The sequence below is a fragment of the Prinia subflava genome, chromosome 22 (genome assembly GCF_021018805.1).
Source record: "Prinia subflava isolate CZ2003 ecotype Zambia chromosome 22, Cam_Psub_1.2, whole genome shotgun sequence".
Lineage (NCBI taxonomy): Eukaryota > Metazoa > Chordata > Aves > Passeriformes > Cisticolidae > Prinia > Prinia subflava.
Window position 1 is genome coordinate 5,363,746 of NC_086268.1, and position 133,674 is coordinate 5,497,419.

Here is a 133,674-nt window from a genome sequence, read left to right on the forward strand (position 1 = left end):
CACAGCAGGACTGAGGGGGCCGCAGCTGGCCCCGGTGACTAATTGGGACAAGCAGGGGGTCAGGGCAGGCCCCTTCCTGTGCCCGGCTGGCGATGCAGGGGCAGGGGGTCCCAGGAGGTTTGGGAACACCCCCTCCCCCTCACCAGCCACCCAGGGCCAGCTGGAGGGGACAGACTAAAAAAGAGGGGAGAAGCTTAAAACACGAGTCAAAATTCAGGCAGACACCCTCTCCCTCAGCCCTCCTTCACCCCCACTCTGTCCCAGCTAGGGGTCATGGGGCTGGTTTGGGGACACAGGGAGGATTGAGGCACACGGAGCTGGTTGGAGGACACTGGGATGGTTTAGCAATGTAGAGAGGGTTTGGGAACACAAAGTGTTCAAAGAGCCAGTTTCAGTCAATAGTCTGGGGACTGGCTTGGGGACACAGGACTGGTTTGGAGACGTGGAGCCTCTCCTATTTGTGTCTGGAAGTTGGTTTGGGCACACAGGGACAGTTTTAGGACACAGGGCTGGTCCTGGTTTGGAGACTGGGCACAGATTTGGGGACATGAAGGCTGTTTGAGGACGCTGGGTTGCCCCTGGTTTGGGATCTGGGGACTGGTCTGAAGACATGGGGACAATTTGGGGATGCTGTGTCTGTCCCAGCTCGTGGTCTGGTAGTTGATGTAGGAACACGGGACAGTCTGGGAACAGGGAGCTGCTTGTGGTTCAGGATTTGGGAACACAGGACTGGTTTGGGAACACCAGGACAGTTCTGACTTGAGGAGAGTGGGCTGGACTCCGTTTGGGGTTGTGGAGAGGATCTAAGGACACCGCATCATCCCCGGGACTTGGTCTGGGGACAGGGAGCTGGTCCCAGAATGGGGACACGGAGCTGGTGTGGGGACAGTGGGTCAGTTCCGGAGCTGGGACATGGGGCAGGCAGGTCCCGGTTTGGGGACAAGGGGACAGGTTGGGAATCCGGTGTCGGTGCTGGTGGCGTCCCAGCTGAGGCTGGGGTCTGCGGGCTACTTCCAGCATTCCGGCTGGACCGGGAGCAGGAACTCCGGGGCAGGGGGACAGGAAGAGCGGGGAGCACGTACCGTTACCGGGGACGAGATCGGGCAGGTGGAGCGCGGCGATGGAGCGGTTGATGCCGAGCAAGAGCGAGGAGGAGTTGGAGCCTTCGGCTCCCAGCGAGTCGGCGAACAGGTTCATCTGCAGCAGCGTCTTCAGCAGGTACCGCAGCATCCTGCCCGCCCCTGCTCGGCTTGGCTGAGATCGGCGTGGCTCGGGTCGGCTCTGCACGACACTGCCCCGCACGGCAAGGACTGGCTCAGTTCAGTCCGATCCGGTTCAGCCCGGTCCAGCTCAGCTCAGTTCGGCTCTGATCGGCTGAGCTCGGCTCAGTTCAGCCCAGTCAAGCTCAGCCTGGCCAGACTCAGCCCGATCCGGCTCAGCCCGGTCCGGCTCAGCTGAGTTCGCTCTGTTCGGCTGGACTCGGCTCAGTTCAGCCCAGTCTGGCTCAGTTCAGCCCAGTCCGGCCCGGTTCAGCCCAGTCCGACCCGGTTCAGCCCAGTCCGGCTCAGCCCGGCTCGACTCGGCTCAGTGCAGCGCGGCTCAGCACAGCCCGACTCAGCCCGACTCAGCCCGGCTCAGCTCACCTCGGCGGGGCTCAGCACAGCCCGACTCAGCCCGGCTCGGCTCACCTCGGCGGGGCTCAGCACAGCCCGACTCAGCCCGGCTCGGCTCACCTCGGCGGGGCTCAGCACAGCCCGACTCACCTCGGCGGGGCTCAGCAGAGCCCGACTCAGCCCGGCTCGGCTCACCTCGGCGGGCTCAGCCTGCGGCACCGCCCCCGGTGGGGGCCGGGCGGGGCCGTGCTGGGCGGGGTGACCGGGGTGTCCCTGTGCGCCCTCCCCGTCCCTGAGAAGCGGGACGGGGACGAAGGCGAGGGCTGTCCCGTATGGGATGGGGGCTTGGTAGTGAAGTGGGACTGGGATGACTTTTTGAGGGGGCAGAGGAAAAGGGGAGTCCTAGAGCTGGAGGAAGGAGGAGACGCAGCAGCTCCCTGGCTTCACCCCAAATGACGTGACTGGGGCTGCTGTCACCCCCCACTCGGGACGTCCACCTCAATAAACCCTGAAAAGCAGCATCAGCCCGCACCCTCCGGGGAAATGAGGCTGTTCCAGTGAGTAACACACCCCAACACCGGGGTGTGCTGGTAGGGACAGGGACTTTGGGGGTGCTGGGACCACCAGTGGCCTTGAAATTGCGGGGGGGGGGGGGGGTTCTGGGGGCGGGAAACAAGAAGTAATCAGCACATGGTGCCAGTGAATCCGTAAGTAGCAACTGGCCACTTAATTGTTGTGTTGGGGCTGATGTGGAAAGCAATGAGCGTCCTTCAGCGAGCACCCGGGCAGGGGGGGCTGGGGTGAATTAATTAGGGGGGGCCTGCTGGGGGGGGCTCATTACGGGACTTTGTTACGGTGGCACTTGGAATAGGATAAAAGTGGGGAAAAAATAGAAATCGGGAGTGTGAGGAACCTGGAAGGGACCCAGGGAAAAATAAGGTGGGGAGAAGAGACAATGGGGAAGGACCAGGGGGACATGCATCCTGATATGCACATCTGGGATGTTGGGAGGGAGAAGGGTCCTCACATCTGCATGCACAGCAGCCCACACGTGTTTGCACATCTGGGCCCCAAGGGCATTCACATCTGGAGGAGTCTTGGGGCACAGCTGGGGAGGGGGAGGCTTTTCCACATACATCTGGGGCAGCAAGGATCTCCAGGGTGATCACATCTGGGAGGGTTGTGTGGTCTGGGGGATGCAGCTGCATTCAGACCAACAGCTGGAGAAGTCCCTGATGTCACAGGGATACTCAGGCACATCTGGAGAACCAGGTGGTTTCCATGTGTGCACATCTGGAGGCACAAGGTGAGTACACATCTGGAGAGTTTGCACATCTGGAGAGCTTGCCTAGACATGCTTTTCCATGCCCAGAGCTGTGCTGAGGCTGCAGACAGGTGCACATCTGGACTCAGCCTCACCGGCATCCTCTGGGCTCTCCATATCCCACCGAAGCTGCCAGGTGTCCGGTGGGCAATGCATTATTTATTCATCTGTCCCTTGGAGCCGGGCACAGAGAAAGTAAATAAATATTAATTTAGTCGAGCACAAAGCTTTTCCGCTTCTCCTGCTGGCAATGAGCAGCACAGGGATTTCTCAGTAGGATCAGGGGGGAAAAAAATCCACAGAATAAAAGGGTTATCCAACTATTACCTTAATAATTCTCTGGGATGGGAATTGATGGCAATGCTGGAATATCTAAACCTGCTGTTTCCCCTCCTTCTCCTTTTGGGTCCCTCTGAAAAGCTGACCTGAGGAATGGGACATCTCCAGCACAGAACTACAGGATGGAAAAGGGTGTTAATCCCTGGAAAGCCTTTGGGCTTCTTTTCATTGAGTTCTTGGAAAATGGGAGAATTTTTAATGGGAATCTTGGAGGTTTTGGGAGCCTCAGGGATTAAAGCACCTCTGTATTAATCCCACTATGAGCCCTGAGGCTCCCAGGGGTGACACACGCGCATCCAATACATCCTCTGAGAGAGCTTGTGATGGGGAATGGAGACAAAGGAGCCGCCTCATCCCGATGGATAATCCCCCTCAGATTCATCCCCGTTAATCAGCTGGGCAAACAGCGAGTGCGAGGGCATCGCCTCCTTGTTAGCAGATTTATTCTCATTGCCACGGCATTTAATTGCTGCTTGATTTGGCGATTAGTGGCTGTTTGCCTAGGCTTTGCCCAAATCACCCTCCTCAAAGTTTTGAGATGGGGGAAGGTTTCCTCCATACTTTGTTGTCCTCATTATTCTACATTGGTTTTGCCGCTTTCTTATTCCTCCTGTTTTTTCCCAACCCTCGCTGGACGGCATGGAGGGACTGGGGCCGGGGGGAAACTGAGGCACGAAGTTTGGCCATAATGAGGAGCGACAAGATATTTGTCTGGGCAAATGAGCGGCTGGGTCTCCCCTCCCCGCTGCCAGGGGGGAATCCCTGGCAGCCCCGTTATTAACATTCCCCCCGGGAGCCCCCCACCCCAAGCCAGGCGTTTGGCAGGGAAATGCGGGCTTTTGAATATTTATTGAGGTTGTGGCAGCACTTGGGGTGGGGAGGAGGGAAAGGGGAGCACGGGGGCTGCTGGGGGGGGGGGGGGAGTTGAGGACTGGGGGGAGTGGGGATAAAGGGGATAGAGCTGGAATCCTTTAGGAATGATACTGGGATGGTGTAGGGAATGGCACTGGGGTGGTGTGGGGAATGACACTGGGGTGGTGTAGGGAATGACACTGGGGTGGTGTGGGGAATGACACTGGGGTGGTGTAGGGAATGACGCTGAGGTGGTGTAGGGAATGATGCTGGGGTGGTGTAGGGAATGATGCTGGGGTGGTGTAGGGAATGATGCTGGGGTGGTGTGGGGAATGACACTGGGGTGGTGTAGGGAATGACGCTGAGGTGGTGTAGGGAATGATGCTGGGGTGGTGTGGGGAATGACACTGGGGTGGTGTAGGGAATGATGCTGGGGTGGTGTAGGGAATGATGCTGGGGTGGTGTGGGGAATGACACTGGGATGGTGTGGGGAATGATGCTGGGGTGGTGTGGGGAATGGCACTGGGATGGAGTGGGGAATGACACTGGGGTGGTGTAGGGAATGATGCTGGTGTGGTGGAGGGAATGACGCTGGTGTGGTGTAGGGAATGACACTGGGGTGGTGTAGGGAATGATGCTGGGGTGGTGTAGGGAATGACACTGGGATGGAGTGGGGAATGATGCTGGTGTGATGTGGGGAATGACACTGGGATGCATTAAGGGATGGCATTGGGATGCTGTCAGGAATGACTCTGGGATAGTGTAGGGAATGGTGGTGGCATGCTTGAGAGGACAGTGCTGGGATGCCTTAAGGAATGATGCTGGGATGTTTTAGGAGAATGTAGTGAATGTTCTAGAGGATAAAAGTAGGATCCTTTGGGAGATGATGGTGGATACTTCAGGGAGTGACAAGACTGGAATTGTTTGAGGAATAAGTGTGATGCTTTAAGGAAAGATGCTGAGATGTTTTAGGGGAGCATATGGGAATGATTCCAGGATGCTTTAGAGGATGATACTGTGATGATTTACAGGATGACGTTCAGATGCTTTAACAAATAATGCTAGGATGTTTTAGAGCATGGAGCTGGAGCATTTTGGGGAGCATGCTGCAATGGTGTGGGGAATGACACTGTGATGGTGTGGGGAATGACACTGGGATAGTGTGGGGGATGATACTGGGATGTTGTAGGGAATGACCCTGGGACAGAGTGGAGAATGATGCTGGGATGCTGTAGGGAATAGCACTGGGATGGTGTGGGGAATGACGCTGGGATGCAGTGGGGAATGACGCTGGGATATTGTAGGGAATGACCCTGGGATGCAGTAGGGAATGGCACTGGGTTGGTGTAGGGAATGACCCTGGGAGAGAGTGGGGAATGACGCTGGGATGCTGTAGGGAATGGCACTGGGATGGTGTGGGGAATGGCACTGGGATGCTGTAGGGAATGGCACTGGGATGGTGTGGGGAATGGCACTGGGATGGTGTGGGGAATGGCACTGGGATATTGTAGGGAATGACGCTGGGATGCAGTGGGGAATGATGTTGGGATGGTGTGGGGAATGGCACTGGGATGCAGTGGGGAATGGCACTGGGATGGTGTGGGGAATGACGATGGAATGCTGTAGGGAATAGCACTGGGATGGTGTGGGGAATGACACTGGGATGGTGTGGGGAATGGCACTGGGATGGTGTGGGGAATGGCACTGGGGTGCTGTAGGGAATGGCACTGGGATGTTGTAGGGAATGACGCTAGGATATTGTAGGGAATGACCCTGGGATGGTGTGGGGAATGGCGCTGGGATGGTGTGGGGAATGGCACTGGGGTGCTGTAGGGAATGGCACTGGGATGTTGTAGGGAGTGACGCTAGGATATTGTAGGGAATGACCCTGGGATGGTGTGGGGAATGGCGCTGGGATGGTGTGGGGAATGGCACTGGGATGGTGTGGGGAATGACCCTGGGATGTTGTATGGAATGACGCTGGGATATTGTAGGGAATGACCCTGGGATGGTGTGGGGAATGGCACTGGGGTGCTGTAGGGAACGGTGTCAGGATGCTCTCATGGATGATGCTGTTTAAGGGGAGCACACTGGGATGTTTTAGGGGACTATGCTGACATGCTCTAAGTAATGATACTGGGATTTTTTCAGAGAACAGACTGGAATGCTCTAGGAGATTATGATGGGATGAATTAAGGAGAGATGCTGGCATATTTTAGGGGACCTTATGGGACTTTAGGGTGTGATGCTGAGATGCTGTAGGAGAGCAAACTATCATGCTTTAGAAAATGTCACTGGGATGCTCTAGGGAATGAGTCTGGGATGCACAAAGGGATGCCAGGATGTATCAGGGGATGAGAGTAATACACCGTGCTGTAGTACACTAGAATCCTGCAAGGAATAATGCTGGAATGCTGTAGGGGATGGTGCTGGGATGCTTTAGGAGAATGATCCTGGGAAACTTTAGGGAAGTAAACTGAAATGATTTAGAGAACGACAGTGAGAGGCTTTAGGGGACAATGCCAGGGTGTGTGAACGAGTAAGATTGGGATGTTTCAGATTAACATGCTGGCATGATCTAGGGATGACACTGGGATGATGTAGGGATTGATGCCAGGATATTTTAGGTGACAGAATTTTTTAGGGAATGACGCTGGGATGCTTTGGGAGAGCTTAGTGAGATGCTTTAGGGGATGACTCCAAGAGGATTTAGGGGAGTGCACTGAAGTGCTTTAGGGGATGGTGCCAGAGTGTGGTGAAGGATAAAACGGGGATATCCAGGAAAGTGCACTGGCATGCTTTAGGGGATGCTGCTGGGATGCTTTCAGTGAGCAGATTGAGATGCTTTAGTGGATGACCCATGGAGCCTCTGTGGAACCGTGTGGGGATGCCTCAGAGGACGGGTGTCAGTCTGTCTGTCCTCCGCACCTGGCAGGCGCAGGAGGCCGGTGAGTCGAGATCTCCTCGCGGGCATCCCAGCCTGCCTCATTACCAGCATCTTCGGAAAGCCGGAGCCCATGTGTTCTCGAGACGAGCGGCTTGGGGTATATTAACATCCCATTTCCACCTCTTTAATATAGAGTTTGTCGAGATCATTTATCAGCCGAGCCTCCCTTCAGGGCCAGGGGAAGCCGGGCAGAGCTCGGCAGCTGGGTCACGGCGAGAGGCGAGCGATGCTCGTCCCCGAAGGAAGCCGACGCGGGGTTTAACAGGTAGTGGCTCATGTGCGAATCGCTAGTTTGGGACCGCCACATCATTGGGAAAGGCTTTATCAAAGCTGGGCTTAATTGGGTGGAAGGCTTGTTTGCATGGCCGCTAATGGGGGATCAGAGGGCCGGGGACCCAGCGCTGACGGCCTCACAAAGGCAAGCAATTACTTGCTTGTCTGCATTATGTATTAACCCATCTGGGGTCGGGATATTGGCTGTGAAAGGGAGACAAAGAGGGGGGCGTGCCGGTTGCCCCTGCGCCGAATTAGCCCGCCTGGGTCCCCTTTGTGCAGCGGGAAGGGCAGCTGGAGCGGGATGCAGGCGCTCAGGATGCTGATGGGCAGCGGCGGGCGGCAGCAGGGCGCTGCCTCGCTCGGCATCCCCGCGTCCCTCCAAATATTGCATCGAGCGTCTTTTCTCTCCTTTCATCAGTTTCCTGCCTGCGGCCACATCTCGGGATAATGACAGCTTTCGCTTTAATTAGCCACCGTCGCCACTAATAAGTTTATACTTCTTTTCAGCAGCGTGTTTTGGCGGCAGGAGGTTAATTACAAGCAGGTCAGTAAATTGCAGAACACACTGCTCTGGGTCTAATGACTTGTCCGCTCGGCTTTTTGGCGGACTTTTAATCATGCCTATTGAATTGGAAGGTTGACTGGAAGCGGGGGAGTGTTGGGGACCCGGGGGATGTTTCCCCTCTGCCTCCCCAAGCTGCCTGTCCCACCGTCCGCACATCCCCAGAAGCTGAGAACGGCCACAACTCATTGCATGGGTGAGCCCTCACTGAGAACGGCCACAGTTCATTTCGTGGGTGACCCCCAGCAGAGAACACCCAAAAATCCTTGCACAGGTGAGCCTGGGCTGAAAACAGACACAATTCGCTGCACGGATAAGCCTTGTCCGAGAACAGTCACAAGTCGTTGCACGGAGGAGTCTCGTTTGAGAATGGCCACAACTCATTGCGTGGATGACCCTGGCTGAGTGCACCCACAGCCCGTTTCACAGGTGAGCCCAGCTGGGAAAATCCACAACTCATGGGGCGATCTGAGAACTGCCACAGCTCATTGCAGGGCTGAGCTGGGGCTGAGCCCGATACACGCTCACGGCAGGGCTGAGCCGGGGCTGAGCCCGATCCCCGCTCGCGTCAGGGCTGAGCCGGGGCTGAGCTGGGGCTGAGCGCGGCCCCCGCTCACGGCAGGGCTGAGCCCGGTCCCCGCTCACGGCAGGGCTGAGCCGGGGCTGAGCCGGGGCTGAGCCGGGGCTGAGCCCGATCCCCGCTCGCGTCAGGGCTGAGCCGGGGCTGAGCTGGGGCTGAGCGCGGTCCCCGCTCGCGTCAGGGCTGAGCTGGGGCTGAGCCCGATCCCCGCTCGCGTCAGGGCTGAGCTGGGGCTGAGCGCGGTCCCCGCTCACGGCAGGGCTGAGCCCGGTCCTCGCTCGCATCAGAGCTGAGCGCGGCCCCTGCTCCTCCCAGGAATGCCTGCCGAGGGGCTGTGGGTGAGCCGGGCTGGGGGGCCCCGTGTCCCCCCGTGTCCCCCCGCTCAACCCTCGCCCCCCACCCCCGTGTCATTAGCGCGCGGTCAAATGGCGCTGCCGGGACTCGGAGCTGCATCGCAATCAGCTGCTCTCGGCCGTAATGAGTGTTCAGGCCCTAATTAACCGCCACCCTCATTTGCATCCTGCCCGCCCCCCTCCTCCCTCCCCAGGCCTCTGATTGTGGTCTGGCCAGCTCCGGGGGGCTTGGGGATGGGGTCTACAGCCGCGGGGACGCTGGCAGCTGGTATGGCAATCTGAAGACATGCCAGCAGTGGGGCAGGGGTGACACCCCTCTGGAGACTCTGCTTTGGGGACACGGGTGATGGCTGGCGATGGGTGCAGCCCTCCGGGCAGACTGCCTTCGGCAGAGCTGGCTGTGGAGACATCCCCTCGGGGACATGCCTCAGGAGTGGCACATCAGTGGGGGTACACCTTTGGGGACACTCCAGGGAAGGAGGTGCATATTTTTGGGGACATGGTGGCATCAGAGACATCCCCTTGCGGTCACACCAGCAGTGGGGACTTCCGTTTTGGGACGTGGTGGCAGACACATCATTTTGGGGACATGATGTGGGGCTGGCATTGGGGACATGCCTTTGGGGACATGCTGCCAGTGGGAACACACCAGCTGTGTGTCCGTATGGGTACATGTCACAGTAGTGACAGGGGGTGGACATGCTGGCAGCAGGGACAAGCTCTTGGGGATGTGGTGGCACCAGGGACATTCCTTTGAGGACATGCCAGAGGCAGATGTATCCCTTTGGATGCCACAGGACTGCCATTGAGACATCTCTTTGGGGGCATGCTGCTCATTGCACCCTCGGGGATGTGGTGGCAGCAGGGACATCCCTTTGGGGACACACACCAGTGGTGGGAACATCCCTCTGAGGACAGGTTGGCATTGGGGACGTCCTTTGTAGACACTCCCTGGGGACAGCAGTGACAAAGAGCCGGTCGGGGTGGGCGATGCTGTGTGAGGTTAAAGCTACCCCCTCCTGCATCCGCAGCCTCGAGCCGCCGCTAGCCCCTAATCCCGCTAATTAGAGGGGCATAATTACACTCCTGATCGCTTCGTGCCGTGCTGCGGGCAGGGACGGCAGGGACAGAGAGGCAGGGGGATGTCCCCTTCCATCCTTCTCCCACCCCGTTTGTTTAACCAACACGGCCCTAATTAAAGCGTTTAATTAGCCAATCCGGGCAGGGGTCCCACAGGACCTCTCTAACCACCCCCTTTGGATGGGGGGGCTTCTGAGGGGGTCTGGAGAGGTGGAATCTCCCCGATGCTCGTTAGTCTTGGCTTAACGAAGATTTGGGGCGCAGCTGGGGTGTCCCCCCCACCCCCCGTGAGCTGCGTCCTGGCTCATCAATCACGGTCACCGCTAATTGCGGTCCCGGGGTTTCGGAGGCATCAGGGCCGGCGGCAGCATGTGGTGGGAAAAGAGAGCTCCCCGTCCCCCCGGACTCAGCCTCAGTCCTTGGGGGATGCTCAGTAACGATGTTTGGGAGTTCTGGAAGCGCGGACTTCAGGGGTGCTCCGCACCAGGGATAGGGGGTGCCCAGACCGGGGGGAAGTGCTTGGCCCGGAGAGGCGAGCTCAGCTCCAGTACGATGGGAATGCTCTGCCCCAAGGCTGGCGGTGCTGAACCTCACGTTTGCGATGTTCGGCCGCACGTTTGGGGTCCTCGGGCCAAGGCAAATCCCGGGCGATGAGAGCGCGGGGTTGAAGGGTCCCTGCCCTGAGAGGTCTGAGGGGACCCTGCCCGGTGGGGCCCCGCCCACACAGGACCACGCCCACATATGGCCACGCCCACACAGGGTGGTACTGAGGGCTGGAGCCACGCCCACCAGCAGACCGCGCCCACTCACCTCACAGGCACCGCCCATTTTATGGCCGCCCCGCTACGCCCCGCCCCATGCCCCGCCTCTAACCCCGCCCCTTTCTCTGAACCACGCCCCCACCCTGACAGCCACACTCCTCCTGGAATGGCCACGCCCCCTCTGTGGCCACGCCACATTTTACGTCACTGCCCTGCCCCCTCTGGCCCCGCCCTGCCCCGCTATGCGCCCCGCCCCAGCGCTGCCGGAAGTTCCGCCTCCGGGCCGTCGCGCCACTTCCGCCCGCTCGGTGCGCACCCCCATCATGGCGGCGCCCTGCGGCTCCTCGCAGCTCCCGCCGGCCGAGCCACCGCTCCGCGTCCCCAAGATGGAGGTGCTGTCGCCGGGCTCACCGGGCGCGCTCAGCGACGGCAACCCCAGCCTGTCCGACCCCTCCACGCCCAGCGGCGCCTCCCCCTTGGGCGCGGGGCCGGCGGCCGGCGGGGCCGCGCTGGGCGCCCGCGGCGGGGCCTCGCCCTCCGTCTCCTTCTCGCCTGGCGGCGCCGCCGCCGCCGCCGCTGCCGCCGCCTGCCGCGGGATGTCCTGGACGCCGGCGGAGACCAACGCGCTGATCGCCGTGTGGGGCAATGAGCGGCTGGTGGAGGCGCGGTACCAGCAGCTGGAGGGAGCGGGCACCGTGTTCGGCAGCAAAGCGCCCGGGCCCGCCATGTACGAGCGCGTGTCCCGCGCTCTGGCCGAGCTGGGCTACGAGCGCACCCCGTCCCAGTGCCGGGAGCGCATCAAGGTACCCCGCGAGGGCGCTGCGCGGCCCGGGACGGGAGGGGGGCCGGGGGTCCCCGTGCTCGGCCGCCCGCCCGCGGGTGGGTGAGCTCCTGGGGCGGGCCGGGGTCACTCCTCCGGAGAGGTTCTCCCGAGCATTCTTTGCTCCTTGGTCCCGGGCACCGTGTCCCGGGAGTTCAGCCCCTTCGGGATCTGCCCTGAGCATCCTTTGGGGCTGGCTGTGGGCATCCTCCTGGCTCAGCCTCTCCCTTGGCCCTGGCTTTGGGGCACCGTGTCCCCAGGGCTTGCTCTTTTGGGGTCTCCATGCTGCAGTTCTCTGGAGCGTTCTCTGGCCTCTGCACGGTTGTCCCCAGGACTGAGGCCAGCCCTTGCCCTCCCTGGGTGCAGGGTGTCCCATTCCCTGGCTCCCCGCGGTTCCATTGGTGTCTCCTGGGTGTCACATCCTCTGGGTTCATCCCTTGCTCCTGTAGCCTCCAGCAGCACCCTTGGGACACTGGCACTGTGTCCCATGGGTTCAGTTCCTCTTGTCTGGGTGAGCTGTGGCAGCATCCCATGGTCCTGAGTGGGGAGGGACACAGCATCCCAACTGTTTGTGTCTCCTCATGGGGACAGCCCCAGCAGGATGTTTCCCCTGGGTTTTTGGACCACCACATCCCCTGGATTTCCTCCTTTGGCCCCAAATGTTGTGGGCACTGTGGCTGACTCTGTCCCCTCCTGTGTCCTCCAGCATCCTCTGTCCATGAGGGGCTGGCACTGGCTGCCCCCTGTACCCTCCATGGGAAAGCAGGGCTCCCAGTTCCCCCAGTAACAAGGGGTTGCTCTGGTTGCTCCTGGCTCTGTCCTTTGCTGTGGAGTTGTTTTATAGTCTGATGTCTTCCCTAGCTCAATGGGAACGTGCTGTGGCTTCACAGACCCTTTGAGTAATTGATAAACAGCCTCATGGGCTGTATTTTCCAAAGGGGTCTTTCCAGTTCCATCATTCCCTGGGAGAAGAGGGCTGGGTTTGGCTCCTGGTTTGGGAGCAGTCTCTTTGTGCATTCTGCTTTTACAGAAGGGAGATATTTGGATGATGTGGAAATCACTGTGGGGTTTGAGTTTGTAAATGTGGATGATGTTTGGGAGGGTGAATTACACACTCTGATCTCCCTCTGGCTCTGATTTCTCCTTTCCTGACCCATTAGGCTCCTGTAGCCACTTCAAATAGTGATGGAGTGAAAAATGCACGTGTTGTTATTGCAGCTCAGTGGACTGGTTGTTTCTCCCTTCCTCTTCCCATCCCTTAAAAATATCTGCTGGCCAAGCTGGGCTGGAGCTGTCCAGGTGTGCACACCTGGGCTGCCTTTCACTTGCAAAATACCTGGAATAAGGGATGCTGCAGCATCAGGAATGCCTGAGAGTGAGAGATTTCCACTTTGATCCCTGTTGATTAGAGCAGCCTGTCCTGGAAATAGATACCCAAAACAAACCCACTTTCTACAGAAGTTTTGGGTTCTCAATGTATTTTCCTCATGTCTGTGTAAATGCTGCTCAGGGATCTTTTTCCCTTGAGCACACCCAGATATATTTGGAGGGGAGCGATGCTGCACTGCAAACCCGCTTGGAGCCCCTCATTTTCCTGGTGGCTTTCAAGGTGCTCGTTGCTTGAATCTTATGCAAACCCGTGAGCTTTGCCAGAGACAGTTGCATGATGGAAAAGTCCCTTGAGGTGGCTTGGCTCTGTCCAGCAGTTTTGGGCTGTGATGAGAGTCAGTGCAGGGACTGTTGAGGCCCCCAGCCCCAGTTTTGGGGTGTGCTGGCAGGCTGTGAGGTGCCATCTCGCTGTTAGAACAGCCCAGAAGTGGCTGTTTGGGTTTCAGTGGTGCTGCTGGATTGGATGGAGCTGATTGCAGGAGCATCTTGGTGACTCCCAGCACTTTGAGCTCCCTGCAGCTGAGGATTCTCCCACTTTCCCTTCAGAAGAGAGACTTGAACACATCTTTGTCCCTGAAATGTTCAAGCTTGGAAGAAACCACCCATCAAACAGCAGTAAAAGAGCTCAAAGCTGATATTTATCACCAAGAGCAGCTCCTGACAGACCTGTTAGATGTTTCTAGATTGCAGAACATTGGGATGGGCTCTCCTTCAACACTGTAATGCCCAGCTGGGAGGGAGTTATTCCTTCCATGAATGTTCCTGTGCATGGCTTGGCCTCTGTGAGGAGGAGAAGGAACAGCTGATTGAATGCTGCTGTCTCTGGCACCAAACACCTCAACTTTGCATGTCCTGGATCCCCACAGTGAGGGCCTTCCTTAGCACAGTCATCTGGAGCAGCAAAAGTCTGACTTTTCTGAAGCCTTTGGGCTCTCTGTGGGTTTTGGCCTGGAATTGCTGGGAAATGAGTGCTTGTTGAAAGCTGTGAGCTCTCCTGGGTGTCAAGAATTTACCTGGTTACAGAGGTTATCAAGACAGTTGGGGCAGCAGTTGCCAACCCTAAAGTCCCAGTTTTTGTAAGATTCCAGATAGGATTGGCTGCTTGACATTTCCCAGGTCCACCACAAACAAAAGACACTCCTGGATGTGGAGGGGTCATGCATGGGTTCTTCTCTGGGACGGAGCAGGAGGACTGTCACGTGCTGTGGGAACAAGAGGAGGGCACAGGCACTTTGGAATCCTCCACACTGAAAACAGGACTGGGGAGATGGTGATGAAGGAGCTCATGGCTGCGTTGTTCCATTTATTACCCCAAATGTTCTGTGTTTCCATGAATTTTGTAGGCTACTTAATGCCCATCAGGAGACAGAGGCTTGTGGCTTTGCTGCTGGATAATAAATGGTGCTTCAAACATTCCAGGTTCAGCTGGTTTTTGAATGAATTTTAGATAAGAATGCCGTACTGCTTTTCTTGGGAACACCTTCATTCCCTGGACACAGCCAAATCTTGAGTCTCAACAGCCAGTTGAGCTGGAAAGGAGCAATTCAGCTTGTAAACAGAGGGTTTTGCAGTTGTATGGCATGGGTGTATTCTCTCTTAATTCAAACAGGGTGTGCAGAAAGGTCCCAATGCAGATTTTTGCCTCTCTTACCATTTGCATGTGCTTTTCTGCACATCAGCAGCTGGAGCACGGCTGCTGTCAGATTGGAGCTGCTCTGGAAAGGTCTGTTTCAAATTTAGGGATTCACATGTGACTGTTCCAGCAGCTTTTCCTTTGGAAAGAGACCTTGAGTCCGACTTGGTGGCTCTGAGGTGGGGGGCTTGGGGAGTTCTGCAGTTGGGAGCTGCAGGAAGAATGGAACATCTTGGTTTCTGCCTGTTGCATTCCCAGAAAAGCTGTCTTGTGTGCCATATCACCCTCATACCGACAAGTCATGTTCTAGCCTTAGTTCTTGCTTGTTCAGTGACACTCTCTGTTCTTTTCATCCAGCCCTTTCCTATTCCCTGTGTTCCTGAACAAGGATTTAGCCTGGTTTTCTCTCCTGAAACTCATCACCTTCCCACAGCAGCACATGGAGAGCTTTTTGTTTTCGGCTTTGACCTTAGAGCTGGGATTTTAAGGCAGATGATGGAGTATTTGGCCAAACCCTTTCCAGTCTTGCCAGGATCCTGTGCCCTGCACTGGATGATGCTGTTTCAACCAAGCAGCAGGAGGTTTGCTGGGAGTTTAAGCATGGAGAAATGAGCCCTTGCTTTGTGCTGTGAGGCTGTGTGAGGGCCACACAGCTTGGAGATCACAGTGCATGGGATGATGGAACATGTTCTGTAGGTGTGCTGGAACTCCAGCATTTCATCCTCTTCCAGCCGTGCCAGGTGCTGCAGTGATGGGATGCTCTGACAAAGCACAGGTGAGCTCGGGTGCTGCAGTTGGAGCTGTGTGAGTCAAGAGGTGTTTTCAGGCAGCAAAGGCTCATTTTGTTTGAAAAGAAAGTTCTTGGAATAATGGGCTCCAGCTGTTTCTTCAAAACCAGATTTTAGGCCTTTTCTTAAACCCTTGGGAGATTTTCTGCTTCTCTTGCTTGCGTCTGTATGGAAGGTGAAATCAAAGACTCGCCCTCCTGATGGCACATTGCTCAGCTGGGCTGAGAGAGCATCTCAGGGCTGGAAATCCTCTGCCTGTGAGTGCAGCTGGCAAGCCTTGCCCCAGCAGAGACAAATCCTTTCTTAGAAGTTGCTGTTAAAACTTATTTACGGGCATTTTAAAAATGTCATTTCTTCAGCTACTGCAGAAATGTGAGTTCTGCTTTTATTTTGCCTTTCCCAGAGTCAGTGCCAACCCATTGATTCGAAGAGAAGCAGTTCCAACCTCTTAACTTCTGACTGCAGGAATTCCCGAGTATCACTGCCAGTGTAGTTCCTGTGTTGGTTTTTCTGTGTGTAGCAACCTCCTCCTCTCCCCAGATGGGTGACTGGAGGTTTTGGCTGGGTTGTGGTTGACCACAAAAGTAATTTGCTTTTCAAAAGGAAAGTAAATACCTTGAATATGCTGGTTCAGTGCTCAGAACAAAGAACAAAGCGTAGACAGGAGTACCACAAACCCACATGAAATAGGAAGGGTTACAAAACCACACCTGACTATCAGCTGTTGGTATTTCTTTCTTTAGGCAACTCTAATGTGATTGTTTGTAAGGGGGCTGTGGTTTTAGCTGCTCTGTGATGTAAACAATCTGTTTGTAAATCTTGCATGGAGTTGTTTTTAAGGCAGGAAAAGCTGCTCCAGCAAAGCTCTCTCAGAAGCAATGCTTGCTGTGATCCAGTGTGAGCTGCTGGACGTTAGAGGATCTCAGCCAGAATTCCCTCCTTGGGTCCCGTGGAGTGGCTGATTTTGTGATTTGGAGATGTCAAATGATGGAGCATTGGTGCATTTCTTAGCAACCAGCCAACCATCCACCTTCAGAGCAACTTTGCCTTTGATTTGAGCTGACAAGAGGGATGGAGAGGGACTTTCTACAAGGGCCTGGAGTGGCAGGACAAGTGGGAATGTCTTCCCAGTGACAGGGCAGGGCTACATTGGATATGAGGAAAAAAATCTTCCCTGTGAGGGTGGGCAGGCCCTGGCACAGGGTGCCCAGAGAAGCTGTGGCTGCAACATCCCTGGGAGTGTCCAAGGTCAGGCTGGACAGGGCTTGGAGCAACCTGGGATAGTGGAAGGTGTCCCTGCCCAGGGCAGGAGGGTTGGAGCAAGATGAGCTTTAAGGTCACTTCCAACTCAATTCCATGATTCTGGGTTTCTGTTTCTTTTGAATGTGGTGTATCCTTATCTTGAGTTTATCTCAGTCTCAGCTCCCCATCCCATTAATTCCCTGGGCTGTGATGTGTAGAGGTGTTCAAGTTACCTCCTCTTCTCCCTTGGCTTAAATAGATTCAGATGTGCTGCATTTTCCAGGCTGGGCTGTTCCTTGCCATTCCTTGAATCCTTCCCAGCAGCCCAGCTTCTCACTGGAGGATCTCATCTGCTCCAGGAGGTGGGAGCAACTTTTTTGTTGACATTTACAGCTGGGAAAAATAAACCCTTCAGTGACAAAGAGCAGATTTAATTGTTTCAGTCCTTTCTGAGGCTGTGGCAGAGGAGCATTTCTGGGATATGAGTGTTGTGAAAGGAACCCTCTTGGATTTGCTCTCAGCTGGGGTATTTGCAGAGTGCTGTAAGAATCTGGCTTGAATTGCACATGCAGGACAAGTGTCTTTAGGATCCAGTGGCTTCTGGAGCTGTTGTGTGTCTGTAATACTCTGGTCCAATCATTCTGGTGTACCTGGGCCATGCACTGCTCATTCCATGGGTCCACAATGATTCCCAGAGGGAGCTGGGAGGTTTTCTTGTTGAGACAGAAACAGCTGATGGTCAGGAACTCATTGCAAGAGCACAGATTGGTGAAACTCGAACATTAAATCTCATTTAGGGAGATTTATGAACATTAAATCCTAGATTGGGCACACACCTTTTTTTTCCTATAGTGCTCTCTGACTGTGGAGGACTTGGGCAGATGTTAAAAGTCCTCCTGATTCTTGCACTGTGCTTCAAGCGCTGTCACAGGGGCAGATTCCTGCTTACCTCCCTCTTGCTGAGTGTGTAAATTTGGGGGCTGAGCAGGCAATGCTTTCTGGACTGCTGTGGTCTCACCTATTACCAAACCTTTCACCACTAGTGGTGAAAATTTGAGTTCAGGCCACTTTTTTATTTTAATTCCAGCTTTTCCCAGATTTAGAGATTGGTCTCCCCAGCAGTGTTTTCTTAGCACAGTTGAAGTGGTGTGGACCTTCCTCTGGAGACCTCAGGATCCCACATGGCTGGGACACTGTTGGATATCAAGTGTTTCAGGGTTCTGAACTACACAAGCCGTTTCCCATGTGGTGCTGCCCATGTTGATGCTTTCTGCCACTTCAATGAGGCTCATTTTGGAGAGGAGCGTTTTCCCTCCCACCCGTGGAATGATTTGTGCTGCTTTTCCTCTGCTGGATGGGCTTGTGGTGTCACTCCATTCACTTGAGAGTGAGGACCAGCAGGGATTTGAGTCTGTGTTTTCTCCAGGCTTGCATAGATGTGACTTCTTGAGTACATCTCAGACCTCTTTTCATCCAGGCTGCTGCAGTTTGGGTTTTCCTTAAACGCCTGGTTTTGTGAGTGGTGTAATGATATTTGTCCTGATCACAGTAGATGCATGCGACTTCAGGTTTGATTTTTGGAATGAGCTGGTTTATGAAGGCAGGGTAACCTGCTCACTGCTCTAAAGTAAGTAATGTTTGAACAGGTCATGCCAGGAGCAGGTGGAACCTTACTCAGGCATCTCATCCAGTTAGGCTGGATATCAGGAAAAGGTTCTTTCCCTAGAAGCATGCTGGATACCTACACAGGTTTCCCAGGGAGTGGTCATGGCCCTGACCCTGCAAGAGCTCCAGGAGCTTTTGGACAACACCCTCAGATACATGGTGGGATTGTTGGGGTGTCTGGGCGGGGGTTGGACTGGATGATCCTTGTGGGTCCCTTCCAGCTCAGGATATTCTGTGATTATTCAGTGATCTCTGCAAGCTGAGCTCTGTCTGGAGGACCATCCACTACCTCTAAACTCTTTCCAAAGTTGTTGGCTTGATGGGTGTGGGGGAGGGTTGTGCTTCTCTGCCTTCTCAAGCTCTAACAAGTTCATTCTTATTCTTCTCACCCGGTGCTGGTTTAAGAAAACCAGGAGCTCAGAGCATCAAGAGACAGAGGTACCCAGGTGCCAGCTTTTCTGCAGGCAGTGCTGGAGTCTCCTCTCTAGGGGTCTGCCTCAATTAGCAACAAATCCCTGAGAAGGCTCTGAGTATCCTCAGCATTCTGATAGCAGCAAGCAATGGAGCATCTTCCCAGGTTGTGGATTAGAGGCTGCAGCACTGTGGGGTCTGTTGGCACAGCACCACATGTCACTGGTGTCCTCACCCTGATGGGACACAGCCTGTTAAACCCCAGCTTTGTTCACTCTTGGCTGCTGGCAGAGTCTTGTCTCATGGGGGCTGACCTCTGCAACTGGCTGTGGAGCTTCTGTTAATAATTCCTGTCCAGGCAAGAGCTTTTTTTTGTTTGTATTATCTTTAATTGTGATTTAGAAATTGGCAGTGGTGGCTGTGAGTTTTTGTTCGGTTCCAGCTCTCCCTAACAAAAACCTGTATCTGCCCTGGCTCAACTGATATCCCCCTACCTGTGCTGCCAGGGTGACTTTGCTTTTCATTGTCCAAAGAGAGCTCTGGTTCTTACCCCAGTCAAGACAATCAACTTGTCTATATTTACCCCCCAAGCCTGCTCCCCTCAGGGCATTCCCATCACTTTTCTACTGTATGGGAGCTAAATCCTTCAGGAAGTCCTTGTGTGTTTGGGTAAATCAGGATACAACCAAGGCCTTGCTCTTTGATGTAGAGAGTAATTCACTGCCACAGCCATGGTGTCCCCCCAGGGCTGTGTCCCCCCAGGGCTGTGTCCCCCCAGGGCTGTGTCCCCCCAGGGCTGTGTCCCCCCAGGGCTGTGTCCCCACAGGGCTGTGTCCCCCCAGGGCTGTGCTCAGGCAGATGTGGGGCTGCAGCCTTTGCAGCCTGGGCTGCAGCAGCTCCGGGGACTGTCCCTGGGCTCTTTGGGGACCTGTTTGAGTGCTGAGCTCTCACGTTCTGCAGAGGGGCGTTGCTATTTGGGTTCTCATGCTGGAGATGCATTGGTGTCATCAGCTGCCTTCCTGCAGTGGTGTGTGGCTCTCCCAAGAGTCTGAGGTGCTGCTCTTCTCGTTTTATTTTATATAAACCACAGAAATGGGGCTTGTTGAGGCAATACCCCACGTAAGTCTTGTGTTCTCCTGCCTTGCACATAGCTTTTAACCTAAAAGTTCATGAGCTGAAGCTGTTGCACAGATTTGTTACTTTCTGCTCCCAGGAACTTAAAAATGGAGACTTCAAGACCTTTCACTGTCCCCTACAACCACGCCAGGCTTCAAAAGCTGTTTCTTTTGTCCCAGTGTAGTTTCATCTTTGTTTCCTGTGAGTATCCTGGTGTGATGAGGGAGGGAGCTGTTGGGCACTGCTGTTCTTAATTCAGGATATAAAGCTGAGAGCTCCTCTCCGTTAAGTAAAAGAGCATCTTTGAAGCTGAGTGTTGTGCTAAGTGGTGCTCTGGGACATCAGGACCCCTTTAGGCTACTATCAGTGAATCAGCTTAAACAGATGAATGTGGACACAGCCACAGGCCACCAAACTGCTCTGCAGAGCCCACAGCTTCTCCCTGAGTAAGAGCATGTCTCAGATCAGGGATCTGGAATTCCGTGTTGGACAATCTCAGGTTATATATAAAAAGCTTGCTGTGGTTTGGTTCTCCCTCATCTTATTTTTTGCTGGAAGGAGGACCATGTCTGCAGCCTTCCTAAAGGTTTTTCTCATCCTCATCCTGCAGTTCCTGCAGAGCTCCAGGTTCTTCGGTGGCTTCACTTGTAGAGATGAGGACTCGTGAGTTAGAAATGGTGAGAAAATCCACATTGAGCTTTGTGACTGTCTCCTCCTTTGGTTTTCCTAATTATAAATTAAGCGAGGATAATGTGTGTTCGTGTTGCAGGCAGTGTTGCAGAACAATAAGCAAAAGCCTCGGTCTCTTCCAGTCTGAGCAGTCACTGGGCAGTGATCAGGTCTGTTTTCAGTTACTTGTCCTAAATTTCCTGCTTTCTGTATCTGTATCAATATCTGTATGTGCACTTCAGGAACCACGGAGCAGGAGTTGAGCTGGACACCAGGAGGAGTAGAGGAGGTGCGTAAGAAAAAAACAGATCTTAGATCCTGGAGATCAGGATAACCTGGTGAGAGGAAGGTTAAGGATTATAAAATGTCCAGGTTTCCTGAGGTCTGAGCAGTTATTTAGGTCTTACCAGGCTCTGAAGAAGGGAAGCCTGTGGGCTTACATGGAACAAGGCTGACTCGTGGTATTTGGAGGGAGCATCAGGAGAAGTTGTAGGGAGTGCCTGTTGGAGACACTGGGGAGAGCCTCCAGGAAGAAGGAGCTAACAGGAATCTTGATTCTCCAGCACACAAGACCAAGGAGCCATCAGCTGCTTAGCCACAGGCCTTCTGGTGCTTTGGAAAGCCCTGTATTTGAGATTACCTCCCTCAAATTTTAGGTTATCTGCTTCCAGAAGTGGAGGTAACACAGCCAGGTGAGCATGTGGGCCGTACCCCCTAAAGTTATCTTGACCTTTAAGAGTAATGAGCAGTCACACTATTGCTCATTTATTTCCATCCCCTTTCCTGTGTTGCTCCCTTTAGTTTTTCTACTAGTCTGCGTTGACTTGCTACTAAAATATTTTGATAGTAAAATAAGCCAGATTGCAGCCTGACTGAAATAGTTAATTACTACTAGGCTGCAACCTAGTGTGGGATCCTCCATAACCCTGTTGGTGAGGAGAGGTGTTTGAAGCACTTGCTGAAAATAGGGTGTGAAAATAGAGTGGCTGAGGGTGTTGGGCATTCCCAGAGGGCTTGGCCAAGCGTAGGGATGCTTTGGAAACAGTTTGTTTCACTTGAAGGCTGCTAATAAATTCAGCTGGAGGCTCTAAATCCACGTTTAACTCCTATGGATAAGCTGGGGCAGGTACAAGAACTTGGGTTTGGGAAATACGTTTTTAAAAGTCTAACTTGGGTGGATTTCAGAAAGAGTCTGGGAGTGAAATGACTTTGCCCTCATTGGTCAGTGAGATTTGAGCTGAAAGGAGAGAAATTGGAGTGAGAAAGCTGAATTCTAACAGCCTAATGTATCTGTGCCCCAGCCTGAGGGAACCCTCTTTGCACCAGCAGATACCAACAGGTTTCTAGGCTGGGTTTTGGTTCTAGGTTGCCACAGCAGGTTGTTTTCCACCCTGCTCACAGACAGAAAGTTAAAATGTGCTGGTGTCCATCCAAAGAGGATCTGCCTGTTTATCCTGAGGTAGTTACAGCAAAAGTGGGAAGGGTTCCACCTTAAACCGTGGAATAACTCATGCCTGTTGCTGCCTGTGTGTTTATATGGGTTATTTTTTATTTTGTGTTGTTTTCGTGTGTTTTTGTTTAAAACAGCAGGGTAATACTGACTTGCTGCTTAGCGGTTTTGCTTCTGCCCCCAGGGCTCTGAATCTCAGGAGGAAACTGGTTAGAAATGTATCCCTTTGCTGCTGATGCTGTTAAACCAGTGTATGAGGAGCATTAGGTAGGTTCCAGCTTCCTGGAGTTTTAAAAGTTCCTTTCTTTGGGGGGAAAAAAACCAAATAGTTCTTGTAATGATATGTCCATTAGAGTCCTCCTGCAGAAAGCAAGGTAACAAGACTAGTCCTTCCTAAATTAATGCCTCCCTTGAATTCCAGAGACAGCTTTTCCATTCAAGTCAGAACCTCAGCAATCTGATAAACTGAATTTCTAAAAAAGTTAATGTTTTCTAGCAGTTTACCAATGTGAAAAAATACCCAAGAGCCAACAAACCTGGGGCATATCAAAATCAGAGCAGTGGTAGAATGAAAACCACATTGAGGGTTGCATAGAAAGCTTTAGTTTTTTTACCCTCAAGGAGTTGTCTTTGCTCCAGATTAGGGGGAAAACATGGATGGAACCATGGCTTATCCAGCAGCAATGAAGTGGCGTAGCCCTCGATGTGGGATGTCAAAGGGAACACCAGAACTCGAGGCTTTGGCACCTGTGTGGGAGGTTCTGCCCCAGCTCTGTTTGAGAGGCTGCTCACACCAAGCCACCTCAGAGCTGTTACTTACTTGATGCTTGATTTCAAAGTCTGGGAACTTGGGAGCATTATTGATTTGACCTCTTTTAAATTTCAGCAGCTTCACAAGAGACAGAGTGAGTTAGTAAGGAATGCAAAAATATGTAAGTAATAAATATTTTCCTAGCTGAATAGCTTAGGCATATCCATTTTGTACCTTGTGTCTTCTTACCAGAGTAAGGAAGGTTGGACTGTCTCTGCTTTTGGGGGAAATCTTTCTATTTTCCTTTCTCTGTCCTCCCTGCTTCCCCCTCTCCAAGCTGTGGGCACAACACCAGCTCTGCTTTCTCCTCTTCATAGTAGGTGTGCATTTTCCTGGCTGATTGGTGTCTCTGACTGGGGGGCTATTGGTATTTTTATTTTAATTTTTTTCCCTGCATCCATAGGCGATCCAGGGATTTTATTTATTTCTTTTTAATGAGAAAGAGAATAGATGACCCAAGTTAAATCTGAGGAATCTGTAGCTGCTACACAACTTGTCCTGTGTCACACATGTTAACGCTAAGCGGGAGTGTTGGATACATATGATGCTTCCTGGTGGGTGTAGATTAATTTGGGAGCATCACTTATGAGCGTAGGGCAAATATGACCAACAGCAATGACCCCCAAAGCCCTAAACCCTGCCTGTGTGACTGTGTGTGGGTGCCTGTGTGCTTGTCCAGCCCCACACCCCCTGACTGAGCCGCTTCTCTCTCCCAGACCCTCCGCAGGTGCTACAGCCGCGTGAAGGAGCACGGCGTGGGCAAGAGGAAAAGCAGCTACACGTTTGAGCAGCTGGAGCAGGTGTTTGGGCAGGGAGGATGGGACTCCCAGCCCTGCCAGCCCGTCCTCATCAACAGCAGTGGCCTGTACCAGGAGCTGGAGTCGGATGGCAGCACGATGGAGGAGTACTCTCAGGAGGACTGGGGAAACCACAGTCAGGATCTTCACTGCTACCAGACAGGCGAGCAGGAACTGGGTAAGAAATCCCACCTTGGCACATCTCCATCCCTGGGTTTTATCTGTGCTCACAGGAACTGGGTAGGAAATTCCATCTTGGCACATCTCCATCCTTGGGTTTTACCTGTGCTCGCAGGAATTGGGTAAGAAATCCCACCTTGGCACATCTCCATCCCTGGGTGCTACCTGTGCTTGCAGGAATTGGGTAAGAAATCCCACCTTGGCACATCTCCATCCCTGGGTTTTACCTGTGCTCGCAGGAACTGGGTAAGAAATCCCATCCTGGCACATCTCCATGCCTGGGTTTTACCTGTGCTCGTAGCTGTCTGGCACACACATCTCTCTGTACCAGCTTTCACCTCTCAGACAGAATGTGCTCACGATGCTAAACACATCTTTAGGGAGAAAAGGGACAGAAATTCCTCAGTTAATCAAAAGCAAGCCATGGTTCTTGAAGTACTTTAGGATCAGGACTGGAGAGAAGAAGGGCTGAAACAGTGGAGCTGACACCTTCCTTGCCTCTCACTCCCAGTTTTACTTTCCCTCATGGGATTCAGGAGATGTTTTCCCTTTCAGTGGTACCTACGTGTTACCATTCAAACACCATTTGCTTAAATTGTAGGAACAGGGCTTCAGCCTGCTGCTGACAACACCAACAACTGTTAAAAATGTTGCTCTTTTTTATTTACCTTGATATATTAATATTAAACATGTCAATATATTTATATCCAGAGATGTGGCCTTTTTAAATGAAAAAATAGCAAGAGAGCTCACACTTGATGTTTGAGACAGAAGCCAAACTCCTCCACATACTTTGCTTGCCCAGATGATTACTGTCTCTGCCTAAAATTTAACATTTTAATTAATTTGGAGGTTTAATTGTTGCCCATGGCTTTTTGAACTTTTTTAAACAGATCAGGGTACCACATCCCTGACAGAAAACACACTCCAATCTGAGCAGCTGGGGGAAGAAGTGGTTTTCTTGAGGCACATTTCTCTCAAGCTGCTGCTCTTATGGGTGTGTGTTCCTCCCTTGCCTGAGCAGGGCTTTTTTCACAGCAGAAGCTTTAAGTTGATGAGGTCCAATGGAGACGTGAGGAAGGTGAATTGTATAAAGGCTTTTTCCCATTTGTGGGATGAAAGAGGGAGAGGAGATGCAGTTGGGTGTCTGTACACATCTGTGTTTGGGGGACTGGTGAGTCAGGATGCTTTGAAAGAGCCTTAGATCGCAGTTTAATGTTAAAATTTGCAAGTTGGCTGTTAACCGCATTCCTAATCCTCAGACTCCTTCCCTAGGGGATTTAAAAGTCAGAAATATGTGGGAGAGAAACAGTGGGGAGAAGAAAACGTTACAAAACATATGTAAATGATGGCTAATTCTGTCTGGTATGGCTGGTTCTGGTGAGTCAAGCTGGGATCTCCTGGTTTGTCACCGGTTTCGGGGACGTTTGCGTGCGCCTGGGCTGGCGATGCCCTTCACGCTCAGTTCTGAGCAAAGCACTTGGCACACAGTGCTGAATTGAACACAGATGCAGTTCTGCTGTTGCTTCCTCTTGAAGTGTGCCATTAGAAGCAGAATTGCTTTTTTCTTATTTTTTTTTCCTTGAAACGATGTAGTTTGCAATTCTATTAAATGTGTGATTTAATCGGAGGGATTGGAGCCTTGTCCATGAAAGGTTTTGCACTTGCAGAGAGAGGTTCAGATCTTAACTGACCATGTCTCTTCCAAGTTAAATAAAAACCCAATCAATTACAGAGGGTGTAGGAGCTGGAGCTGTCTCTTGCAGAACTCCAGCAGACTGCCAGGCTTAGGAAGCAACTCAGATTTATTTTTTATTTAATTTCAACCTCTTAAAAAAAAAAGCCCAAAGAACGTTATTTAAAATCTAATTATGTGTTGAAATTTTACCTTTCAGATGAAATGCCTACCACGAAAAGAACATTAAAGATAAAACAGGAATCTTCAGAAGACACACAGTAAGTAATTTATGAATGTTTTACCCTGGAATGTATTTCCCTGGGGATGTTGTGCAGGAGGGGAGGATATTTGAAACTTCTGTTTATAATTATAAATACATTGTGCAAGACTATTCATACAGTTGAATCTGCTTTATGCATTATTCCCATTACCTCAGAAGAGCTGAAAAGCTTCACAACTCTGTTTCTCCTTGGCTTTGCCATTCAGCAAAGAAAACGAGACTTGGATGTGAGGATTTAAACCACGGGTAGGGTCCACAAGAGCAGCTCCTTTCTTTGGTGGGAAGTCATGCCAAAGCTTGGGAGTCTCTGATTTTCATTTTTATAACTTTCCAGATCTTACTTGTAACCTTTTGGCTGGGTTTAACCTAACAAACACTGGAGCCTTTTGAATGCTTTGAGCATGCAACTCTCCCTTCCCTCTCCAACAATAACACAGAGCATTCCCAAAAATGAAGGGAATTGTGCTGTATTTACTCAGTCCAGGGCTGCTTTGTGCCAGCCTTTAGGGTGGTTGTGGATCTGTCTGCAGTGGGAGTGAGCCCAGGCTCACAAATCCTTCGGGATTCCACACAGGAGCTCCCACACCAGAGTTTTTTTTGTGTCACTGAGGTTTTCCATAGTAGAAAATCAGCTGCTGTAGGGTAGGAGGTCAGCAGCACTGGGAACAGCAACAGAACATCCCTGATGAGTCACATACAACAAAGCTTTTTGTACTGTAACTCCATAAAAAAAAAATCCTTGACAAAATGTAACATAAATATAAATAAATAGAAGTAGAAATAAATTTTAAGAAAATAACATAAGAAAATAAAAATAGTTTTGAAAGAAAAATAATTAATGAGAAGTTTCCATGGCAGTGGTGTAGCTTCAGCAGACCCCTCACTACAGATGGATTTTCACATAGTCAGAGGTGATTTTTTTCTTCCCATAAAGCAAATTCAGTTTAACAACTCAGGGACAACCTGGAGAAAAATAGCTTTTTTCAGTATAATCTTTCTTACTGCCTCCTTGAACAGTTTCTTGGTGCACTTCGGGAGTAATTTTACCTTTAAGGAGCTCCTGGGCAGATAATCCTGAATTTTCTGAGGCAAAGGCTTGGACCACATGAATCTTTTCTTCCAAATTTTAATGTGTACATGAACAGCTGAATTAGATTTTGGTAAATGAGACCTTTCAGAGTTTTATGTTCATTTTCCTCCCCAAATTCCCTCTGAAATGCAGTGGAGTCTGAACTCTGGGGTATTTTGTGAAGCGTGCCAGTGATAAACTCGTCCTACGTGCAGAGTGGAAGCACAGAGCATTTTCCAATGCACAGATTTGCTGAAAGCTGCTTTTCCTCCTTGTCTGTGAGGAGAAGGAACTTGTAAACTCTGACTCAGTAGGTTCAAAGCAGTCAGAAGATGCAGGGCTGATACAAAGATAAGCTGTGTATTTATTTATTATCTTAAAAAAATAAAATTTCATCTAAAATCCACAGTAGATAAATAGATGTCAAATTCTTTCATCTCTTTGTACAGCATTTTAAAATGCAGATAGCCTAGTTCAAAGATGGGTTCATCTTCCTTCTTGGTCAAGGGCAGATTTTCAGCAGAAATGGTCTCCAGAAATCATTCAAATCCTGGTGAAACTTGTGTTGGGCTTTTGGACACAGAGAAACAGAATTCTAGAATGGTTTGAGCTGGAAGGAACCTTAAAGCTCATTTCATTCCAATCCCCTGCCAAGGGCAGGGACACCTTCCACTAGAACAGAGTGATCCAAGCCCCATCCAGCCTGGCCTTGGGCACTGCCAGGGATCCAGGGGCAGCCACAGCTGCTCTGGGCACCCTGTGCCAGGGCATCACCACCATCACAGGGAAGATTTTTTTCCCAATCTCCCATCCAGCCCTGCCCTCTGACAGTGGAAGCCATTCCCTGTGTCCTGTCCTTTCATCCCTTGTCCCAAGTCACTCTCCAGCTCTCCCCAGAGCCTTCTCCTCTCCAGGTGAGCACTCCCATCTCTCCCAGCCTGGCTCCAGAGCAGAGGGGCTCCAGCCCTTGGAGCATCTCCGTGGCCTCCTCTGCACTGGCTCCAGCAGCTCCAGCTCCTTCCTGTGCTGGGACCCCCGAGCTGGAGGCAGCTCTGCAGGGGGGTCTCACCTGAGCGGGGCAGAGGGGCAGAATCCCCCCTCCCCTGCTGCCCACGCTGGGGGATCAGCCCAGCACAGGGGGGTTCTGGGCCAGGGCCTGTCCAGCTCTCACCCACCAGCACCACAAGTGCTCCAGAGCTGCTCTCCATCCCCTCATCCCTGCCTGGATTGATCCTGGGGCTTGCCCTGGCCCAGGTGCAGCACCTGCCCTTGGCCTTGTTGAACCTCTTGAGGTTCCCCAAGGCCCCTGACTGAGCTTGTCCCGATCCCTCTGGATTCCCTCAGTCCTGGAGCAGGAGCACATGGAAGGCGAGCACGTTGCTGCAGGTCACAGAGCAGGTTTGTGTGAAAGGCAAGAGCTGTTTAAACGCCACCACTGGTGTTTGGTTCTCTCCTCAGGTCCCCAAGGACCCGACGCAGCGATGGCTCCAGGACCTCGCTGCACTGAGCGGTGCTGGGTTGATATTTGTGCTGTTTGGTTGTGCTCATAACTGGCAGGCTTTTGCCATCAGCTCATATAGCCAAGTGCTACGGGCACAGGAAGGGATGTGAGCAGAGGAGAAAGTAAGGGATAGGGAATGTCTGGACCAGGTTCCCCAAGTGCCAATTAATAAATATGGTTGGGTGAGGGAGGGCTAAAAGGTGAAACAGAGCCCCAAAACACTGGAAGGGCTCGGGAAAAGTGGGTTATAAATCTGGGAGGAAAAGAGTCGAATTGCAGCTTTAGGGGTGTAGTGGGCATCGTTTAGAGAGCTTTTAGTTACAGCACATGCACAACCTGCCTGGGTGTCAGAGGGCAGATATCCCATCTCCTCTGGACTTCCCAACAATGTGTGTCTCCAAGTGACACAGAGAGAGCCATGGGCTGCTCTAGGGGAACATGGTAAAGGTGCTGCAAAGGCCAGAGCCCCTCTGCTCTGGAGCCAGGCTGGGAAAGCCTGGGAGTGTTTACCTGGAGGAGAGAAGGCTCCAGGGAGACCCCAGAGCCCATTCCAGGGCCTAAAGGGGCTCCAAGAGAGCTGGAGAGGGGCTTGGGACAAGGGGTGGAGGGACAGGACCCAGGGAATGGCTTCCACTGCCAGAGGACATGGTTAGATACAATACTGGGAAGGAATTCCTCCCTGTGAGGGTGGGCAGGCCCTGGCACAGGATGCCCAGAGCAGCTGTGGCTGCCCCTGGATCCCTGGCAGTGTCCAAGACCAGGCTGGACAGGGCTTGGAGCAGCTTGAGCCAGTGGAAGGTGTCCTTGTCCATGGCAGGGATGGGAATGAGATGAGCTTTTTAGGTCCCTTGCAGCCGAAGTGTTCTGAGTCTCTAACACACAGGGACTTCCCACCTTCCGCTTTATTTTTGACATTATGGGAAGCAAAGGGCAAAGGTAACCTATGTCCACGTCCCATCCTCCAGCAGGATGCTCCACCTGCCCTTGCCTGTTGTCTCCAAATAAACTGTTTTGAGAAGTGAAATACTACTTAGAGATTTTGACAAATGGTTTGATTCACTGCCGGTTTTGTGAAGATGAACTAGAGAGAGCTTGTGGATCTTCACTGAAAGCAGCTGTTCTGGGCCCTTTGAAGTCTGCCTGGTTTGGAAACAGCTCCTTAGAACAAATTTGCGCCTACTCTTGTCTCAAGTCTTTCCTCATTTGAATTGCAAAAGCTTCCAGGGAGGAAGAAATGCAGGTCCCAGACTCCAGCAGGGAGGTGATGGTTTGATGATGAGGGAAAATTCAGCTCTAGGGCACCTTCTGCAGCTCAAAAGTGAGATTGTCCTGAGACACACAACAGGTTAAACCCTCTGCTCTGCTCCCATTTTCCTCTTGAAAAATGAATCATATTGACAATATAAATAAAGCAAATGCATAAATACATGTTTAATAAATAATTTTAAATAGTTGAATGAATGAAAATTACATTTGAAATTAATAATTAAATGATAGTAATTTTTACTGCTTATGCTACCTTTGCTTGGCTAAGTCGTCAAGACCCTGGATACAGCCTGGGAATGCAAAGCTCAGCCGAGTCAGGTCCCAGCAAAAGTGAGAAGATGCTAAACCTGAAAAGCAAAACTCCTTAAAATTCATCTTTCCCTGTTTTCCTGCGTGCTGGAAGCGGTGGGTTCCCTGTGGAAAGCCCTTCTCTGTCTGCTGCTGGAGCTGTGCTCTCATGCAATGGTTCCCGTTCCCTGCAGGAGCAGCCGCAGTGACTAATGCAGCCAAGCTCGGGCGCTGGGTTGTGCCGAGCTAAAGCAAGCAGAGTATTTATAGTGCACTTAATAAAGGTGGGGGCTTTGCTTTCAGTTCCTCGCTCTGCTCCTCAGCTGTTGAATGAAAACCTGCCCACGCCGTGCTCTCCTGTCTTTGCCTTGGGAAGGGAATAGCTGGAGCTCAGCTGTCGTCAGGAGTCGAGCGCGTGTGCCAGTGCTGAGACACCGAGCTGTGCTCCAGCCCTGCCCTGTCCCCTTGTCTGTCCTACCCCTTTGTGCCTGGATGGAGAACTTGCACTTCCAGAGCCTCAAAAAGCTATTTTCCAAACATGGCAAAGCATCAGGGAAGCTTTAAATCAGTTTTGCTGCAGTGTTTGAGTGAACGGAAATGGATTTGGGGTAAACATGCATTCTTCTTGTCTGGGGTTTCTCTCTGTTGCTGCCGGGTAATGGAAGTGACTCCTCAGGAATAACTTCAGTGCTGATGGGATCAGTGTTTTTAAGGACCTCTGGCACAGAGAGGGTTCTGTTAGTCCAGCCTGTCCCTCTTCAGTGCTCTAGAAACTTGATTACACTCTGATTGTGGTGGAAATGCACTTCCCAAAGTGCCTTGAAGGTCTTTCAGGGCACTTCTGACATGGTTGGTACTACAAGACAGGTGAGATAGATGAGGTGGTGCTGGATGTGATGCCGTCAGGAGGGAGGTGTCCCAACCTGGATGCTCAGAAATGCTCGAGGGGGCTTGGACAGCACAGGTGAGGTTTGCAGGTGGTGTGTACCAACCATCAAACATCAAACCAGAGCTCTGTGTCCTGAGCTGTGCCCTCAGCCTGCTCCAGAGGCCTCCAACACCTGCAGGACACCCAGCAGTTGGAGAACCTTGCCAAATTCACATGCCTTGTAGTTAGACCTGTAAAAGCAGCTTTTTTGGGATGAAAGGCTCTAAGGTGGGGCCTCTCCAGCACCACAGGAAGGCTCTGCAGCTCCCAGTGCAGTTTTCTTTGAGCCCTTATATACATTATGATGGAAAAAGACCTACTCCCCATAGGGATTTATTGGGCAGGAGTGCTTCTGCCAGAGTCAGCCTTGCTTGTGGGTGTCGTATCTGCTCTTAGAGGCCTTCATGTCCCTCACCAGTCTGATGCTGGACTCCAGTGGGAAGCTCTTGGGAAGGGCTGGTTTTAGGGAGTTCAGGTGATCTGAGGAACCTGCAGGAGGAGGGAAGTTTGCCCTGCAGAAGACAACCTGTGTCGCCTGATCCAGTATGTACTACTGGTGGGGTGTGGAAGGAGAAAAAATCCTCCTGGAAGTGCAGTGGCCTCCACAGTTCAGCTTTCCAGATGTGGCACAATGGATAAAGGAAGGAGAGTTGCATGGAAAGATCCTTTACATCCCTTTTGTTGGACCAAGAGAGATTTCTCCGTTAGCAAACGAGTTGCAATATCTTCCTACAGCTTTGATTATAGGACAATGACTCCTCGAATTAGGAGTTCTCCCTACCAGCTAATTACACCCTAATGTTCTCATTTATCCCAGAGGAAGCTGTTCCAGCTCGCTGCAGGTGCACACAGAGGCTCTCTCCTGATGTAAACCCCTCTCTGAAACATTGCTGCTGGCAGTGAAAACAGAGTTTTGGGAGCGTGGGGATTTCTTTATTGGCTGTCTGGAGGGATTGCTGCTGTCTTTCCCTCAGCATCCAGGATGTGTCTGGGAGCATCCTCTGCTCCAGGGGTTCCCTTGAGCTGTATTTCCACCCCAGCGCCAGGACAGAGCCCTTGGGAGTGGCTTTTTACAATTACAGTCCCATTTGCTGGCATTAATTTGGGGATAACAATGAGGCAGAAGTGTTTTGAGTGACATTTGTGAGTTCGGGATGCAGCTCATGGACCATGTGCCGACAGAAATCCAGGACTGTAAAGAATGACCCAGCAGTTGAGTGTGTATTTATTCAGCAGTGCCAGATGCATGCTTCCTTGGAGATGCTTTGATATCAGGAAGAGTTGGGGTTGGGTTTGTGTTGGTTTTTCAAGATTAATTTCAAATTTCCCCACCAGGGCATTGTTATAACCCATAATCTGCCCCAGAAATGTATATAGTAGTAAGAAAAGCCAGGCAAGGAAGCAGATGGGGATTAATGTTTTCTGAAGGTTGGTGCATTCGCTGGGAAAGTTTTTCAGCTCTGATGCCTTTATCCTTCTCCCCGTTTCTAAATTTCCAGGAAGCGCGACGTCATGCAGAACATTATGCAAATCTTGGAGTCGGTCCAGTTGAAGTGGGAGCTGTTTCAGAGCTGGACGGACTTCTCCAGGCTGCACCTTTCTAACAAACTGGCCATTTTCGGCATCGGGTACAACACGCGCTGGAAGGAGGACATCCGCTACCACTACGCAGAGATCAGCTCCCAGGTGCCCCTGGGCAAGCGGCTCCGGGAGTATTTCAACTCGGAGAAACCGGAGGGCAGGGTGATCATGACCCGAGTACAGAAAATGAACTGGAAAAATGTTTATTACAAATTCCTGGAGATCACCATCAGCGAAGCCAGATGCTTGGAGCTGCACATGGAGATCGACTGGATTCCCATCGCTCACTCCAAACCCACTGGAGGGAACGTGGTGCAGTATTTATTACCAGGAGGGATCCCAAAAAGCCCCGGCCTGTATGCCATTGGATATGAGGAGTGCCACGAGAAACTCCCCTCCCCTCTGGCCGAGCACCGGGCACCCGACCCTGGCAATGAGACTCCAGGGGAGCTCGAGGTCCCCTCCCCACAGGCCTCCCTCCGGGTGGATATGGAGTCTGCCCGGATTATCTACTGTTACCTCGGCATCGCCGAGGTCCGGACTCTCCAGCAGTGCCTGTTTTTACACTTCCAGGCAAACACCAAAACCTTCAGCAAAGATTGGGTCGGGATCAACGCCTTTTTATCTCAGAACTGCGTCGTAGAGCCCGGTGTCTCACCCAAATCCATCTACATCAAATTTGTGGAAGTGGAGAGGGATTTTCTGTCTGCCGGCTCTTTGGTAGAGTGCCTGGAAAAAGCCATCGGGTACCCCTTAAAGTTTAACAACTGAGTCTCGTCCTTCATAAGGATCAGGGCTCTCCGCCCCATTTTCCATCTCACTCGGATCCTGTCCGTTCACGCGGGACTTTTCCGCCTGGAGCGCGTTTGGGGTGCGCAGAGGCCGGCGGGCGCCCCCGGGCCCGGCTCTGGGAGCGGCGCGGGCGGGAGGAGCGCCCGGCCCGCGGGACGACTGTCGGTACATTCCACGTGGGACAGGCTCGTACACACGGCGTTTTCATACACAGACTGAGGGGCTGGCCTTTCCTTTATTCCACGGTGTCTCATTTGGATGCATCCGTCTCTGAGTGTTGCTCTGGATCTGACTCAATAAGCAATAGATAACGGCGAGGGAAACCCCAACTCCCGGCCCGGGACTGTTTTTCAAAGCCACCCTTAGATATCTTGTATATAATTTAGAACTTCACTTTTTTCACCATCGAGTGTTCTCCTCTCTCCAAACAGTGTTGCCTGCAAAGACTTTGGGTTCCGTGAAGTATTCCACACCCTTAGTAGCGTTGCCATATCTGCTTTTATTTTATTTTATTTTTTTAACATTAAAATAATTCCTGGCCTTTTTTATTTTTTCTTTATTTTTTTCTATTTTTTCCTATTTTTCTCTTTTTTTGTCTTTTTTATCATTATTTTTCTCTTATTTCTGTCTTTTTTTCTTCTTTTTCTTTTTCCTCTATTCCTCTTTTTTCTTTTCTTTTGTATCTTTTTATCTTGTCTTTGTTTTTTTTAAAATTTCTTTATAATTTTCCTTTTTTTTCATTTTTCTTCTTTTAATTTTGTTTGTTTTTTTATCATTTCTATTTTTGTTTTTTAGCCTTTTTTTGTCTTTTCTTTTTCTCCTTTCGGTTTCCTTTTTTTCTTTTTTTTCTTTTTTTCTTTTTTTTTCTTTTTTTCTTTTTTTTTCTTTTTTTCCTTTTTTTTTTTTTTTTTTTCCTAAATGGACTTCCAAAAACTCTCTGTGAGAATAACCTGGCAGCTGAGAAAAAAAAACCCCGATGATTATTTTTATTTGTTTTGTTGTCGACCCATTGCTTATGGATACAATCAAAGCTGTGAGAAGGGGAAGGTGGGGAGGGGGAGGGCGGGGAGGGGGGTGGGGGAGGACGCATTTATGCCTTTTCCGCGTGTTCCTGGCCCAGCCCCGCGCGCGGCCGCCGGGGCCGGGCGGTTTTATTTCCTGGAGCTCATCCATCGGTGACGTTGTGACATACGATGAATGTGTCGGTCCTAATAAAATCAAACAAACACGTACGGAGGCTTCCACGCATCCTTCTCTTCTCCCGGGGGAGTTCGGGCAGGTGCTGAGCTCTTCCCTGCGGGTGTTCCCTTCCCTTTGTTGTTGAAGGAGTTACTTATTTTTTTTAAGGTGGGGTCAGCACCGCCAGAGCCGGTTGCTTTCCCTGCAGGGGTTCCCCAAATCCGTGAAAGAAGTGAGGATCCCTGCCCGCCTGGACCTTGGCATCGCCCTTGGGTGCAGCTGAGCCCTGGGACGGTGGGGTGAGGAAGGGGAGCAGGTCACCAGGGGGTCACCAGCGCACCCTCCTCGCTCCCAGCCTTCAAAGCAGAGGGAGGACAAGGTGAGTTGCCCCAGGGAGCTGCTGCCGAGCCGGAAGCGTTGGATGGTGAGAATGGAGTCAGGGAGAGGTGGGGTCCCGGTGGGATCACGCCAGGTCGATCCCCCAAAGCCTCCTTGTTCCTGGGATCCTGCAGTCCTGGAGGCCAGGCTGGATTTACGGGGGGTGGCGAGGGTGAGAAGGGATTAATTCTGCCCCCACCGCCTCCTCCTCCTCCGCCAGTGTCTAATCTCCGCTGCTGCTTCGAGGTCTGACCCTGCTCTGGTCGAGGACTGGGATAACCCTGGCTGAGCCGGGGAGGATCCACCCGGGGCTCCCGAAAACCAGGTAGTCAAAATTGCCCTTTTTTTGGATATCGTGTTTATTCCTCAGGATCGATGCGTTCATCTGAAGGGGTGGGGGGAGAGTTGGACGAGGGTGAGGGAGGCAGGACGGGATGTTCTGCCCTGCTGGCATGAGAGGGATGAGAATGAGGAGGGTTTGAGGTCCCTGTGCTCCCCTTGGGCGGGTGACATTTGACACTGAGGTGCCCCACTGAACCTACCCTTTAATATAAGTAATAATAACTCCTATAACTAATTAATAATTGCGCACTGTGTGAGGGAGGCTGGAGAGGGCTGGGAGCCCGGGGGGGCGGGCTGGGCCGGACCCCTGGGGGAGGGTCAGTGCCGGGGACGGGACACCCACTCGGGGTGTGGTGGGCTCGGGCCCGCCCCCACCTGCGCGGCCCCGCCCCGCTGCCCCCGGCCCCCCCGGCACCTGCTGCGGCCGCGGCTCCGGCCATGGGCGCGCTGCGGCGGGCGGCGCTGGCGCTGGCGGCGCTGCTGGGTGAGCCCCGCGGGACCCGGGGGGCTCCGGGGGGTCGGTACCGGGAGAGCACCCCGCGAGATGCGGGAGGACCGGGGGGTACCGGGCAGGGCGCGGGAGAGCTTTGGGGATGCACCAGGCAGGGTCCGGTGGTGCTGGCGGCTGCAGCCGGCGGGGCGCGGGGGAACCGGGGGGAAGCGCTCGGGACGCGGGGCAGCGCCGCGGGTACGGGGCAGGACGCGGGTCCGGGGCAGGACGCGGGTCCGGGGCAGGACGCGGGGGGACCGGGGAGCACCGTAGGCACGGGGCAGGACGCGGGTCCGGGGCAGGACGCGGGGAGACCGGGGGAGCTCCGCGGGTACGGGGCAGGACGCGGGGGGACCGGGGCAGCGCCCGGTGGGACTCGGGAAAAGCGGGGTGAACCGGGCAGGGCCAGGGAGAGCTTTTGGGAGGGCATCGGGCAGGACCCGGAGATACCAAGGGGATCACCGGGCAGGCTGTGGGAGCAGCCGGAGGCACCCAGGAAGAAACCCGGGAGCCCAACACCGCCGGGCAGGACCCTGAGAAGCTTTAGGGTGGCACCGAGGGCTGGGGTCACAGCACCCACCTGCCTGTGTGCCCCCAGTCCCCTACCTCAGCAGGCAGCTTGGCAGGGGGGGAGAGGGGGGAAAGATCCACCCCGCTCCCCTTTTAGGAGTGCCCAGAAATCTGAGTCATCCCAGGAAAAGCCATTTGTACCTTGGAGCTGCCAAACAGCCACTTCCAGCACCCCCAAACCCGAAGCACCCCCGTATGGGGACCCGCCAGGGACTCCAATGTGAGTGAGCACAGTTCACCTCCCTGCGTGGCATTGGGCAGGAAAAATCCATTTCTTTTCCCTTGTTTACTGGTGCTCCACAGCCATCCCAGCTGGTTTTGAGGTGAAGGGTCTCAACCCTTCTCTGTCCATGGCGTTTTCCCTTCTTCTGCCCTTAATTTCCCACCCTATTTGAGTTTTCTTGGAACTGCCATGGTTGCTCCTAAAGGAAACATCCTTTGGCGTTCCCAGCAAAGGAGAGGCCTTTGGAGAAAGGAAACGGCCCCAGAAACAATGGCAGCAGCATTTCCTTCCAGCAGAACACTGGGTGGGGGTCCTGGAGCCGCCACTTGTTCCTCCTTGAAGGTTTTCTTCCTTGATAAAAGTTAATGAAAGTGTGTTGGTATGACGTGTAGGGGTAACTCAGCCCTTAAATCCCACCAGGGCGTTCCTTTGCCGCATCCCAGTGGTATTTTTTGCATGGAATCATGATGGATTCCCACAAGAAAAATCACACTTGAGCCCTGGGATGTGACATCACAGGCACTCAGCTCAAAAATGCAGGGAAAAGACCCTTCGGAAGCCCAAGTGTGTGTTTTTCCTTTAGTTTTGCTTTCAAGCAATCCTTCCTCATCCCGTGGGATCCTCATGAGATTGTGATGGGGAAAAGCAAAATGAGGGATGTTTGCCATCCCTGTTCTCTTCCCAGTCCTTATCCCATCCCATCCCTGATCCCAACCCCAATCCCTTCCTCAATCCCATTCCAATCTCACCCCCTGCCCATCCCATCTCCATCCCAACCATCTCCGCCTCTCTCCCACACCAGGGGTGAGGCACGTTTCCATCTATAGCCAAGTCACATAGGATTATTTAATTTTTTTTCCCCAAATTTGGTCTCTCTGGAGGATATGGCACTTTCTGCCCCCCCCCGCCCCCGGGGTCGTGAGAAATGCCTCTGTGGATTTTCCCAACGGACTCTGCTCCACAGCCCGGCATGTCCTATCTGCCCGTTTATAAATAGTCAAAGTTAAGGGAAGAAAAGGGAAAAAAATCCCCAAAAATAATTAAAAAAAAAAAAAGAAAGCGACTGGCTGCGTTGCAGTGCCGAGATGCTCCTTGACCTTTTTCCAAGCTTTTTCAAGGGTCCCTTTTCCGGCCAGATTCCCGCTGTGTATTTTAAATCCCAAGCTTGATCTTTTGGGATTTAATTTGGGTCTGGGTTTCACATGACTCCAGCGCCTTAATCCTATCAAGTAGGGTCATCAAACCCCAACCGCCTCCGGGATTTAATTCCCCATACAGTTAATGGTTTAGAGATTTGGGGAGAGGGCTGGAGGGGGAGTTTGCTTTTTTGGGGGTTCAGGCTGTGCCAGAGCCAGGAAACAGCTTTTTTTTTAAGGGGGGTGAAATGATGCAATTTTAGATGAGGATTGGGTGATTGATATCAGCACAGGGATTAATGTTAAGATTGCAGGGATTTAAAAGTGATTTTTTTCCATAGGGAAAAAATTCAAAGGGAAATTTGAAGCAGTTTTTTATTTTTTGTCGTGGGAAAATTTAAAGTATTTTGGAATGCTAAATTCGAAGGTATTTATTCCATAGGAGAAAAAGATTATAGCTATTTTAAAAGGTAAATTTAAGTCTATTCTGCCTTTCCATATGCAAAAAATCCCAGCAGATGGGCTGGGGCGGGGGGAAAACACCCGGGCAGGTGTTTAGCTCAGGGCAGCTGGATAAAAATCCAGGTTTTGAGCCCAAAGAGCAGGCGGGAGGGGCTGAGGGCCCCCGGCCCCCCCGGATACGTATGAGCACCGCGAGCGGCTTAATTTTTTCGATCTGGTTAAAGCATTAGAGGATTTGGAGCGTCGAGGTGGCCAAAGCCAGAGCTGTGCCAGGGGGCTCAGTCCCGTGCCTGCAGCTCCAGACCCAGCTCCACCAGCCTTTTTTAGGGTCACTTCTGTCTGAGGTGAGGAATTTGGGTGAATTCTGCAAGAAAAAAGGGGATTTGGGGGAGCTGGCAGCTTTCAGATCTGGATCCATCTCCCTCTCCCCATGCCGGAGGGGAGATGATGGAGCCGGGATCTCCTGGTGCCACGGGCGATTTAAGGATGACAGAGCAAAACTGCAGCCCCAGAGCACAATTAGCATCATTAACGTGGTCATCATTAGGTTTCAGAGTTAACACTCCCTGGTTTGCAGCTTTGAGGCGCACGGGGCTCTTTTAATGCCTTGGGGTGTGACGGGAAACCTCTGGCTGGTGCCAGAACAACTTTTCCCTCTCTGGAGCCTGGATTTCCCCAGGAATCCCCAGCACCCTTTGGCCCAGCACCTTTTTTGTGCCCAAAAAATCATGCTGATGGATAAGGTAGGATGAAAAACCTGGATTTTCCCAGCTGTTCGGGATGCACAGGGGTGTAGAAGCTGTGGAGTAATTTATCAATGCCATCTGCATCATTAATGAACTATATTATTACTAATATTTATTAGTATTATCATCATTATACTTATTAATCACTCTTTTATAACTAATATCACTATAATCACAATTGGTATTATAACTATTACAACTGTTACAATTATTTTTATTAAATTACAATTCTAATTATTCTACAAGGTCTGTTACCTGTTATCTCTAATATTTCTAACAGAAATTACAATACAATTATTGAATATAATCTATTTTCTTCTCGATTATCCCAGTTTAACACACTTTTATAATAATGGAGGATCTGGGCTGAAAACACCTGGATTTTCCCAGCTATTGGGAATGCAGGGAGGTTTAGGGGCTCTGCCATCTGCATAATTAATGAACTGTATGATTTTGATGACCAGTATTATTAGTAATAGTATTATTAGTATTATACTTATTATCTGTATTATAATTATTATGACTGTTATCGTTATTGTATTGGAATCATTGTTATAATTATTATAATCACTATTACCATTATTATTATTATCATTATTAATATCACTTTTATCATTATCATTCCCACTTTTATAATTATTATTCTCACTTTGATCATTACTCACATTATTCTGAGCACTATTATCACTCTCACATCCCCACTATTATCCCTATTCTTACAAAAATATACCTATATTTATAACTATTATAAATTATATGTTCTCGATGATCTATTTTGTTCTGGAAATTCCAATTTAATGAGTCGCCATTCCATATTTCTTTCCACTTTCTCTAAATTTAATACAATTATCTGTATAATTACATATAAGTACGTTATAATTACCATTATTTTTCCATACTGTCTATTGGATCTGATACCATGGCTCTGTATAATTAATAAATAATAGTATCAATGATTTGGGACCTGCTGGCGCCTCCAGGATCTCCCTCCCCCAAACCCTCCAGGATTTAAAGGTTTATGTTCTTAGCCTGGGTGAGCTATTTTTACGCATCCTCACCAGACTGGGCCTTATTTCTCCCGGTTTTTCACCAGAGAAAGGAAATTTAATTATTTTTTTTTAATTCCTGAGAAGACTTATCAGCCTGAGCAGAGTTTCCTGCCTGGAGCTGGAAGGCTCCGTCCGGAAATGGCACCAATGCCTTGCCAGGAGGGGGGATGAACGGATGCAGGAGGAGGCTAAAAATACCCCCCAGCGCCTTGTTTTCCTCTTCCCACCCTGGAAAAATCCAATTAAAACCTCTGAGCTCTTAGGGAAAAGTGCGAGGTTATCGAAAGCTCCTGAAATCCTTCAAACCCAGGGGTTTTTCCCCTCAAACTGAGGATTTGGGATGAGGGCTGAGCATCATCCTTTCCCCCCTGCATCCCAATGTGAAGCATCCCTGGGGCAGTGGCAGGAGCAGCCGGGGTCATGGATCAATGGGCGGATGCAGGGATGGAGCCGCTGGGATGCAGGGCCTCGGTGATGTTCCCCCAGGAAAAACAAACCAACCCCAGCACAAACTCAGCCTTGCCCGAACCGATTCATTTTCTGGCTGAGCCTTCGGGGCAAGGCTGGGGAATGATCTTCCCCCAGGAGCTGAGCATCCCTCTCCTGTCCGTGGTACCCACTCTGACCCCAGCGCCTCCTCCCAGAGGGGCTTGGGGGGATGCTGGGATGCAGGGGACATGGTGGCAGGGGATTGGGATGGGATATTTGGGGTCAAATGAGGTGTGGCACCAGAGGGAGCCACGCATGGATTATCCCAATTTAATGCTGGCAGCAAGAAGTGGGGATACTGGGATGCTGGGGAGGGCTTGTGGGGTGCATATGGGGGAGCCCTACAAATCAATCCAGTGGGATCTGGTGCAGCATCATGGGGGGCTGGGAGTACCCCAGCACTGAGCTAAGGGGGTGTCTGCCTGCTGGAGGTGGCTGTCTCCAGGGAGGGGGGAGTTGGGCCTCAGGAATTCCCAAGCTGAGTGTGGAGCGGAAGCTGGACTGGGAGGGAGCAGCAATGTCCTGCATCCTCCAGAGCAGGCGGAAAGCCCTTCCTGTGGCAGGGAAGGAGGCAGAACGTTCTCCCGGCCCAGCTTCCTGGCGATAACCCGGGATTGTCGGTTTTGTCTTGGGAACAGGGTTTTTTCTCACAGTCTGTGAGGTTTTGTGTAGAAGTAGCACCTGGGGTTGAGTCATTTCCCGGTTTCTTCCCTCTCCCATGGGCAGGTGTCTCCTTGGCTGTGCTGGAGGTGCACGTGGGGACGAGCTTGGTGCTCTCCGTGGAGGGGCAGCAGGCGGTGCTGCCTGCCTGGTACACCAGCCACTCCCAGAACAAGCCCTACGTCATCTGGATGCTGAACAAGAATACTGGGCCCTTCCAGGTGAGAAGAGGGCAGGGGCTGCAGGAGGGAGGGAGCCCAGCTGGGAGGTGACCGTGGAGGGGGTGCTGGTGGTGCCCATGATGGGGGAAGATTATGGTGCCAACCATGGGGTAGTGGCCACAGCGCCCATGGTGGAAGGATGCCCATGATGGGGAGGTAGCTGTGATGGAGGGAAGCTCATGGTGCCCACCATGTGATGCTCATGATGGGATGAAGCTCTTGGTGCCAGTGTGGGGAAGGTGCCCATGAGTGGGGGAACCTGATGGTGGCTGACAATGGGTAAGTGTCCAGGGCAAGGACATGCTGCCCATGTGGGGAGATGCCCACAGTGGGGAGAAGCTCATGGCGGGGATGTGCCATGGGGAGATGCCTGTGGTTCCCACAGTGGGGACATGCTTGTGGTGCCCATGGTGGAGAGTTGGCTCACGATGGGGTGAAGTTCATGGTGCCCACCATGGGGAGGTGACCACCATGGGTGCTCATGATGAGGACATATTCATGGTGCCATCCCCATATCCATGGGGAGCTCCTTGTAGTGCCGGTGATGGGATGGTGTCCGTGATGGGTGAAGCTCATGGTGCCCACCATGGGGGTTGCCCTTCATGGAGGAAGCTCATGGTGATGTGTAGATGCCCACAATGAGGTCATGCCTACAGTGCCTGCAGCAGGGAGGTGCTTGTGGTTCCCAGAGTGGGGAGAGACACAAGGTGGAGAGAGATCCAAGATGGGGAGATGCCAGTACAGGGAGGTGTTTGTGGTGTCCACAGTGGGGAGATGGTGGTGGTCCTCATGATCAGGAGGTGCCCACGGTGGGGAGGTGCTCATAGTGCCCATGAGGGGAGATGCCCACACTGGGGACATGCCCAGGGTGCCTGCAATAGGGAGGTGCTCACGATGGGGAGTTACCCATGATGGGGAAATACCCTTGGAGGATGCTCATGGTGCCTACAATGGGAAAATGCCACCAATGGGGGCAGCACTTGTGGTGCCCCTGATGGGGAGATGCTCGTGATGGGACAGTTGCTCATGGTGCCCGTGCCAGGGATATTTGTGCCTGTGGTGGGGAGCTGCCTGCAGTTCCCATGTCCATGATGCTCAGGGGAGGTAAGGCTGGAGGGGGCTTAAGCTGAACCACTGGTCTATGAAATTTGGGATTTGGGGGGTTTTTCTCTCCAGCAACACCTTCCAGAAGTGAAAGCATGTGAGGTTTTTTCCTGTGCAGATCCTGTCATACCTGGACGGGGTGGTAAAGGTGGAGGAGACGGATCTGAAGCCTCGCATGGGGTTCCTGTACCCCATCCACAGCCACAACATCTCGGTGTTCATCAATGCCACCCGGGAGCAAGACTCGGGTCAGTACATGTGCTCCGTCAACGTGGTGGATGACACATTGGACAAGAACATCGGCATCATCAACCTCACCGTCCTGGGTAAGGCTCCCCCAGTCACCCTGGCTCCCCTGGACCTCCCCATGGTGCCCGTGTGGGACTAACGTCAGTGCCCACAGTGCCGCCGGCCGCCCCCACCTGCCAACTGCACGGCAGCGCCGTCGTGGGGGCCAACGTCACCTTGAGCTGCTCCTCCAAGAAGGGGAAGCCCTCGCCCCTGTACCAGTGGCAGCGCGAGCCGCCCACCCTGCAGGTCTTCTTTCCTCCTGCCCAGGGTAAGTTGGCACCAGTGTGGGGTGGGTGGGTGGGCTGGAATATCCTGAGGAGATTCAGCCAAGGGATTCTTTGGCTTCATCCCCTTAACCACTTCTTGCACGAGGAGGTGGAGGGTTTAGGAGTGGCTCTGAGGCAGCACCCAAATTTCTCCCCTGCAGACCGGGCCAAGGGCACCCTCAAGCTGACCAACCTCTCCCTGGAAATGTCAGGGGTCTACGTCTGCAGGGCTGAAAACCAAGCGGGTTCTAAGAACTGCAGCATTGTCCTGGAGGTACACTCATGTGAGTACGTGTCCATAGGGTCGGGGAGGGGACACAGTCCCCATGAGGTCCCTGTGGGAATAAGGGAGTGAGGGAATCTCTGTCTCTCTCTGGCAGCAAGCACCAAAGCACTCATTGCCGGCGCCGTGCTGGGCTCCCTGGGGGCCCTTGCCACCATCATCTTCTTTGCCCAGAAGGTCGTCGGCTACAGGAGGAAAAAACGTGACAACCAGGAGGAGGGAGCCAATGAGATCAAGTGAGGAGCTCTTCCTGTGGAGGGGGTTCAAATCATCATCAGGTTTCAGGGTTAATGGATGAGGAGAGCGTTTCTACCTCTGGCCCGTCATTTCTCAGGTTCAGAGTTAATAGTGGGGAAGAGTTCTTGATCTCTGGCCAGTCACCAATATGCTCCAGAGGTAGCAATCAGGAAGGAAGTTTCCACCTCTGGCCAGTTGTGGCTTCAGAGTTAACGAGGGCATTTTCCACCTCGGTTTTCCCCTTTCCCTTTTGTCCCTCTCTTTGTGGATCCAGGATGCCTGCACAACCCCATTGCTGAGGTAGAGTACACTGGGGTGGGGAATGGAAGGGTTCCCAGAGCTGATCCCTCTGATGCTCTCCCCTCTTGGCAGGGAAGATGCTGTGGCACCCAAAACCCCGTCGTGGGCAAGGAGGCCGGCTTCAGACACCATGTCCAAAACCAGCACGCTGTCCTCCATCGCCGGCACCCGGCAAGCCTACGGGGCCAGAGCCCCCTCCGACACCGCCTCCATCCTCACCAGCACCGGCAGCTACCGGGGCCCCCCGCCCCGGGCAGGGGGGCGGCCCCCCAGCCTCTCACCCCCTGCCGTTAACGGGACCTCCCGGCGCCGCCAGGACCCGGCCGCCGCTCCCGTGGGGTCGTTGCCCCCCTCCAGCCTGGCACGAGCAGGTGCCGTTCCTGTCATGGTGCCAGCGCAGAGCCGAGCTGGCTCCTTGGTGTGAGCACCCTCCCAAAAAACAGGGGTGCCCGTAGCCAGCCCACCCCACTCCCCGGTTCCTGGGGTGGTTTTGTCCCTTTTTGGGGTTTCCTTTTCTTTTTAACAGATGCCTCGAGCAGCTGGACTCATCATGGGCGTGTTTAATGGGTGCAGAGGCTCTCTGGGTTTGGAGGGACCGAGCCTCCCCATAAATATCACCCCCCAAACCAGCCCCAGCCCTGCCTCAGCGGGATCCCCTTATTATTATTTTTTTTCTATATCTATATATCAGGTGAAATGAGGGATTTTTCATAAAAGAGCATTAAAAGGTGGGGGGGGGGTGGGTGACAGGGACACACACACACACACACTTTTTTTTAGGGGTTTTCTGATTAAAAGCTGCTGCGCTGCGCAGCACCGGCGCTTTGGGTGAGTTTGTGCAGATTTCGAGGTGGGGAGGGATGTCCCACGACCTTCTGGGTGATGTCATAGGGCAGGGTGATGTCACAGGGCACCAGCCAGGGTCCTCAGGGCGAGGTGACATCATGATGCACATGTTGTCACACCCCGTGACCGTGATGTCACACCCTGTGTCAGGAGGTATGACGCCACAGCGAGTGTGTGACATCACAGCACCTGACTGATGCCTGTGTGATGCCATGCAGGCATGTCACATGTCCATCAGGGGTGTCACATGTGCCTGCATGATGTCACACCCACAGCCACGCCTAGTAGTGACATCACACACAGCAGAATGACGTCACTCCAGCCATCACACACATCTGTATGGTGACACACAGTGATGTCACACACACCTGCATGGTGTCACACATCCAGCAGTGACATTATACACACCTGTATGGTGTCACAGCACTACTGGACAGTAGTGACATCACCACCCATCTCAAGCCAGCACCTCACAAGTCATCTCCCCCCCACGAGCGATGTCACACCACACCCTGTGCCCCAGTGTGATGTCACGCCAGCTGTCACACGCTTGGCAGTGATGTCACACGTGCCTGTAGGATGTCACACATACACATGGGAGATCACTGCTGGGCACCACCTGCCCCTCACCCCTCCCACCCCTGCCCGCTGTGACCTCACCGCTCTGCCGGTGACACCAAAAGGCACCGAGGACAGGCCGGGGCTCTGGCAGGGGTGTTTATTGGGGTGGGGGGTGTCTGGGGTGGGTGGGGGCAGCCAGGGACAGGGGCAGGGCCTGGCTGTGGGGGGACCCCGGGGGATGCATGCTGGGGGCAGGGGGTGAAGCGGGGGCTCCTGGGCCTTGGCGGGCGGCGGCGGGAGGGGGTCGGTGGCGAGGGGTTTCCGGTGAGCAGCTGGTGGCCCCTGCAAGCAAGGAGAGAGCAAGTGGTCAGCCTGGGCCTGGCCCTGCCTGTACCCTGCACCCTGAGCCTTGCCTGTACCCTGTGCCTGCCTGCACCCTGTGCCCCATCTGTACCCTTCGCCCTGTGCCCTACCTGTTCCCTGAACCCCGAGCCTTGTTTGTACCTCTGCCCTGTCTGCACCTTTAGTGCTCTCTGCACTCTGTGCCTGCCTGCACCCTGCACCCTGCCTGTACCCTGCACCCTGCCTGTACCCTGTGCTCTGACTGCACCTTGAGCACTGTCTGCACCCTGTGCCCTGACTGCACCCTGCCAGTGCCCTGCCTACACCCTGCCTGTACCTTGTTTGCACCCTGTGCCCTGCACCCTGCTCACGTGCTGCTCCTGCAGCCTGCACCCTCTCCATGCCCTCCCCTGCCCACACCCTGCCCGTGCCCTACTTGCAGCCCGCCCACACCCTGCCTGCACCCTTGTCCTGCCTCCATTGCTGCCCACACTCTGCCCTCACTCAGCCCAGGAACCTGGGGGGGACCCCTGCCTGCACCCCCCTAGGCAGAGCACTGTGGCAGAAGGAGGGGAACCTGGCTCCCCTGATGCCAACCTGCTCAGCCCCTCCAACAAGGCATCCCAAAAGAACCTCTGGGCCCTAAGAAGCTACACAGCACTTGCACTTTGCAGCTGTCTCCCTACTGCAGGCCTGTGACATCCTCACTGCAGCCCCAGTGCAGCCCCAGTGCATCCTCACTCAATCCTCACTGCAGCCCCATTGCATCCCCACTGCTTCCCACTGCATCTTCAGTTCATTCCCATTGCATCCTCACTGCATCCCCACTGCAGCCTCACTGTCTTTCCACACTGTCCCCACTGGATCTTCACAAAATCCCCACTGCATCCTCGGTTCATTCTCATCCCAGCCCCACTGAATTCCCTCTCCATCCTCAGTGCCTGCTCACTGCATTTTCACTGAATCTCCAGTGCATTCTCACTGCATCCCCATTGCTTCCCCACCACATCTCAGTTCTGTTCACACTGTACCCTCAGTTCATCCTCACTGTCCCAGCTGAGTTCCAGTTCCATCCCCACTGCATCCACAGTTCCTTCCCACTGCAGCCTTATTGAACTCCCACTGCATCCTCACTGCATCCTTCTCTTCGCACCGCATTCCCGCTGCATCTCCAGCTGATCCCCGCTGTATCTTCACTAAATCTCCATGGCATTCCCAATCCATCCCAGCTGCCTCTCCACCAGCCCCGCCACACTCACGCGGCCGAGCCGGCAGCGCCCTCCCCGCCGCTAACCCCGAGCCAGCCCCGCCGGTACCTGGGGCCGCCCCGCGCTCACGGCACCGGCGGGGCACAGGGCACGGCCCGGGCACGGCGCAGCCGCCACCGGGGCTCCGATGCCACGCGGCCTCGGCACCGTGGGCGCTTTTTAAATTTACCTTTTCCTGCCAGGAGACTGTGACACAGGCTTTTAAAAATAGCATGTGCTGAGGCGAGGCGCTCAGGGTGGTGTTGCTAAGGGAGAGATTCAATCCAAATCTAGGGCTGCGCCTTCCCATCCTACTTCCCATCCTTCCCAACTACTACGGCGCGCACCCAAAATTAGGGCAAGGCAGGGGCTGCCTGCCTGTGTGTTTCCATCTCCTGGGAGGAAAAACCCTTCTCCACCCTGAACCAGTGCGGGGCAGGTTGCTCCATCCCAAATCTGCTCAGGGAAGGATGCTCCATCCCAAATCTGCTCAGGGAAGGATGCTCCATCCCAATTCTGCTCAGGGAAGGATGCTCCATCCCAAATCTGCTCAGGGTAGGATGCTCCATCCCAAATCTGGATAGGGAAGGATGCTCCATCCCAAATCAGCTTGGGGAAGGATGCTCCATCCCAAATCAAAGGACACTCAGAGCAGCATCCTTATAGAAATGACCCAGTTTTGGGGGGAAGAAGCGGGATTTGGGATGTACCTAGTCGCCGTTGCGGAGGTCGCCGCCGCGGGTGCTGTTGGCGCACTCGGCGTCCTTGGTTTTCCGATCAATCTCACCCCCTTTGATCTTCTTGCGGGTCATATGGCCACGGAAACTAGCCTGGATCTTGGCAGCTGCCGCGTTGGCATCAGGGTCGTCCAAAGGGATGTCCAGGATGTCCTCGTCCAGCTTTGTGCAGGCTCCCTCCTGATGGTGGCAACGGCAGCGTTACCGCTGGTGGGACCTCAAGCAGCGCAGCCCCTCCCCGAATGAATCCATTCAGGAAGGTCTTAAATGAGCCCCTGCTCTAAAAATTAGATGGAGGGCTGCTAAAAACTAGGTTTAGTCATTAAAAATTAGGCTCCTTGGCTAAAAATGAGGGGTTTTGCTAAAAATCAGGGTCCCTTGCAGATGTCTTGGGGAAATGGCAACCAAAGCTGCAGGCAGGGGAAGGTGCTTCACCTCCTGCTCATCTCTAAATCCTACCCTGGACCACACAGGTGCAGGAAGCCAGACTCCAGCCAGGGTTATGGTGCAGGGAGAGGAGAATCCATGGGAGCAGAGGATGGATTCTGGGAGGTATTTTTGGCATGGGCTGGGGGCTATCCTGCACAAAATGAGCTGGTCTTGCCTCAGTTTCCCCTTCCCTCGTAGCCTGTTGCATCCTCCTGCATCCTTCCTCAGGGCTTTGGTTGAAAACACCAGGAAATTTGGGGAAGGAGTGATGCCAGAAGGGAGGAAAAGCCCCACCAAGGACAAATCACTGTAACCCGTTCCCCTCTTGCCACATCCCACCAGAGCAGTTGGACTCAGCACCAAGTTCAACAGCAAAAAAAACAAAAAAAAACCAACCTGGGAAAATGAAATGAGGTGGAAATGAGCTGGCATTGGATGATCCAGTGCCAGCAGCTGTGGGGGTGAAGCCTTTGTGTTGCCCCACAAGCACTTGAAAAGACTTAAAGGAGTTTTGGGGGGTTTATTTGGAAGCTGCAGATCTGGGGGGGAGGAAGCTCATCCCGTTGGAGCGTGCCACAGCTGCACAAAGTTGCTCGGATTGTTTTACCATTGTGAAAGGTGAGGACGGGTCCAAGGTGGAAATGATATGTCCAAGGTGGAAATGATATGTCCAGGGTGGAAATGATATGTCCAGGGTGGAAATGTTACAGCCAGGGCTGGAAATCCTATAGCCAGGGGAGAAATCCTATAGCCAGGGGAAGGAAATCCTATATCTAGGTAAGAAAGCCTATATTCAGGAGAGAAATCCTATATATGCAGAAGTGGGAGAGAACAACCTATACCCAGGGGAGAAATCCTATATACAGGTAGGAGAAACATATATCCAGATAAGAAATACTATATCTGCAGAAGGGAATCCTATAGTCAAGGGAGAAAACCTATACAAGGAGCATATCCTATATCCAGGCAAGAAATCCTATATCCAAGAGAGAAATCCTATATTAGGAGAGAGGAAATCCTATACCCAGGGGAGAAATACCATATACAGGTGGAGGAAATCTATCTATGCGGGGGCATTTCCTATATGCAGGGGATAAATCCTATATTCAGGGAAGAAATCCTACATACAGGTGGTAGAAGCCTATATCCTAGTTGAGAAATCCTGTAAGATTAGGTATATAGGTAGGAAAAACATATATTCAGGAGAAAAAATCCTATATCCAGGGGAGACATCCTATATTCAGGGGAAAAACCCAATAAACAGGGGGCCATATCCTATATCAACAGGAGAAATCCTACATCCAGTGGAAAAACACCATATCCATGGATTGAAAACCTCTATGCAGCTGATGAAAACTTGTATCTAGGGAAGAAATCCTATATTCAGAAGGAAAAATCCTACATATGAGGGGAAAGTCCTATACATAGGGGAGAAATCCCATATGCAGGCAGGATAAATCCTATATCCAGGGTGGGCTTTGCCACTCCGGAGGTGCCCAGGAGGAGAAATGGGGGCTTTTCCTTGTGCTGCTGTCTTAGCGGGAGGGGGAAAACAGGGGGGAAAAGTGGGAAAAGGGCAAAAAAAAAAGAGGGGGGAAAGGGGGAGGAAAAGGAGGAAAGGGGCAGGAAAAGTCAGGGGATCCGGGAGAAAGGGGAAAAGGATGCGGTTTTCTCTCCAAGCCGGCTGGTGGCCAGGAGGGAGGGGAGCTCACCCTCGGGTGAGGGGCGAGGGGTGCAACCCCAGTTAAGCCCTTTACCCACACGCAACCCCCCCATCCCACCTGTAGAGCAATGGTGCGGTGTGGGGAAGAAAAAGCCGAATAAAAGCTGGATTCGAGCGCAGGGGGGTTTTCCTCAGTGGGCTGCAGGGTGCAGGATGCTGGCCACGCTGTGGCCCCGGTGGGATGGCTTCCGAACTGCTGTGAGGCAGCAGTGGGGACGAAGGACCTGGGGGCTGCAGCAGCGCTCGGGGGTCGCGGAGTTGGTTGAGCTCGTGGTGGGTGCAGCACCCACCGCACCCCCCGCCCCCACCACCCCAAACCCCCCGGCCGCCCCCAGCCCAGGGCGAGCAGAATGGGTTAAAGGCAGGAGCGGGTGCTGGGGGGATCGAGGGAAGGGGGACCTACATTGCAGCAGTCCATGGCGGAGGGCGGGTGGGCGGCCAGCGGCGGGCGAGGGGCTCCGGCAGGATCTCGCTTCCCCGGCAGCTCTCCCGGCGCAGGTGGCAAGTTGAGCGGAGCCGCTTGCCTACGTAATGCGCTTTCCTCCGGGCGAGCCTATCAGCCCGACACCCCTGCCAGGCTTTTGGGGGGGAAGGAGGGGTGCCTTATTTTTTTTTTCCTCCCTTTCTCCTCTTTTTTTTTTTTTTAATTTTTTTTTATTTTCCCTCCTCCAATTTTATTTCACAGCCTCCAACTCCCTCCTAACATTTAAAGGAGCCGGCAGCTCGCCTTGGAGTTTCGTGGAACACAACATCACATGCAGAGGATGCGAGCCAAGATGTGATGAGCCTTGCCTTCGGCGTGGAGGGTTTTTTGGGGGGTAAAGCTCTAGCAACTGGGGGTGATGGGTTCATTTTTGGGGGGATACACGACCCACAGTGATGCTGGAGGCAGATTTTGCCCCCCTGGTTGACTTGCATGGTGGGGGGAGAACCCTTCTTGACCTACTTAGGACTTGGTCCTGAAGAAGGGTGAGGATGAGGATGGTGAGGGTGAAGATGATGAGGAAGGGTGGGCATGGTGGGACACAGGGTCCCACTGAGCATCCGCAGAACCCCAGGGGTGATGTGCCCAGCTGCAGGCTCCAAGCAGAGGAGTGGGCTCCACTTCTGGAGTCTGGGGGTCCATTCTCCATTCACAGGAGCATCTGACCCCCCCACATTTGGGGTGTTCTCCAAGCAGACCTGCAGTCCCAGCCGCTTTCACAGCCCTTGGTGCTCCCTGCAGACCCTGCTGCCGCCCCTGGACCATACCGAGGTGCTGGGACCAGCAGGGTGAGCTGGGGCACCCCGGGAAACAGGAGGGACCCCCCGGGCAATGCGGGGGGCTGCAGCCCCCCCATCGCCTGCCTCGCTCGCCTCTAATCCGGGTTTGGGAGTTGCTAAGCAACTGCATAAGTCGCCCGTGGGCTCTGCGCCTAAGCTGCTCCAGCCAGCCCCCAAAACACAGTGTGGCCCCCCCAAGGCGGGCACCAGCACCCCCCAACCCCTCTGCACAGTCAGGCCCCACTGGCTCTCCCTGGCCAAGTTTGCTCACAGGGTCATCCTGCTTGGGGGCCTGGTGGCACTGACCTTTCTCTTTGCCACCACCACCACCACCACCATCATCATCATCACCATCATCCCCGTTAGCATCTCTGTCCCACTGACATCACTGTTTCTGGCACTGGAACAGACACTGTCCCCACTGGTGCTACCAGCCCTGTCCCCATCCCTGACCTCATCCCCATCACCTCCACCACCTTCTCCATCCCTACCATTGTCCCTTTCCCCATCTCTGTCACCATCCCTGTCATGATCCCCATCCCACTTGTCCCCATCCTCTCCAAAATGCCAATTCCTGCCCCCATTCCCAGCTTCAACCCTATCATCTCTGTCCCCATCCCCATCATCACCCTCCTCCCTGGCCCTGCCCCCTGCCATATCACCAACCTTGTTCCCATTCCCATCCCATCTCCACCTCTCTCTCCAAGGCCACTCCTGCTGGGTGCAGGTGGTGGCACCTCTTGTCCCCTGACACCTCAGCTCCCCATCCCACTCCACCCCATTCCAGGCACATCCCACAAGTGCCACCTCCCTCAACTGCTTCACCCACACTTGGAGGTTGAGGGGGGTCACCAATGCTCCAGCACCAGCCAGGCACCCAAATTCCCCCTTGGGAAATGCTCCTAAGCATCCCTCAAATTCCGCTGTGAGCCACTGGCACCCAGCTCTCCCCACTGGAGCCACTTTTCCACCATCACTTCTTCCCACCAGCACAACAGAGGTGGGGAGGGGGGGATGGGAATAGCTCTGCTCCAGAAAACCCCGCTCCAGCTTCCAGGAGAAGCCTTGGCAGCTCTGCTGAGATTTTTCATAGGAAGAGATCCTTTTCCCTGGATTTTAGACCCTCCAGATCCATCACTGCCTGCTCCAGTGAGAGAAGACTGGGTGTTTCGGGCAAGTTAAGTGGGATGGGATTTTGGGGCAATTCATGCGTCATGGATCTGAGAAGAGCCCCAAAATTAGGATTAGTCCCTCAATTAGCCCCCAAAAACTGCTCCATCCGTGGCACCCGGGTCCTGGCACAGCCGCCGAGCGCCGCCGTCTCCCGCAGGCTGTGGCTGCGGAGGAGGGACGCGAAATGCCAGAACATTTCTAATCATTAATGGCGGGTTTTGAACCTGTTCCAGGCTCCGCATTTTTCCTCCCTGGACCCCTTCATCTGGAAGATGATTTTTCAGGTGCTCCAGAACCTCCAAAATTCGGATTCCAAGGAGACAACTCAGATTTTGCAAAGGGAGAAGGGGAAGTGCATCTGGCAAGACCTGCTGAGAACATCCCGCCGTCGTGGTTTGAGATGGTGGCACCGAGGTGTTAAAAAAATCCTTTAAAAAAGGGGAAAAAAACCCTTAAAAGAAAAGGGAATTGGAATGATGCCCTGGGCGGGCAGTGTTGCCGGCAGCAGGAGCCGGCAGCCGGCGAGGCGGTGCTGGAGGGAGGGTCAAGGCGTAGCTGGTTGGCATCAGCCCCGGCACGGGGTCCCCGCCAGCTTTTTCTCCCCATCCCTCCTTCCTGTTTTTCCCGGGGGAGCCGCTGTCATGCCCCATGCCGTGGGCGAGCACCACATATGGCGATGGAAAACAGGAAAGAGGGGTAAAAACGGGGTGAGTATGGATGGGGGGGTTCAGTCCTCTCTGAAAATAGAGCAGCCAGCTTCGACGCAGACCTCACTTTTTGGGGGGGATTTTGAAACCACTATGTGTGGGAAAATAATGGATTTCACAGGTAGGAATAGGACTGGGGGGCCATTGAGTGCACCCCAAAATTCTGTGGAGGTATCTCATGGAGGAGCTTATGGAGGGGGGTAGGAGAGGAGCAATGTCACATCATTCCTTCACGCTGGGATGTTATGAAGTTTCTACCAACCTCCAGGGATGCAGGGGCCTAAATATAGAGGCTAAAAATATCATCCAGTGCTCAGCTTAGCCCCAAAACCAGGATTTTTCGGGGAGAAATCTCAGGTGATCGGCGCTAATAACGGCGGGGACCTCGTTAATAAAGTTCCTCATTAAAACAGCACCGCAGGGGTGGGATGGGAGTGCAGCACCCACCCACGGGAAAAGGGCAGGAGCCAGGGGAGGACCAAGGGGGTTTTTTTAGATTTAGGGTTGGACAGTGGGAAATGGGGGATTTGGGGCAAGTGCTGTGATTGCATCTCCAGAGAGGTGCCCCAGTTCATAAGGGTAATAGGGACACGCTCCCCTTTGGCTCCCCTCCACACATTTTGGGGCGGAATCACGGTGATCCAGAGCTGTGTGTGCTACCTGCTCCCCCTGGTGCTGCCTGCTCTACCTCTGTGTCCTTGGCCTCCTTCAGGTCCCAGAGGAAAGAAGAAAATTTAGATGATGTGGCACAAAGGTGGCAGGGACAGGGTGGGAGCAGGGACCCAGTGCAGCTTTTGGCACCTCAGATTCTCTGGAGGGGCCTGGAGTGGAAGGCAGCCTACCTGGGAAGGAGGCCAGGTGAGATGGTCGTCCTCCAGCATGGCTCCCCACGCCACCGGGTCAGTGCCACCAGCTGGGGAAGGAGGAGGCTTGATGCCACACACAGTGGGCACCTGGTACCACGGGTGATGGGCACATGGGGCAGGCACAACATCCTGGGTGATGGCACAAACGGAAGGCCTGATGGCCATGGGATGGTGGGCATTTGGGACAGGCACAAGGCCATGGGCAATGGACACAAGGGGAAGGTTTGATGCCCTGGGTGATGGGCACAGAGAAGAGGCCTGATGCTGTAGATGGTGGGCACATGGGGCAGGACTGACACCCTGGGCAAGGGACACGTGGGGCAGCCCTGGTCAGACAGAGCAAGCTGGGCAGCCAATGCAGCATGGGGCAGGTGGTGGCACTGCGAGGGTGGGTGCTGGGCAAGGCCACTCACCCTCTCTCTGCTCCAGCAGCTTTTGGAAGTGCTGAGCTGCAAAGGCCACCACGTTGGTGGGCTGTTCCCGCAGCACTTCCCGCGCCAGCCCCTCCAGCAGGTTCCGGAAGCCGGCGGGCACTCTCATGTTGGTGTTGGAGTAGGCGATGGACATGGTCGCTTCTCCTGGACGCCCTGAAGCGGCACAGCCCGGGATTAACCACAGCCCGCAGTGGCCGGTGCCAACGGGCAGCGCCGGGACTCGAACCCGAGGCCGAACGTCTGGGGGGGCCAGAGCCGCCGTTAGGGGGCGACACGCGCCCTGCCCGCTGCGCATGCGCGCTGCCGCCTCTCGCTGCGCGCGCGCGGCCCCGGCCTGGGTGGGGTGAGCGGGCAGGGGGGGCCCGGCTTCCGTCCCACGGTGTGCCCCGCCTCCCGTCCCCCGGTGTGCCCCGGCTCCCGTCCCACGGTGTGCCCCGGCTCCCCTCCCGCAGCCCCGCAACCCTCGGCCCTGCGCTCCCAGCCTTTCCCCTCGGCCTCTCCCGGCAGACGCGCACCGGGCCGCGCCGGCGCCTCAGGCCGTGGTGCGGACGCCGTCGCTTGGCAACCGCCCCCCTCATGGGCGGTGCGTGCACAGGCCACACCCCGCGCTGGGCCCGCCTGCGGGGCGGGCCGGGGCTACCGGGGGCCACCGGAAGGTACCGGGCGGTACCGGGGCGTCCCGGGGAGTACCGGCGGTACCCGGTACCGCGCTCGCAGCCCGTTGTCCCCTCAGGATGGCGGCGTGGGCGCTGCTGGCGCTGCTGGCTCTGGCTCCGGCGGCGGCAGGTAAAGGGCTGGGGAGCGTCAACCTCCGACCCCCCAGCCCCGCGGGCACTCTCTGCAGCCAGGCCCGGGAGCGGGCCTCCCCTGAGACACCCCCGAGACCCAGTATGGGCCACTCGGCACCGCCAGAACCCTTGGCATCACAGCAGCCCCGCTCCGATTCCCAAGGAATTCCCTAAGCCCTCCCAAGCCCTGATTTGGTGCCCTTTGCACACTCCGACCCTTGTATGTGCATTGGCACTTCCTCAGCCGCGCTTTTCGGGTGCCCCTCTTGGCACCTCCCGTAAACCTCTCCAGCCCCACTTTGATACCCTTTGAACCCCCAGACCCTCTTTGATGACGTTGACACTACTCTGAGCCCCGCTTTGGGGCCCTTGGTGCCCGCCCAGCCCCACTTTGATGCCTTTGGCACCCCTTTAGCCCAGTTTTGATGCCCTTGTTACCCCTCACCTGTCTTTCACACTCTTTGTTCCCCCAGCTCTGCTTCTATGCCCTCTGCACTCCCACAGCCCCAGTTTGACGCCCTCTGCACATCCTGAGTCCCACTTTGACACCCCTGACATCACCCCAAGCCCCAGTTCAATGCCCTTCACATCCTCTGAGTCCCACTTTGATACCCTTCACACCCCCAGCCCCTCTCCAACACCCTTCACACCCCCAGCCCCTCTCCAACACCCTTCACACCCCCAGCCCCTCCCCAACGCCCTTGGCCCAGCACTGCTGCCGTGGGACGATGCTTTACGTAAGGTGGGAGCCGCATGCGGCTCCTTGGTGGTGTCTCGTGGGCTCCCCTCCCTTCCCTCCTCCCTTCTTCTTCCCTTCCCTCCTCCCAGCTGCTTTTTATAGCCTCCACTCTTCCCTGGCGTCTCAGTTTTAATTTTTTTTTTCTCCTCCGACTTGTTTTTTATATAACTGCCGGAGCCTCGTGGCATGAGGCAGTGGGACCAGCGATGCAGCTGACTCCTGAGGGGCTGAGGATGTCGTTCCTTTCCTTCCTGAAACACAGGCTAGGATGAGCTGCGGAGAAGATGGGGCTCCATGAGCTCTGATTTGGTCACTGGGGTTCTCTGCCCAGATCACCCCTCACACATTGCTCCTGACCCCCTTTTCAAACATGATTTTCTTTTCACACTGCAAAAATGGGGCTTTTTGGGGTGCCAGGGCTGAGTCTTCTGCTTCTGTACCCACTGAAGGTGCCTTTGCCAATGCTGCACACCCAGTGTTTTCCATCCCACCCCTTCACAAACTTTTTTCCAATGGAAAAATACATCAGAACATTCATTAGCAAGGCTGGGCTGGGAGAGACACTTCCATGCTGTTATTAGAGGAATTTTTACTAAAATCTGTATCCAAATCCATGTAATACAAGATGTAACATACTCCCTGTTCTTTGGGAGGTGAATTCCCTCTTGTGGTCTTTAAATTCTGCCTCTTCCTCAGCTCTGTGGTGACTTTAACCACCTTAAAGCTGACCAGGAAGCTGTAAATTAAGTGGGATCTCAAATTATCTGTATTTAAGAAGGGGTCAGAAGCCATGCTGAGGGTATTTTTCTCTGATGTTTCACTGTTTGCTGATTCCAGGGGGAATGCTTGGCTTTGCCTCCTACTATGGTGACCACATGGTGCTGCAGAAGAAGCCATCAGGGGCTGTGGTGTGGGGCCGTGGGGAGCTGGGGGCCACGGTGACCGTGACCCTCTCAGGGGCCAGTGGCCTCATCATCGTGGAGAAAACAGCACAGGTTAAAGGTCAGTCCCACTGACCTTTTCACTAGGCACTGGGGCTGATGGTTTTGGTGGCCAAGGAACTTGTGTGAGCCCAAATCGGAGCTGATGGTGGGGTGGGACAGGGTTTGGCACCACCCCTGTGTTTGTCACACTGCTGCCCCGGGGCTGCAGAGGTGCTGGTGACATCTCCACTTGTGTTTTTCCCTCTCCAGGAGGTCTGGGGGGTTCGGCCGTTCCCCTCCCCAGCAGCACCAGCCTTTGCTCACTTTGGTTCCCAGCAGTGGATCCCGTGGGCGCCCAGCGGGAGCCGAGCTGCTGCTGGAGTGGGTGGCACCGCACAGGCTGGAGCCGAGCGATGAGGCTGTGGAGAGGGGAAATTTAGCTTCTCTCCCTGTTTAAACCAGGTCTGAGGAATCTCCAGAGCACTCCCAGCTTCTTTTTTGATCTGTGCCACCTTGGAGGATCCTGTGGGATCTCTGAGCCCTGAAGGATGTTGTCTGTGCAAGCAGAGCCTTCCTGGAGCTGGGAGGGCTCAGGGGCACCTCCAATCCCAGCTACATTCCTGCCTGAAGAGTTGGGAGGGTGCTCATCACCTTTGGAGGGTAAAAGTGCTGCCCAAGGGCATCTCCATAAGATGAAGAGCCTGGAGGTGTCTTGTGGGAGAGCAGCGATCCAGGAGATCTGCAGGATCCAGCCAGAAAATCCACACTAAGCTCCAGCAGAATATCTTTACGCTTTGATTTGGCGCCTCTAAAATTAGCCGGAGACATCTCAGTGTCACACACACCAAGCTGCTCCTGTAATCCCAGTTCCTCCCAGCAGCTTCTGCTCTGACACATATTTATTTTCCAGGTTTTCTTTTTTAACCCCTAAATTCCTGCAGGAGGAAGATTGCTCTGATGCCAGAGAGCTTCTGAAATCCAGTTCCCCAACCTGTCTGTGTTGTGGGGAAGTGTTTTGCTGTTGCCTGTCCTTCCCCACTGGTTGTTGGCTGCTCATCCAACATCCTGGTGAAGGTCTTGAGGCCTTCAAAAGGGTGGTGGAAGATAAGCACCATCCTCTTCCTCCAGGACCTTCTGGGACGTGGACAGCTGTCCTGGACCCAATGGATCAGGGCGGTCCCTATGTGCTGATGGCTCAGCAGGGCTTGGAGAACGTGACACTGCGGGACATCTACTTTGGAGATGTGTGGCTTTGCAGTGGGCAGAGCAACATGGCAATGACAGTCCTGCAGGTAAGGCCCCACAACTCAGATCAGGTGGGACCAGGTAGGGATCAGGCAGGGAAGCACCTTGCATGCTCCTGGCCCTTCTGCAGGTGGCCAATGCCAGCCAGGAGCTCGCCGCCGCCGCTCGCTATCCCTACGTCCGTGTCTTTGCTGCGGCGCCTGCACGCTCCGCTGTGGAGCTGGAGGACCTGGAGCAGATTGACTTGCCATGGTCCATTCCAACGGCTGGTGAGTGCAATGTGCCTCCAAAAGACAGCTTGGAAATGGCTTTTCCCCCACTGTTTCCCTTTGCAGCCTGCTGTTTCTTGAGCAGAAAACCTGGGCCACGGGAATTTCACCTACTTCTCGGCCGTGTGCTGGCTGTTGGGGCGCTCCCTGTATGAGGCTCTGGGCTCCCCCATCGGGCTGGTGGAGGTGGCCTGGGGGGGGACCCCCATCGAGGCCTGGTCTTCCCGCCGGGTTCTGCAGGCATGTGGGCTCCCTGAGGACATGGGGAGGTGAGAGAAGGTGCTGTGGAAACACCTCCTGCCCCATGCCACACTGCTTTTGGGGAGTATCCTCATCCTTTCCCAGCCCACCTCCTCTCCTGTAACCTCACAGCCCCCTCTATGCATCATTATGCCCCCTCTGGGAAAAAACCTCTCTCATGCCAAGAATGTAAGGTACATGTGGGTGGGTAAAGGGGGAAGGGAGGGACCCCAGATCACCCTTTGGCATGGTCCTTGTTTTAACCTAAAGCCTGCCTTGTGCTTTGCACCCCCTTAAACCTAGCTTTGTCTTCCAGCACTTCCCCATATCAACATCTGTCTGGCCCACAAATGCCCTCCGTGCTCTGGAACGCCATGATCCACCCGCTGCTCAACATGACCCTGCGGGGTGTCGCTTGGTACCAGGGTAAGCCCCCATTTCTAACCCCCGGGGTGGAGCAGCCCCCACTGTCCCACCGAGCTCTCACCAGCCCTTCTTTTTGGGGAACAGGTGAGGCCAATGCCTTCCTGAACACAGACCAGTACAACTGCACCTTCCCTGCACTCATCGCCGACTGGCGCCGGGCGTTCCACACTGGATCAGCCGGACAGACGGAGCCACTTCTCCCCTTTGGCTTCGTGCAGGTGTGAGGGGTGAGAGGCAAGGGCCCCCATTGTCCTGAGGGGTTGTCCAGGGAGAAGATGGTGTAAGCACATGGACACATCCTGCCAAGTGCTAAAAATCCCAGGCAGGGACCACAGTGGCCAGTTTTGGGATCTGAGCCATTCCCCCATTTCCCCTGTGCCTCGCAGCTGTCCACCTACCGCCATCGGAGTGCAGATGACAGCTTTGCCAGGCTCCGCTGGCACCAGACAGCCGACCTGGGGGTTGTTCCCAATGCCAGGATGCCCAGCACTTTCATGGCCGTAGCCATGGATCTGGGCGATGAGCACTCTCCCTATGGCAGGTGAGGCTTGGGCTGGGGTGAGAGTGTAGGGATGGAGTTTTTGGGTACCAGCCCCATCTTCCTCCTCTTCCTGGGCAGCATCCACCCCCGGGACAAGCAGAATGTGGCACACCGACTGCTGCTGGGTGCCAGGGCTGTGGCGTATGGGGACAAGGACCTTGTGTTCCAGGGACCGTATCCCACCCGTGCTATCCTGGAGGTGACCAGGGGGCTGCTGAATGTCACCTACAGCCAGGAGCTCATCTGGCGTCAGAGGGATGCACAGGCATTTGAGGTGAGGAGTGGGATATCCTTTCCAAAGAGCTGTGAAAGGGAAGGCAACACTGATGGGGTTTCTCCCCTCTGCAGGTGTGCTGCTCCAGCCAGGCATCCCAGTGCCAGTGGCTGCCGGCACCAGTGGTGGCAGTAGGGTCCCACATGGTGACACTGACCCTGAGTGGCTGCAGGACGCTGGTGCTGGGCCTGCGCTATGCCTGGGCTGAGTGGCCCTGTGAGTACCAGGCCTGCCCCCTCTACAACCCCCAGGGGCTGCCTGCACCCCCGTTCCTGCTGGAAACCCTCCCTGCAGGGAACGCTGCTGGAGGGAGGGAGCTGCAGCTCCTCCCTGCCTCTGGGTTCCCCCTAAATTAGGGAGATGGATGAGCTCAGGTCTCTGGCAAAGCACTCAAGGCTCCAGGCACTGTCCCTTCCCAAGCCAGGGAATCAGAGGCTTCATTAGTATCTTATAAATTAAACAACTTTTCAGCTCCTCTGTGGACTCAAGCCAAGGCTACAGGGTGGGGGGAAGGGGAAAAAGAATTTACAATAAAATATATGAAAAATTATGTAAGGAGACACAGCAAGACACATCAATGGGAGCTGAACCCCTCACTGCTGCTCCCTTGCCCATGGAGCTGGTCCTGGCCCCCCAGACACCCCTGGGTATGGACTGCTGATCCCCAGGGTAGGGTGCTCACAGGATGCAGGGGGAGAGAGGAGCTCTCTATGGCCAAAAAGCCACAGCCAAACACTAAGGCTGGAACAGGGAGCTATGGACCTCTCTTGCTTAATAAATAATGAATAAACCACCTCCTTTTATTCCTGGATCCTTTTATTCCTTCAGAGGAGCATTTGTAATCCTCCATTCCCCACCTCTTGCCATAAGAGCAGGGAAATTTATGTGGAAGAGGCAAAGTGTGGCACCCAGCATTTAAAATAAGAGACCTGAGAGGTTCTGCATAAAACATGGATTGTTTAACCCTTTTTTGCTGGACAAATGTACATAAGAAGGGAAAGGCCAGGTGCAGGAAGCGCAGGTGGGTTCAGCCCGGCTGCTGCAGAACAGCTGTGTCAGAGAAGTGGATCCTGGGATCACGCGATCCCTGCCTGCTGCCTGCTTCTGGGTCAGGCAGAGCCAAGCGAGTCTCGTGAGGCTTTTCCCATCGTTTCCACTCCAGGCTTTAGTTCTAGACAAGGGGAGAAGAGCAGGCAGTTAATTAGTTGGGCAATAGCAGACTGGGATCTGGGCTTTTTCCAGCACTGAGTAACTGGCCCGGGAGCCAGCTGTGCTGGCCCTGGGTTGCCATGGTAATGAGGATGCAGAATCCAGCTCAGTCTGGATTTTTTTAAACCATAATTCAGAATGTGTGTTCATGGCCAGGAATGAAGCCCAGGCCTCTTGGCTCCTATCTGTGGGGCTGGCCTGTCTCACACAGCCTGCAAATCACTTGCCATGGGCACCAGGGGTTCCTGTGAGACCCCCAAGGAGGCATCCAGCTCACCAAACCCAAAGCGTGGGGGAGAGAGCAGTGCAGGTCCCTGGAATGCAGCTCTGTCTTGGAACCCATCTCCATCTCCATACACAGCCCCACCAGTGCCATGTGAACGGGAGAAGGGGGTGGGCATGGCATCCTTGGCATCAGCCTCCCAGGATTTAAAACTCCCAACCCCACTCCCAGCAGAGGATGAGCTGCCAAAAACAGGGACCCTCCCAGCCCTGCAGTTTGCCCAGAGCTTGGATTTAAGCAGCAATCTCTTGGTTTGCTGTTCCTATAGCAACCCCTGCCCACACCTTGGATTGCAGTAGCATCACACTCTGGCTGCCAGAACCCCTTTCAGGATTTGTCAGCCCTCACAGTGACCCCCAGCTATGCCCCAAACACCTTAAGGTCTTGGCAAAGGATTTTGGGTGGTCCAACTGCATTTTGAAGGTGGGATCTTATGGTGTGAGAGCCACAAGAAGAAGGAAGAAGTTTTCTCTACCCAGAAAGCCTACCTAGGGCTGCACCATTGGAGAGCGCTGTACTGCCTTCGGCCTCGGAGGTGCAGACTGGATGTTTGGGCTTGGTGGTCTCCAGCCCAGCCAGCAGTGTCATGAAATCAATGACAGTATCGATGTCCTCCTTGTTGGCAGTGGCTTCCCTCAGGGCGCTGACGGCGTTGAGGCGGCTGAAGGAGGTCAGCTCAGAGATGTTGGCGCGCAGGAAGAGAAGGATGACATTGAGGTCGTTAAGGGGGCAGGTGAGCATCCTACGACTGAGCAGGTCAAAGGCAGGCAGCATCTCATAGACAGAGAGCAGCCCCTTGTCCCACTGGCAGAGCTGCAGGGCATTGTAGATGACAACGGGGATGAGGAGGACATAGACACTGCCAACGGAGAGGCTGATGATCTGGAACACGGAGAAGAAGACAAGCTTGCAAGGGATGAGTGGAGGGATATGTGGCTCCTCATGGAGCAGCCCCGTTTTGATGGAGCAGCTGAACTCATCCTGGAAGAAGATGTTTAGGTGGAGAAAGACCAGGTAGAGGCAGGTGGCAGCCAGGAACAGGAGCAGCAGCAGGTTCCGCAGGATGTAGATGAACACCAGGGCATGGGCGTGCTGCTTGCAGGTCAGGTACCGCTCCAGCAACGGGAACTCAAAATACCTCTCCCGGCGGGCCCTGGGGGTGGAGAGACACAGGGAGTGAGTGCCACCCCCCATTTCACCCAACTCCATCCTGGGTGCAGCCACAATGCCACATGGAGGGACTCCAAGGGCCACGGTGACCTGGCCTGGCCTCACCTCTCGTACTCCTCCCAGAATTGCTCCGGCTCAGCACTGGCCTGCTGGATCTTCTTCATGTGCTGCACCAGGCGCACAGAGCGGTTGTAGGATTTGTCCAGCTCATCGATGATGAAGAGGAGGTCGCAGTGCAGGGCAGGGGCGGCAGCATAACGCCACAGCAGGTATGGCAGGTACATCAGCACCGCCACCACCAGCAGCGAGTAGGGGAAGACCTGGGCAAAGAAGACCAACAGTCATTGAGGATGTGGAGTTGCTCTTGCTGTGGACATCCAGATGGGATGCAGGGGGCACCCAGACGTGACAAAGACCCTACCTTGAGAGCCCAGAGGGACTTGGTGATGGCACGTCCCTCGGCATCGAAGCCATGGTGGATGAGGGAGTCCCAGCAAGCCGTGTCAGTGTAGGCGGACTGCTTCCCCGTGAAGTTGGTGGGAGAGAAGCAGCTGATCTGGGAGCCTGGGGTGAGGAGGAGGAGAGCAAACCTCAGCCATGGAGGGTGGAGGAACACTCCAAAGCCACGAGCCAATGCCTTACAGGAGGGTAATTACATCTCAGGCATTGCTTTGAATCAAAGAAAGCCTTTTTCATGGTCATTTTGGAGCTGCTCTGTTCCTAGCAGTGACTTTTCCATCTCTTCCCAAACACAAACCCTTTGTGTGTAGTAGTGTGTACACAGTGTAGAAAATTATAGCCTGACCAGCCAGAAACTGGAGTAAAACCAAATCCTCAGGGAGAGCAGCTGGATGTTGGCCGAGGCCAGATTTAGCCTGAGGTCACAATGCATCTCTCCATGTTGCTGGCACCCTCCTCCTCCTCTTCTTCCTCCTTGGAAACAAGCCCATGGCACCCAAAGGTGCTGGGCGCAAGCAACTGATGCTGGGCGTTGACTCAGTGCTGCTCCTGGGGTTAGCACGGCTGTTCCCAGGCTCTCCCAGTGAATTATGACCCATTAAAAACAATCAATAAACACCCAGGAGGCAGAACAGCTCCTAAAACCAGACTCCCAGGCTGGTCTGCTTTGGATCACAACACCATCAAGAGTACAAGGGGTTTGCCACAACAACCAAACCACTGCTGGTGATTGCCCACAACCCGCAGAACACATTACAAAAGCTGCAACTCACCAGCAGAGAACTCCCGGGCGAAAGCCAGCGAGACGAGGAAGAGGGGCAGCCCCACAGTGACAAACTTCAGCAGGCGATCACTCGGCAGCTCCAGCCGCAAGCCCTTGGCTCGGGAGCTGCTGGCATCCGGGAGCAGAGCATCAGAGAGCATGTACTCAGCAGCCGTGTGAGAGAGGGACATTTTGAAGTGAGGAGGAGACACCGGCGAGGGCTGCCTGAAGTGTGACTGGCTCAAGGAGCAACTTTGCCGGGCTGAGGAGTCCCTGCCGAGAGCCTGCTGAGCGCTGTGTCCGGCAGCTGTGAACGACAGCTCAGACAGGGCGTTAAATCGCCTCGTAATTACAGGGGAAGCCTTTTCACAAACAGAAATAGAAAAACCCACCCCAGCAGCCGCAGCAGTGAGCGGGGAAGGCAGCAGGCTGGGAAGGCAGCTTTCGTCCCTGACAGCATTCCTGCAGGGCAGCGTTCCTGCCCGGCCACAGCCGCTCCGGCTCCCCGTGGTTTTATGTCCCTCTCTCATCAGCCAACAGGTTTCTGGCGCTGTGGCCCGAGGGCATGGGGGTCCCCAGCTATTTTCAGCAGGGAGCCAGGGGACTGGGCCCTCCCACAGCAAGAAGCTCCAGCCAGATACACAGTGGCCCCATGGGGTACAAAATGCCCTTTCCAGCACCCAAACCAGCCAGAGAACATTCTGCTGCCCAGTCCCAAGCTCCTCAGGGATGGGTCAGGAGACACCAAATGATACAATTTTTGAGGCAGAACATCAGTTGCAATTCCCCAGATCATCAATCCCTCCTCTTGCCTCCCTCTCAGGGCGCAGGGGGAAGAATCTGGCTCCAAGGAAAGCTCCCAAGGGCAAGGGATCCTAATAAGGGGTTCCAGAAATAAGGGATAGGGTTACTGAAGGAGCAGTGGGACAGAGCAGTTTCCCAGCAGCACAGTGCTGAGAAACCCGCACCAATGCTGCTGACAGCACAAAGCAGGGGCAGTGTCAGAGCTGCTCAGCACAGCTAAGCCAAGGAACTCCCTGTGCAGTCTCTCCACACAGCAAAAGAAATAGCACAGCCACTGCCAAATTGCACTTTCGATGGATCTTCCAATGAAGGGACTCTCCAAATCCGAGCTAAACAACTCTGGAGAGACAAGTGACAGTTCCAAAATCTGGGAGGGGCTGCGACTAGGTCTGCTGAAACCTGCACAGGGACTAAGTCCCACCTGGGTAGAGCACAGAGAAATACACCACCTTCCCTCAAGGGAACTGATCTTTTATTGCCCAGAGACAAGTTCAAAACACAAATCAGGCAAAGCCCAACCTCCACCCAGCCTTGTTCATCTCAGCTAGAGGCTCTTCAGTGTGTCCAGCCACAGACATGGCTTCTTCCTGGGCCAGAAGCACATGTAGGCACCCACTCTGAATCCAGCAACATCAGCACCAGCGCACAGACTGCAGGCTTCACCCCACCACTAGTTCCAAGGTGGGCACAGCTGCTGCCACGTGCTGGAGATGCGGAGATACATGGCACCATTGCAGTCCTGTCTTGTCAGTCCTTAGGCATGTCCAGCTCCAGCTTCCTCAGGGTTTTTTGGAAGAAGAGGGGTGGCTTGCAGACAAAGTCTAAGGGCTGGCCCAGGGGCAGGCAGAGCCGGTGGGCATGCAGGTGCAGGGGCAGGTGCCGAGCCTTGCTCTGCTCCAGCTTCAGCCTCTTCAGGGTGAGCTCAGGAAGCTTCTGCAGCAAGGACAGAAAATATTCTCTTCAAAACTGCAGCTTTTCAGCTGGGATTTGAAATCCCTTGCCCCTGAGGAGCTGGGGGGCACAAGGGGCTGTATCCAGCTCCAGCTGCTCCCCAGTGCAAGATCTGCCTTACCTGGGGTGCCAGTTTGCTCCAGTGTGAGTATTTGTGATCCCCCAGGATGGGGCATCCCAAGCCATAGGCCAGGTGAACCCGGATCTGGTGCTTCACCCCTGAGAAGAAAAAGGGAAGAAGAGAAAGGTGGCATCCAGCTGTGCCAAGCCTGGCACCCACCACCCTCAGTGTGGACAAAGCCGTGCCGAAATTGCTGGCAGCTGGCAAACAGCTCAGCAGCAAAGCATCGCCCCAGCAGGGCTTATTGCCAGAGCTGTGTCCCAAAAAGGATTCCAGTCATGTCGAATGACAAGTTCCCCCTTCCAGAGCTGCTGCTGACTGCACAGAGGCAGATGCAGCCCCGGGACAGCCGGGCAGGCCTCACTCACCGGTGATGGGCTGCAGCTCCAGCAGTGAGCAGGCGGAGGCAGCGCCCAGCCGGCGGTACCGAGTCACCGCGCTCTCGGCGTTCCGGTTCTTGCGGACTTTCACCACCTTCCCATCCTCCGGACACAGGCGGTAGTTGGGAGCCAGCGTCATCTGAAGGGTGGTGAGAGGGGGAGTTGGGGGAGACAGGAGGGGATGCTGGGGCTGTCTGGTCAGAATGGTGGCTGAGAGGACTCACCTTGTAGTGGGACTGGTGGCTCTGCACCTCTTTCTCCACAATGGGGATCTCCACAACGCCCTCAACAGGGTCTGGGTCTCCCAAGACAATTGCCCTGGAAAGGGAAAGCAAAGGTCTGCAGGGTGTTGCTCTCACAGGATGGGAACCCGCCCCTCAGCCCCTCTCCCATGACCCAGTCCCATAAAATGGTGCTGAAGGGGGGAGATAAGCAACACCCCCTAGTTCCACAAAGCCCCCACACCCCAGGGATTATCCCCTCACCCTTTTTTTAAACCCCCTTCACAGCCCCTTCTTCACTCAAACCTTTCTTACCAGTAGATCTTCTCCACCTGACGGGTTTTGAAGAGCAGACGGATCTTCTCTGCTGCCTCCTTGCTCCGCGCCAGCACCATCACACCCGTGGTCTCCTTGTCCAGCCGGTGGCAGAGGTGGAGGGGGTCAGCTTTCATGTTCTCCAGCATCTTGGCCAAAATGGGCAGCACGTCAGCGATGCAGTTCTTGATGCCAGGGCCACCTGTGTGACCCAGGGCAGCAAGGAGTCTCACCTCTTGTACTCCCCATGCACCCTAAATCACCCCAAAATGTGAGTGGAAGGCTGAGATCTGACAGTGAACAAGTCCCTGGAACCCTCCCTGGGAAGGTAAACCCCAGGACAGGAAGGACAGAGACAGAGGATCCCCATCAGCACCACGGAGCCATTTTCATTCCCCACTGCCCCTCACCGTGCACAGGGAGCCCGTAGGGTTTGTCTATCACCACAATCTCCTCATTCTGGTATACAGTTCTCTCCTTAAGGATCTTGGCCAGGACGTTGGGGTGAACGTGCTGCAGCTGCTGGCTCAGTGCAGCGAGCTCCCGGAGCCATCGCTGCGTCGGGTCCTTGGGGACCTGAGGAGAGAACCAGACACCAGTGGTGGGGTTTAAACAGCTCTTGCCTTTCACACAAACCTGCTCTGTGACCTGCAGCAACGTGCTCGCCTTCCATGTGCTCCTGCTCCAGGACTGAGGGAATCCAGAGGGATCGGGACAAGCTCAGTCAGGGGCCTTGGGGAACCTCACGAGGTTCAACAAGGCCAAGGGCAGGTGCTGCACCTGGGCCAGGGCAAGCCCCAGGATCAATCCAGGCTGGGATGAGGGGATGGAGAGCAGCTCTGGAGAAGCACTTGTGGTGCTGGTGGGTGAGAGCTGGACAGGCCCTGGCCCAGAACACCCCTGTGCTGGGCTGATCCCCCAGCGTGGGCAGCAGGGGAGGGGGGATTCTGCCCCTCTGCCCCGCTCTGGTGAGACCCCCCCCCTGCAGAGCTGCCTCCAGCTCGGGGGTCCCAGCACAGGAAGGAGCTGGAGCTGCTGGAGCCAGTGCAGAGGAGGCCACAGAGATGTCCAAGGGCTGGAGCCCCTCTGCTCTGGAGCCAGGCTGGGAGAGCTGGTGGTGCTCACCTGGAGAGGAGAAGGCTCCAGGGAGAGCTCAGAGCCCCTGCCAGGGCCTAAAGGGGCTCCAAGAGGGCTGGAGAGGCACTGGGGACGAGGGATGGAGGGACAGGATAAGGGGAATGCCGTCACACCGACAAAAGACAGAGTTGGAATGGATATTGGGAAAAAAATCTTCCCTGGGAAGATTGGAGGCGTGGAGGCTCTGGCACAGGTTGTTCTAGAGAAGCTGTGGCTCCCCCATCCCTGGGAGTGTCCAAGGCCAGGCTGGACGGGGCTTGAAGCAGCCTGGGCTAGTGGACGCTGTCCCTGCCCATGGCCCTGGATGTTTTCCCTCCCATCCCACCCGGTCCCTCACCCGCGAGTCCCGCTCCCCGTGACCGCCCGCGCTGTGCACGCCGGGAGTTGTAGTCCGGGGACCCAGGCCCAGCGGCCCGCACTCCGCTCACCTCCCGTTGTTGCTCCTCGCTCTTCCGCAGCCGCTCCGCCAGCTCCTCTGCCCGCAGAGCCGCCGTCGCCCGCCCGCTCCCGCAGAAACCACGCACCGCCCGGGCCAGCCCCGCGCCGCTCTGCCAACAGCGCCTCGCCGCGCCGCCGCCCGCCGCCATCTTCTGTCTCCTTCCCCGCCTCCCTCTGACGGCCAATGGCGACGCCGCGGGTGCGGAACCGCGGAGCGCCTGTCCAATAGAAAGGTGCCGCCAGCTGAGCGACAGCCGCACTGGCCAATGGCGGCGCGCAGGTGGGTGTTTAAACCGCGGCGGCGGTTGCGGGTCACAACGGAGCAGCGGCAGCGGCGCGGCCGGGCCGGAGGTACCGGGGCGCCACAGGGGTGGGGGGTCCCGGCCTAGTACAGCCTCAGCCATCCCCCTCAGTGCTGCCTCACGGCGCGCTGGGGCCCTCCTCCCACTGTCCCCAAGCCAGAACACGACACCGTTACACCGGTTTTCTTGAGATTTATAAAAATAGCATTGAAAAAACGATTTTTTTTCAATAACAGTAATGTAAAAAAAAGTTGGAGGCTCAGCTGCCCCCCATGCCGAGGTGTCCTGTCACTCGGTGTCCATACAGATCCTCTTGGGCAGCTGCTCGGGGGCTCCACTGCTGCCCCGCTTGCCCTCGGGGGGCTCCCCGGCCCAGTCCCCCGGCCCCTGGGGCGGCTCGATGCGGCCCCTCCGCACGAAGTGCTCGATCCGGGCCTCCAGCCCCTCGCATCTGGGCCGGGCCAGCAGCGGCTTGTAGGTGCGGGCTTGGACCCCTTCCACGAAGCCGCTGATCTGGCTGTGGAGTGGGGGCTGCAGCTCACCCCAGGGCACCAGGCTGCTCCCTGGACCTGTGGCATCATGGAAAGACAACATTTAATTACCGCATCCTCTCTCTCTTTTTTTTTTTAACAAGTTAATCCTGTGTAATTCACAGAATCCCATAATGGTTGTGTTGGAATGGATCTTAAAACTTATCTTGTTCCACCCCCTGCCACAGGTAGGAACACCTTCCACTATGTTAGGTTGCTCCAAGCTCTGTCTAGCCTGGCTTTCAGCACTTCCAGGGATAGGAGAGCCACAGCTTCTCTGGGCACCCTGTGCCAGGGCCTCCCCACCCTCGCAGGGAATAATTTCTTCCCTGTATCCCATCTAACCCTGCTGTCTGTCAGTGTGGATTCCAAGTTATTCCCCCCAAACTCCCTCTACCTTTTCTGTTGGCCACGGGAGCAGCATCCAGCCCTGCCAACATGTCCCGGAGCACGTGGGTTTTGACGGCGTGGCTGGCCCAGAGCTGCTGCAAGTGTGTCATGTTGAAGCCCTGCACCTCTGGGTCGTAGAGCCACTGCAGGTCGGGGAACTCGCAGTTATACAGGACCAGGGGGAACTCGACTGCCATGCTGGGGACAAGGACAAGAGCTGGGACCACAAAACAGCTCAAGAACAATGGATCTGCCAAAACCAGCCCTGACCTTCACAGAAGTTCCTTTCTGATTAAAAAGTGACTTAATTTTCACCAAATACCAAAGACTACAGCTGTCAAAACATTGTTCAAGAGCAAGAAAACTGAGATCCTTGTGAATATATTGCAGTGAGGCCACTAGCAGCCTGTTTTCATGCACGAGACTGCTTTATGTGCTGGTGTGGCATGCCAGTGGCACTCCACGTACAGCTGTTGCTCTGAAGAGCAGCCCGTTGGGTTTTCCAGACCAATCCCTACCTGTACTGTGGTTTCCGGGGGTTCTTCTCCACATTCAGCAGCTCGTCAATGACATTGGGGCTCTCCATGCCCTGGCCAATGAGGAAGAGCACGGCCATCATGCAGCGCACTTGGTGGTACAGGAACGCCTGTCCTGTCACCTCGAACTGGCACAGCCGGAAGGGATCCCGTGGCCCGGCTTCTCCTCCCCCGTCCACCCACGTCACGCCGGCGCTGAGGATCGTCCTCTGGAAGTTGAGCACCCCGTTGGCCACGTCCATCTTGCAGAGGTTGCGGAAGTCGTGCGTGCCCACGTAGCGCTGGGCCGCGGTGTCCATGAGGGCCACGTCCAGCTGGGCGCAGGGGAAGAAGTAGCGGTACGTGCGGCTCAGGCAGCTGAAGCGGGCGCTGAACTCGGGCTCCACGGGGGCCCAGGCCAGCACGCGGATGTCGGGCGGCAGCACCCTGTTCAGGATGTGGGTGTAGCGGAGCTCCTCCTGCTGCCCCTCGCCCTCGTGCCCGTTGAGCTGCTGCCCCTCTGGCAGGCTGGAGCGGAGATCCAGGGAGATCACCTGCAGAAATGAGGAGAGCCAGGATTAGAGTGTGGATGGATGGGCACAACGGCATGTGAAGAGAAGACACCAAGTCTTCCCACACCTCTAGGAAATAAATCCAGGATCTCCTACAGATGAAGGTGGCTTCAGACAGACAATCCTGCCATGGCAGAGCTGCGAGTGCCTCTGAGGACCCGAGCAGATGTCATGGATTCCATTAATAAAACAGAGAAAGTTGCAGGCTGCCTACGTAGCACGGTGTCAGAATGGCTTCATCTTTAGTCACTGGGTTATAATGTGCTTTTTTTTTTTGCAAGTTGGAGGTGATGACTGGAAGGCAGTAACAGCCTGGCTGGCCGGGAAGCCTGGTGTGGGAACAAGTTCATTCCCACCGTGGGTGCTCTGTGCTGAAGTGGTGCGAGAGAAGGCACCAAATGCCCTGATTTCATGTGGCTCATCATGTGAAGGAGAGCAGAGCAATCATTTGAAGCTAAACTTGTGCCAGCTTTGCTTTCTGTGCTCGAAGGGAAGAAAGGAGACCCAGCCCTATGGTGAAGACACCAAGGTTGTGCTCTCTGCAGTGTCTCAGCCAGCCGGATGGCTCCATGCCCACCGAGCAGGCCAGCTTGCTTCCCTCCCTCCAGCTCCCACTCCCACGCTCCCTTCCGCTGGCTGCAGCTCCCCTCAGACCCTTCTGTGCAGGAATTCAGCTGCCTGATGCTGCAGGAACTGAGCCAGTTCCTGGAGATTTTGGGTTTTTGTAGAATTGGTAAGCTGAATCAGCTGAGAGGGCCCTGCCAAGGGCAGAGCATCACCAAGCTATTGGGGAATCTGCAGCCTAAAACACATTTTACCCTCCTAAAACAGGGCCTTGGAAAATAACTAATATGGGGGGAAAATGGCACTAAAAAGGCTTCAAAGGTCTGAAATCATCACTGCACATGCAGGAAGCCATTGCCATGTTCACTTCCAGGGTTAAGAGCTGATGGCTTTGAAAGAACAAATCCAAGATGTGCCATGGTACAGTAATCCCATCAGAACTCCATCCCACCCAGAAAATCCTCCAGGAGCCTCCACAGAGATGCTGACCTGCCCGAAGGCACTGACACCCTTGTCCGTGCGCCCGCAGCGGTGGTAGTTGGACGTCTGTCTGTCGTCCACCAGCCGCGTCTTCTTCAGGGCTTCAAAGAGCTTCTCCTCGATGGTGTTGGGGGTGTTCTCCTGGCTGGCAAAGCCCTGGTAGCCCCAGCCCAGGTAGGCGATGCGCAGGGCCACGTGTCTGTGGCTGTGGGCGCCGAAATCAAAGGGCCGTTGTTGGCGTTTCTTGGCTTTCCCAGGGGCTGCAGGAGCCTCTCTCTTCCCAGCACCCTCTTTGTCCTCCCGGAGCTTCTCCTGCAGCCGCTTCACCTCCACTTCCAGCTCCTGCACCCTCCTCAGGAGCTGCTCATGGTCAATGGCCGTGCTCTCCTCAGCCATAGCCACCACCTTGGAGTGTCAGTTTGTTGCTGGTGGATTCTTGGGGTCTGCAGGGAAAGAGAAAAATTGTGCATTTGCATTTTTATGTGGTTTTTATTAGATCTCTAGGCTTGTTCTGTAAAATAACTGTTACCAACAGAGTCAGTCTTTATTGTCTGAGCCCCTTGGTGTTCCCAGGGGAGCACAGGCAGGGCAGGGCCCACTGGTGCTTTGCTTGGGCAGCTTCATCTCACTCAAATCTCTTTTTTTGGACTCTTCAATCACTCCTCTTCCCCCAGCTGATGGGATCTGCTCCGTCAGCAGCAGCACGTTCCCGGAGCCGTCACGGAGCCCTTGGCACTTTCACACCTGCAGCCCCGCTGCAGACAGCGCGCTGATGGCTGCCACTCATCCCGCCCCACCATCTGCTCCCACTGTTGCCAGCGGCACCACTTGCAGCTTTTCAAACTGCCTTAAAGAGATCCTAAACCTGTGCTCAGAGCGGAATCTGTGTCTGGATCCCTTTTTGTCACAGGGCTGGAGGTTTACTATCACCAGACTCATAAATGAGCATCTAAACACACTGCACTGAGCCCTTCCCTCTGGAAGTAAAATACCCTTTTTGGATGTCTCTTGATTAAATTATGACTAAATATTGTGGGTTTAGAAGCAGAAGTACAAGAAAAGACTATTAATCTCTCGCCCAGTGCATGGAACCTGCCGTGTTTTTCCATCAAGACTTAATTTATCACATAATTAATTCTAGTGTAGTTTTCTAGCACAAATTTAGGGGTTGTGTTTGTGTTACTGTAAGGAAGAGCCTTCTGCTGGCAGCAGGAGGTTTAGCAACACACCGAGGACACCCCCAACCTAAATCAACACCCTCGAACCCAAAAACTTGAGTGTCAGAGCCCCTTTGACATCTTTAGCCGGAATTTACTGCAATAAATTAACCCTGGTTTCTTTTCCTGCAGAATCCACCCAGTTTGGTGGGAACCATGGAGAATGTGCTAGAAGCAGAGAGTGAAGAGCAGCTGCGAGGCAGTCTGAGCACCTGGCAGCGAAGCAGCCAGGGGCCATCCTATTCTCACTATGATCCCTATGCCGACTCATCCATTGATTTTGGCACACATCCCATGGATCAGAGGGAAACCAGGTCACTGGTGATGAAGAGGAAGGTGCTGAGGCACAGACCCGATGGAAGGGTGGAGGTCTTTGATGAGTCACCGAGTGCCAGGCCATGGTGCCAGGGGCACAGCAGCACTTTTATGAGTGACACCACCTCCGCGAGGGGAAGAGAGACCAGCAGCAGCACCTCAAGGAGCTACCTGCATGCTGATGATGACTGGTTCCGTGAGGACAGCCCCCGCTCCCTCCGCGAGGATTTTGGGGTCGACTCTATATCCGAGTACCCCATGCCAGGGCGAGCACCCGTGAACTACATTGCTCCGCAGGCTGTCAGGCAGAGGAGAACTGACCCGGTGGCCAAACTGAACGGATATAAACAAGACTGGGAGAGATACAGCATTCCCGGGCAGGACACACACCAGAGCCTGCGCTGGGCCGTGCGGGCGCAGATGCTGCAGTCGGGGCTGCCGCGGCGGGCGCAGAGGCACATCGTCCCCAACACGTACGAGGTGCCCACGATGAAGAAGCGTGACTCCCTGCGCTTCGGTGTGCGCTGGGACCTGGCCCACAGGCTCATGCCCCGCCGGAACAGCTCCTCCTAGAGCCCCAGCCCTGCTGCTTTCTCCTCCTCAACATCCTTCATAGTCTGGAAAATCCCCCTGATGCGCTTCTAGCAGGTGAAGTTTTGGTGTGGAGGAGGTTTTCTTTGCAACATCTCTGGCAATATCTTTTTTCCCTCAATAAAGCATCTGCAAAGATTCCTTATTGTTCTGTGGGTTCATTAGAAACACTGCAGGCAACATCCATTATTCCAGACTAATCTCTGCATCACCTAACTCAGCTGCCTTTGCCTTATTTTACCTCATCTTTAAAAGAAAGGAGCTTTAGGATTGAATTGAGGTATTATTAGCACTTCTAGTAGTGTTATTACTATTATTAGCGTTAATTTTTTCCCAGATATGGGAATGGACTGAAAAGGTGGCAGTTCTGGTGCACGAAAGGGTCCCCAAAAGCTCAGTGGGATGGCTGGAAAAGGGAGCGGGATGATGGGAAGCATGTGACAGCTGCAGCCTGGAGTCCTGTGTCCAGCTTCCCCTGAACCCCCCCTGGAGGTGATCCCAGACCGGGACACACAAGCTTGAGGACCCACCTGTCACCCCACAGTGCAGGGGTTCTGGCATCTCGGGGGACCTTCCAGGTTGGGGTCCCTGGCTCTCCAGCACCCAGTGGATCCCAATCCATTTGTAAAGGCATCTTTGCCCCCCAGAACCCTTGAAACCCTCCTCCAACCCTGTAGCTTCCCTGCTCCTTCAGCACCCAAGGGCCCCTTCCCTCTCCTCTCAGACGCTGTGAGGTCCCTGTCTGCAGGAGGGGACACTTCCTGCTCTACAGGCTCCCGGTCATCCAACTCCCCAGGGACCCCACTGTCCTAGGGGATGGTCTCTATTCCCCAGAGACCCCCAAAACCTTATGGGAACCAGTGCTGGCACCATGTAGGATCCCTCTGTGCAACTGTGGACCCTCACTGCTCTATGGGATCCCTGTGCCAACACCCCAGGGACTCCCAAAGCCCCATGGCATCCCTGCATCTCCATCACCTTGGGGACACCTCCTTCCCTCTTGGTGTCCCAGGACTCAGCATCCCACGGAGCAGGGGGGACACGCAGCCCCCAAACCCTGCAGGGTCCCTGTCTACAGCAGGGGACTCTCCCTCCTCCACCGTGCCTGTCCCCAGCTCCCCAGTGCTCCCCAGCACGCTGTGCGACAGGCTCTGTGCCCCAGGAACCCCCTCAGCCTTACAGGGACGAGTGTTGGCACCCTACGGAGCTGCTGTGTGCAGCAGGGGACCCTCCCCGCCCTGTGCGGTGCCGGTGCCCAGCACCCCGAGGACGCGCTCCCTACCGCGGGGTCTCCGCTCGGCCGGGCCGTGCCCGCTCCCGCCGCCGCCGGTGCCGGATGTTCCCGCCCCATCCGGCGCTCCCGGCACTGTGGGACGGCTCCATGGCGGGCTCGGAGCGCGGCCTCCGCGGGCTCGGCCCGGCGGGCTCCGACAGCGGCGCGGGCTGTCCGTGGCACGGGGCCGGGCTGCGCCGCTCGTCCTCCCGCTGGTCCGGGGTGCGCTGCACCGAGCGGCCCGGCCGGGTCACGGCCCGCGGGCTCGGCCTGCCCCCCGCGCCCCCCGCGCCCCCCGAGCCCCCCGCGCCCCGGGCCGAGGCGGAGGACGAGGAGAGAGGTGCGTCCCGGAGGGGATCTCGGTGTCAGCCCCGCCGAGCACGGACAGAGCCCCGCGGGGTCCCGAGGGAGGGGCGGCCCACGATATTTAGTCATAATTTAATCAAGAGACGCGCAAGAGGGTGTTTTACTTGCAGAGGAGGGAAGGGCTCAGTGCAGTGTGTTTAGGCTCATTTATGAGTCTAAACAGTAAGTCTGGAATAGCGGATGTTGCCTGCAGTGTTTCTAATGAAATCACAGAACAATAAAAAATCCTCTGGAGAGAGAAGAGGATTCTCATTGCAAGCCTTTTGTTGTAAACTGAAACACAAGAAGTTCCACCTCAGCATGAGGAGGAACTTCTTGACATGGAGAGTGGCAGAGTGCTGGGACAGGCTGCCCAGGGAGGTCCTGGATTCTCCCTCTTTGGAGACATTCCATATCTAAAGGAACACATTCCTGTGTCACCTGCTCCAGTTGACCCTGCCTGGCAGGGGGTTTGGACTGGATGATTTCCACAGATCCCTTCCAACCCTGACGATTCTGTGATTCCATTTGTTTCATTTATGGCATTGCTGCCTTTCCCAGTGCCGCTGGCGGAGATCTCACTGATGAACAAGCTGATCCACACATCCCTGGTGGAGTCCCAGGAGCATGTGGAGATCCTGCAGCGGGACCCCAGCTCCCCACTCTTTTCCATCAAGACCTTTGAGGAGCTGCCCCTGTGAGTTGGCACAGCCCCTGACCCCACCGTGCTCCAGCACACCAGCCTCCTTCACGTGGGCGCCTGGGATGTTTTGTTTCCACAGGAAGAAGGAGCTCTTGCAGGGGGTTTATATGATGGGCTTCAACAGACCATCCAAAATCCAGGAGCAGGCTCTGCCCCTCATGCTGGCATACCCGTGAGTAGGAACTGAGCCACGGCTCCTCGTGGCGTCCCAGCCCTGCGGTGCCAAGCAGGAATGCCCTGACCCCTGCATTCCACTAAGCTGCTTTTGCCTTGCAGGCCCCAAAATCTGATTGCCCAGAGCCAGTCAGGGACAGGGAAAACAGCAGCTTTTGTCTTGGCCATGTTGAGCAGAGCCAGTGCCAACGAGAAATATCCACAGGTAACGCAGGACAGGGAGAGCTGCTGCAGGAGGGGTTGGCCCAAGTGCCCAGGACACTGCCACGGGCAGAGCTCCGGGCTTTGTCCCTGCTCCTGTGTGACTTTACCTACTGGAGTGGGATGATAAACCACCAGGGCCCGTCACAGTGGCAGGTAGGACCAAAAGCAAGGTGCCCACCTCAGGGAGGTGCTTTGACTTGTCAGAGTGGATCAATCCAGGCTTCAGTTGTCCTGGAATTTACGTTTTGAGGAGCAACTGCAGACACTGCTGGTTTCTGGTGGTCAGATACTCCCAGTCCCCTCTCTGGGTGCAGTTCCAGCATTGCCAGCTTTTTCCAGCCATGTAATATCTCCTCTTGTATGTATGGACAGCGTGACAGGACTAGGGCACAGGAACAAGCTACACCACGCTTCTGAGAGAGGAATTTCCTCCTCAGAAATAGCAGCAGCAGCTTCTTTCTGCCCCCTTGGCTGGAGCTGGGAACACAGCCCAGCTCCTGAAGCTCCAGCTGTGCTGTGCTGCCCCATCCCCTGCGCCTTGGTGCTGTGGGGTGCTTCTGAGCTCCTCTTGCTGTCCCTGCCCGGTGTGCCCCATCTTGGGCCTGACAGCTCCTTCCTCTGCTCTCCTGCCAGTGCCTGTGCCTGGCTCCCACCTACGAGCTGGCGCTGCAGATCGGGCAGGTGGTGAGGACCATTGGCAAGTTCTGCACTGACATCAAGGTGAACTATGCTGTCCGGGGAAACCGAGGTGAGTCCGGCCCGGCACAGCGACCAGCGCTGCTCCAGAAACGGGGAGGGGGCACAGGGATCCCCTCTCAGAGACTGGAGGGACTGCCCAGACATCCATGCAGGGCAGTGGAGTAGTGTTAGTCCCCCTCTCCTACTGAGGAGGCTTTTCCACCATCACTGGCTGCTTGCAGACTCCCTTTTCCCATATGGGGGTGGTTCCCACACCCCAAGGCTGTAGGGAAGTGTCATGATGACCCCTTGAAGGCATCATTGAGCAAGCCAAGGGAAAACAGAGCACCAGAGAGTTCCATGCCTGGAGCCAGCCAAATGCCTTTTGCCCCCTTGCAGTTCTGAAGGGCACAGTGCTGGAGGAGCAGATCATCATCGGAACTCCGGGCACCACACTGGACTGGTGCTTCAAGCAGCGCATCCTGGACCTGACAAAGATCTCCCTGTTCGTGCTGGATGAGGCCGACATCATGATCGACACGCAGGGCCTCTCCTGCCAGAGCATCCGCATCCACAGGTGAGGAGTGCTGAGCGCTGCTGTCTGGATCCCCTGCTTTCCCTTCTCTCTCTGGCTTTAAAGGAATCTGTCACCAAAGAGCTGTAAGGGTGTCCCCATGGTGCCAAAGAGGCTTGTCCACAGGGCTGTCTTTCTGTAAAACTGCGTGCATTGGACACACAGGAAGACACTTCACCTCATTTACCTTTCCTTTCAGGTGTTACAGGCCTTGGATTCACTCACAGAATCATAGAATGGCCTCAGTTGGAAGGGGCCTTAAAGCCCATCCTGCTTCCCTTCCCCATGGGCAGGGACACCTTCCATTAGACCAGGTTGCTCAGAGCTCCATCCAGCTTGGCCTTGAACACTTCCAGGGATGGGGCAGCCACAGCTGCTCTGGGCAACCTGTGCCAGGGCCTCACCATCCTCACAGGGAAGACCTTCCTCCTAGTATCTAAACCTGTTTTCTTTCAGTGTGAAGCCATTCCCAGCTTTTCCTGTCACTGCAGACCCTTGTAAAAAGTCCCTCTCCATCATTCTTGGCTTCCCTTTCCACTGAAGGCAGTACAAAATCAGTTTAAATCAGGGTTTCTGCCCTTCTCCTGGGCAGCAGCTCTCTCTGGGGCTGACAGAGCTTTTTCCCTGCCCCAGGGCTCTTCCCGAGAGCTGCCAGGTGCTGCTGTTCTCAGCCACTTACAAGGAACCCGTGCGGGCCTTTGCGGAGCGGATCATCCCCGACCCCATTGTGATCAAGCTGCGCGAGGAGGAGCTCACCCTGAGCAACATCAGGCAGTACTTCATGGTGTGCGAGAGCTCTGATGAGCAGTACAGGGCCCTCTGCAACCTCTACGGCAGCTTCACCATCGGCCAGGTCATGATCTTCTGCCAGGTAAGGCCCCTGCCCGGGAGAGCCCTGCACGGCCCCTCTCCTGTTGGGAATAGCAGGAATGGGTCATTTTACAGTGTGGGCACAGTGGGCTTCTCCCAAGACCCCCAAAACAAAGGAGCAGACCCCAGGGGAGTGTTGAAAACTGCCATGAGCTCCCTCACAAGGAGCAGGGCACTCTGGAGGGGGATCTGTTGGCTCAGCCTCTCCCCGCGTGTGCAGACCCGGAGGCTGGCAGACTGGCTGTCGGGGAAGATGAGCTGGGACGGGCACCAGGTGGCCATTCTGACAGCAGAGCTGACCGTGGTGCAGCGGGCCAGCGTCATCCAGCGCTTCCGTGAGGGCAAGGAGAAGGTCCTGATCGCCACCAACGTCTGTGCCAGAGGTATCCTGGGAAACCCAGCACCCCTCTGACAGCCCGAATGCACCGGGCCTGCTGCTCTCCCACGTGGGCTTGAGCAGCTGGTCCTGTGGGGCAGAGTATCCCAAGAGGATCCCATCCCTCTCTTGCAGGCATCGATGTGCAGCAGGTCACCACCGTGGTGAACTTCGGCCTCCCCATGGATCAGGATGGCGAGCCGGATTTTGAGACCTACCTGCACCGCATCGGGAGGGCGGGGCGCTTCGGGCACCGCGGCATCGCCTTCAGCGTGGTGCAGAGGGGCGCCGTGGGGCTCGTGCACAAGATAGAGCAGTATTTCCGTGAGTGTCCGCGCGGATCCACCGCTCCGGGAGCCGGGGCTGGCACCGTCATCCCCTCCTGCTCATTTCCTGTTCACAAATAGCCCCTGTCGGGCTGCTCCTCTCCCCAGGGCTCATCTCTCTGGGAACAAGCAGCTTTTAGGGTGATTTTTGCTCCCCAACAGGCAAATTTCCCAAGAAACAGCCCTGGAGGTTGTGTGCAACTTGCAAAGGACGTTAGCAGTACCCAGGACGCCTCAGCATCCCCCCTTCAGGCATTTTTTCTGCCTTTCCGTGCAAGCTCTTGTCCCAGGGGATCTGGTGCCCCAGCTTAGCTCAGCCCTGGCTGTGGGAGAGGAGATGGCAGCTGTGGAAATCTTTCCTGAGTGGAAATTGATTGTCACTTGTTAACATCAAGAGGATTTTCATGGGATTTGCCAGATGCCAGGGCTGCACTGATGGCTTTTTGAATCCCAGTGCCTGTTTTCCCTGTGATTTTTAGAGGAAGCCTTCTGATGGGCAGGAAACGGTGTCCCTTCCTCATCTCCAGCCTCAGAGCCACTCAGCCCTCTTGGTTCCTTTGAATGTCCACCTGTCCTTGGAACCTGGAGTAAGCCTGAGGCAGACACCAGGCAGAGAAGACACGAGCCACACGTTCTGGCAAAGATTGTTGCCATGGAGTAGAAGCAATGAGCAGCTGGAACAACTGGCATGTGGATGAACCCCACCACAGCCATGGCCAGAAGGAGCCAGTGTGAGGATGAACTCCCAGCAGTCTGGCTTGTGCTTTTCACGTTGTGATGTTGCAGTTGGAGGGTACAAACCTTCCCTGTGCTGCGTGGCTGTGGAGCAGGGGCACATCAGGGGCTGAGCTCTGCCTGCTGCTGCTGTGGGGCTGCTGCCTGTGCTTGCTGCTGTGCCGTGGCTGCTGCCCTGATCCAGTTCCCCTCCCTTCTCCCAGCTGATTTCCCTGCTGACCCAGTTCCCCCTGCACTGAATCCCAGTCGATTTCCCTGCAGAGGGAAATGCTGCAGTGAGCACTTTGGAGCATCCCAGCTGGCATGGGGCACTCAGGGGCGTGAGCACTGGCTCAGGGGAACAAGCTCTGCCCTCACTTCCCAACAATTGCTCTTTCCTTCCTACAGAGACCACGATCAAGCAGCTGGATCCACACGACATGGACGAGCTGGAGAAGCTTGCAGCTGAGTGAGGAGCAGGGATTCGTTCTGCTAAATCCAAGTTCTAGTTCTAAACAGGAGGAAAAGTTACAGGGGAAAACTTCCCGGTTCTCTTATATCCTCCTGAAGCTGTTGAGTTTTGTTGTGTTGCCTGAGGAGAGGCTGGAGCGAACCTTGTCTCGCTAGATGGCAGCAGGAATCCACCGCTGCCTCCCAGATCCCGGGGCAATCCCCAAGTGTTTGGGGTCCTGGCAGTGCAGGAGAGAGTTTGGAGCCCCGGGGCTCTGAAATCCAAGCGTGGGGATGCCATCAGTAGGGGAGAGAAGTTGGACCCCAGGGGCCTGAAATCCAAGTGTTTGGGGTCCCAGCAGTGAGGACAGAAGTCAGACTCCAGGGTCTGGGCTGCGTTTGTGCCCTTGTTAATCTTTAATAAATGGAACTGTTTTTAATCACCGGCGTGGCTCCTTCTTTACCAAAATTCTCTGAAATGTATCAACCCTCGCAGGTAGGGTTTGATTAGCTCAGTGTTGACAATGGTGTCATTTGTTGGGTTGGCACAGCACCCTGCTCTCCTCATCCAGATTTCTATCCAAACCTGACCTGAACGGGCACAAAAAGTGACCAAAACGTGATGAGAGCACAGCGAGAGGTGTGTGGCAGTGGGAGCAGGACGGGGCCTGGCCCTGCATTTGCAGCTCCTTGCTGCCAGCTTTAACCCTTTGGGGCATTTGAAGCCTCAAAACCTCTTTGGGGGAGTACACACATTTGGTATTAACAGTGTGATTTTGGTAACAAGCAATGAATTCTAATTTAAGAATCAGTAAGGGAGATGGGAGATGGCAGGTAGTTTTCCAGACTTTGCTGGGTGTTCTGTGATCCCCCTCACCATGGGCATCCCTAAATCCCCCCTGGTTTGCTCCAGCCCCCAGCATTGCATTACGGCACAGTCGCCCCTATGAATGTTTGATGGTCTGGGGCGTGGCAGACAGTGGGAGATGAAATATCAAACCTTGCTCCTTGCCTGGCTTCCCCAGCTCCAAAGCCCCCAGCTTTGATCACAGGGGATTTGCAATGTATTTTCCCCTTCTTCAGCCAAAAAACCAAAATTGTGTGTGGAGGAGCGAACACTCAGGAACTGAATTCCCACGTGAGGGGAATGCGAGGATGCTGCCGTTCCCACAGCAAGGGGACCCCTCCTCAGCCCTGAGATTGCAGGGCCCTGGCAGCAGCGGCGTCGGGTTCCCCCTGTGCTGTCAGGCCGATAAATAATTAACAGTTAATCAGGGCCGGGCTTAATTACCTGGGGGTAACCGGCGCGCAGGTCGTGCCGGAGAGCGCAGCCCTGCTTCGGTGCTGGACATGGCGCCATGGAGCGCGGCCGGGCACCGCCGCCGTGGAGGGGATGGATCCTGTGCCTGCTGCCGGCGCTGGCGGGGGGTGAGCACCGACCCGTCCCCGCGGGACCGGGGGGGCCGAGCCGAGCCCTGACGGCCGCGCCGCCCCGGGGCAGGGCAGCCGCTGGCGGCCGGCGAGGCGGCCTACGAGGAGTGGCGGGCCACGGGCGTGCGAGGCCGGGCGGTGGAGCTGAGCTGCGGCCCCGCGGCCGCGGCCCCGCCCGCCGTGGTCTTCTGGAGCTTCACGCCGCAGGGAGAGGGGCTCCCCCGGGCCGTGGCGGTGGGCTCGGGCAGGGAGGTGGCCGTGGCCCCCGGCACGGCGATGCTGGGCCGGGTGACGCTGCGCAACGGGACGCTGGAGCTGCGGGAGCTGCGGGTGGCCGCCCAGGGCCGCTTCCTCTGCCAGGGGCTCTTCCCGGAGCGGGGCCGGCTCCGTGTGGGCTATGCCGCCGTCCTCCTGCGTGTCCTGGGTAAGTCCCTGGCTGTGGCCAACCTGGGGGGACCTGCTGGCCAGCAGCAGCCAGCATCACACTCCCCTGGATCGCAGTCAAGCTCAGCCCCTTACCCAGTAGCCCTCCACTGGCCAACAAAACACCCCCCTTGCTGACAAAGGGCTTCACAAGTCAATAAAGCCTAGCACAGGCCAGTGTAGTGCCCACTAGCCAATGCAGAGTCCCACTAGCCAACGTGGTGGTTCACTAGCAGCTGTAGTACCTCATTCACCAACAAAGCACCCCACTAGCTAGTGGAGTACCCTACTTGCCAACGTAGTCTGCCACTAGCCAGCAAAGCATCCTACTAGCCAACATAACACATTGCTAGCCACTATAGAATCCCATCAGCCAACGTAGGTCAACGTGAGCCAACATAGCACTCATCAGCCAACCCAGAGCCCCACTAGCCACCGGAGGACACTGTAACTCAGCAGACCTCCCATACCTCCAACTAGTGTAGCCTCCTACTAGCCAATATAGCAGCCCACTAAGCCACCCTCCTTTCCTTGCCCCAAGCATCCCACCACCCCAAACTGGTCCCGGTAGCTCCCAGCTAGTACCCAGACCCACAGCCAGGGCGCCCCTCTGTAGCCTGCAGGTGTCCTCACCAGCCATTCCACTGCCTGCTATGGCACTTCACTGGCCAAACAATCTGTCTGGAAGGGGGACATGGGTGGGCCCTGGGGCGTTCTGGTGCCTGTGGGGGCGGCTCACACTCGGTGTCCCCAGTGCCTGTGTCCAAGCCCTTTGTGCGGCCCACGGCGGCGGCAGCGGCGGAGGGGGCAGCGGTGGCCCTGACATGCGCCGTGCGGGAGGGGACGGAGCCGCTGAGCTTCTCCTGGCAGCACCAGGAGCCCCGGGGGGGTCCCTCAGTGACCCCTGCGAGGCTGGGGGGCTCCAGGGCGGAGCTGCGGCTGACACCTGCCAACCGCAGCCACACGGGCTGGTACAGCTGCACCGTGCACAACGAGGTCAACAACCGCACCAGCGACCCCGTCTACCTGGACATCGTCTGTGAGTGCCCTGGGTGCCACCCACCCACCTCGGGGGACCCCTCAGCCACCAGCTGGGGGGGCATCTTTAGGGCTGGTGACATCCATAGTGTGTCTGTGGCCACCACAATGCTCCATGGTTTGTCCACGGCCACTGAGCACCCTGGCACGGTGGTATATCCATAGCTATCATGGAACACCCATGGACATCATGTATCCCACCACCGTGATGCCTCTGTGGCCACCACCATGTCTCTATAGCCACCACGGTATGGCTTGTTGTTGCTTTGGCATCTCCATGGCCACCATACCCCCAGCAGCACAGTGCCTCTCTAGCCAGCATGGCCACGGTGTGCGCTGCCACCACGGTGCATCCAGGGCCGCTGTGCACCACGGTGTGCTCACAGCCCCCACGGTGTGCCCTTCCTAAGGGGGCTTTGCTGCCCTGCTTCCCACCACTGGAGGAAGCTCCAGGGAGGGCTGTGCCCCCTCTGTGGGGACACCCCTGTCTAAAGGGCCCTGTGTCCCCACAGATGGCCCCGATGAGCCGGCCATCCGTGTGGAGCCCTTCTCCCCTGAGCAGGGGGGCTTCTCTGCGGGCGAGCGGGAGGACGTGGTGCTGAGCTGCCTGGCTCCCTCCAACCCCCCCAGCCGCTACGTCTGGCTGCACAACGGCACCCAGGTGCACGTGGGCCAGACCTACATCATCCCTGCCATCGCCCGCGCCCAGGCGGGCACCTACACCTGCCTGGCCGAGAACAGCCACCTGCAGACCCGCACCCAGGCCACCATCGTGCTCACTGTCTACTGTAAGTAACCCCGCGGGGGGGCCCGCAGGTCCCCACGGGGTGAGACGGACCAGCGCAGCGCCCTGGTGAGGCCGGGGGTGGGAGGGGGAGTTTGAGGTGGGGCTGGGGGAACCCGCACCCTCCCCCAGTGCCGATGATGTCCGGCAGATCCACCCGCCGGGAGCCCCAGCTGCTCTGCCCTGGCCTCCGATGATCAGCGGGATGTGGCCCTGCGGTGCCGCTGGCTCGGGGGCTTCCCCCTGGCCCGGCTGCGCTGGGTGGGCCCCCAGGAGGAGGAGGAGGAAGAGGGGTTGATGGGGACCAGTTTTTCCATGGCCACCAGGATCCAGCCAGGGGCGGCCACCAGGAACGGCAGCTCCTTCTCCTGCCTGGCCTCCCACCCCGCGCTGCCGCTGGGGGCTGCCTGTGGGACCACCCTGTGTGAGTGACAATGGCCCCATTTGCCCCCCGACCCCCCTTGTGACCCCCTGGTGTCACAGCAGAGCTGCAATGCCCCCGTGCCGTGGGATGGGCACTCCAGGGTGCTGCTGCCTTTCCTGGGACCCTCAGCACCTCCAGCTTGCTCCAAAACGGAGGACGCTGTGTCACAGCCGGGATTGCCAAACCCCCCTCGCCCTGGGGAGGGGGAATGTGCCTCCTTTCTGGGGGTGCTTTGGCACAGCGTGGCAGTGCCCCGCTCTGACGCCGCTCCATCCACAGGGGTCCCGTCCGGCAGCCCCACCTGCGCGGCGGCGGCCACCAAGGGTGACGAGTACGTGATGCTGCGGTGCCGGTGGGAGGGGGGCGCGCCGCTCGTCACCCTGCGCTGGCGGGACAGCGCGGGCCGGGCCTTGGGCGACCCCGCGCCCTCCAGCGCCGTGCTGGTGCTGGGCACCGACGGCAGCCTGGGGGGCCGGGAGTTCGTCTGCGAGGCCGCGCACCCGCTGCGGGCCGCTGCCGCCGAGTGCCGCCTGCGCCTGGGTAAGCCGGGCCCGTCCCCAGCGCCCCCGCCGTGCCACGGGGGGTGACACGTCCCTGCCGGAGCTGTCCCCGCTTCTCGCCGAGCAGAGGTCCCCGAGCTGGAGGCGGAGAGCGAGGTGGCGGTGCTGGAGGGCGGCGAGGCTCAGCTGGCGTGCCGGCACCGTGGCGGCAGTGCCAGTCTCGGTGCCACAGTGGCTTGGTACGACCCCAAGGAGCGGGAGGTGACACCGGGGCTGGCCAAGTACCGGCTGGAGCAGGGAGAGGCGTGGGTCAACCTCACGGTCCGGGATGCCGAGTGGCCGGGGGACAGTGGGATCTACCGCTGCACCGCGACCAATGCCGTGGGCACTGCCAGCCTCCCCGTCCGCCTCCGCGTGGACCGTGAGTCCTGGGATGGGTGGCGAGGGTGGGCTGGGGCATCAAGGGTGGGCTGGGGGCATCGAGCCCCTCCTGCCGGGTGCCATCTGCCGCAGGGTACCCAGCCCCGCCCAACGTCACCATCAGTAAGCTGCGGTACACGCGGGCGCGCACCGAGGTGCGCCTGGAGTGGCGGACGCAGGGCGCCGGCAACCTCACCGGCTTCGTGGTGCAGCGGCGCCAAACCAAGAAGCCCCTCCGGGAGCCGCCCAGCCCCTGGGAAACAGCCGCCGGCGACATCGAGCCGCACTCCCGCGACCGGCGCCTGGGGGGGCTGGACCCCGCGGTGCTCTATGCTTTCCGCGTCCTGGCCGTCAACCACCGCACGGCCGGGCACCCCTCCGAGGTGCAGACCCCAGGTGAAGTGGGCAGGGGCTGCTGCTCCGTGGGGGCAGAGCAGGGTTGAGTGGAGAAGGGCAGCGTTTCCATCCTGGTGGAGCTGAGGAGCCGTGTGTGAGCAGCCGTCAGCAGGTTTCAGGCACAGGCTCGCACCTTCCCTGGCCTTTCAGGGCTCTGCCCGTCCCTGCTGCCTGCTATGTTCCCTCTGCTCTCTTCCAGCCGAGCCTCCCTTCGAGGCGTACCCGGCGGTGACGGGCGCGGCGGTGGCAGGGATGCTGGTGGCCACCGCAGCCTCGCTCCTGGCCGTGCACTGCATCGCCCGCCACCGGGAGAGCCTCCCCCGTGAGTGCCGGGGCCGCGGGGGCTCAGGGGGGCTCAGCTGGAGCCCTGGCACCCGCCCCTCACAGCCGCTGTCTCCGCAGGGCTGCACCGCCTGCTCTTCCGCACGTGAGTGCCCGACCCCTCCGCCCCGCCGCCGCCGTGCCCGGGCCCTGAGCCCCGCGTGTCCCCCCAGGGCCGGTCCTGCCGCGCAGGAGCCCCTGGGCACAGCGGAGGAGGCCGAAGCAGCCGCAGGCGGCGAGGAGGGAGCAGGGCCAGCCCAGGGAGATCCGTCCGTCCCCGGCACGGCAGCAGCTGCCGAAGCAGCACCAGCACAGGGAGACCCGTCTGTCCCCAGCACAGCAGCAGGTACTGGGGCGAGCTGGGCTGAGCCACCAGCCCCGCTGACCCAGCACCCACCTGGTGGCACTCGGGCCCCCCCACCCTTTGCAGAGCCACTCTCGGCAGCACCAGGCACCACCGAGGACCCGCCAGTTAATGTCACCATCACCGTGACAGCGACACCGTGACCACTCCCGCTTTCGCTCTTTATTTCCCTCTCCTCCTCTTCCACACCACGGGACGGCAGCACCCACCTGTGCCGGGCCGGGAGGCAGCTGCCTCCCAACGCTGCACCCGGCAAAGCCCCTCCGGCTCGGCCTCGGGCCTGCAGTTACTGCTGTAGCTAAAATAAATATTTAGGCTACAATAAATAGTTTCTCACCGATGGCAAAAAAAAAAAAAAAAAAAAAAAGCCCTAGGGCTGAAGCACTGCTCTCAGCCCCAGGGCTGGCATCGACCGGGGATGCTGCTTTGGGACTGTGCTGAAGTTTCTGTGGTGCAAAAACAGGCACAAATTTTTTTGTGGGAAAGGGTCTTCATCTTCACTCCAAACTCCCCAATTTCAGGCCAAACCACAGGAGGGTAAAAACAGTGATTGGAGATGGTTTTTCCCTGCATTGGTGCAAGCACAAAGGGAAGCAGGGTCCAAGGAAAGTGTCAGGCAGCTCCCACCTTTCCTGAGTCCTCATCTTCTGGTGTGTGTGGAAACAAGAGCACCTTGGCCATTTTTTCCTGTATTTGGTTAATAATAATCCACTGGGAAGTATCAAGCCACATGAACCAACCTTGATCAGTGCCCATACTGAGTATCAATCCCCACACCAGCCACAAAGCAGCATCAATCCCTTTATCAAACCACCCCCAGAAACACAAACCCTACCCAAAGCCCCTGCAAAGCCATCACTTCCAAACACAGAACATTCCAAAGGGATATTACAGTGTCTCTGGAAAACAGAGCATCTTTATCTGACACACCCACAATACAGGGGAGATTTAAGCAAGGTTGTTTAAAACCATGGCTAAATTTCAGTGTTTGGGGCAAACGAAGCAGCCAGAGTTAAATCCCAACCACTCCCCTGACAATCTCTGTTGGAAAAGGGGAAAGCCTTGCAACAGGTTCTGCAAAATGAAAATCCAGGCTGTGAGGATGACACAAACAAAAAGGGAGAAGGGAGATCTGTGGTGGCTCTGCCCACGGTGTGAAGTTCATGGTGTGTAGAGAACTTTGGAATAAGGCAGCTCTAGCTGGGAGGATGCACAACCCTAAAAAAAAAAGGCAAAAAATAAACATAAGCACAAATAATGCACTAGAAGAGAAGGCTTTGAGGAGAGCTCGTTGTGGCCTTCAAGTACCTGAAGGGGGCTCATAAAAAGGAGGGAGAGGGATTTCTCATACAAGCAGATAGTGACAGGATAAGGGAGAATGCTTTCACACAGCCAGAGGGCAGGTTTAGATGGGATATGGGGAATAAATTCTTCTCTGTGAGGATGGTGAGGCCCTGGCACAGGGCACACAGTCATGAAGTGTCCAAGGCCAAGTTGGACAGGGCTTGGAGCAGTCTGGGATAGTGGAAGGTGCCCCTGCCCATGGCAAGGGGGTAGAACTGGATGAGCTTTAAGATCTCTCCCAAATCAAACTGTTCTGGGGTTCTATGAAACATAAAAATCCCATCTCAACACTCGGAGTAGCCCCCAGAGCTGCTGCTACCAAAGCAGATCTCGGGGGCTTCCTCCTCACACAGACATCAACCCCCAAACCCTGTGAGTGGTGAAGCTGCACCTGTACTACCAGAAGTAGTCCTGAGCTCTCCAGGGCTTTGGAGCAGCTGCAGCCAGGCTGGCACAGCTCCCTCCCTCCCAGACTGGCCAGGGTCACACTGCTCTGGGTGTGTCACCTCGGGGTGGCCATAACTAGAAATTGTACTTCATTTCTGTGGCTTTGCACTGTGACTCGTGTGGGGGGAGGGAGGGTTTTGCAAGCACTGGTTTGGTTGATTTACTGGGATTAAATTTGGAAAGGAAAAATTAAAACACCCACCCAAGCCCTGCAGTTAAGGCTGCAGCACCTCCATCGCGCTGTGTCCAGGATGAGCGGGTTCTTGTGCCTGGAGCTGGTGGGAGCTGCTTCACCATGACTGGTTTCACTTCAGAGCTATCCAAGCTGTTAGCAATCCCTCAAACCAAGAGTTGGACTGGATTTTGTCTTCTGCAAGTGGGAAGTGAAACAGGCTGGATTTCCACCTGCACTTCTGCAGAAGGGTTACTGAGTACCAAAGGACACAGTCACTGACTCAAGTTCTGCTTCAAGCTGCACAGGACAGACTCAACCGAGGCTCACTTTTCTTATTAATCTTCTTATTTCTTCATCAGGATCTTCCTGGAGAAACCAAAAGAGACTAGGAGGTGTTCATGGAAAGGAAGGTTCAAGTACCATGTCACAGAGCTGCCAGGGAGGTGGCAGCTGTTGGTCATTTCAGACCTGCTTAAATCCCTCTCAGGCTCCTCAGAAGCGCTTGTCCTGCTGGTAAATTGCCACGGAAACACACTCCACATTTCCCATCCTCATTCTTTATATTATTGCAATTCTTTTTTATAGACATAACCAGGCTAGTTTTGTGGTGTGTGGGGGAAGAAAAAAAAAAAACAAAAACAAAACCAACAAAAAAGGGATTTCAAGGCATAAATAATATAAAAAGGCAACCATTTTGAAACCAAGATACATTCATATGACACTACTACAAAAAATAAATAGTGACTCTCTCTGTTATAATTAAATCCCCCCGTGACTCCCTTTCAGCGGTGCTGCGGTGCAGTTCCTGGCGTTCAGTGGGGACAACGGTCACTGCCTCAGGTTTCCCGCAGCTGGAGCTGACAAAGGTCCCCAGAACCATTTAGGGTGACTCCGGATGAACTCCATCCTGGTTTTTCCTTACAGTCCTTGGAAAGAGGCTGAAGAAGGAGGGGACTCCAGCTCAAAATGTGGTTCGATGTTTCTGAGTGCGCACAGCTGCCGCCTGCAAAGCAAGAGCAGGGCGGGGGGTTACGAAGGGTTTTTCAGGAGATTCTCTGTCAGCTCAACAGACCCACATGCCCCAAAAACTCTTTAATTCCAGTGGGTGATACTCTTTGGGCTCAGGCTCATTCCCACCATACCAGGCACAAGCACAGGGCACAGGCTCCATCCCAGCATAGCACCCGTATCAAACAGCTCATGCTGAGGTCAGGCCAGCACTGGAATAATAAAGCCTGCTCGGAGATGGCTGAAAACAGCTATGAAACTGTGCTGAACCTTTAGGATCCATTTGCACGTGGTCACAACTCACATAACTGCTACACTCATCCCAAATCAGCAACAGCTCCAGGCATTTGGTGGAAATGGCTCAGTGACGAGTTCACAGCACCAGGGCCACGCTCCTGATCTGGCAGAGCCTGCCAGAGATGTGTCCACCTGAACCTCCCTTCCCCTCCTGCCACAAGGGGTGCAGGGGAAACTGCCTGATTTCAGCACACAGGGTGCAATGATTCCAGGGTGGGACGAGGAACAGGTTCTCTTTCCACCAACAGAGACTGGGACCCTCCCTGTGCCGGCCCCTGCCTCCAGGATGGCTCTGGAATGCCTGTGTGTCCTGTGTGCCAATGGGTGTGCTGTGAGTGCAGCATCCATCAGTCACAGCCTCCTGATGTGCTCAATGAGCCCTTTTTAGAGGCATCAATCACAAGGGCATGACAGGAGCAGGCACTGGAGCAGCACTGCTCCCGCTTTCCACGATGGGAAAGGCGGGACCCTTCACTTTCCTCCAAGCCTGCTCTTACAAGGGTTTAATTACTGCCTTCCCCACAATAAATTAAGCTCCCTATAGATGCCCTAGAGAACATTCCCAGCTTCCCAGGCAGGTGCTGTCCTCTGTGGGTGCCTCACCGTCCATGCAATCCACGGAGAGCTGGCCCATGCCCTCCCGGCAGCAGGGACGCTGCGCCGGGGGTGGCTCCGCGCCCTCCCTGCCGCCCTCCTGGCGGCGGGCGCTGCACTGGGGGCTGGCCGGGGACAGACACATGGCCACCATGACGTGGGGGCTCAGGGGCTTCATCTCCACTCCCTCCTGCTGGAAAGGGGCTCCCAGGGGCACGACGGGCAGCGCGCCGCTGCCAAAAGTGCCGTTGGTTTTGGTGAAACACCTGCGGGAGGGACAGAGGCCAAAGTTACTCAGAGGGGCTTCTTCCTCCCCTTCTTCTTCCCCCCCCCAACTTTTAAGTGTTTTACCACGTCAACAATCAGAGCATTTGTCAAGTCAGTTTTAAATATATTTCTGAAGCGATTCTGACATTAAGAAAAGGATTGAGTGGGTTTTTTTCTCCCAGCAGACAGCTGAAAACATTCAAAACACGCTCAGTTCCTTCCCCCATCGATTGAGACCCAATGACCTGACTTGTGAGTCCATTTCTCCATCAAAGCAACTCCATAAAACATGTTTTTACTGCCAAGATAAAGAGCTCAAATTTGAAACCCAAGCAGCACAGTTAAGTACCTTGAAAAATAAATGCTAAGTGTTATTGGAGTGAATGCAAATTAGAAAAATAGATCCAGTATAACAAATTTAACATCCCCCCTTCTGCTGTGTAAGTCAGATTGTGCCCTGTATGTGTGTATGTGTGTAGTATGTGCGTAAAGCCGTGGAACTGAAGTTAAAGTGCTGAATCAATTGTTACAGCTGAGGTATTTAGGCTTTAAACAAAAAGGAGCAGGACTTTGACACACATATCACTGTGGCACAAGAGAAAACACCTCAGTGTTTGCAGCCCTGTGAACAGTGTGGCCTCAGGGAACATTTATATAAACAATTCCTACGTAACAAAGCCATAACTACCCTAAAAGTAAAAGGTTCACTTGCACAGCTACCACAAACTCTGAGAAACTACACACCAAACTGCCCCTTGTGCAGTGCAGGACAAGGACGGATCTGCAGACAAATGCATGGAAATGAGGATGGAGAGTGTTCACAGCCAGTAACACCCCAAACTGCCCCTGTGAAAACTGAACAGGCTTCAGGTCTTTATGTGCTAGTGCAGATACAACTCTGAGCACCCTTCTTCTCTTTCTTTCCTACCAGATGTAAACCCATCCCTCACCTGCTTTGCTCACAGGGATCAGCCCAGTGCTCTGGCTATAAATCATCCTTGGGGCTGTTTAAGGCTGGCATTAGAAACACAAAAATTCATCCCTGGGACCTGCTCAGCTGCTGGCTCAGCAAGTAGCACCATGTACTGCTCCAGGCTGGCCCAAAACTCAGCAGAGTGGATGAAAAATTGCTGGAAAAGGAGGAAAGATGGACTGGGACAGCAGCAGTGCCAGGGCAGCAGCCAGCAGAGCTGACCTCGACAGCAGCCCAGCACTGAGCTCAGAAGGGTTTAAAACCAGGACATGTTAAGCTTGGCAGTCTCAATTAACTCATCCCCAAGTCCCAGAAACCACTTTTATGCCATTAAAAGAGTCATGGCAGTAAGGAAAACCATCACACTGGAGGGATCATCCTACAGCCCTGCCTAGAGCCTCAGTCCATACCTGAAACATGATGAAAAGCTGGGATCAATATTGCCAGAACTGAAAGTGCAACAAAACACCCAACAATACAAATAAACTTGTCAGAGGAGGAACTGTAGAGAGCTTCCCCTCCTAAAAGCTATGAGGATGGAGCAGCACTAAGCTTCAACCTTCACTCTCCTATTTTGTCCTTCTGCTCCTGTAACTGCCTCCAAAATCATTATTCCAAGTACCAAAATACCACAGAAGCCACTGGAGAATCCACATGAAACACATCTGGTCCTCAAACAAATCCATTTATTAGTTTGCCTTTCTCTCCGCAGAGGTTTTGACTGCACTCACTTATTATTTAGAAAAAAAGGCTCAGAGAAACCCATCTAAATGTTTGAGTTTGCATGTTTCTGGGGGTTTCTTCTTAAAGATACAGAGGTCAGTGGAGTTCTCTGTGTTATTGTAAGAGCTTGAAGGATGTTTCAACACAGCAGTTCAGCCTTCTAAGCTTCAATAACCACATTTTGATGGAAGCTAGCCATGGGGATATCCAGAGCACAGCGTGGAGGAAGAGTGATGCAAAATCCCTGCTGTGAAAAACACATCTTCTATCACTTCCTAATACTGAAACCCTACTAAATTATAATCTAAAAAAATAATAATGTAGATGAAAAAGCTGCAAAAACAAACTAATGTTCCTACATTTGAATTGTGCGTTTAAGATTTCTGATCAAAATACAGTGAATTTGCAAAGGAGAGAGAACTGCAAAAGTGTAAATTCCTCTGCAAACGTCAGGTATCTCAGGAGCTTTAGCACAAAGGCACAAGAGAAGAAAAAAGATCAATTCTCAACCCTGTCAACCACAGGCTTTGTCCACAAAGTGGGTCTCCAGATTTCAGCAGCTTCTCCCTCTGGCAAGGCTCCACGAGCAGTTATGAGGGATAAAGTGCTAATTTAAACAGAAGACCCAGGGATTTCAGCACTGGAATAATAAAACCTGCTCGGAGATGCCTATTGCTGAAAACAGCTATGAAACTGTGCTTTAGGATCCATTTGCACGTGGTCACAACTCACATAACTGCTACATTCATCCCAAATCAGCAACAGCTCCAGGCATTTGGTGGAAATGGCTCAGTTGAGGAGTTTGTGGCAGCGAGGCCACGCTCCTGATCTGGCACAGCCTGCCAGAGGTGTGTCCACCTGAACCCCCTTCCCCTCCTGCCACGGGGGTGCAGAGGGAACTGCCTGATTTCACCACGTGATTCCAGGGTGGGATGAGGAACAGGTTCTCTTTCCACCAACAGAGACTGGGTCAGGGGGACAACCCTCACCTGTGCAAAGAGGCTGAACAAAATGGGGAAAACACTCCAGCCTCAAATTCCCACTTGCCCAAACCTGCTGAGCTGACTGCACTAACCCAACAGGCCATCGTCCTCCTTCTCCTCTTCCTCCTCCTCAGCCTGGCCACAGAGCCAGCTCCCTGGTGTACTGCTGAGGCACGTTCTGCTCCTCTCCATTCCCCTCTCCCATGTCCTGTTCCCATTCCCGCAGCGCCGGGACAGGAACGGAGCGGTCCCTGCTGTGCAGCTCTCTGCCAAACCGAGGTTAATGATCCCCTCCGGGCCCAGGCAGCTGTAAGGGACAACTTGTTTCCCTATCAAGCAGTCAAATATAGAATGGGGCTGTGAAAACTCAAAGTTCAGGCCCTGCTGTTGACCCGTCTGGGAGGAGCAGTGCAGTTGCAGAGGATGAGGAAAGTCACTTTCTTGGGGAAAACAAAAGAGCAAATAAAAAGCTAAATGTGTTTAAAACTGGAAGCAAGCTCTTAATTACAGTGTAACACATATGGCATATTCCAAATTACTGTGAGTCTCAGACGTCCTGGTGAGAGCTGCTGCACAGCCTGCTTGAAATCACAGCACTGGTGTGTGAGGGAACTTACTGGGCTTTCCTGAGACCTGCCAGGGACACTGGACATGCTATGAGCAGAACCTTGCCAGCATTACAGTGTCATGCAGATATTTACTGTAGGAAGAAGGATTCAAAGCTCATTTTAAGTGGTATTTTATAAAGTAAGACTATGAAAATAAAGTGAACCTGTTTTCTGCCTTCAACAACAGCTTTATTGTTCAACAGGTGTTGGACTCAATACTTGTGGGCCCAATTCAGAATAGTGAATGATTCTATAATTAATTTCAACTCAGCTTAGCCAGATGCACACCTAAAGGCAGCTGAAGATTTTAACAGTACTGAAAAACCAAAGTGTGATTGAAAAAAAAGCCCAGAACCAACCAGTCAGAGCAGCCCAGCTTGTCTGACTTTTAGTCCTATTTCTAATCATTAAAATAACCAGAGATTTAGTCAGAAACCTAGGAGGATAATAATTCCAAAAGTGAAAACTTAACAATTTTTAATAGGTTTCCAACTCCCAGCTACAGTGCAGAAGACAAATTTTCCCTTAGTCTACACAAGAATCCTTTTACCCATGAAAAACAATGTATTCCACTCTGACAATGGCTGGCCAATCTCCTCCTGAAGGCCTGAAGAACTTCAAATCCCATGTTTTACAAAGAATAGCATTGTGAAGGCAAAGGGGCGAGTTGGTTAGTGTTCTTAAGGGAATGTCAGGAAGTGCAAAATATAGAAGACCAATTAAATCCAATTTGATAAGCTCCATATGGAATGATTCTGTTATCTCAAAACTGAAGAAAACACAGGAAATATGGATTTTTTTTAAAATCCAGTGCCCAGCTTGCCTCACTTCCTAGAGAGCATCAGAGGAGCATGTTGAGCTGTAGGAAATAGTTTTGTAAAGACAGCTGATACGTCAAGAAACACTTACAATGTGTTGTAATTAAGAAGTAGTTGGCTTTTGATTGTAATAGCCTGAATTATAACATCTATATTTTCTCACCCTTCACATGAGACTGAAAATAGAATAAAAGTTTTTAAAATGCCTCTCAGTTGCCCCATCTCTGGGTCAGAAAAGAGTATAATCCAATCTGACATTGAGCAAAGTGAGCTCTGGGGCTTTAACAACTTGTTTTATTCTATCCCATGGACAATCCCCAACTGCTCTCCAGGTCATCCATGGAGCTCCTTGTGCCAGCCAGGACTGCAGCTCTCAGCTTTTGCCAGCCCCAGCCCAGCAGGCAGAGCGAGGGCTGTTCTGGGCAGGTCATTTCTCACCTGTTATTGTTCCGACAGTTCCTGCAGCTGATGCACTCCGAGGGGTCAGCCTGCGGCACCGCCGTGTACAGCCCACCGCCCTGCAGCAGGAAGGATTAATCACAAATAATCAGAAATCAAATCACTATTGGGACACCCAAGAGCTCTCTGACTCAGTTTCCCCACTCCGATCACGTTATCGATGCCCTGCTCCGGGCTGTACGTGGCACGGCAACACTGAGCCATTGTCCGAAGGCCAGGGGAGGGCTTTGCCAGTGTGTGTGTCAGGGAAAAGTAAATAACTGCAGCTTAGACAAGTATGTGGTCATTTCCCTGGTCTGTTTTCAGCTTAATATGCTGAGGTTTAATTTAATAAACACACTGTAAATATATTTATTTTTAACGCTGATGACAGACATGAAAGCAAATTGCTGTTCATTAGCACGCAAGGCTTGTCTAGGGAGACAGAGGATTAAATTTGGAGGGCTGATGTCACATACAAACCCATCCCACTTTCCTGTAATTACTCCGATTAGATCAGTTTACTTCACTACACTGATTTTTGAACCATTTCGTATTTGTACAGATGGGGTAATTCCTCAGCCAGCAATGACTCCGGGTGAGAGGGATTTTGTGTTGTTGGTTTTGGCTAACGGGGCCATTACAAGCCAGTTGAAATGCCCAGATTAACACATACCTCATTGTTAGGGACCAGGCAGACAGTGATGCAGGAGCCACTCCAAGAGGGCTGCAGAGCCAGGCTCCCGCGCCGGCTCCAGGAGGGAGCCAGGCTGGGAAGGCTCACCTGGCTTTTGGCAGCTCAAGTGCAAGGGAACTTCTAGCAATCCCCAGTTTTGCAAAAAACAGAGCTCATCCTGAAGTTTTTGAGGGATAGGGAGCACTGAGGAAATGCCTAATTAGTCTTGATTGCCATCCTGGCCAGTTTCTCCCTTCCTCATTTAACCCAACCATTGAAACAATAAAGAGCAACCTAACGAGGATCAGAACATCCTGTTCCTCTGCCTGGCCTCGCCCACGTGCCAGTCCCAGCTCTTCTCCATGGGCAGAGATCCTGTGACATCCTGTGACTCAAACTTTCTACAACGGGGAGTGGGGAAAGAAAAACTCAACCCTGTCACCTGCTCCCAGCAAGACAGCGGTGTTGGGTGGACACCCCATGGCATAGAGGAGCTCCAGGCACCAAGACCTGTGTCATCACACATGTATTTCCTTCTTTCCCCCCAAAAAACAAGAATGAGAGGGACAAAACATAATGTAAGTCTTTCTCCCAGGCAAGCTTTTGAGCAGTGCAAATATTCCCTTCTTGAGGGCTTGGAGATTTTTGGAGAGTTTTACCCACTGAGGGGTTGGACAGGTCAAAAAAACCCAGCTTGAGCCTTGGTTGCTCTTGAAAATAACCAGAACTGGGCACTTCTTGCTCCGTGGGTAGGCCAAGAACAGAATGGGGTGAAGAACTGACTGGTCTGGGCTCAGACTGGAGGGAACTGAAGTGGCAACTACTGTGCAAGTGCTAATTTGTTGTTCAATAAAATGAAGTGCTTGTGCTCAATTACCAACACAAACAATAGAGCCGTTTTTTTTCTCCAGAAACAGCATGGGTTATTCAGACTTTTGAACTTTTTCTTTCAGTTTTCCTGGGCAATGTTCACAGTTTTGAGTAAGTTTAGTAAGTTTGAATGCAAGCCATCTGTTTCCATAGACAATAATGAAATCATTATTCTCTCTTGGAAACAGGACACGTTTCAGCAAATGAAGTATTTTTCCACAGCATACAAAGGCTGGATCGCAGACTGAAATTAGTTTTTAATTTTATTTTCAATTTCAAAACAAAAAACCAGCCTGTCTCCACAGTTGCAAACAGAGGACTGAAAAGAAAAAAAAGGCAGTGTTACTGCTCTGCTGCAGTTCAAGATGTATGGGGCACTTCATTCCATGGAACCTCCTGCGCCATTCGTGCTTTGCCATAATTAATAGCATTGCTCAGAGTTACAGATCTGAAACAGGTGGGGGAAAAACGGGTAATCCATAAAGCTGCAGAATAAGCAGCTATAATTAAATGTATTTAACTTGGAGACTGAGAAATACCATATGTACAAGTAAAGTATCTCAGCCCAGCAATGAGGCATTCTCAGAGCTTACATGCTGTTAGGAGGAGGGTAGAGGCAGATTTCCCAGAGTAAGTGGAATTCTTGCTGTCATCTGATATTCTCAAATGAAAACCATGATGTTTGTATCGCAAATATCAGCCCAGTTGCTTCCTCTGGGATAAGGAATTCAGTGGAACTGGCTGTTATCAATGGATGAGTATTCCCCCACCCAAATTAAGCCTGCTTCCACAGCCCCTGAATGACTCCCCAAGGTCTGGGCTGAGCCTCCCGCCCGGCGTGGGACCTTACGTTCACGAGGTGATGGGGATGCTCGTAGTCCACGTGTGTCCTGGACAGGGAGCTGGTGTGCCCTGGGTACAGCCCTGCTCCTCCTCCACTCATGATCCCGTTGACACCATTGGCAACTTTGTGATGGACGTGGGGGCAGCCGTTGCTGAGGAAGTTTCCGTGGATGCTGCCATTGACCCGGCTGGTCCCGGGTAAGGTCGTGTACTCAATCATCTGCCCGTTGAGATCTGCCCCTTGGTAGAGGTAGCCAGGAGGGTCGTACTCTGCAAAAGACATTATTTCTGAAAGCACTTCTATTGCTAAATGAGCAGCTAAACGAGCATCCCTAAAAAACAAAGAAGCTTATTTTTTTTTCTCCAGCTTCTGTGAACTAACCCTGATATCCAACTGCTTAGCATACAAATGTAGACATGGAAAACAGCCACATCCTGGAGGGCAGACCAGAAATGTTGGTCTGGAAGGACCTGGCTGATGTCACTCACTACATGAGCACCCTAAAACCAGGCCTTTTGTGTCACCAACAGCCCCCCTCTGCTGTATGTGCTATAAGCTGCTTCCAGAAGATCGCTCTGGGCTGCAGTTGAAGACAATATCTTATCTTGCAAGAAGTTTTGTTTCATTTCTCTCTGTAGGAGAGTAACAGCATTTAAAAATAACACAGGCCATGGCAAGAACAAGGCTGATTTATGTAGAAGGAGCAGAAAAGGCCAGTGCAGAGATTCTGCTGGCTCTGGGTTGTTGGTGGGTGCAGAGCACCTTGCAAAGCTCCTGCTCCAGGCTCCTGCTCATTAATGAACAGGTTTTCTTTATTAACACCTCTCTGGAAGATTTGGCCATTGAATGCCATCTCATTGTGCAGGGACTAACAAGTAACAAGGGACTTGTCCTAGAGCTGCAAGTTCTCTTTCTTTCCAGACGTGCCCAAGAAAGGGAGAGATCCAGGCTTTAATTCTGCACAATTTTAACAAGTGATTATGATTACACACATTCTGCCTCTGCAGTCATTGCAGACCTATGCAGGGGCTTAAAGTTAAACACAAACTGCAGAAACTCTGCCCAGGCCTTTCCCACACCATTCTCTGGGGGGAACTGCAGCACAGTCCTCCAGGGATGCAGCAGGACAGGGAGCATCAGTATAGAGAAATGGAGGCATTCCTGCTCTTAAAAACCCAAGCCTGCACACCTGGAAGTACAAGCCTCTAGAGAAACGCAGGTTTGGCTCCTAACAGGAAACTGCTTCCCACCCACAAAACGCAGCGTGGACATTCCCAATTTCCCCCGGTCACATTTTGGTCATGAAACCAAGCACACTCACTCTGCATGGCGTTCTGCTGCCGGTTCTTCCAGAGGCACATGGCGATGAAGACGATGAGGATGAGCACCATGACGCCCAGCACGCAGCCCACGATCAGGTAGAGCATGTCCCCGCTGCGCGCGGGGCCGCTGGCGGGCACGGCCCCGCCGCCCCCGGCGCGCTCGGGCGGGCTGGGCGGCGTGCTCAGCTCTCTCACGGGGTACTCCGACGCCCCCGGCGTGCGTTTCACTGCATGGGAGAGACAAGCACGTGTACATCCTCTAAATGCATTTTCTAAATGGGTTTCTTCAGCGTGAAATGGAAATAGTCATTGCTGAGTCTGAGCCTCAGTGCCTCGCAAAGAAAGTTCTTCCAAGGCAATATTAAATCCTGCAATGAGAATGCCAGCTCCTATTGGGTAATAACTGTTTGCCTTGGAAAATGGTGATTATCCTGCCTGCTCACCCGCTCTTTGAGGTCACTGGAACTTTAACGAGCCGCTCGAGGTACCCGTGGCTGCAACTGCTCTAACTCTCAACTTGAAAGAGCACAAATCTTTCCACTTCTGAGGTCAGGAAAAACCACAACACTCATTTCTCTCGCCGAGGCTCTGCCAGATGACCTGCTCTTATCTGATGTGAACCCTGCTAACCCCCTTTGCAAACCACACAGTTGAAGATCAACCAAGAGATGAACAGAAAATCACTGAAAATTAGATGCTAGTTTAACCCAGGAATTGCATTTACATTCGTTTCCAGTATACCACAGTTAAGATTTATTTCATTTGACACTAAAAACCTAAAAGAGGTGCCTGGCTTAAGAGTGAAGCTGGTCAGAGAGATACAAACACCTCCATGCAGGTATGTTGGGTAAGCTGGATCACCCCTGTAAGCCTGGGGGACATAAATTTTAAGGAAGAGGCAGTGTAAATGACAGATTACATCTTGCCCATTTTAAAATCAGAGAAGTTATATTCCTTGCAGGAGGGAGACCAACTGTGAGCGCAGCCTTGCAGCCCTGCAACTCCTACTCCTTCCTTCAAAGGTTTCACTGCTCACTTTGCTGAATTTTGATGCTTCCGCTCCCAGAGGGCTTTTTTCTTTTTTTTTTTTTTCAAACATTTTTTCATAGCACTGCATTTGAAGTTTACTGTCTGCATTTTCCCTTTACAGCCTTACTTGGTTTTAGAGATTAAAGGAGACAGGAATTCTTCGCAAAATAAATGTGACTGCCATATCTGACACTTCCCGAGAACAGTACAAACTTTGTGCCAGAGGCATGCAGGATTAGGGATGGAGGCAGCCAACACAGCCATCAATTGCTGTGGTCTGCACTTATACAATGTGTCACAGAGCCCTGAAGACATAAAACAGACGTACAAATCAATTCTGTCATCTTCAGGCGCATGGTTGTCTCCTAAGGAGAGGCCATCAGCACCGCAGAGGCAGCAGCGCTATCTGAGGGCAGGCAAAGCTGCAGAGCTCTGCTGAGAGCCTCAGGAGTGCAACGGATCACTTTCCATATGTTCAAAACAATCCCAGCTTCAGGAGACAAAACAATCCTCCGAAACATTCCAGAAAATTACGGTCATCATCGCAGCTGACTTTTGTGCTGAACAAAAATTCCCCCAGTGGATCTTTGCCGTCCCAAAGGCCAGCCCGGCTCGGCCCCGCAGCCTCACCTTTGGTCTCGCAGATCATCACGTTGCTGTACTCACTCTCCCCCCCCTCGTTGTAGCACTGCATCTTGATGTCATAAGAAGTTTCAGGCTGCAGGTGATTTATCAGGTGCCACTGCTTTGTGCCTGTGGGGGGACAGAAAGCAAATCGACTGCAGTTCAACTACCCACAGGAGCCAGAGTTATGGACGAGTGCATTGCAGGGACCTTTCCTACCAAATGCAGGGGCACTGCAGCTTGTCTTGTTAGCACAAAAATCTTCAGGAACAGTTTATGGACTGAGCTGAAACCATGGTCCATGAGTGGCATCCCTGCTCATGGCAGAGAGTTGGAACTAGATAATTTTGAAGGTCCCTTTCAACCCAAATTATTCCATGACTCTTGTGTTATCTTGTGAAATTGATTATTAGAAGGACCTTTTGATGAATTAAAGTGTGGGTTTTTTCAGTATTTTCTTTTAAAGAAAGTTTTTCTCTACAAAAACCAGAACTCACTATATTCAAAACCCAGACACCCAAGTGCCCACACAGGTGCATTTAAATTCAAGCCCTGTACACCCTAAACATGGAACTGCCAAAGGGATGGGTTTGGGGTGGATTATGCTGACTATTTACAGTACACTGGGGAAATAACGAGGAAACCTGGCACGGAGAGCTTGGGACAAGGGAAGAACCTGGCTATGAGCAGACCTTCTCAAGGTGCCAGGTACCACCATGTCATGCAGGAAGGACACATCTGGTTGCTCAATTTGGCCAAAACCCCAAATAACTGAACGTGAAACCCCAAATAATTGAACGTGCATTTCGTGAGCCACCCTGGGAAGGCAGCAAGGCTGTCCCTGTGCCACTGCCCCTGCAGAGCCCGAGCCCCAGCCCCAGCCAAGCAATCTCCTCTAATAGGACGGTTTTGTCGTCTCTGGCCCCCGGCCAGCATTTCATTTAGACACCCTCCTGAAGTACCGAGCACTTCAGGATAAATCACTCCCAGTTATTTACTTTCACGGGCTTGTGACAAATTTTACTAAACAGCGACCTTATTTTTTATTTTTTTTTTAGGGAGTTTAATTAACTGTTTGAGTGCTCTTAATCCCTCTTGGAAAATACCACCTTGAACTGTTTCCACTGTTTCTAAGGAACTGTCTACCACCTACTGATTTAAGCATTAATAAAAAGGCTCGGGCGTGCTCGGCAGGCAGGGGCTGTCACCGTGATGCTGCTCAAACTCCTCCGGGATCCCAGCCCAGGTCCAGACCCTGTGCCAGGGTGGGGGTACCCAGGAGGGTCCCCCTGGACCAGGGGCTGCCCAGCACGCTCCGTGTCCAGCTCTCGCCTGCTGCACGTCCCAGGGAGGGCGGACAAGCCCTGGCTGAAGCTGGAACCGCCTTTCCCTAAATCGCACGTTTTCCCAAGATTCAGCCTCGGTTTTCCCGGCGCCCCCACCCCCAAGCATTCCTTTCGGTAATTACTACACCAGGTTTTAGGTTTCCGCTTCAAACCATTAGTGGAACTGGAATCAGTACAGGCACTTTAACTGTCCTCTTCGTGCACCATTAGCAAGGGAAAACATTTAAACAACTGACATCAGACTGCATTTACATTTAAAATTCAATCTCTAGGATCCTCGAAACAGAGAAATTCAGACCAGAAACAGAGAAATGCAGACCAGAAACAGAGAAATGCAGACCAGAAACAGAGAAATGCAGACCAGAAACAGAGAAATGCAGACCAGAAACAGAGAAATGCAGACCATCGCTGCAGGATGGGGGGAATTCTTTGCTTTTGCTTAAAGCGGCTGAGAGATACAGAGGAGCCATCAGAGTCAAGCTTTCGGATTGTTTTTCCCTTCAAATAAAATCTGATTTTGCCTGTAGCTGCATTTATAAGGAAAAAAAAAGTTTCTGCAGAGTTTTGAATGTCTCGAAAGACAAGACTTAACAGGAAGCGGTGAGGAAAGCCTGCGGCAAGCACTCAGCTAGCACAGGCATCACAACACTTTTTCCACAACTCATGCAGTCATTTCAAGATAAAATTCCCTGTCAAAACCCAGATTAATTCAAAGGTAACAGAGTGGAAAAAAAGAGAAGAACAAGTGATTTATGGCAAAAATACCTTAAGTCACATGTTCCTCTACATATTTCACATCAAGTGCTTCCAATCACAACTTAATTGAAAATAGTTCTCTCTCTCTTTTTTTTTTTCCTCCTGAAAAGCTAATTTAGAGGAGAGCAGTAAAGAAAAGTTGAAGTTTAAATCTTTCCACCAAGTGATTTCTGTTGCAGGCTCTGGCAGAGCAGAGCAGCTGCTAATGGTTTCAGACTGCCACAAAGAGTTCAATACACACACGCTCGGAAAAAAAACCCGAAACAAGCTAATTTCACAGCACAGTGGAGCCCACTTAAACAACTAACTGCTCAGTGTATAAGATTTATAAACACACAAGTTCTGTCTAGCGAAGGCTAAAATACATTTGCAGATGAAGGTGCAGCCTGCACAAGGTTCTTTAAAGCCTCTGAGCTCAAACTCTGGATCTTTAATAGCTTTATAGTGTGCAAAAGCTTATGTCATGCATCAAAGTACTGTGTGCAGTATTGTCTGGCAGGGGAAAATTTTCAAAATAAAGGTCCATTCCTCTTGTAACTGAATAAATGAGGGGGAAAAAAATAATTAACGTCATTGGGCCAGAATGAGATCACTGCGTTTGCTCAGCCCGAGCAATAAGGACATTAAATAAAATATTTTTAAAAGGGTTTTCCACTTCTGGACTAATATAGACATTATCTAATAACTTCTTCCAGGAAAATGATGATCTAATAGGCACAGGGGAAAAAAATAACTTGATTAAATGGCAAAATGAAGCACAAACATACTTGCATTTGCAGAGTGCTACAGCACTTGAGGCTAAAAGCAACTTCCTTATAGCAGGAGAAGTGATTAGGCAAGGTAAGAGGAGAGAAGGGCAATTACACACAAGGTACTACCAGCTTAGAAAGTCCATGTTGAGCTAAATAATTTAAAAAACCAGCTAGTTCTTAGTACAGTCTGTACCCAGATGTTTTTATCCTGGGTTAAACCTCATTTACACTGCTTTCTCTTTATACAACTTGAAGCTACACCAGTTTAAATCGACCTTCATTAAGGATTTGCAGCTGTATAACAAGCCAAACTTAAACCCAGTATTTAGTTCTCAAGCTTCTATGTCAAAGAGGCTTCAGGAGGAAGAAACCAGCTCACGTGTGGGCAAAACCCGACATCAGGGAGGTGAGATAGCTCCTTCTGTGAGATATATTATAAAGACTGCTTGGGAAAAGCAGTTTAGATTTCATATAAACACAGCCAACATGGCTACAGGGTGTCCTTCCCCTTCTCCAGCACGCGTGCCCCGCGCCGTACCGTCCACGATGTCCCGCTTGTAGTCGCTGTCGTTGTCGCTGTCCGTGGGCCGGTAATAGATGTAAAATCCTTGGATGGGCGTGTTGTTGTTGCTCGATGTGATGTACTACAAAAGAATTTTAAGAGACTCCATGAGAGGAGAAAAGTTTTCACTGAGTCCTGCTGAGTTGTCATCAGCGAGTATCTCATAATCTGCAAATAGGAGTATTTTTAATAAGGTTGTGTAAGCAAAGGTGACTGAACTCCCTGGAGTAACCAGAGAGTAGGATGGGGACAAGAGACTGAGCTCGGGCCAACACTTTCCTCCCACTTCACTTCCCAAACCCTCAGTTAGGGTTTGACCATGCACAGCCTGAAAATCTGCATGATTAATGGAAATGGAAAAGTTAAAACCATAAAAATCTTCAGAAAGAGTTAAGGTCACTGTAAAAATCAGCTCAAGAATCTTTAAGTTATGCAGCCTCCTGAGGAACCAGAGGTTATTTTAAGTTTATTATCCTTAACATCTCTTAGGGCTGAGCTAGCAGAGCAAACTAACACAGGGAACTCTACACATTAAATCCTCCAAAGTATACCAGGGGGTTAGATTTCAAAACAAGAGGAAAGAATTTCTGTGGGTTTCAATAAGGACTTTAAAGTACTTGTTTACAATAGACGAGGTAACAGGGGAAAGGAAAATGTTTCTCTAACATGAAACCTCCACTGGATGTGAGGCAAGACGGCGGGTTTGAAACACGCTCCCAGCCAGCCCAGCCTGGATTGACAAAAGCAGCAGGAACTGCTGGAAACAGAGCCAACTCACTCCCAGCTCACGGCATGAACAGGGTTTGGGACAGAGTTAAGCCCACTGGTGCCTCTGATATGTCTGTGCCAGAGCAGGTGGACTGGGGCGGCTGCAGCCTCTCACTGGAGCTGCCAGTTGGGCACATCTGGCGTAACCCGAGGAGGGGTGTGTGGGGTCCCCGGGGAGCTGGGAGGGGAGCGGGGTGGAGTAGATGGTGCAAAAGGCAGCAGCCAACTGACAGGGCTGCCTCTGAGCAGGAAAAAAGGTCTGGAAATGGGGTCAAAGGGCTCGAGAGGCACATGTCCCATCAAGTCCCCCAGTTCTACCATACATGAAGCGCCTCAGCCCCGTCCTAGGAACACAATCACCTCCAGGCCTCGGGGCGGGGGGTGAAAACCCCCCCTCACCACTCTGCAAACAGCTCTTAACCCTCAACCCTACGTACCAGCTGTGGGGGGAACGGGCAGCTGCTATACCCACCGTCCACTTGAGCATGATCTGCGTGTCGCTGACGGCCTCGGTGTAGGCGATGTGCGGGCCGGCGATGGGCCGGCTGGAGAAGCGCCCGGTGAACCCGGCCACCTGGTAGGGCCGCGACGCCGCGCTGCGCGGGCTCTCGCCGTACGTGTTCACCGCGATCACTCGGAACCTGTACATTTCTCCTTTTAAGGGAAGGAGGGAAAGAGAGAAGGCCTTGTAGCAAAGCGAGTGCTGGGAAGAGGATTCGAGGAGAGACTAAACAGATTAGGAAGTACTTGTTGCACAACACCCAGTTAGAAAAGGAGGGGAGTGCTTGCCACAGACTGATGTGGAGAGATAAACAGCTTCTAGAAGTCACTCAATGAAAATCCAAGGGCTGTTGTACACACAGATGGAGATATCTCCATCAGTTCAGAAAGTCTCTAAACTGGTGGGCATCGAGAAGATGCTTCAAAGGATCCCTATCACCATCTACTCCATCTTCTCTTGTGCTTTTTGCCCAAGTTTTCAGGGCTGGACACTGGAAGAAGTCAGGACAGACATTTTTCCATTAATGCATTTTTCTCTACGTTCTGAGTGTTCGCTAGAAGGACAATTAAGTTAAAAATAGCAGTGATACACAGCCCTCCTCTCCACATGAACAAGTATTAAATTATGGTGGGTTTTTTTTTCCACTTGGAAAGCCAGAAATCAACTTGAATTCATGTAACGAGCTCCTAGGCCATACACAAAACCCAAACCTAATCGAGCAGAAACGGGGTAATCCAAGCAGAAGTTAAAACGGAAAAAAACCCAAAGAGCTGCAGTCAGGAAAGATCACTTCTAATACCTGGCTCCAAGTTCCGAACTTCCACAGACAGCTTGGAGGGAGAGATGTTGCCAGCTGCGACGAGCCAGTCGCTGTTGCGACCCAGACGTTTGTACTCCACTTTGAAGGCAGTGATGGGGGAGCCCCCGTTGGCTCGGGGGATCCACGTGACGTAGACGGACGATTCCGATGCCGTGGATATCGTGGGTCGGTCAGGAGCTTCTGGAACTGAAAGGGGGAATTTGGTTACAAGAGGATTAGAGTCTGCTGAAACTTAATTTTCACTAACAGCAGATTAGACTCGTAGCTGATGATTATGTTGGATTTCACGTATTAACAAGGAGAATCTTAAATCCTCCTGAAATCACCACTGCCCTTACTCTGTTGAAACAGATGGATGATGAGCAGACAACAGGGGAATTGATTATCTTATCAATATAATATTAAAAAATTATACGGTATTGCACTACTCCAACCATTTCTACATGAAAACAGACACATACACTAAGTGAACAGGAAAAACATGGTTATTATTTTCAAGCCCCCAGAATCCCCCCAGACCCAATGAAACTTCAACCCATCTGCATTAACGAGTGCTGGAGAAATGAGGAGGAAGAGACAGCAAGGCATGCATCAGGATGTACTTACGGAACTCACTGAAGTTACAGGCAGCAGTGGGACAGAGAGAAGGGAAAGAGGGGTGTTAGTAAATCTGGTTGTAAGAGCTGTGAGGCTTTATTAAACCAGTCTGGATTCGTGAGCATGGAGCTGGTGCTGAGGAGAGGAGCAGGGAGCAGCAGGCTGGCAGCTCTGGGGCATGAAGCAGCAGAGCCTTTGCAGCCAGGCACAAGTAAGGCCCTTGTGTGGCTCCTCTGACATTCAGTGCTGCCACAAGCTCAGCTCCTCACCCGTGTTATTAAACCTCTCCACTCACCTTTGGCTTTACCCCAGATTTTAGATACCTTTGAGATCTCAGCCCCTGAGTAAATCTGCCTGAACCAGGCCAAGGAGTTCAAAGGCTTGGGGAAGAGGGGGTGAGAACAATGAGTATAAACCTGCTCTTTTCACTGGGAACCACATCTACTGGAATGTGACCAGATGTGACTGGAAACGTCACATCTACTGGGAAGCACTTATATCTCCTCACCATCAGAAATAAGCCTGTCCCTGGGAAGCTGCAGAAAAACATTCAGAATGGATGTCACACACTTTGGGAACTTAAAGCTCTGACACAGCCATTTCCCATTTCCTCTTCCTCTGCTCTTTCTCAGTGGAAGGAAAGAGAAAACCAGAGTATTTAGCAAAAATAAACCACAGGTTTAAAAATGAGCAGTAAGAACATGGGTTGTAAGCAAAAATTCTCTTGATTTTTGAGAGCCACACATGCAAGCAGCAGCATCCTTGGAAATATCCTATGTAACAGAGTAACCTCAGAACTAACAGGAAATAGAGGAGGCAATACAAGCACCTGGAGCAGTAATAAACACAGGTTAACTCAGATGCAGCTCTTTGCAACACAACTTTTAGCGCCCAAATCACAAACCACCCGCACTCCTACCTCCACTGTGACGAGACAGGTCTGGAAGGACGACACCGAAATTATTTGTGCCTTCGTGAACAATGGGATGTTTGGGGATTCCTACGGGTGGAGATGGAGCCTGTGTGTTCTTCGAGGATGGTGTTCTTTCTAAGAAGATTTGACAGACATTACATCAGTGTAAGGAAATGCTGTTTGTCAATGCTCACTCTACAAGGTCGCTCACTACCATGCTGCCCTGGCTCCAAATCCCAAGCTGAACAGTCAGAATAGCAATCAGGGAGTTTCTCTGGGAGAGCAAGAGAGATTCCCCACCCAGGCACGTGGCTGTGGGTGAGTGACTGTCCATCTGCAGTACTGACATCCACGGTGCTTAGAGGTGATGCTGCCTGTGCTGCCAAGCCCGCTCATCACATCATCACCAGGTTGAATTACACACTGAAATCCCTGTCTAGAGAAGGAGTAAAAATGCTCTAGAAGCAGCTGGAGCCAGTACACCAGGCGGAGAGGGGTTTGGACCTGTGGCAATGGGGGTATCAGGACCATAGGAGCAGGGTAGGGGTGGCAGTATTGACTCCTCTGAGTTTGCTAGGGATTGACCACAGGACAGTGAAGAGGAAGAGTGAAGAGGAAGCATCCTGTAGGTTTAATATGATGGGCTGTGTCAAGTGGCTTTGCTGCTGTGAAGTTTTCTCAGCCCTCTAGTAAGCTGGGAGGGTTAGTAGTAGGAGGAACATGAGTATGAACACTAGGATGTCTTTAAAGGAAAAGTATGGGTGGAATGGGATTTTGCCACAGTTTGATATAATACCCTGGGGGTTGTTTGAACCTGACTTGTGGAGGAAGGTGGGGTAGAGGAATGTGCACCTGTGATGATACAGGGAGGAGGTGTAGGGCAAAAAATCAGGGAAGTGTGGGGTTTTCTACAGAGAATCTTCCTCAGACTCATCCTCTGCAGGTCTGTGGAAGGAAGGGGATAGCTGAGAACAGGCTGGGTGGGGATGGATGACTATGGCCTCTCAAAACAGTGCTTGGCCTCACGGTAGGACACAGCCTATGAAGGGGGAGCAGGAGAAGAGCTCCAGTGTCAGAGGTTTCTTTGTGTAAGTAGGAGCCAAAGTAGAATCCTCCTGCTGACAGATGCAGATGAAGAATGAGGCTCCCTTTGGAGCAGGTGAGGGACCAGTCAGCCAAACTGAACATTTCTGTGTGTCTGGGCCAGGCTGGTGCAGGTGGGGCTGTGTCTGCTGGACCGTGTAGGGTGAGCAGTAGGTCAGTCAGGATTTGAGTTGTTAGGCAGGTGCCTGGGAGGGACCCGAAGTTTCATCAGGCAGAGATGTTCTGGGGGGTGGGTAGGTCACAATTAAGGAGTTGTTGACATTTTTAGAGAGGGGGAGATTTTCAGAGGTTGGGGGCCATCAGTTTTGTATCTATTCACTGACAGAACGATAAGGATGGACAGGGCAAAGGATCCAAGTATGTTTCACAAATTTCATGAAGATATTAAATTCTTAAAAAAAATTAAGCTATCCTGTCCTTCATAGAATTCCAGAAGGGTGTGAGTCAAAAAGAACCTTTAAGCTCATCTTGGTCCACCCCCTCCCCTAGGCAGGGACAGCTTCCACTGTCCCAGGTTGCTCCAAGCCCCAACCAACCTGGCCTTGAATACTTCCAGGGAGAGGGCACCCTATGCCAGGGCCTCACCACTCTCACAGGGAAGAATTTATTCCAAATATCCCCTCTAACCCTGCCCTCTGTCACTTAAAAGCCAGTCTTGGACAGTAGTACAAAAAAACATCTACTTGTTTGTGTGCTAAAGAGCACAGGAACCAGTGTCCAAGCTTGGAAGAAAACATGCTCTGATTAGGAATGTTGTGCTTGTTGCTGTCTGCACACAACTATCAGAACAGCTGGCTCGTGGTCAGCAGAGATTGTCATGAGGTGTCTGCAAAACAAACCAGGAACAGCTTTGTTGATACATGAAAACTCAATGGTGCAGAGTTTCTTCTGTGATTAAAAACCTCAGCAAGGACAGGCTGCTCCTGACTTTGTTCCTTAAAGCAAGAGAAACCTCACAGTACAAATCTTAACAAATCACCCCAAAAATAATATTATCAAGCTTTTATTAGCTTCTACTTACCAACAGCCTCACGCTCAGGGAAGTTTGCCCTACAGCAATTTTAGCTATTAGAGGCCGTTCTTTAGCAAATAAATTGCAGAATATTTCACATATGGCTTAGCAGATGCCATTAAACGACTGATGTCATTAAATAAATGTCTCTGGAAGGCCGGGACACAGGGCACATTGTGCTGCACCTACCCTTGCTGGTGCGGAACGTCAGCATGGCCGGCTGGCCCTCACCGGCGGCGCTCCTGGCCACCATCAGCACCTCGTAGAGGCTGGAGGGCTCCAGCTCGGTGAGGCGCAGCTCGTTCTCGCTGCCGGGCACTCGCACCGTGTGCCAGGCGCCCGCCGCGCTCACGCCGTCCTCCAGCTGTGCAAGGGAGAAACCGTCAGCACCACACAGCTCACAGGGACTGCTCACACCCAGTCGTGCCCCAAAGCACCTCTGCCCCTCATTAGAACTCCTACATTTACCTATGGTTTGTCTCTCCAGCTGCGCAAGGGAGAAACTGTCAGCACCACACAGCTCACAGGGACTGCTCACACCCCAATCGTGCCCCAAAGCACCTCTGTCCCCTGCCAAAACTTCTGCTGTTCTCCTACATTTACCTATGGTTTATCTCCAGCTGCACACAAGGGAGAAACTGTCAGCAGGGCACACTCAGAGCTAGCGACAGCTCACGCTCCAATTGTGCCCCAAAGCACCTCAGCCCCTCATCAGAACTCCTGTTCTACATTTACCTATGGTTTTTTTCCTGCACACAAGGGAGAAACCATCTGCACCTCATGCTCACAGCCAGGGACTGCTCACACCCCACTTTGTGCTCCAAAGCATCTCTGCCCCTCACCAAAACTCCTGCTGTTCTCCTACATTTACCTATGGTTTGTTTCCAGCTGCACACAAGGAAGAAACTGTCAGCACCACACAGCTCAGAGCCAGGGACTGCTCACACCTCGATCACACCCCAAAGCACCTCTGTCCCCCACCAAAACTCCTGTTCTACATTTACCTATGGTTTGTCTCCAGCTGCACCCAAGGGAGAAACCATCAGCACCTCACGCTCAGAACCAGGGACTGCTCCCTTCTACTACAAATCAGCAGCTTTGCACCCACTTTCATAGCACTCCTTGGATAAACTTATTTTTCTTCTCCATGCACATACACACAGTTGCTTTTGACTGGGGTTTTTTTGTTTGTTTGTTTTCACTTGTGGCTAAAACTACAAGAGCCCTCAGTCAGCCTTCAGCTGTGTGCTACTGAAGGGTTGGACACTAATGAGAAGGAGACTTTCCCTGTACTAGCCCAGCTTTCCCTGTACTTCAGCATTTAAAAACATTTATTAGCTAAAATGGGCAACAAAAAGTACATCTTAGTTACTCCTTAAAGATGGGAAAAAAGTCTGCAGGGAAGCCAAAGATTTGGGTTCATCAATGCATATTTCCTTTTTTTTAAAAAAACAAAACCACTTTTTAACTTAGCAGTGAAACCACTAGCTCTGTTAAAAAAAAGACAGACATTCTGGGTAGTCTCTTAATGCTTGACCTTTGCAGGAAAACATTACCCCAAATCCCAAAGGAAAAGACCAAGATTCCACCAAAAATAAACTACTAAACAATATAAGACTTTAATAAAACATTGGAGGCAGATCTGAACGCTGTGGATTATCAAAGGTTGTGCCAGAGGTCTTTGTTCAACTATTTTTTTCTACAGCAACCACTCCAAGGCTTTTATTCCCCCAGCTTTTTTTTCCCCCCTATTAAAAGAGGGAAATCAATAAAATAATTTAATGAGATAAAGAGAGCACCACCCTAAAAACCAGGATTAATTCAATGCTGAGAAATGCATGAGTGAGCACATTTAATGTGGAAGGGATTGGTGTGAGAGAAGGGAGAGCGTCAGAAAGGTCAAAAAAGCATTCAAAGCTTCCAGGGCTTATGTGAACCAACTGCCTTTGGATAAGAAATTATCACCAACAAACTCTGGCACTTGGTTTTCAGGAACCAACAGGTCAAAAATCTAAGCTGTCCCTCCAGGCTAAGACAAGATCAGGATGTAGAGGATTAAAAAGCTTATGAAAAATAAATCAAACAGCTTTGCCACGCACAAAACTGGTTTGCTTGGAAGAACAGATGCAGGCATTGCTTGGTTCTGATTTTACAATCACAGAACCTCCTGAGCTGAAAGTGGCCCGCAAGGATCACAGAGTCCAACTCCTGGCTCTGCACAAGAGACCCCAGGAATCCCACAATGTCATGTTAAGCAAAAGAGCTCAGTGTTGATTGTTTTTAGTAGGTACTGCCCTGCAAATTTCAGTTCACTTTCATATTTGATAATTTCAGTTTAATTGATTCCCTTTGGGACCCAGAGCGGTGATGTACTATGGTGAAACTCAGCTTCCCTTCTGCTCTCACTCACAGATTCAAGCTGGCCCACATTTAAATGCATTTTTAACCCCACTGACTCTGCACACAACACGCCTTGGAGCCCCATTCTCCATAATGACACTGTAAAGGACAGAAAAGCCTGGATAAACCTCACCTAAAACTAGACAGAGCAGTGTGTTGGTGACAATGTCAGCCATCCCTTAAACAAGCTGTGTTGAACCTTGTGCTTCAACTACCTGCTGTGTTCTGCCTGGCCTGAGCCCATGTCCTGGTTAACACCAGCACTGCTGGCTCCTTGGGAAACCCACGGAACCGCGCCACGTCTGCGCCATGTCCCTGCATGGGGATGGCTGTGGATGGCTGGAGATGGCTGGGGATGGCTGGAGATGGCCAGGAATGGCTGGGGATGGCTGGAGATGGCCAGGAATGGCTGGGGATGGCTGGAGATGGCTGGGGATGCCTGTGGATGCCTGGGGATGCCTGGGGATGGCTGGAGATGGCCAGGGATGATGGCCAGGGATGATGGCCAGGGATGATGGCCAGGGATGATGGCCAGGGATGGCTGGAGATGGCTGGGGATGGCTGGGGATGGCTGGGGACGGCTGGAGATGGCTGGGGATGTCCAGGGATGATGGCCAAGAATGGCTGGAGATGGCTGGGGATGGCTGGGGATGGATGGGGACGGCTGGAGATGGCTGGGGATGTCCAGGGATGATGGCCAGGGATGTCTGGAGATGGTCAGGGATGCCTCGGGGTGGCCGGGGCCGGTACCTTGCGGTATTTGACGAAGTAGGCGTTGATGGGCAGGCCCCCGGCGCGGCCCGGCCGCCACACCAGGCTGTACGTGTCCGGCTTCGGCGTCTGCGGGGGGCTCAGGATGATGGGGGCCTCGGGCGGGGCGGCCGCGCTCGACGCCTTTTCCATCGCAGCCGCGTCCGGAGGAGACCTTGTTGGAGGTGAGCTTGAAAATGCCATTTCTGCACCAAAATCAGCGCCGCTCTCATCGCTCTGGGCGAGCTCCAGAGGGGCTGTTTCTGCTGCTCTCGTGCCAGCTGCTGCAGGAACTGCAAAGGGAGGGTCTGGTTACATCCCCACGATGACGTACGTTCACCCCACGCCGAGGGGACACTAAATCATTTCAGAGTGACATTTCCAAACAAGCCCTGCTGCAAAACGCCAGGTCCAGAGGTGTCCACACAGACCTGAGCCTGGTGCCAAGCTGCGGCCTGGGTGTTTTTTCAGGGCACAGCAGTGGGGTTCGGTTTGTTTTGCTTGGTTTGGTGTTTTTTTCACAGTAGCAAAGAGAGAAAACCTGAAACTCCAGGTCTACAGGCAAAGTTTGACCATATCTCCACTAAATTAAGTCATGGCAATGCATGTTAAAAGAAATAAATACGTATATAGCTAAATTTGTGAGACAAACAGAGTAATTTGTACGGCGTTGTACAAGGAACTTTTCATGGCCTGCACTGGCATGCACACAAGAGGACATTCTCCTACCCCAGTTTCTGAGGTTTTAGCTGTAATTTAGAGAAGCTTTGAAAGCTGTACAACTCAACTACTTCATTTGAAAATTTATGCTGAGAATAAACTCAGTTTACAGGAAGATCTACATGCAATTTAATACCAACGCATTTCTAGAAATCCTTCTCTAGCCTCCTCCATCGAATTTACTTTTGCTGGCATGAAAAAGAAATCTATATAGGATCAGTAGTCTAAAAGAGGTCACAAGACAAAAAAAAAAAAGCCCTGTTTGGCTGATACAGAGCTCGTCAGAATTCCAGGCAAGAAAAGGGTGGCAGGTTGGACATCTGAGATTAACCAGGACAAGAAAACATCAGTATTTAAAGCAAGAAGGTTTGGGAAGCAGCGCAGCTCCTCAAGGCTGCACACGGCAGCAGCAGGACAGCCAGATGTTCGGAGCCCTGTCCGTCCTTTCAGATTTGTGTAGGTTTATGTTACGTGCCGGGGTCTGGAAGGGGAAGGGAATGAAGGGAACTTGGTTTACAAAACAAACAAATTCCTTGGTAATGTAAAGCCTAGGCAGTGTTAGCCTGGCTGACTCGGATTCCTTCAAACCTCCATTAAAATACCAGCAGCAAGTGTGGCTGCTATTTTTGGCCACTTTTTAAAAAGCTGGGAAGGAAAGTTCTCTTTTCAAATTGAAGACACGCTCTCGGCAAGCATTCCTTGTTTGTTTCTTCTCATTTATTTAGCAATGCCACAAAATTCAGGGACAGGAAGAAGGCAGCAACATGGGGAGGATGTCCCCAAAGCCCAGATGGTCTTAAAATGCCAGACACTGCCAGAACAACCCCTGAGTGAAAGGGTATCTCTGCAGCCAGTGGGGCAGCGGGAAGGGCGTGCTATTGGAAACAAATGGGAGGAGGTGGACCCCGAGGATGTGGGTGGGCACGGTTTGGTCTGATGCCCGCTGGCACTGGGGACTCTTGGAGTGGAGAATGAGTTGTGGTTTCAGCTGGTGACAGCAGACCCACAGCCAGCGCTGTGTTCACTGCCGCAGGAGGGGAGTCGTCAACAACTGCTGGGTTGTTGTGTTTTTGCTTTGGAAAACAGCCCCCGAGTAACAATTCCCATTAAGTAATTCACATCTAAGCTCTTTTTTGCAAAGTTTCTGGTATAATTACTACCCAGCACATCAGCCTTCTCTCTGCTGCTGTCTCATTATGCAACTTTTTTTGGCTGTTGCTCTCAGTGCCATCCCTTTCCCCTTAGCCATGGAGATTTTTCTTCCTCAGCTTCCCAATCCTACCAAGAATACCAGCAGCACTGAGCTGAGTCAGGCCAAAGGCTGCATGGACCCAGAATCCTCATCCCACCAGCAACCAGAGAGGGACTGAATGTCCCAAATTTGGGCATTAAAAGAACATATTAATAGAATCTTAGAATGATTTGGGTTGGAAGGGACTTTAAAGGCCATCCAGTTCCATGCCCCACTGACCTTCCACCGGGCCAGGTTGCTCCAAGCCCCATCCAACCTGGCCTGGAATGTTCCCAGGGATGGGACAGCCACAGCTGCTCTGGGCACCCTGTGCCAGGGCCTGCCCACCCTCACAGGGAACAATTCCTTCCCAATCTCCCACCCAGCCCTGCCCTCTGGCAGTGGAAAGCCATTCCCTGTGTCCTGTCACTCCAGGCCCTTGTACAAAAACCCTCTCCAGCTCTCTCTTAGGTATGGGAAGGGGGTCTAAGATCTCCTCAGATCCTTTTCTTTTCCAGGATGAACCACCCCAACTCTCCCAGCCTGGCTCCAACTCACACATTCCATAATACCCACTACTCTGCTGCCTGCTGTTGTTTCTCCCTTTCAGCTGCCTCATTTCAAAGGGGAACAGCCCTCACTTTTCCAGCCTCTCCTCCTGCAGAAACCTTTCCCCAGGGCTGTGTTTCACAGCACCTTGGCTTGCTCTCCTGACCAGGGCACAGCCACAGCAGAGCCCAGCCCGCTGCTGTGCCCTGGCTGTGCCAGCAGTGCAGCAGCTCCAGGTTTTATCTCTGCTGTGCAAACAGGTCACATTCCCCAGGCACTTCTTCCCTGCTTCTTTAACAGCCAGAGGATCCTCCCTGCTTTGCAAGCTCTCCAAAGACCTCAGCACAGGCTGGGAAAGCCCTCTGAAAACCTGGATGAAGCACCTCAATGAGGTCACCCACACCTGGCTCGTGTTCCAGATCACATTAGGACTTCTCTGAGCTCCTCTAAAGTTTCTGTGGGAGCAACTTCAGCCCATTTGCCCCTGAAACATCCATCTCTGTAGACTAAATGCTCCTTATGTTTTTCACTCCCTCTCCTGCTACTCAGACTGCCTGCAGTGTATTTTTCTCCTTCATTTCCACTGGATGAAGTTATTTTGGAGATTTAACCTTGTGTTCAGTAGCTCTGGGAAGCTCCTGCCATGCAGGCCAACCCCACTACTGTCTAAAAGAGACTCAGAAAAGGGAGGGCCGTGGGTACAGGATTCAGAGGCATCATTTTACATTTTGGTGGTTTCTCACTATGATGGCAGCTGAAGTTGTCCTGCCTGCTGTAAGACCATGCAATGAATCACAGCCTGGAACAGATCCAGCAGAAGGAAAAAAACCAAAGATATATTTTTCAGCCCAATGGGCTCTCTTACTGTGTGCTGGGACATGGCAAATTATGGGACTGGGTACTGAGGCTGAGAGGTGCTTAAGCTGATCCTTCTACCAAAGAAATACTGTGGAATTTCAGCTGAAGTCATTCAGGTGCTTCAGAAGTGTTACCTGGCAGGAATTCTTCATTAAACAGCTGAGTGTCTGAGCATGTCTTTGGCATGGCTGGGAGCTGTTCTAAACCCCTAACAGCTCCCAGAAAGTCCTCAGGGACTTTTATATCAAAACCAAATGCCTTAACCACCCTCTGCACCATAATCAGCAGCAGTACAACGTATTAGAAACCGATAAAAGTTAATAAACAAAGCATTAAAATTGAACTCACTGCCATAAAATTCTGAGGCAAGGCAGTGGGATTTTTCTCTTTAACACAGGCTGAATTCTGGGATGATATTTAGTTTCATGTTTCCACTCAGCAAGGTCCAAAAATAACTGATTTATAAAACTACATGATGGGATCACTTTCTTGAGGTTTCTTCTTTCTTTTTTTCCCCCCTAAGTGAACCTTTAAGCATCTTTTCATGTTATTTACAGGAGTTTTAAACTCTAACCAAAGAACTTTAAATATGGGGCCATATATTAAATCCCACTGACCTGAAATCTCCCTGGCATTCAGCTAAATTAACTAAGGCAAGGTGCTGAAAGAGCTGGGAAAGTTAAGTAACTTCATGTAACTAAAAATCTGTATCTTGTAAAGGGAACTTGGGGGAGCTCAAACCTGATACTAGAGTCAAACAATATTCCAATGTGAGGAAAGGCTCTTTCCCATCTTGCTGTAGTGTAAGTACTGTCTTTTTCTAGTAGCAATTTCAAGAAAAAAATAAAAAATACCACCCTTGGATGGTTTTTATCACAGAGAAGATGCTAAGTCCATGCAATGCACACAGCATTCCTCCTTTGCCTAAGGTGGGAGGGAGGAGCTGGTGCAGGCACACAATTAGGACTCCCCTGCTTCCTTCCCCTGAGACTCCTCCCCACCCACCCACCACTCATTTCTTCTTTTGAGGCATTTCTCAGCTAAATGAGGCAGTCAAGAGGGGGTTCTGGGGTTTCACTTACCCACGGTGAGGAAGGCAGAGGACAGGGCAGTGCCGTGCTCGTTGCTGGCCTCGCAGCGGAACTCGCCGGCGCGCTCGGGGCTCACGTTCTGCAGGCGCAGCCAGCCCCAGCCCACGCGGGGCACCGGGGGGCAGGGGGGCTCTGTGCCAGCCCGGGGGGGGCTCTGTGCTTTGGGGTGATGCCCCTGGGAGGGGTGGCTGATCACGAGGCCTCTGCTGTCGTACCAGCGGATCAGAGGAGTGGGCAGGCCGGTGGCGTTGCAGGACAGCGTCACGTCCCCACCGGCCACCACAGTGGTGTTGGCTGGGGGAGAGATGATGATGGGGACAGAGTCTTTGCCTGGGGGGAAATACAACCCAGGAATGAATTCAACTAAGGGATATGACACTTAATGCCAGAACAAGTCAATACAATTTAAAAAATCACGTGTGGTTCCTTCTAACATTTTAACAAATGTTTTTTCTCTACACAGCATCTCTAGACTCCCCTTCCAGACTGAAGAGATCAGCACAGGCTCCTCCTCAGAGAAGGCTGATCCAAACCTACCCTCCAACCACGCTTTAAATTCTCTAAATGACAAAGGCTTGACTGTCAGTGAGGAACACTGCACAGGCAAGACTGGCTTAGTCCACTCCACACACACAGAGGCCATGAAATCTCTGCTCAGCCAGGCTCTGCACAGCTCACACCAACCATAACTGGTCCAGAGAAGGTTCAAAGCTTCAGCTACACATGACAGGGAGAGAACAGGGACAGTGACAGTCTTGCCAGCATCTTTGTGCCAGCAGAAATCAACTTCTCTGGGTATTAGAAGGTATCTTAGACAGAAAAGAGATCAAAAAGACTGCTGGTACCTGATCCTGCCAATCTGATAGAGGGGAAGTGTGCATTAACCCCAAACCTGATGATTGTTGTGTAAACTTGATTATGGAACAGGCTTAACTACTCAGCAGCCAATACTAGGAGTACAAGCTCATCCAGCACAACAGGATCCTGATTCTATTTAAGAATAAATCCCATCAAATCCAATCATAAGCTGATTTGATTGCAGCTGATAATCCAGGTTTTAAATATCAAGCAGCCACACTACACCAGAAATCCCTACATCTCTTAAAATCCAGCTGAAAGCACCTTCTTTGTAAGATTAGTGGTCAGAAACAAATTAATACATAATCTAAGGAAAAAAAAAAAAACCAGCAGAATAAAGCTTAAAATCTAAATGCTTAATGTGAGTTCTTGAGGGCTGCAAGTGCTCCTACCTGGCTGGACACGGAGTCTCCCCGTGGACTGCACAGAGCCAATTCCATTGTTTGCCACACACTGGTACAGGCCAGAGTCCTCCAGGGTGAGCCCGCAGATGCGCAGGTGGCTCCCTGAGGGGAAGTGCCGCGGGGAGGGGCGCACAGGAGCCGCGTTGTGCAGCCAGCTGAGCGTGGGAGCAGGGCTGCCACCGGCGTCGCACCGCAGATGGACGCTCGCTCCGGCGGCCACGGTCTCGTCCTGCAGCCCCCTGGAGAGGGAGGCAGGTTCTGGAAAGGGAAATGATATGCAACTTTTTTTGGCTGTTGCTCTCAGTGCCATCCCTTTCCCCTTAGTCATGGAGATTTTTCCTCTTCAGCTTCCCAATCCTACCAAGAATACCAGCAGCACTGAGCTGAGTCAGGCCAAAGGCAGCATGCATCCAAAATCCTGATCCCACCACCAACCAGAGAGGGACTAACGACTTAGACTAAGTCCTGAAAAAACTGCTGTGGAACATTACACAGGCTTATCACATCCAAAAGCTGAGCAAGTACCACAAACTGCACAGCCTGAAGCTGGTTTTCCCACACATGGGCTTATTTGAATGGTTCCTCCCTTTTATTCCAACAGCCACATGTTTGCATTGATCTCGTAAATAAAACACTTCTATTTTCAAAACAAGTAATTAGTGACATCCCCCCAAAAAGAGGTGTGTTGTGTGTCAACACTGTTTTCTGAGTAACTCCAACATACACATTTTAAAACCCAAACAAAACCTGTCATTAATGCAGAAAAACTCAAATACCAGGAAAATCTGCCACAATGGAAAGGGAAGGTGAGGAACAACTAGCAGCCGAACAAAAGAGGACAAATATATGACTATGTTTCTTTTGCTTTTGTTTATGTTCTCATCCAAACATATCAACTTCCCTCGCCAGCTTTTTGGTCACATACAACCTCAAAAGAAACAAATCTGGTCCCTGGCACATTACTGACACTCTGTAGGAAAATAAATGGATCAGTTCTTCCCTTGGAGTTTGTTATCCTTCACTGTTTCATCATTTCAGACTACAAATGGTTCGAAGAGATAAATAATTACAGATTTTAACTTGGGAGAAATGATGGGATGTGGTCATTATAAACAGATCTGTATTCTTTATTTTAATATGCTTAAGGCTGAGAAAGAATGCAAGGCTGTTTGGAAGCACATGCCAAAACTAGCAGGTATACGAAGGGTAGGTTTGCTGCCTGGATGTGAAAATGTCTTTACTTCTTACCAAGTACAGTAAGCGAATAGTTAACATATTTCACTGTTGCAGAGTCGCTTCCCACCACGCAGGAGTAATTCCCAGCATCCGATGGCTCGAGCCGCTCCGTCACCAGGTGGGAGTGCAGCAGCCTCCAGCTGCCTGTCCCCAGCACGTCCCGGCCGTCCCTCAGCCAGCGGACGGGGAGCGGGGCTGGCCCGCTGACCACACACTCCAGGGTCAGGGCGCTGTGCCGGGGCACTGCCAGGCGCTGCGGAGCCAGCGGGTGAAGGATGCGGGGGCCGCCTGAAGAAGGGCCTGGGGGAAAGGAGATGAATGTGGAATATAATCACAGAATGGTTTGGGCTTCTGGTCACTTCCCACTAGACTGGGTTGTTCCAAGGCCTGTTTTAGGATGGGACAGCCACAGCTTCTCTTGGCAGAGAGCCTCACGGGGCCTCACCACCCTCACAGGGACCCAATCTCTAATACAAACCTACTCTCTATCAGTGCCATTCCTCCTTGGCCTGTCTTTCTCCATTTTTCTTGTAGGCTCCCTTCAGGTACTGGAAGGTTACAATTAGGTCACCTCTAAACCTTCTATTTTATGGGCTGAACAATCCCAATTCTCTTAGTTTTTTCTTGCAGGAGAAACCAACCAAACTTTTAAACCATACCCTCCCATCCCATTCTCTATCCTTCTCCATGTCTTTCAAACACTGCACTTGGGACTGAGCACAATGTTGTAACATTGTCTTCTAGATTTGGGGACAGAAGTATTAGCAGTATTCCCTTTCCAAAGATGACTGCCTGGGATTTGAAAAGCAGTCAGACTGTTCCTCCACAGTGAGGGGAAATAAGAACTGAATGTGCAAAGAATGCAGGAGGGATCTTACATAATACAGTGTTGGGGGCACTGATATGCCCTTGCTAAAAACCTTAGGGTTGTTATTTATTCTGTTTGAGCTGTATTAATTCTGAAAAGCTGAACTGAATACTCACGTGTGACTGTGAGCTTCCGTCCAGTGAGTTCTACTCTGAGGTCGTGAGTAACTGGGTTGTATGCTGCACACTTGTAGGAACCTTTGTCTTCTAAAGATACATTCAAAATTTGCAGGTTTCCAGATGGAAGAATTAGGTAGTTGTCTAAACAAGTGGGGAAGGAGAAAAGAGGAATAAATTTAATTTAGTTTCAAAAGATTTTTTATTATTTTCAAAGTTAATTTGTCTGCTATACCTATTTATTTTACGTATACAATCACAACGAAATCACCATGCAAAGGAGACTCATTTCCAAGGGCAAGTTTAGAGAAAGAGATTTGCACAGGAAGTTCTGCAAGTCTCCAGAGGATTTTTTTCCTTTAGGTTCAAAGAAAAAACTGCAGGCAAGCTTTTGTTAGATAGTTATTTGGCACAAAACACCTCACCTGTTGATTGTTCCAGCCATTTCCCCCGCACTTGGAAGCGAACCTGTGCTTTGGGGTGACTTTCTGGCACCTTGCACCTGATGAGAGCTGTGCCTCCTTCCTCTGCTGCAACAGCAGCCGTCCCCAAGGCATCAAAGTCAGCTAGACCTGGAGAGAGTTGGGAACAGGGTGAGAGCAGCCACGGCTTGGGAGAGGGGAAGGGCAGTAAGCCCTGTTCAGAATACAGACTACATAATCATGCTGATTATCTTCTCTGGTGCAGCTTTTGGACATTCACATCAACAGGTCTGTCCTGCAGCCTATAACAGCATAAACCCCCTCCCTATTCCCTTCCTTAATACAAAAAGCACCAACTGCTACATGGGAATAGTGAGGCGAAAAAAGAATTCCTACATCCCCTCAACTGCTCCCAGAAAAGCCAGGAGAGACACTGGAAAGGCTGCAGGACTCCTCACGGACTCTGCGGGCACTACAGAAGACGATTCACACTGACAGCAGGAAGCCTGTCCATAAAAACATGGAATTGTCTTTCTGGGATGATAATGAACACAGCAGTGCTGTGAGATCCCAGCACCTTCCTGTGTGCTGCCAAAACCTCCAAGGGAGGAGGGAAGTGTGAAAGCTGCTCTTCTACTCCCTCCATGTCCAAACTTCTTTGAGGTTGTGAAGTTTTCCTATGTTGGCCACCCTTGGAGCTCTCTTGAGAAGGGCTGGCCATGGGTCAGTACTTTACCAAAACACTTATAAGAGATTTTCCTCCCAAGGGGATTTTGGACATGCTCCATAGATGAGGTACCCTTCCAGAGAAATCACTCAAACCCTGCTTGACAAAGACCTGATTCAGGCAGCCCACAGATCCCAAGCAGACAAATCAGGCTCATGCAGGAATGTTGTACTCCCATTCTCAGCACTGCCTCGTCCTTTCCATGTGGAAGACATTGTCCTTCCTCTTCCAAATCCCTTGAGGTCACATAATTTACAGATCAAGCATCAAAGCAAAGATTGATCAGAAGAACCAGTGCAACTAAGAGAAGGGAAGGGGTGCCTAAGAGGAGAGAAGACTGTCCCCACCTGAAGAACATCAAAACTGGTTCGATCAAATCAAATTAAAATGAAAATCTGCAGCTGCCACTGATTTCCCAGGCAACAATTCCCACAGATTTCTCCTCAACGCTCAAGAACGCTTCTGCAATGGCATGGCAGCTCAGCTGCTCTTTCAACATCTTTTATGAAGGGAAGCATTTGGGAATCTTATATTTCCAGGCCAATTCATGGAAATGAATATTATTTCATTGAATAACATTTGCGTTTGCTGAAAGAGACCCTTGAGGTCCTTCAACTCTAAATGAGGCTGACACCAACACTAAATCCATCAGGTATGGTTTGGTCTAGCTGAGGCTTTAAAAGTCTCCAAGGATGGGGAATCCACAAGCTTTCTGGGGAATCTGTTCCAGGGCTGCATCACCTGACAGATCTCAAACGATGTAATTAAAAAACAGGCGAGAAGCATTTAATCCATCACACTGTACGTACTGGCTGAGGAAAATAAAACACCCCAGAACATTTTGATCTAGGTGTTTTCTAAAAGTCAAAGAAGAACAAACCATCCAAGCCAGCTGAGGTCTACAGAAGTGGCAAGGAGCAAAGGACAGAGATGCAGATGAACTTACTGGCCATGGACACCGCGGCCGGCCGGCTCCGCACGGCGCCCACGCCGCTGCTGGCCACGCACTGGTAGCGCCCGCACATCGCCGCACTCAGGGACACGATTGTCAAAGATCCCGACTGGATTTCCACTTCTCCCCCGCTGCTGTCCAGAGGCTCCCCATTAAACAGCCAGGAAATGCGAGCTGTGGGGGGCTCGGCGGAGCAGCGGAGCTGGACGGGCTCACCAGACTTCTGGACAGTAGATGAGGGCTCAGAAATAAAACGGGGAGTTAAATCTAGAAGGAAAAATATACATATATTGAGTTAGGGACCAGAATTCTGCATGGACACAGGTGATAAAGTTAATGATTCGTGGGAAAGACTCACCATATAAAGAGTCTCTAAACTCTGAGCTGCAAGTGATACTCAGGCAAGTGTTGCCTTTTCCTTGGCAAGAGAACTCAGGAGAGATTCCTGCTCACTCTCAAACACTGGGAAAATGTCATGATTGAAACCCCACAAATGGGGTAACAACAATTAAATGGAGTAAGGTGCAGTAAGGGCGAGGTACTTCCTCAAGTGTGCACAAGGCAGAGGTGTCACATTTGCCAGGGGCAGCCAAAATTGCACTCCCACTGGATTTATCCAGAGGAAAACAGCACCCGTCACCTGAAGAGATGGAGCACAGGAACATGCAGCTGTAGCTGATCTGTCCCATATGAAGCAGGCCCGGACGTGACTTGTAAAATGCTAGAAATGGCAGCAGCCTGCCAGGTATTTACACAGAACCGTCTCTGAGTCTGCAGAACTAATTAAAAATAGCCGGATAAAAAAAGCTGGACGAACAGCAAAGGCTCTTGCTAATTCCAAATACATGGACTTCATCAGGACAAGGATGATGAATTGGGCATCCATTATCTTTACTGAGTAAAGATGAACAGAAACAGGAAGAGCTGCTAATAAATAAAAGGTTCAATTCCACAGAACTCGGTTATGAGAATCCATTTATTTGCCAGAAGAAAATTCCTGCTTGTTGGAAGAGATTTTTTCCTATCCTGGCCAATGAAACATTGGGAAGTATTTCCATTTGTTTTCTATTGAATTCTCCACTAAAGATTTTGCATGAAGGAAGCAAGCAAAAGGCAATTAACACCAGTAGTACTTAATTAGTTAGCAATATAAATTAGGAGAAAAAACTAAATTAAAAATAGACACATTGGCAGGGAAAACCAGCTTCTATTTTGTAAAGGATTTAAGGAATTCCAGATAGTACGGGTCAAGATGATATTAAATGACATCCAAGTCAGAGACAGTTTTCTTATAGGTGGGGCCCTGGGTTCATGCTTTTCTTCTCAAGTCAGTCCATCCCAGCTCTGCTTATGAGTTTCAGATGAGAAACTGCACATTTTTAACTGAACCATAAACTATCTGCATAAACATAAAATAAAACTGGAAATTAAAGTGTGGCTTCACTTAACGAAAAAAGATGAAATCCATAAAAATGGTATCCAAGCATTTTGCAGGACTCCAGATGTCCATTTTTAGCTTTTAATTAGAAAACTGTTTTTCCTATTAGTTCAGTTTGAATTTCCAGGGATAAGAAAGAAGCACTGACCTTTCAGTTTGCTTGCCACCAATTGCTATGAAATCATACTGCTACTTTCATCTTCGCCCCTGCCCTCACTTCTGACACCAACACTGCACTCAGCGTAAAAGGCAAAATTGGTAGCAGTGACCCTGCAGCTGGAATTTATCTCCTATGACTGCTTGAAAAATAAAATTTATCCCATTTGCTCATAACGATTGGCTATGAAGTGCTAAAAGTAGTAAAAGCTTCTTTTTTGTGTGGTTACGTTAAGACAAGCTGACTACACAGAGCAGATGTGTCAATTAAAACCATCCCTCTTCTTTTTTTTAACACCAGAGCTGTTCCAAGTGCAGCCACGCATCAGCTTTCGCATTTCAAAGGGCTGATTCCCCTCTCCCCCTGCAAATCCAAACCCCTCCCGACCCCTGGGAACACAAGATGCACTGCATGCAGCAGAATCGGCGTCCAGCTGAATCCATGGAGATCCCAAGGAACAAACCCAAGTAATCCAGAATCTTCCATGTTCTGGCGCTTGTCTTGAGCCAATTTTTCATGAGCAAAGTCATATATTGAGTGTAAGGCTGCGTTTCAATGCTCTCTTAAAAGCAGCTTATTGACAATATCCATCAAAGTTGGCCACTTTGAAATGCACTCCCAAGAGTTGTTTGTTCCAAAGTTTGGGCTCAACCCCAAAACCTCCAAGTCCCCAGCTTAGGCGAGGCCTTACCTGTGCTGGTGACAGTGACAAGGCTGGTGGCAGTGATGAGGAGCAGTGCCTGGAAGCGCCCGGGGGATGGATGCATAGCGCCAGATTTTCCAAATTGAAAGCCCGAAGCTCCAGACTAAGACGAGGCACGGAAACAGCTACAAAACAAACAGGCACATGTCTACTGTGACTTTCAGGAGTTCATCTTTTAACTCTCTTACAACAAAGTGTTTGGGGTTTAAGAAAAAAAAAAAAAAAAAGCACAACCAGGAAACAGCCAATATTCTTTGTAATATAGAAACCATCTGTAAAAGTGAGTTAGAGCTGAACTTCACTGTGGTTCCAAGTACTATTCTTAATGTAAGAGTTTTTCCACAGCTGGGGCATGAGGCATCCGCATTGAACCGCTCTGCCTTGATAAATTAGACTCTGTTCCACCCAGAGGAGCTGGAGTCCAAAGTAAACAGCTTATCTATTGGAGATAATATTGTTTGCAAACAATAATCATTTGCCCATCTATCATCAGGCTGCACTTGTTTTACAAGTTTCTATGAATCTACTGCTGCAATGCTGCTACCACTCTCAGTTGCTCTAAACCTGCTCACTGAGACCTGTCATCTGCTGGCTCTTTCAGCTGGGCTTCATAGGCAAACCATAGCAATGAAAAAACACCAATATTAGTCTTGTTCTCATTTATATTCCCCAAAAAATGGTGCTTTCTCCTATATCCTTTTGGGGCATCCATTATATCCACTTTTATCTCCATGGCTGCTTCTAGAGAGAGCAGTCCTTTCCTTGGCCATATCACACACGACCGTTCAGCTGTGTGAGGTCTCACTTTCATCATCAAAAATAAGAACTACATCATTAAACCAGCAAAACACAAACTAAATATGATCCCAGAGGTCTTTTCCAACCTAAGTGACTCCACAATAAATTGTTAAACCAGCAAAATACAAACTAAATCACGGAACCAGCAACAGAACTTGCACGAGGTGAGTCTCAGGACCAGTGTTTCTAACACTCTGAGTCTCAATCAAACACTGGTTTCTCCAAGAAAACAATAAATTCACAGCTGTCGTTCATGTAAATGTCCTATTGGCCTTGTGCAATGCTATGATGGATAAGATCTGAGCTCATTTAGCACAGTTACTTCATTTATCAGCCTGGCCATACAATTCCGCTGCTGATAACACTCAACATAGACTTTAAACATCTCATCTATCAGCTGCGTTTATAAACACGTATCCAACACACACACAATAGCTGGGAGTTTTACTTGAGCACAGAAACAAGTGCAGCAATACACACTTATTCCTACATTGGTAGGAATAAGTCCCAGTTTATTGAGTGTTCACACAGCCATTTGCTTTCCAAGAAGCTGGATCCACATATCAACAGCAAAATTATTCCTGTGGTTGATTTAAAAACAACCATATTTTATCATCACAGCATCACTGCAAATTAAGCATCAGGAAAAGCCTCCAATCGTAATTAAAGGATCATTCTGGATTTTATGGAGCTGTTTGCCCACTGCCACTTCTGCCCACAAACTGCACTCTGGGTTACACTGACAGCTTGAGAGGGTGGCCAGGAACGCTGTCGAGTTCTGCTCCCATTTCTGGGCAGTTTTATCTGATCCAGCAAATTCATTTCAGCTGTTGGGAAGACCCGGCGATGCTGTGGCCCAGGCTGGTTCCCCAGGCGAGCCGGGGCTGTTTGGGGAAGGCGCAGATGGCAGAAGAGCCCAGCTGTGCCGAAGGGGTTGGTTTATTTGAATTCTCCCTCGGTTCAAGGGCAGGAGCGCCGCTCCACCAGCGCACGCAGAGGACAAAGTAAACACCCAGAGAACTTGTTAACATCAAACACTTTGCTGAAGAGGGCTGGGGGCAATGTTGCTTTTTGCCAAATCTTCCCTCCACTATTTATTTATCAAAAGCAATGAAACGTATATTCTGGGTCAACTTTAACCCCAGCACATGGAGCTACTGGGTTATTTTGCAGCTGTCTTTTTAAACAAGGCCAGCTCATTATCTTTAACTAAACTTTATCTTTGGAGATCTACTTTATCCAGGCTCTGATTTCCCTCTGTTTATCTTTCTCCTTACATGTTCCTCGCTGCCAGTGTCAACAGCTACTCCTCTTTTGACCTACCAGTTTGGCTTTTGCAGGCTTGTGGAGTGGTAAGATCAACTGCAAAGCACTGAGTACACACAGCAAGCCACAAAGACCAAAGTTCTTTGACTGGGGGAAAAAAGGAAAAATATTGGCTTTAACTGGAATAGGATTGTTCAGCACCAACACTTGGGCATCTGAATGAAGCTTCTCAACATCTGCTTCTGAAGGGATGGCAGAAACATCTTGCTCACTGGTAGATCTGGGAACACAGGGGAAGATAAGACCCAGCAACACAACACAACCCAAAAATCCTTCTTTTCTTTTTCTTCTGCAGATGATGATACTCCAGAAGCCTCTTGTTAAATACAGAAAAGAGGGCAAGACCACAGCTCATAGTTTTTTGGTCTTTAGAAATCCTGTGGAGAATTTTTGCCTCCTTAATATTGTATTAAAAAAGCCCTAGGGATGGAAGAACATGACTCTTTCCCCTTGCCATCTTTTCAATAATCCTGAGGGATTATTTTGACAGCAAATTTGGGACATTTTGACAGCAAGTACCAGTCACTGGAGTCCTGTTGGGATCTGAATGAGCAGCACCTTGGTTAGATGTGACTCCATTTTAGTGCCCTAGACTCCAAGGTGATCTCTGCTCAGAACGACTCTGCCCACTGTTCACTGTCCCTAGATTGGGAGGATGCATCTCCATCACTTGTGGATCAAATAGTCAAAATTATTTTGAAGTAAGAGATGTCACTGTCTGAGCATTTTAAACTAAAAGAGGAGTTATTTATATAAATAATAGTCAAAGGCTGAATAGAGACAGACGTGGTTTTCGTGGATCAGGAAAATGTACCTTTCACTTTCACTGGCCATTTCTCCAGCCCAGCAGAAAGGCACAGCATGACTAAGGCCACATTTCTCCCACTTCCACCCAGACCTCTTCACCTAAAGTCATCCTCCAGTTATCTTCATGCAGCACTTGACCTCCTTGTCAGCTCTAAAGTAGGTTATTGCTCATAGATCAAGGGAAACAAGGAAGATAACAGACTTGGGCAGGGGGAGGGGTCATCCCGACCATTCCAATGGATGCCTGCCCCTCAGAAGCATCCTGCACACACAGGGGCACCCAGAAACGTGTGCCTGGTACTTCTGGGTGTAATTAGTAAGATGAAGTATTTCTGCACATGACACAGTTTAGCTGTGCCTCATTTGTCACAGACCTTCCATGAAAGGAACCCCTGAGTACAGAGCTGTGGGGACAGGCATCCAGCAGCTCCCAGTTTCAGCCCCACAGCCTCCAGAATGCTGTGTACAGTCAAGAAAATAAACCATCACCTCCAACTCCAAACAGAGGGGAAAGGACAGTTCAACTGTGGTTTCCCAGCACAGGAGCAGGGCTGTCCCCAATGCCAGAATGTCACATCAGCCTGGCACACAGGATGCTGCAGGGCAGCTGGCACAGCTGACACGCCTGGCACAGCCTGGAGATGTCACCAGGATGGAGATGGGTCATCCCAGACCAGGGAGCAGCCCGTGGGCTCACTGAAGCACCCTACTGAGCCAAGATGGGGAGGCACAGGCACCAGAGCAGCTGGGATTTCTGCAGCCCTGGCACTGACCCTCTTCATGTTTGTCGCTGTTTCTCCAGAAACCAGTGGTTTTCAATGTACAGCTCCACAGGACTGGTCCTGTAACTTAACCCTCACCTCCAAATTAACTCACTCCTACCCATGTTTGCCCCCAAATAAGGTTTCACACTCTAAAAGATGACAAAATGCCGTTTTCCATGCATTCCCATGGTGCCAAGCTCCAATGTCCTTCCAAACACAGCTGAGATCCTGCCCCACTTATTTACTAGACCGTGAACTTCTCCTCTCCACCCTTGCAGCTGAGGGCAGAGTCACTATGAAAAGAGCATTATCTCATCCCCATTTTGGTTTAGCTCCCTGAATCATCTTCCTGCCATCTCAGACCAGCTGGCAGGACAACACCAGGACCTCCCTTCCCAACAGCCACCACCCCGTCTCGATCTGGTACTGCCCTCCTGCTCCATCACTCCCCACTCCAACATTCTTCCAACCTTCAGCGAGCTGTTCCACGAGGAACAGCTAAATGAGGAAGGGTTTCTGCACCACCCAAACCTCCAGGTCCTATAAACGTTGGGTAGAGCAGAAGGAGGAGGAGGAGGAGGAAGGAAACAGCATGCTCATGAACAGAGGGAGTTATTCAGGTTGCCCACTCCACCTCCAGGAGCTGCAAAGAAGCCCAAGGAAAAAGTGACTGAGCCTCAGGGACGGCACTGCCCACCAGCTGCATCGTGACAGCCCTCTGGAGCATACCAGCTTTGGATACACACATTTCCCATTTTTCCTAAACAGCAGCAACTCAAAATTGACTCATGCCACCTCACTTTATAATGCCATACGTGATTTAACACCCAAAGCTCAGTAAATTGGTTTCTTTTTCCCTAGGTCATTTATTAGAATTACCACGAAAAATTACATTTTAACAAGCTATCAGTACAACAAAACCCACAAATTTTCAAACCACCTAAATTTAGAGCAAATGAATTCCCTTCAAATAACTAAAATACTCTGGCTTCAGCGTGAGCAAGCTGAGTTAGATCATTAAATCTCACACCAAGACACCTAAAAAAAAAAAAAAAAAGAAAAAAAAGGAGGTATTGAAGCCTGTGGCATTCCAAGAGAAAGCAATCAGACATTCCTGCCGCTCGGCTCCTCAGTGATCTCCAGAGCCTTTGATCACTGACTGTCTTCATGCTGTCCTCCTGGGGTCTGGCAAAATGAGTGTAACAGCTGGCACATAGACTTCATTAGCTTTCCGAGCTGGGAGGAGCGGGCTCCAGCCCGGGAGCCACCGGCAGCCTGCCCGCGGCTTCACGGACGGACGGCCCCGGTTTTTCACGGCGTTTGGGGGCTGGGACAGCGGGCCGGTGGCGCGCAGGGACAGCGGAGCGCTCCCGCAGGGACAGCGCAGCGCTCCTATAGGTGACAGCAGAGCGTTCCCGCAGTGACACCGGGGCGGTGGCGCACAGGGACAGCGCAGCGCTCCCCAGGTGACACCGGAGCGCTCCCGCGGTGACAGCGCAGCGCACCCGCAGGGACAGCGCAGCGCTCCCATAGGTGACAGCGCAGCGCGCCCCAGGTGACACCGGAGCGCTCCCATAGGTGACAGCGCAGCGCGCCCCAGGTGACACCGGAGCGCTCCCATAGGTGACAGCGCAGCCCTCCGCACTCACCGCGCCGCTCCCGCCGCCCGCGGGATGCGACAGGCGCGCTCCGAGTGCCAAAAGGCAACGGAGCCGGCCGAAGCCTCATTTTTATGAATGCCTAATGACCACTCAATCATTAACATCAACCTTTAAAAAGCAAATGCAGCACCTACAGTGTTCATTACCCTCCCCCTCCCCCCCTTTCAGGGTCTCAATCGAGTCAGTCAAGCGTGCAAACCGATCCTGTCGCCAGCAAAAGCATTTCCTTTCACTGTGGTCAGCCAAAAGCAGGGGAAAAAAATGGAAGTGACTTGGAGTTATGGCACCAAAAAGGCCAGACAAGCAAGGAAATAATCAACTCCACATGAGCCACTTCGAGCCCATCACAATGAAAAGGGCCTACGACTAACCCCAGGAAAGGTCAGCGGGACTATGGGGGTCAGAAGCTGAAAAAGGCAATAGCGAGCAGCTGCCAGCTGCAATAAGAATCAATGTGTTCCTAATTACACTCCGAAGAGAGGGCTCGAGCGCCGGGAAACGCCGGGCTGTAATCACAGCTTGGGCAGAAAACATTCAAGTGCTCCTGTTTTACTCTTCTCCACCTCGAGCACTGGAGCTGCAGTTTGTGTGTTACTAAATCACAGGAAGCCGAGCGCTGGAGATAAGGAGCCAGGCAGCTACAGAAGGGCTGGGGATTTCATAAAAAATGCCCTAATTAAGCATTTGTGTTGGAATTATGGCATCACCAAAGAGAGGATTTCATGAGTGTAAGCAATAAAACTACATTCTTTAAAGGGGTTTTGCACGTGCTTTTAGGAAACACACGGAACTCTGCCGAACAGTCCCACTGGCCTGGGGTTTTCTCAGTCTCCCAAAAAAACACATGAAAGGTAAAACCCCAGAAAAATTAGTTTGCTTACAGTAACCCTATAAACCAAGCATGAGAGACACAAACAGGTCAGAACACAATGAAATGGATGCCAAGGGATCCACAGAAACACTGAGTGGAGAGGCAGTTAAAAATTACAAGAAAAAGCATCCTTTGATGTTCTGTTCATATTTATTTATTACATTTTAAACAAATGAAAGTGCACCCTCCAGATCCTTATCAGAAGGATAAGGATCTCCTGAATAAAGGAGAGAAATTACAGTTCCTCAAACTTTGCAATCCTCAGCTTGGGTTTCAGTAATGCCTCCACATTTCTGCCCATCCCCATGCCTAGCCAAGGTCTTCCTATGCCAATTCCCATCTAGGGATTCAAATGGTGTTTTTACTTCTTTTTAAGTAACATAGGTTTTTACAAGCAGCTTTGCATGGAGCTTTTTTCTTGCTTCACACCATTTAACCCCCCCTGTGAATCAGTGGTGAATCCAAAGAACAATTTTGGGGAATAAAGTCCCTTATCAATTTCTACTGGCACATCACTTCTCATAAATGGCTTGAATTGGAAGGGACCTTAAAGACCTAAAGTTGATATTTTTGTCAAAATACAGAGCAAGTGTTTGCTCGGGTACAGATGGCAGGAAAAGCAAACAGTGCTGAGCAAACAAGACAGTGACTGAGTCCCAGAGAAGACAGAGGATTCCATATCCTGATGGCCTCCCTCAATAATCAGGCAGATGTGTTTCCTACAGAACTATAAAACACCCCAAATAATGTCATTAATTTATTAAAACTGCTCTAGGTAAGGTCCAGTGGCACAGGACAAAGGTGACATACAAGATGAGGTTAAGCAATTGAGGAAAAAATAGCAGTATTAGCCCAAACCATGGCCAAGAGGTTGTGTGCCTCAAAGATGGAGAAGGAGGTATTTTTTATTGGATTTTTCTATTTTGCTTTCAGGCCTGGAAAGTCTCATGGTTGGTATCAGCTGTTGGACTTGGATCAAAGTTTAGCCTTCCATTAATCTTTTGAGTTATATGTGAGGCTGATAGGGAATTTTTTTTTTAGAAGACAGTTAAGATTACTGAGATACTTAATTTGCACTCCAATATTTCAAAAACACCTTGACTTTAGAACCTTGGTCTTGGCGTACATATGGTCTTGATAGAAGAGCGCATGCTTTGGCATGGACTGGAGGAATGGATTTGGGAGCTGAGGGAAGGAAATTTAACAGTTTGTGTACTGTGCCTCGGCACACACAGAAAACACTCCCCAGTCACGACTCTGCTCCCGAGACACATCTGTGCTCTGAGGGAGGAGAGCTGGGGTTCCCACCCTGCCATTCCAACACTGGTCACAGCAAGACAGGCATCAGGAGAAAAAGAAATAAATCATCCCACAAGCCACAATTTCTTCTCCACAAACAGGCATAACAATTAGTTTAATTTTATTATTAACTTCAGCGAAAGAGCTGAGACAGTCCCCCTGCTGCCACACTAATGAAGTGGGAATGGCTCCTGCCTCCTCTGGCCTCGGGGGAAGCGAGAGAACAGAGCATTAGCCTGATACACAGTTCTGTTGGCCTGCAATTATGCCTAAATTCCTAAATCAGGGCTTTCAGCCCCCAAGGGAGCTAAGGGTATCATTAGTTTAACAGTTCCATCGCAGTAGGCCAAATACAGACAAAATTCTCACCCTTTGCTCTTCCAAGTCCCCTCAGATCTCCCCTGCTTCAGCACTGCTTTGCCTCATACTTCCATTTTCTTCACCACATTTAGCTCCACCCCTGTGCCATACCACTGAAGGGACACTTGTGACAGCTCTGCTCTCTTCAGCCATGTCTCCAAGGTCCTTGGGCCAACACACCCTCCCCTCCTTCCTCAGGGCTGGCCTCAGCCTCGGAGAGAGGCGCCTGCTTTACTTCTTCAGCTCTGGTTTTTAGCAAGAATGAGATTTCGCAACCAGTTTTTCAGCCAATTTAAAGATGGGCTGCTGCCGAGGAGGGCAGCAACACCTTCCTTCAGGACCTGGCTTGCATTCTCCTATCTGCACCAGGGATCCTGTGGCCAGCAAGTGAGTCAGATCTGCTGGCAGATCCAGCTGAAAACTTAGCCAGAGAAAAAATGAGGTTCAGTTTTCACCTGGATGAGGGAGCAGTTTCAGCTCCCCATGCAGTCCTGGAGCAGGAGCCCAGAGGAGGGGCTGGGAATGGACATCCAAGAACAAGAACTTAGCACTTGAACAGCATGAGGCCTCAGCTCAGCTCATGAAGCACCACCCTGCTATGTCGAATAAACCCTGGACTGCAAGAATGTGTGCAAAAATGAAAAATATACAAAACCAAACTCCAAGTGAGCTGTGCCCCTTTTCTCAAGGGAGGTAGGGAACTCACCATCCTAATTATCCGAGCTACAGGTGCACACACCACAGCAACCTGGAGTAACTGCCTCAGGGGGTGTTTCTTCCCCTCCAAAAAGTTTGCATTTTGCATGTCAAGGACCATCACACCCATGATAATAAATTGGCGATGGTTTCTAAAACCAGAATCCAGCATGAATCAAAAATAAGAAGTATTAGAACCACAGTCTTGTTCTGGTCATCAGAAAAAGCTGTCAGTCTCTCAAAGGTGCTTGTGTCCACGTTGGCCTCCTAAAGGTCCTCCAGTGTCACTCTCACACCTGGGCATTTTAGCTGCAAGAGAACGCTGATGGAAAGAACTGAAACCATGGCTGAGCTCTGTTAGAGGACAGCAAGCTCATTCCCCAGGCAGTTCCAGATGAACACTGACACCTCGTCCTTTGGTAGCCTCCAGCAAGCAACAGCTCTAAAAAACGCAGACAAATGGGTTCTTTTAGCTGCACTAGCCCGAGTCCAACTCGGTCTGTTGTAACTTGCAGGGATCCATGCTACCCGTGAGCCCTTAAAGGGAAGCACAGCCATTAAATCCACACCTGCAGCCAGAATTTATAGCAACCTCATCTACTGCTGTCTTACATCATAGGCAATTAGGAGCCTGTGAACTCATGGCTGCAGGATATGGGAGGTGCACTGGAGGCAGAGAGCTGAG

General features: G+C 52.5%; 13 protein-coding genes across 39 annotated transcripts in view; 6 read left to right on the forward strand and 7 right to left on the reverse strand.

Moving 5' to 3' along the window:
• Positions 1 to 1,230, reverse strand: part of ROBO3 (roundabout guidance receptor 3) — a 12,702-nt gene extending 11,472 nt beyond the window's left edge. The window contains exon 1 of the mRNA XM_063417760.1: positions 1,083 to 1,230. Coding sequence (XP_063273830.1) covers positions 1,083 to 1,230 — 148 coding nt within the window. The remainder of the gene's footprint in view (positions 1 to 1,082) is intronic.
• Positions 1,231 to 10,993: 9,763 nt separating this feature from the next.
• MSANTD2 (Myb/SANT DNA binding domain containing 2) lies at positions 10,994 to 34,079 on the forward strand. Of its 9 annotated transcripts, none has more exons than XM_063417838.1 (6): positions 20,526 to 21,112; positions 22,055 to 22,137; positions 22,757 to 22,802; positions 23,398 to 23,656; positions 25,554 to 25,614; positions 32,168 to 34,079. In XM_063417838.1, the coding sequence occupies exons 3-6, from the start codon at positions 22,791 to 22,793 to the stop codon at positions 33,018 to 33,020; spliced, it is 1,185 nt and encodes a 394-aa protein (XP_063273908.1). In that variant the 5' UTR covers positions 20,526 to 21,112; positions 22,055 to 22,137; positions 22,757 to 22,790; the 3' UTR covers positions 33,021 to 34,079. The 9 variants fall into 9 exon arrangements, 7 of the variants coding, with proteins under 7 accessions (XP_063273904.1, XP_063273908.1, XP_063273911.1 ...); XM_063417841.1 differs by having other exon boundaries at positions 22,760 to 22,802; XM_063417837.1 differs by having other exon boundaries at positions 20,526 to 20,709; positions 20,984 to 22,137.
• A 282-nt stretch (positions 34,080 to 34,361) lies between these two features.
• Positions 34,362 to 43,926, forward strand: ESAM (endothelial cell adhesion molecule). Of its 4 annotated transcripts, XM_063417853.1 has the most exons (8): positions 34,362 to 34,599; positions 34,819 to 34,923; positions 40,832 to 40,986; positions 42,209 to 42,416; positions 42,494 to 42,649; positions 42,809 to 42,931; positions 43,028 to 43,166; positions 43,540 to 43,926. In XM_063417853.1, exons 3-8 carry the CDS (start codon positions 40,957 to 40,959, stop codon positions 43,889 to 43,891), a joined length of 1,008 nt encoding a protein of 335 aa, XP_063273923.1. In that variant the 5' UTR covers positions 34,362 to 34,599; positions 34,819 to 34,923; positions 40,832 to 40,956; the 3' UTR covers positions 43,892 to 43,926. The 4 variants fall into 4 exon arrangements, with proteins under 4 accessions (XP_063273923.1, XP_063273924.1, XP_063273922.1 ...); XM_063417854.1 differs by lacking the exon at positions 34,819 to 34,923; XM_063417852.1 differs by lacking the exons at positions 34,362 to 34,599; positions 34,819 to 34,923 and adding an exon at positions 35,299 to 35,424.
• Positions 43,927 to 43,973: 47 nt separating this feature from the next.
• On the reverse strand, positions 43,974 to 49,888 carry NRGN (neurogranin). Its single transcript, XM_063417864.1, has 3 exons — positions 49,756 to 49,888; positions 47,174 to 47,380; positions 43,974 to 45,216 (listed from the first exon to the last, which is right to left on the reverse strand). The coding sequence occupies exons 1-2, from the start codon at positions 49,768 to 49,770 to the stop codon at positions 47,174 to 47,176; spliced, it is 222 nt and encodes a 73-aa protein (XP_063273934.1). The 5' UTR covers positions 49,771 to 49,888; the 3' UTR covers positions 43,974 to 45,216.
• On the reverse strand, positions 49,794 to 54,446 carry SPA17 (sperm autoantigenic protein 17). Of its 4 annotated transcripts, none has more exons than XM_063417860.1 (4): positions 54,311 to 54,446; positions 53,775 to 53,948; positions 53,338 to 53,408; positions 51,835 to 52,216 (listed from the first exon to the last, which is right to left on the reverse strand). In XM_063417860.1, exons 2-4 carry the CDS (start codon positions 53,926 to 53,928, stop codon positions 51,872 to 51,874), a joined length of 570 nt encoding a protein of 189 aa, XP_063273930.1. In that variant the 5' UTR covers positions 53,929 to 53,948; positions 54,311 to 54,446; the 3' UTR covers positions 51,835 to 51,871. The 4 variants fall into 4 exon arrangements, with proteins under 4 accessions (XP_063273933.1, XP_063273930.1, XP_063273931.1 ...); XM_063417861.1 differs by having other exon boundaries at positions 54,257 to 54,331; XM_063417863.1 differs by lacking the exons at positions 51,835 to 52,216; positions 54,311 to 54,446 and adding an exon at positions 49,794 to 49,930 and having other exon boundaries at positions 53,775 to 54,248.
• A 3-nt stretch (positions 54,447 to 54,449) lies between these two features.
• Positions 54,450 to 60,041, forward strand: SIAE (sialic acid acetylesterase). Its single transcript, XM_063417849.1, has 10 exons — positions 54,450 to 54,581; positions 56,160 to 56,324; positions 57,374 to 57,537; positions 57,621 to 57,759; positions 57,845 to 58,028; positions 58,316 to 58,425; positions 58,510 to 58,643; positions 58,812 to 58,966; positions 59,045 to 59,240; positions 59,315 to 60,041. Exons 1-10 carry the CDS (start codon positions 54,530 to 54,532, stop codon positions 59,594 to 59,596), a joined length of 1,581 nt encoding a protein of 526 aa, XP_063273919.1. The 5' UTR covers positions 54,450 to 54,529; the 3' UTR covers positions 59,597 to 60,041.
• A 17-nt stretch (positions 60,042 to 60,058) lies between these two features.
• On the reverse strand, positions 60,059 to 64,254 carry PANX3 (pannexin 3). Its single transcript, XM_063417847.1, has 5 exons — positions 63,135 to 64,254; positions 62,324 to 62,466; positions 62,008 to 62,222; positions 61,221 to 61,885; positions 60,059 to 60,411 (listed from the first exon to the last, which is right to left on the reverse strand). Exons 1-5 carry the CDS (start codon positions 63,652 to 63,654, stop codon positions 60,350 to 60,352), a joined length of 1,605 nt encoding a protein of 534 aa, XP_063273917.1. The 5' UTR covers positions 63,655 to 64,254; the 3' UTR covers positions 60,059 to 60,349.
• Positions 64,255 to 64,383: 129 nt separating this feature from the next.
• RPUSD4 (RNA pseudouridine synthase D4) lies at positions 64,384 to 67,769 on the reverse strand. The gene is made up of 7 exons (XM_063417856.1): positions 67,482 to 67,769; positions 66,327 to 66,492; positions 65,917 to 66,118; positions 65,605 to 65,698; positions 65,369 to 65,519; positions 65,001 to 65,098; positions 64,384 to 64,861 (listed from the first exon to the last, which is right to left on the reverse strand). Exons 1-7 carry the CDS (start codon positions 67,638 to 67,640, stop codon positions 64,676 to 64,678), a joined length of 1,056 nt encoding a protein of 351 aa, XP_063273926.1. The 5' UTR covers positions 67,641 to 67,769; the 3' UTR covers positions 64,384 to 64,675.
• On the forward strand, positions 67,750 to 73,106 carry HYLS1 (HYLS1 centriolar and ciliogenesis associated). 2 transcript variants are annotated; one of them, XM_063417857.1, is made up of 3 exons: positions 67,784 to 67,842; positions 68,449 to 68,511; positions 72,194 to 73,106. In XM_063417857.1, the coding sequence occupies exons 2-3, from the start codon at positions 68,458 to 68,460 to the stop codon at positions 72,947 to 72,949; spliced, it is 810 nt and encodes a 269-aa protein (XP_063273927.1). In that variant the 5' UTR covers positions 67,784 to 67,842; positions 68,449 to 68,457; the 3' UTR covers positions 72,950 to 73,106. The 2 variants fall into 2 exon arrangements, with proteins under 2 accessions (XP_063273928.1, XP_063273927.1); XM_063417858.1 differs by lacking the exon at positions 68,449 to 68,511 and having other exon boundaries at positions 67,750 to 67,842.
• PUS3 (pseudouridine synthase 3) lies at positions 67,971 to 74,318 on the reverse strand. Of its 2 annotated transcripts, none has more exons than XM_063417850.1 (5): positions 74,250 to 74,318; positions 70,854 to 71,287; positions 69,232 to 69,782; positions 68,721 to 68,911; positions 67,971 to 68,362 (listed from the first exon to the last, which is right to left on the reverse strand). In XM_063417850.1, the coding sequence occupies exons 2-5, from the start codon at positions 71,238 to 71,240 to the stop codon at positions 68,082 to 68,084; spliced, it is 1,410 nt and encodes a 469-aa protein (XP_063273920.1). In that variant the 5' UTR covers positions 71,241 to 71,287; positions 74,250 to 74,318; the 3' UTR covers positions 67,971 to 68,081. The 2 variants fall into 2 exon arrangements, with proteins under 2 accessions (XP_063273920.1, XP_063273921.1); XM_063417851.1 differs by lacking the exon at positions 74,250 to 74,318 and adding an exon at positions 73,498 to 74,114.
• Positions 74,319 to 74,348: 30 nt separating this feature from the next.
• Positions 74,349 to 80,094, forward strand: DDX25 (DEAD-box helicase 25). 7 transcript variants are annotated; one of them, XR_010082863.1, is made up of 11 exons: positions 74,349 to 74,580; positions 75,147 to 75,282; positions 75,368 to 75,460; positions 75,565 to 75,667; positions 76,300 to 76,414; positions 76,744 to 76,921; positions 77,552 to 77,789; positions 78,009 to 78,171; positions 78,300 to 78,488; positions 79,018 to 79,221; positions 79,613 to 80,094. XR_010082863.1 is itself a non-coding variant. In XM_063417846.1 (10 exons), exons 1-10 carry the CDS (start codon positions 74,349 to 74,351, stop codon positions 79,675 to 79,677), a joined length of 1,512 nt encoding a protein of 503 aa, XP_063273916.1. In that variant the 3' UTR covers positions 79,678 to 80,094. The 7 variants fall into 7 exon arrangements, 5 of the variants coding, with proteins under 5 accessions (XP_063273916.1, XP_063273912.1, XP_063273914.1 ...); XR_010082862.1 differs by having other exon boundaries at positions 77,552 to 78,171; XM_063417846.1 differs by lacking the exon at positions 79,018 to 79,221.
• Positions 80,095 to 80,961: 867 nt separating this feature from the next.
• On the forward strand, positions 80,962 to 86,973 carry VSIG10L2 (V-set and immunoglobulin domain containing 10 like 2). Of its 4 annotated transcripts, XM_063417663.1 has the most exons (12): positions 80,962 to 81,082; positions 81,156 to 81,509; positions 82,263 to 82,547; positions 83,059 to 83,334; positions 83,482 to 83,754; positions 84,034 to 84,294; positions 84,382 to 84,675; positions 84,768 to 85,070; positions 85,270 to 85,392; positions 85,473 to 85,497; positions 85,565 to 85,737; positions 85,822 to 86,973. In XM_063417663.1, exons 1-12 carry the CDS (start codon positions 81,013 to 81,015, stop codon positions 85,896 to 85,898), a joined length of 2,514 nt encoding a protein of 837 aa, XP_063273733.1. In that variant the 5' UTR covers positions 80,962 to 81,012; the 3' UTR covers positions 85,899 to 86,973. The 4 variants fall into 4 exon arrangements, with proteins under 4 accessions (XP_063273733.1, XP_063273732.1, XP_063273731.1 ...); XM_063417662.1 differs by having other exon boundaries at positions 85,270 to 85,497; XM_063417661.1 differs by having other exon boundaries at positions 85,270 to 85,737.
• A 1,086-nt stretch (positions 86,974 to 88,059) lies between these two features.
• Positions 88,060 to 133,674, reverse strand: part of CDON (cell adhesion associated, oncogene regulated) — a 55,666-nt gene continuing 10,051 nt past the window's right edge. For both annotated transcript variants that reach the window (XM_063417658.1, XM_063417659.1), the window contains exons 2-20: positions 124,396 to 124,532; positions 122,104 to 122,376; positions 120,434 to 120,580; positions 120,009 to 120,152; positions 119,037 to 119,324; positions 117,777 to 118,046; positions 116,518 to 116,856; positions 112,078 to 112,370; positions 109,117 to 109,291; positions 106,818 to 106,946; positions 105,281 to 105,487; positions 104,452 to 104,633; positions 103,188 to 103,293; positions 99,802 to 99,924; positions 98,142 to 98,369; positions 96,827 to 97,089; positions 94,431 to 94,510; positions 89,630 to 89,886; positions 88,060 to 88,724 (exon numbers count right to left, since the gene is read on the reverse strand). In XM_063417658.1, the coding sequence (XP_063273728.1) occupies positions 88,558 to 88,724; positions 89,630 to 89,886; positions 94,431 to 94,510; positions 96,827 to 97,089; positions 98,142 to 98,369; positions 99,802 to 99,924; positions 103,188 to 103,293; positions 104,452 to 104,633; positions 105,281 to 105,487; positions 106,818 to 106,946; positions 109,117 to 109,291; positions 112,078 to 112,370; positions 116,518 to 116,856; positions 117,777 to 118,046; positions 119,037 to 119,324; positions 120,009 to 120,152; positions 120,434 to 120,580; positions 122,104 to 122,376; positions 124,396 to 124,471 (3,747 nt within the window). In that variant the 5' untranslated portion in view covers positions 124,472 to 124,532 and the 3' untranslated portion in view covers positions 88,060 to 88,557. The remainder of the gene's footprint in view (positions 88,725 to 89,629; positions 89,887 to 94,430; positions 94,511 to 96,826; positions 97,090 to 98,141; positions 98,370 to 99,801; positions 99,925 to 103,187; positions 103,294 to 104,451; positions 104,634 to 105,280; positions 105,488 to 106,817; positions 106,947 to 109,116; positions 109,292 to 112,077; positions 112,371 to 116,517; positions 116,857 to 117,776; positions 118,047 to 119,036; positions 119,325 to 120,008; positions 120,153 to 120,433; positions 120,581 to 122,103; positions 122,377 to 124,395; positions 124,533 to 133,674) is intronic.

What these genes read in the sequence shown, in the direction of transcription:
- MSANTD2 (XM_063417834.1), top strand. Translation starts at nt 11,011, where the DNA reads ATGGCGGCGCCCTGCGGCTCCTCGCAGCTCCCGCCGGCCGAGCCACCG. An exon ending in GACAGGCGAGCAGGAACTGG is followed by an intron (nt 23,657 to 25,553) that starts GTAAGAAATCCC and finishes TTTACCTTTCAG; the next exon opens with ATGAAATGCCTACCACGAAA. An exon ending in GAATCTTCAGAAGACACACA is followed by an intron (nt 25,615 to 32,167) that starts GTAAGTAATTTA and finishes CTAAATTTCCAG; the next exon opens with GAAGCGCGACGTCATGCAGA.
- ESAM (XM_063417852.1), top strand. Translation starts at nt 35,379, where the DNA reads ATGGGCGCGCTGCGGCGGGCGGCGCTGGCGCTGGCGGCGCTGCTGG. An exon ending in AGAATACTGGGCCCTTCCAG is followed by an intron (nt 40,987 to 42,208) that starts GTGAGAAGAGGG and finishes TTTCCTGTGCAG; the next exon opens with ATCCTGTCATACCTGGACGG. An exon ending in TGTCCTGGAGGTACACTCAT is followed by an intron (nt 42,932 to 43,027) that starts GTGAGTACGTGT and finishes TCTCTCTGGCAG; the next exon opens with CAAGCACCAAAGCACTCATT.
- SPA17 (XM_063417859.1), bottom strand. Translation starts at nt 54,090, where the DNA reads ATGCGCAGCGGGCAGGGCGCGTGTCGCCCCCTAACGGCGGCTCTGGCC. An exon ending in GCTGCTGGAGCAGAGAGAGG is followed by an intron (nt 53,409 to 53,774) that starts GTGAGTGGCCTT and finishes CTCCTTCCCCAG; the next exon opens with CTGGTGGCACTGACCCGGTG. An exon ending in TCACCTGGCCTCCTTCCCAG is followed by an intron (nt 52,217 to 53,337) that starts GTAGGCTGCCTT and finishes CCTTTTTTAAAG; the next exon opens with GATTTTTTTAACACCTCGGT.
- SIAE (XM_063417849.1), top strand. Translation starts at nt 54,530, where the DNA reads ATGGCGGCGTGGGCGCTGCTGGCGCTGCTGGCTCTGGCTCCGGCGGCG. An exon ending in TCTGGCTCCGGCGGCGGCAG is followed by an intron (nt 54,582 to 56,159) that starts GTAAAGGGCTGG and finishes TGCTGATTCCAG; the next exon opens with GGGGAATGCTTGGCTTTGCC. An exon ending in CTCCCTGAGGACATGGGGAG is followed by an intron (nt 58,029 to 58,315) that starts GTGAGAGAAGGT and finishes TTTGTCTTCCAG; the next exon opens with CACTTCCCCATATCAACATC.
- PANX3 (XM_063417847.1), bottom strand. Translation starts at nt 63,654, where the DNA reads ATGAGAGAGGGACATAAAACCACGGGGAGCCGGAGCGGCTGTGGCCGG. An exon ending in CGCCCGGGAGTTCTCTGCTG is followed by an intron (nt 62,467 to 63,134) that starts GTGAGTTGCAGC and finishes TCCTCACCCCAG; the next exon opens with GCTCCCAGATCAGCTGCTTC. An exon ending in TTCTGGGAGGAGTACGAGAG is followed by an intron (nt 61,886 to 62,007) that starts GTGAGGCCAGGC and finishes CTCCACCCCCAG; the next exon opens with GGCCCGCCGGGAGAGGTATT.
- RPUSD4 (XM_063417856.1), bottom strand. Translation starts at nt 67,640, where the DNA reads ATGGCGGCGGGCGGCGGCGCGGCGAGGCGCTGTTGGCAGAGCGGCGCG. An exon ending in CTACGGGCTCCCTGTGCACG is followed by an intron (nt 66,119 to 66,326) that starts GTGAGGGGCAGT and finishes TGGGTCACACAG; the next exon opens with GTGGCCCTGGCATCAAGAAC. An exon ending in GCCACCAGTCCCACTACAAG is followed by an intron (nt 65,520 to 65,604) that starts GTGAGTCCTCTC and finishes ACCACCCTTCAG; the next exon opens with ATGACGCTGGCTCCCAACTA.
- HYLS1 (XM_063417857.1), top strand. Translation starts at nt 68,458, where the DNA reads ATGGTTGTGTTGGAATGGATCTTAAAACTTATCTTGTTCCACCCCCTG. An exon ending in TGTTCCACCCCCTGCCACAG is followed by an intron (nt 68,512 to 72,193) that starts GTAGGAACACCT and finishes CTTTTCCTGCAG; the next exon opens with AATCCACCCAGTTTGGTGGG.
- PUS3 (XM_063417850.1), bottom strand. Translation starts at nt 71,240, where the DNA reads ATGGCTGAGGAGAGCACGGCCATTGACCATGAGCAGCTCCTGAGGAGG. An exon ending in CCCCGGAAACCACAGTACAG is followed by an intron (nt 68,912 to 69,231) that starts GTAGGGATTGGT and finishes CCTTGTCCCCAG; the next exon opens with CATGGCAGTCGAGTTCCCCC. An exon ending in TCCCGTGGCCAACAGAAAAG is followed by an intron (nt 68,363 to 68,720) that starts GTAGAGGGAGTT and finishes ATGATGCCACAG; the next exon opens with GTCCAGGGAGCAGCCTGGTG.
- DDX25 (XM_063417842.1), top strand. Translation starts at nt 74,349, where the DNA reads ATGGCGGGCTCGGAGCGCGGCCTCCGCGGGCTCGGCCCGGCGGGCTCC. An exon ending in GGCGGAGGACGAGGAGAGAG is followed by an intron (nt 74,581 to 75,146) that starts GTGCGTCCCGGA and finishes TGCCTTTCCCAG; the next exon opens with TGCCGCTGGCGGAGATCTCA. An exon ending in CACCAACGTCTGTGCCAGAG is followed by an intron (nt 78,172 to 78,299) that starts GTATCCTGGGAA and finishes CCTCTCTTGCAG; the next exon opens with GCATCGATGTGCAGCAGGTC.
- VSIG10L2 (XM_063417660.1), top strand. Translation starts at nt 81,013, where the DNA reads ATGGAGCGCGGCCGGGCACCGCCGCCGTGGAGGGGATGGATCCTGTGC. An exon ending in CGTCCGCCTCCGCGTGGACC is followed by an intron (nt 84,676 to 84,767) that starts GTGAGTCCTGGG and finishes CATCTGCCGCAG; the next exon opens with GGTACCCAGCCCCGCCCAAC. An exon ending in CTCCGAGGTGCAGACCCCAG is followed by an intron (nt 85,071 to 85,269) that starts GTGAAGTGGGCA and finishes GCTCTCTTCCAG; the next exon opens with CCGAGCCTCCCTTCGAGGCG.